This window comes from Globicephala melas, chromosome 15 (genome assembly GCF_963455315.2).
Source record: "Globicephala melas chromosome 15, mGloMel1.2, whole genome shotgun sequence".
NCBI classification, from domain to species: domain Eukaryota; kingdom Metazoa; phylum Chordata; class Mammalia; order Artiodactyla; family Delphinidae; genus Globicephala; species Globicephala melas.
This window is the reverse complement of record NC_083328.1, coordinates 85,537,075-85,661,700: the sequence shown is the minus strand read 5'-3', so window position 1 is coordinate 85,661,700 and position 124,626 is coordinate 85,537,075. Positions and strand designations below refer to the sequence as shown.

Genomic DNA, 124,626 nt, shown 5'->3' with positions numbered 1-124,626 from the left:
GCTGAACTGTACGCTTTAAATGGCGGAATTTCAAGTTACACCCCAGTAAAGCAGCTAAGAAGAAAAGAAACAGGCAACCTACAATGCCTGCGAGTGTGGGCTCCAAGAGCTTCCATTGCCCCTGGCCTGAGCGCTGCAGAGGGGCTCCTGCGCACCGGGGCAGGGGCGTCCGGGCCCATCCTCCCCGACCCGGGCCTCTAGAGTGGTCGGCAAGTGGGTTAACCCTGGCCGGGGAGGGGCGGGGCCTGGGCCTGGGCGGAGTCTGGTCCGAGGGTGGGGTCAAGCGGGGCGCCGGCCTGGGGGCAGTCCCGTGACGAGCTCAAAGCAGCACCCAATCGAGGCCGCCTGCTCCGCCCCGCCCCATCCCCGGCCACCTCGGGCTTCTCCCCGGCCCCTCCCCACCGGGTCAAGTCCACCGCGGTGACCGGGGAGGGTACCTAGGCGAGGAACGGTCTTCGACTCCCGCTGAGTGTAGACTCTCCGTCAGGCTTCCGGGTCCCCTTCCGGCTCTGCGGCCTGCCAGCTGTGTGCTGAACCTCTCCAGGCCGCAGTGCCTTCCTCCGTGCAATGGGAGCGACGACGGCGCCTTCCCCGGGGGTGCTGATGGGGGCTGGTTTCTGCTTGGGGACCCGGGCACACGCTCGGGCTTCTTAGCAAACATTTGGAGCCACTCTGGCCAGCCTCACCCCCTGGGACAGCCCGGGGACTCAGAGCCTGAGTCTTCCCATCCGTGAAGGGCGATGCTGGCGATGCCGGTCCCCACAAAGTGGGGAAACGTGGCCCATAGAGGATTCCACAATGGCCCAGGGCCACCAGCCGTCCTGGGAGCCACGATGTGGCTGGACGTTGTGATTCCAGCTGGGCCTGTGCTCCTCTCCTCTCTCTGACGCACAGGTGGGGCTCCCCTCAGGGGGTTGCTGCGAGGTGGGAATGAAGCAGGGCCCAAAGCCACTTAACACGGGCTCTGTCACACAGGAAGTGCTAACAGACAGTGGCCCTCACCATTTATCTCCCTACTGTTCCGGGACCCGTCGTGGTCCCTGCGCCTCCACCAGGTTCGCCCTCTGCTCATCCCCTACCCCATCCCTGCCTTCTTCAATCTGGAGAGCCTCCTCCCCCAGGAACCGCCCCCCCCCCCCGACTGCCTTGGCTGGTTTGTGCCCCTCTCCTGCAGTCTCTTCGGCCCTGCCTGGAGTCAGCTGTGCCTGATTATTTTCCCCACTGCACTGGAGGTTCTGGGGGCCGGGCTGTGTCTTGGTCCTCTGTGGTGGCCACTGCACCTGAACCGTGTTTGGCCAGCTGCTGTGGTCCACAGACACCTGGTTCCCTTTGTTCTAGGCAGATCCTGGAATGCGTCCCTGGCAATCAGACTCGATGCAGAGAGACAGGTTGGACAATTTGGGCAAAAGGAAACCATCTTCTCCACATCTTTCTTACTCGAAGCCTCCCAGTTACTGCCTGTTTGTCTGCTCCACCAACTCTATCTGTGGGTTCCGTGCCCGCCTCCGTGCCCAGCGTCAGGATGGAGCTGAATGCCGTGCTCAGCTGCCAGGACTCTGCCTAATCCCAGTGATTTGGCTTATTTCCCCGTGTCGCACAGATGTGAGCACAGTTGGAGCTAGGCTTAGGCAGGATTAAGGGATCGGGAGCACTGTGCCTGCGCCTTCAGCCTCTGGGTTTTGGTGAATCAAGCATCGGGCTTCAGAGCGACTGACTGCACTGGTGATCCAGCGTGGGTGACGGGGCCACCTGGGAGTTACTTAGGATGAGCAGCCTCAAAATAAGACGTGGAAAAAAGTTTTAAAAAGTGAAATGCAGCTGGATAGAGAGATGTGTGTGGGCCCGGTGCGTTTCCTTCTGGGATGATCATGAGAGTCTGGGCTGAAGGAAGCCCCTTAGCCCACGAATGGAAAGCTGCTGGGGAGAAATTCCTCTGTTATGGGCAGTTTCTTCCCACCTGGTTACGAAGGCAAGGGGTGGGTGTTGTCTAGGGCTGAAACATGGCTGGGAAAGAGGCGGTCACTCAGGTGTCATTAGCAGTTGATTGTTGAGTGCCTCCTGCATGCTTGGTACGGGGCTGTGGGTAGGGACTGGGCATGGTGACTGCTCTGCTGGGAGCCCACACTCTGGGGATCACACTGAAGAAGACATAAGATCTTATGTGAAGGAGTGGAAAAGAAGGGAGCTTCCCTGGGGATGAGGACAGCCCCAGGTGGCAGGACTTCAGAGAGAGGCCACAGGTGCAACCAGGAACCTGACTCTGAGCCCCACACTCTTGATCTCAGTGCACAGGGGTCCCTGGATCCTGGCATGGCTCAGACACCACCCCTGGACACACTCTGGGTGCTCAGAGCCCTGGACACACACTGCAGGGGCCAGCTAAGACCAAGGGCTTCCCCTGGACGTTCTGGGCAACTAGACCTCCAGGGCCCTGGGAGGGGTGGGGGATGGGTAGCTCCTCCCCCAGTAAAGAAGACATTGGATCAAACTACCAATGTTATTTTTCACAGAACTAGAACAAATAATTTTAAAATTTGTATGGAAACACAAAGACCCTGAATAGCCAAAAACAGCCTTGAGAAAGCAGAACAGATCTGGAGGAACCACGCTCCCTGACTTCAGACTATACTATGAAACTACAGTCATCAAAACAGTATGGCACTGGCACAAAACCAGACACATGGGTCAGTGTGGACAGAAAGCCCAGAAATAAACCCACACACTTGTGGTCAATTATCTACAACAAAGGAGGCAAGAATATACAATGGAGAAAAGACAGTCTCTTCAATAAGTGGTGCTGGGAAAATGGACAGCCACATGTAAAAGAATGCATTTATAAAATTTTCTCACACCATATACAAAAACATAAACTCAAAATGGATTAAAGACCTAAATGTAAGACCAGAAACCATAGAACTCCTAGAGGAAAACATAGGCAGAACACTTTTTTACATAAATCATAGGGATATTTTTTTAATCTGTCTCCTAGAGGAAAGGAAATAAAGGCAAAAATAAATAAATGGGACTTATTAAACTTAAAAGTTTTGCATAGCAAAGGAACCCATCGACAAAACAAAAAGACAATCTACTGAATGGGAGAAAATATTTGCAAATGATATGACTGATAGGAGTTAATATCCAACATATATGAACAGCTCATACAACTCAACATCAAAAAAACAAACAACCAGATTAAAAAATGGGCAGAAGAACTGAATAGACATTTTTCCAAAGAGAAAAATGCAGATGGCCAACAGGCACATGAAAAGATGCTCAACATTGCTAATCGTCTGGGAAATGCAAATCAAAACCACAATGAGATATCACTTCACACCTGTCAAAATGGTTACTATCAAAAAAGAACACAAATAACAAATGTTGTCGAGGATGTGGAGAAAAAGGAACCTTCGTACTCTGTAGGTGGGGATGTAAATTGGTCTAGCTGTTGTGGACAACAGTATGGAGGTTTCTCAAAAAACTGAAAATAGGGCTTCCCTGGTGGCGCAGTGGTTGGGAGTCCGCCTGCCGATGCAGGGGACACGGGTTCGTGCCCCGGTCAGGGAAGATCCCACATGCCGCGGAGCAGCTAGGCCTGTGAGCCATGGCCGCTGAGCCTGCGCGTCCAGAGCCTGTGCTCCGCAACAGGAGAGTCCACAACAGTGAGAGGCCCGCGTACCGCAAAAAACAAACAAAAAAAACAACTGAAAATAGAACTACCATATGACCCAGGGATCCCACTCCTGGGTATATATCTGAAAAACAGAAACAAAAACACTAATTCAAAAAGGTACGTGCACCCCAGTGTTCATAGCAGCATTATTTACAATTGCCAAGATATGGAAGCAACCTGTGTCCATCAACAGATGAATGCATAAAGAAGATGTGGTACACACACACACACACGCACTACACACACACACACACGCACTACACACACACACACACACACACACACACACACTGGAATACTACTCAGCTACAAAAAAGAATGAAATTTTGCTATTTGCAGCAACGTGGATGGACCTGGAGGGTATTCTGCTAAGTGAAATGAGTCAGACAGAGAAAGACAAATACTGTATGTTATCACTTATATGTGGAATCTAAAAAATTAAACAAACTAGTGAATATAACAAAAAAGAAGCAGACTCACAGATATAGAGAACAAACTGGTGGTTACCAGTGGGGAGGGGGCAGGGGGGAGGGGCAAGATATGGACGGGGAATTAGGAGGTACGAACTATTAGATATAAAATAAACTACAAGGATATGTTGCACAACACGGGGAATATAGCCAATATTTTATAAAAACTATAAATGGAGTATAAACTTTAAAAATTGTAAATCACTATATTGTACACCTATAACATGTAATATTGTACATCAACTATACTTCAATAAAAAAAATAAATAAGTTAAAGAAAATGATGTTGATTTCCCCTCTCCATCCGACCGCGTATTCCACCTGCACAGAGCAAGTAGGGTCACGTGACAAGCGTCATGCCAAAGTCCCTGTGCCCGTGTGTGTGAGGGGCTGTGTGGCTTCACTGCCCTTCCCGTGTAAGATAAAGGAGGGTGGGTGGGCACACCCTGGGGGCTACACACGGGCTGAGGGAGGGAGCGCTGGGAGAGGCTGGTGGCGAGAGGGGAAGTCGACACGAGGTGCGTGGGGGAGGTGTGTGTGAGTGTGTGCGTATGTGTGGTAAGGAGGAAGCCTAAAGGCACTAAGTGCTGGGAGAGAAATACCAATAGAAGCCACAGATAACGTACGCAGAACAAAGAGTGCTTCGTATTAAAAACAAACTTTGAAAATAAATCAGCCTACCATTTATCTACCTTTCCATCTATCTATTTGTCTATCCATCTATCGTTTATCTATCCATCTATCATCTATCTTTTCTACCTTTCCATCTATCTACCTGTCTATCCATCTATCTATCTACCTTTCCATCTATTTACCTGTGTATCCATCTATCTGCCATCTATCTATCTATCCATCTATTTTCTATCTATCTATGTATCTATCTATCATCTATCCATCTATCTATCTATCCATCTGTTTTCTATCTATCATCTATCTCTCTACCTATCTATCTATCTCTCTACCTATCTCTGTATCTATCATGGGAGGTAAGAGACAAATAATAGCGGCTCCTGGAGGGTGGAGGTGCTGAGCAGATGGGGCAGGGGGACGGAGAGACCCTTTCCCGTGTGTCCTTGTGTACACGGGGCTTTTTGAACCACATGAAGTGAGCTGCCCATTCAAAAAATTAAATGAAAAAAATCTAACCTGCGACATACTATTTGCAATCATCAACAAATGATAAATTTAATTACTTTTTATGAGGTATGATTGACGTAAAACATTCTATTAGGTTTCAGGTGTACAGCATAATGATTTGATATTTGTATGCACTGTGAAATTGTCTACTTATTGAGAAAAGATGGCATATTCCTTGTCCGGAAAAGAAGAGGGCTGTGAAGAACCAGCGGGCGGGCGCCAGGCTGAGGGGACCCGAGGAGAGCAGAACCCCAGGGCTCCACACTGAGATGCAGGCTGTGCAGGAACCTGGGCTCTGCACTGAGCTCAGGTCGTGAATTAACCACTCACCACCCACAGCCCAGCCTGCGCATGTGCCACGACACTTGTATGTAAGCAACCTCACCACGGTCCCACAGTCAAGGACAGGGCCAGGAGCTGACCTCCAGAAGCCACCCAGCCGTGCCCCCCTCCCTCCCAGCCCACCAGGCCTGCTCTGCTCTGGTCCCCATGTGCTCTTACCTGGGCTCCCTCTTGCAAGCCACCCTCCAGCCCCCTGGGGCCACAGATACCTCCCCTACCTTTGCCTGTCTCTCTCCTGCCCAGACTTCAGCTCTCAGGTCCAAGGTCGCCGCCCCAGGGGCCTCTCCCGACTCCCAGACAAGAGGGGCTCCTCTGTTTCGGTCTGGTGCCCATGCGGAGACCTGGGAGGGTACGCTAATGGGGGTGGAAGAACTGGGCGCTGGCCGGGGGTCCTGCTCGCCCACGGCCGTCCTCGAGCCTCGTCCCAACCTCTGGACCGGGAAGACAGCTTTGTCACCTCGGTGCCCGGGGCTGAGGGGCCTGGAAGGTGAGGAACCAGCCTCAGCTTGCAGCCCCACATCACACCTCTAGGGGGAGTTTCCCACCCACCGTTTGGACCCAAACCAGGGCTCCTGTCTCAGAAACCTGCAGGCAGGAGCCTAGTGAAGGCATTTCCTGTTCCCTGGGACCAGGCCCACCCCAAGGGTGCCAGTTAGGGTGTTTTTTTAAAAAATTTAATTAATTAATTAATTAATTTGGTTGCGTTGGGTCTTCGTTGCTGCGCGCGGGCTTTTCTCTGGTTGCGGCGAGCGGGGGCTACTCTTCGTTGCGGTGCGCGGGCTTCTCATTGCGGTGGCTTCTCTTGTTGCGGGGCACGGGCTCTAGGCACACAGGCCTCAGCAGTTGTGGTGCACGGGCTTCAGTAGTTGTGGCTCGCGGGCTCTAGAGTGCAGGCTCAGTAGTTGTGGCGCACGGACTTAGTTGCTCCGTGGCATGTGGGATCTTCCCGGACCAGGGCTCGAACCCGTGTCCCCTGCATTGGCAGGAGGATTCTTAACCACTGTGCCACCAGGGAAGCCCGTTAGTGTGTTTTGAAAAAGAAGTCCAATTCTTCAGGCCGGGCACTTGAGGAATCTCCAGGGCCATTTGTCCCACCCGCTGGGGGAGGTTCTGTGCTCAGCCCGGCCCTCGTACTGTTACCATCCCCACCACGTCACCCATGGGGCCCAGGGGAGGTGGGGGGCCCCGGGGGGAAGGCTCAGCTGCTGGTCACTCCTGACTGGTGGGGTGCTCAGCTTCCTTTTGGGGTTGCCAGATTTAACATGTAAAAATAGAGGGTGCTCAGTTAAATTTGAATTTCAGTTAAACAAAGAATAATTTGCAGTAAGAGTATGCCCCAAATGCCACATAGGATAGACTTATATCCAAAATTATCCACCGTTTATTTAAAGATCAAAGTTAACTGGGTGCCCTGTATGTTACCTGTGACTCCTCACGGCTTTTGACTGAATTACCTTCCGGTCAGCAGCTTGGTTTGTCTTGAAACGTGAGGGCCGCCAGGTCCACGGTGTTCCGTCCGGCTCCCACTGAAGCGAGCTGCAGAGAGAGGGACAGGGCGGCCCTGTCACCGCGGGGGCTCGTTAGGATGTGTAGAGGAGCTGAGGGGTGCAGGCTCTGATGGCTGCGGGCACTGGTGCTACAGGTGCAGAGGGCCCCCGGGAGGGGTGCACCGCCTCCTGCCTTGACGGAGGGATTCTCGGTGCGTTTGTGCGATGGAAAGCCGCGTGGAATCCTGCCGGGTGTGCACCTCAAGTCCCTGGGTCTGGGGAAGGAGGGGGGCGGGTTCCGATAGACCCGGGCTGCTCGGTCGGCCTCTTGCCAGCGGCCTCGGCATCACCTGGGACTGGTCAGCAGTGCAGCGTCTCCCCACACATGCGCACGTGCACGCAGCTCCCTCCAGGGGCCTCGGGGGGACCGAGGTGAGGGATGCCGCCTGACCACCTCCCACGCTCCCCTCCAGTGGCCTCGAAGGCGGTGGGGGCCGGGCTGAGCTGCTTTTTATCGTCTTTTTATTTTCCAGTCTCTTGGGGGAGGTGACCTCTCGTTTCCTGCCTGTCCTGGGAAGTGTGGCCGTCCAAGCCCTGGGTCACAGCCCTTTGTCATCAGAGCGAGGCCCTGCTGGAAGGTCTTTGTTCAGCTGTGGGAGCCGGTGGCCTCACCTGTGACAGCAGGGACTGAGCCGATGGGAAATGAGAGGAGGGTCTCCCGGGCAGTGGCCATCATGATCTCCTTTGTGGTGGGGAAACTGAGGCAGGCTGGGTAAGTGGTCCCCTATACAAGGTGGGGGGCCAGGCTGAGTGCTCTGCTCGTGTGCCCCGGAGCACCAGGCCCCACCCTCTCACCTCCCCTGAGGGTGGGGTGCCACAGGACAGCACTCATTTTTCCCTTCCCTCCCCGCCTCCTCCTGTGGCCCCAGAGAGCCTGGGCACCCCTTTGCAGTGGGGCCCTTCCGGGGGAGGGGACCACCTCTGAGGGCTGTGGAGGTGGTTCGAGGTGTGGGGAAGGGGCCCTGCCGCACACAGGAGGGAAGGCAGCTCTGGGTTGTGACGGTGCACAATGGGCCTTGTTCTCAGCTTCTCCGTGTGGTGTGGCCTCACCCCGGGGCGGGGCGGGGGGCAAGGAGCAGACCCTTGATCTCCAGAGGCTGGCCTCTTACCGATGTCAGCTCTGAAGACCCCTGTCCCCAAGGGGACTCAGCCAACTCCTGCTTCCCCCAAGCCCCGCTCTGCTTTTCTTAATGAGGCTTTTATGCAGTCAGCTGATGGCGAGTCATGCATCATGTTCCACTGTTACTCTCATCTCCTTGGCTCTCCTGGAGCCCTGGGACAATTAGGACTTCAGAGACACCGCAGGACGACGATGTGACAGTTGTGAGATGTGTGGAGCCTGTGCCTGGGTGACCAATCATCTCAGCTCTCAAGGCAGTTTCAGCGGGACGAGCCAGGCAGAATGTGTTTACAAAGATGGACTCTTTCCCCATTAATTCAGCTGCCAAAGGCCAGCTCTGCTTTCTTGAGCAGAAGGAAGAAAAGGAAATGATTCTTTGGGTCAACGTGGAGAATGGCTAACACTGTCTTTGTAAAAGGAGCGATTCTTTTCACAGGCGAGAGAAATCATCCTGAATTAAAATCCCTTCCGCCTCGCACTGTCTGAAGTCGGGGTCCACAGCATCTGGGCCTCGGCGTGGTTTCTGTCCACTCTGAGGAGGGAAGGCGTGGGCTTTGAGGGTCGTCAGTATGGGCCTCAGGTGGGTACAAACTGCAGCCCAGATATGGATACAACGCAGGGGGACAAAGAAGTGACAACTGGGCTCACAGTTGCCCAGCAGGACTGAAGCAAAAGGGCCCCTCCTCATGTTGTCTCAGGACCTGGGGGCAAGGAGAAAAGCCAGGAGCTTAGAGAGAAACAGGCATGATCCCTAGAGACTCAGAGCCAGAGTGACGACAGCCGCCTCGGACCAGCAAGTTTCACGAGGAGAGTGATGCTGGGCCAGGGCCGGGCCAGCCTGTGCCTTCTTCAAGCATGAGGACAAGGTGCTGCCAGGCTCGGGGCCTCCCTGGCACGACAGCATTGGGAAGGAGGTGGGTTCACAGGACAGACGTGACCCCCGAAGGGAGTGTGGGCGCAGGTGCTGGGGGGATGCAGCGGCACAGTTTCATTCCCTTCCCTTGGCCCAGCACAGCCCTGGGCTCCTGGAAAACAACGTCTCTATCATCATAACACTTAAGTGCTGTTAATGAGCGTTACCTGGCTAGAAGCACTGTCAACCAGAGAGGAAGTCTTGACCGTGTCGTGGAGCGGAAGGTGAAAGTCTCCGATCAGACGTGTGAAGGGACATAGTGACCAGCGGGGAAGGAGAGCTCACACCACCAGGCTGGGGCGGGTGGAGCAGATGGCTAAGAAACAGGTTTCACCGTGTTCTTGAAAGTTACAAAGGCGTCCTCTCCAAGACAGAGAGCAACCCTCTAACCTAGGGAAACTGGGGGGTGGGAGGGGAGTCAGCAGGGAGCATAAATGCCCCAAGTCTACCATCTTTCAGAGCAAGTGTATGTTGAAAAATCAAGAAATAAAGATGCCGGCAGATTTAAGGTTCTCGTGCTCACCCCGTGTCTTATAGCTCGGGCTCCTATAACAGAGACTGCACGCTTGTGGGGCTTATCCACAACAGACGTTTATTTCTCTCGGCCTTGGAGGCTGGAGGTCTGAGATCAGGGAGCCGGCACCGTCGGGTCCTGGTGAGGCCTCTTCCCAGCTATAGACGAAGGTCTTCTCCCTGTGTCCTCACGAGGCGAGGGAGCTCTCTGGGGTCCCATTTACAAGGGCACTAATCCCATTGTGGGGGCTACACCCTCATGACCTCATCACCCACCTCCTAAGGCATCGCTTTGGGAATTAGGGTTTCAACACTAGAATTTGGGGGGACACTAACGCTCAGACCACAGGACACTGGAAGAACTAGGAGGAAACCCTGGAATAGATGCCTCTGGGGCATGGGGTGTGTGGTGACAGGAGGGACCTGAGAAGGGCCTGGCTCACCAGCATCCCAGGCTGTGGTGAGCATGCTCAGAATGGAGCCTGACACACAGCCAGGTGCCACTGGGAGAGGCTGTCACCTTCTGACCCTCCGCTCTGTACCCTCTGTGCCATCCAAACTGTCTCGCACCAACTCTCTTTTTACGTCTATTAAAAAAAATAAAATCCACCAAGGCAATGATCTCAGATGGTCCAGAAGAGGATCCATAGAGAGACAGGGGTTGAAAAGCAAACTCGGGCAGATGCAGCGACCTGGTGCACCTGGAGGTGGGGGAGGGGTGGGCCAAGATGCTCTTGTATGAGTCATACAACTTGAGCTTGAAATTATTTCAAGTTAAAAAATTTAAAAATATATAGAGATGGAGAGGAAAAAAGATACGTGAAGGAGACCTACCGCAACAGTGAGTTTTGTTTTGAAAACTAGCATTGTATAATTTCATACGTGATCAATTCCCAAATCCTGGCCTTTCTAGGTATTCCAGAGCAAGGCTTTCTGATTAAAATAATTCCCCAAACCTGCTTTGTAAAATGAAATCATTTCCATTTCATGTTAAGTCCACAGATGGAGGTGGTCAGCGCGAGGTGGTGGTGGGGAAGGCAGAGGGGAAATGAAAAGGGCTTTCAGGGCTGACCCCTCCAAAGGATCTCATGGGGTCACCAGGGGTCTCCCGTGAGCATTGGGGTATCTCTGACAAGACCACTTGGACCAGTTATAGCCCCAAAGATGGGGTGGGGGGCCTGCTGGGGTAGGGGTCACTCCGGAATCCTGGGAACTCATGTAGAGGCAGGTCCTGGTTTCAGCATTGCTCGGAGGAAACGCAGTCCTGAAGACCCTCCCGCCCCTTGGTTTTACACAGGAGGGGAAGGACCCCCGAGACTTGGCCTGGGGGCAGCTGAGGACTCCCATGGCTCCTGGCAGCACCAGAACCCACCGTGTGATGCTGGGCCCCTGTCCCCCCTGAGGAGCCATCACGGGCCTGGCCGTGAGTGTGGTCTGTCCTGGGACAGAGTGTCTGGCAGGAGCTGTCCTGAAACAGTCACACATCACCTGGCTCACTGGGGGTCCTGGCCGTGACTCTCTTGCCCAGGATGGGCTTGTGCATCCGAGGAGTCCAATGCAGGATGGCCCCGGCGGGCAGGTTTTGACCTAAGTCCGCGAAGACGGCAGTCGTGGCTCTGAAAATGCTCAGCATGAGAACTCACGCCCGGCCTCGGCTGGAGGGCCTTCCTTCCTTCCTGAGTGTTCTCCCTCATTTCTGTGTTGGGGGGTCTGGAGTGGCGAGCAGCAGAAGGGACCGTGGCTGGCTTGCAGAGCTGACAGGGAATGGGGGGGCTGGGGCAGGTGGGGTCCCCTGCTCTCCAGCTCTGTTCCTCCCGTCCAGGCCCACGTGCTGGGAAGGGGTGTGTTGCACTGATTGTCACCAGCTGGATGGGCCTCGGGGTGGAAAGCCAGCCCTCGAGGAAGCCCGAAGGGCTGCTAGGAAGGGACATGGCTGCTGGACCCCACGGCACCCTGTGAGACTGTCTCCCGGCTGCCTTCACGCTGGCTCGTGGGGCCGGGGAAGTGGGATGGCTCGGGGGAGCCCAGGGTGGGACCCCAGGATGGGACCCGACCAGCCCTCCTATGCAGCCCCCATCTGAGAGCACCCCCGCCTGGGCTCCAGCTCTGTCCCTGGGTCCCGGGCCCCTTGCCTGGTCGCATCGAGGACGCCCACGTGGGGCCTGGGCCATGTGCTCCTCCTTGGTTAATCTCTGAGCTCCGCGTGAGGCTGGGGCAGGGCGGCCGCTCATGCGGACCTGGGTTAAGTCAGAACAGATGCGGTGTTGGCCCTTCCTGGGACTGAGGCGAGTGGTGGGCTCAGAGCCCAGTGCCTCTTGGCATTGGTCTGTCCAAGCTGGGCCGTGCCACCTGTTACGGGCCCTTCCCATCGTCCACCTGAGGCTCAGGGTCTGAGGGTTGGGCAGCAGTCAAGGCCAGGCGCTGTGCTGGGTGTTCAAGGAGGACCACCTGGTCACCCACTTCCCTGCGGGGGCTGCCTCTGGAGAGGACCGGAGGGGCGGTGGGGGAGGTATGGGATGGTGATGTTTCTTGGCATCAGCTTTGCACCTCTTTTCGTGCTGCACGGTGTGTATATATCATCTATTTGAAAAATTGTATCTATATGTATGAAAAAGGTATATTTTAAAAAGCAAACAATGGGGCTTCCTGGTGGTGCAGTGGTTAAGAATCCGCCTGCCAATGCAGGGGACACGGGTTTGAACCCTGGTGTGGGAAGATCTCACATGCCGCGGAGCAACTAAGCCCACATGCCACAACTACTGAAGCCCACGCACCTAGAGCCCGTGCTCCACAACAAGAGAAGCCACCGCAATGAGAAGCCCGCGCACCGCAATGAAGAGTAGTCCCCGCTCGCCGCAACTAGAGAAAGCCTGCGAGCAGCAACGAAGACCCAACACAGCCAAAAATAAATAAATAAAATAGACACAACATTAAAGAAATAAAAAATGTTTTAAAAAATAAAAATAAAATAAAAAAAAATGAAAAGACGAGATGTAGAATCAGGTCTCGGCCAGGGCTCACCCTGAGGCTTGCACATTGGGGAGTTACTTTGGGCTCCCCGGCAGGTGATTAGTGGAAAGTCAGTCAAAGTCACCGACAGGCAGTTGCCTTTACAGAACCCCGAGCTCAGCCTGGTGTTTTCGGGGCCCAGCAGCAAGGCTGTCCTTGACTTACGTGTGGGGCTGGCTTTCTGGACGGATGGGAAAGCGGTCACATACCCGCTCAGCCGGCTGGTACCTCCCTCTGTGTGGGAGGCGGCAGGCAGGGCATCTGGGCAGCCGAGATGAGTGCCTCCTGTGTGGGTGGGAGCCGGGTAGGTTTGCCTTTTCTTTTCAGGAGCGCCAGCAGCTCTGGTCATCTGCTGAGAGATGTGATCACACCTCTTCTAGAGCCAAGAAGACACACCTGTTGACCACACGTGCTCTAGGCGAACACATTCACCCTCCTGGTCACGGATGCCACCTCGCCATGTAAGAATCTGCCTCTCTGGCTTCTTGGGGCCCCAAGGGCTGAGGCCAGGGCTGCTCTGGCTGGGGTTGGGGTGGAGGAAAGGGGATCAGGACCCCAGGGTGGAAGGTGGGCCTTAAAATTCCTTCCCTACTCATCCCCACTGAGGCTGGATTCCCACACCAGCAGTGGGCAGGGGCTGGGGGACAAGCTGCTCAGGGACACAGACCTTTCCCCGAGCCCTTCTCCCATCAGTAAACTAGGGACAATGCAGGGGCATCTTCTGGCGCTGCTGGGAAGCTCGAAAGGGGCCAGTCCATCCCCGGCCGGACCCCATAACTTCTGGGTAAATGCAGCTTCCCAGGCTCCCTACTGGAGCCCCAGTGCAGGGGGGCCAAGAACCAGACAGCCTGGTGTTGGGGGGGGTGCTGCACTGAGAGGGGCCTGAACTGAGGCCAAGGAGGCCTCCCACCCTGAACCCCCGACGAGCTGCTCCCTCCCGGCTGGTGCATACAGTAGGTGCTCATTAAATGTGTCGAGTGACGGAAACAGGTGCAGACTGGTGGGCTGGGCTGTGGGGACCCGTGGGAACCCCAGGGGACCGTCGTCCGATGTGAGGGGACCGCGTGGGCAGCTCCAGGCCCCTTCAGCCTTGGGGTCACCTCAGGTAGGGGTCCGCGCCATCAGACAGGAGGCGGGGCTCTGCCTCCTGAGGTCCTTCTGGAAGCGTCCCTTTCTAATGCAGACGAATGATGAGGGAGGAGCCTGACAGCCGGGAGAAGGAACTGAGTGATAAAGGGTAATCTGGGCCCAAGAGAAGTGACCAATGTGGACTGACAGCCTGCAGTGCTGGCTGCCCTGCTGGCCTGGCTCTCTGTGGACACCAGGGTCCCATCGCTGGGCTGGGCCAACTCCTGGAATGTCTGTAATGCCGCCCCCACCCGCGTGTCCTCAAGGAGCTCAGAATAAAGCCAGCCCTGCCGTCCAGCCCTGCCCACCTGTCCCCCTTCTACCCTTGGCTCTCCTGCTCTGGCCACACAGGTGTCACCCTCCCAGCCCCCGAGGGAGCGTGCCCCTCCCAGCCACTCTCTCTGTCTGCTCCCTGAGAGCCCACTCCACGATTCTCACCTCCTTGTCTGTTTTCCTCATTCTCATCTGTGCCCCCCCTGCCCTGCTGCAGCACCACTGGGTCCCCAAACAGCCCGGGCCTGGCACTCAGGAGGGGCTCAGGTACATCTGTCCACGGGAATCTCCAGCCACTCGGCGGGCTCCGGGGGAGTGTAGCCAGGGCTGCCCCCCTTGCTGCTTCCTCCAGGCAGCCTCGCTGGATTAGAGCTACCATGGGCCTGGGGGGCGGGGCTGCCCCAAGTACCTGGGGGGGGGAGGGCTGGGGGGGCGGGGATGCCCCAGTACCTGGGGGGGGAGGGCAATTTGATGGCTTCTCGGGCACCCCCTCCCTGCTCCTGCTGAGGCAGCAAGGGTGGCGCAGGTGGTTTTGAAATGAGGTTTTCACGTCTCCCTCAGGCTCCTCAGATAACCCTGGGTGGCAGAGGTTGTAATCTGTGTGCTCATCAGTTGTCCAGGAACAGCGCATTTGGAGGAATAGGGGACGGTGAAGTGATCCCTGGTGTGGGGCAGGTGGACTGATGAGGGCGGAGCAGCTGCCCAGGGGCTGTGGACCTGCGGCCAGAGGCAGGGTGGGGAGAGGGGGTCCCGGTGGAGGGAGGGCCAGGCCGGAGCTGGGAGACCTGAGTGTCCTCTGCCTTGCTGCGGACCCCAGGTGACGTTGGCAGAGACCCACTCTGAGCCTCAGTTTCCTCATCAGTTAAAGGAACCACCCTGCTCCCTGTGGAACAGACACAGAAACCAAGGCATGGAGGGGCCCGGCAACTCCTGCCAGGTCACACAGCCCGAGAGAGGGCAGCCTGTGTTTCGTGTCCCTTCCCTGCCGTTCCCCCCTTCCTGTCTCCCTTTTCTGTCCCTGCCCTCATTGCTGTCCCCTCAGCCTCCCCTGGGCTGCATCCAGTGACAGCCCGATAAGGAACGGGGGGAGGGGTATAAAGGGCTCCCCATCCCAACCCCCCAGGACACCCTTGAAGGGCCATCCCCATCTCTGGGCTCCCATGGGGTCAACTGAGGCCTGCTGGGACATGGCATGTCCTCTGCTTGGACACTTGGGGACCTCTCACCTGCACAGGAAAATTTGCTTTTGGAAACATCTGAATGTCAGAAATTTATTTTAACTTTGTGTCTAAAACATGGCTTTTTGGGCGCACACAAAGGAAGGGGGGAGGGCTGTGTGCACTGACATGGCTGCAGCCGCACGTGTGTGTGCACGTGCATGTGTGTATGTATGTGCGTGCATGTGTGTATGCATGTGCATGTATGTGTGCACGTGCACGCATGTATGTGTATGCATGTGTGCGTGTGCACGTGTATGTGCGTATATGTGTGCGTGTGCGTATGTGTGCGCATGTGCGTATATATGTGTGCGCGTGTGTGTGTGTGCACGTGGCAGCGTGCGCTCCATTCAAGGACTGGCACTTTTGTCGGCAGCAGCTGGCAGTGCCCACAGCCCCGGGTGTTGTGCTCGCCCGTCTGCCAGCCTGATTACCTCCAGGTGGCGCTAAGCAGAGACTTCACTCGGTACTTTGTCCTTTCACGTTACTTCAGTTTTTCATGAGAGAATGAACTGCTTTTATCATAAAAGATAAAGGTTTTGCATCTTGAAAGTTAATGTGTGCACAGCAAGCTAGACAGGCGGGGGCTCCGGGTGGGGGGACTGGGTCCAGCCCAGCCCACCTCTCGGGCCTCACTCCCGCTCCATCCGGGTCCAATTCTCTCCCTGGAGGCTGAGCTCACATTCCTTGAGGAGTGAAGAGGTGGGTGGGTAGACATGTAGGCGAGCCGGAAGTTCTGCAGCTGTGGCCGCACCGGAGCCCCGTGCAGGTGCTGGGAGCTGGCTGGACGCGCGCGCCCACTTCCTCCCGGGCGTCCCTGGCTGTGGCAGGCGACTCCCTCGAAGTTTCCTTATAGCTTCACTGGGGTCCCCGGGGGTTCCGAGAGCAGGAGGAGGGGAGGTGGGATTGGGGGCCCAGATGGTCAGGAGGGCAGCGGCCAGGCAGTAGCCACCCCCACCACCAAGTTGGACCGCAGGCTGAGAACTGGTACCCTCAGAGCCGAGGAATGAGGCCTGGGGGCGGGAGGCAGCCCACGGCAGAAGTGCAGACTGGGCATGTGTGCGAGCACGTGTGTGCATGGTGCGGGTGCACGTGGGGGGGACCCTCCCGGTTGGAGGGGCAGCCGCTCGTGGCCCCTCGTCCTGCCTCTCCTCCTTCCCCAGCTGGCTCTGAGCCTTCCCCTTGTCCCATTCTCTCCTTCATCACTTCAGCCTGGGTGGGGTTTCTGTGGTGTTCTGATAAAAATTGGAATTCAAATCCTAATTGTGGGAAGCAGTGGGGGGCAAGTGGGAGGCAGGAGGGGGTGGGGGGGAGGGTGGGGGGGAGGAGTTGGATGGGGGGCAGCTATCCCGTTCTCAGGCCCCTGCAGCCAGCCACTGGCTGGTTTTTTTCTTTCTTCAAATGTATTTTAAAATGTATGGAATTCTCTCCCAAGCCCTCCTCCTGTTGCCTAGCGACAGCGACGGGGCCAGAGGTGTCTTCCTATAGGAGAGTGGATTCCTCCCTTGTCCCTGCGCTGGAACTCAGCAAACCCGCAGGAGGTGGGCAGGGGCTCGTCCAGAGCTCTGGCCCCAGGGGACAGTGGCATTGAGGTGCAGCTAGGGTGTGGGACAGCCTGCCATTGTCCCCAAGTGTCTCTCTCCGTGACTGGCCTGAACTTCACTGTTGGAGTTTCATTCCTTTGGCTATTCTTGTAAAATGTCATTGCCCCTACTGGAGCTTTTGCCAGTGAATCCCTTACCCTCAGAGTCGGTGGGAGTTCTGAGACTTCCCTGCTGATAAGGCGGGTGGGTCAAAAGCACAGAGGCCTTGAGCAGCCCTGTGCCAATTGGAATGGGGTGGCTTTGAGGCAGCCAGGCCTCGAGGGGCACCTGGCAGGTAAATGAATGAATGAAGGGGAGCGTGGGGAAGACCGCCGAGGAGACTCAAGCGGGAGGACAGAGTGCCTGCAATCTGGAAAGATGCTTTCCTTCTCGTCCCCCAGGCTGGGGGCCTCCGGGGATCCTGCTGCGGTGAGATAAAGGCAGAGCAGGGGAAGCGGAAAGGGGAGGTGGGGGCCCCCTCGCTGCAGAAGGTCCCGCTGCTGCCGGGAGGCTCCAGACAGGGCGGCTGTGTCTGAAGACAGGCTGAGTGCCCCTCCCTGGCCTGGCTCCCCACCTGCCGGCCCCCAGGGAGGAGCTGGTTTTTCCCTCGGTTCCCTGAGCTGGTCGGAAGGGCCGTGGAGACCAGGGGCAAACAGTCACAGGACCCCATACCGCACTTCGTTGGGCCTCACCTGTGCCCAGGCCACAGAACAGGACCCTGAGGGACAGGGTGTCACCACACAGCCACTGTGGACCCAGGTCTCCCGACTCCGGGCTCTCAGAGACCAAGCGCATGTGTTTTCAGTAAAAGGGCCCAGTCGGGGGCCATCTGCCGTGTCAGTGACCCTCTCACGAATGAGCGAGCGAGCCAGCAGCTGCAGGCGGGCCCGCCGGCCCTTCCGCGTGGGAGTGCGTCACGGGTCCACAGCCTCCTTTATTCCCTTATTGAGGGAGTCGGAGGATGTACCTGTCACTGCAGGACATGTGGGGTGGTGGGGGTCCGCGCACACCACAGGGTTTCACCATCACTGTGCCCAGCCACGCGGGCACTTGGCTCTGAGAGCAGACACACGCGGCACACAGAGCTAGCCTCTGGGGCTCCACGGTGACGGGCCGGGAGCTGGGGCGGTCAGGAGGGGTGTCTGGCAGGGCATGGACATGGGGCCCCACCAACGTGGAGTGGGCAGACAGTAAAGTGGACTCGGGCTCAGCGGCAGACCCTGCCCATCTGCCCGCAGCAGGGTCTGGGCAGTGGGCATCTCATCCCACGTCCACTCTGCCCCCACCTCAGGGGACCGTCCCTTCTGTCCGCTCCAGGGCCATCACATCCAGCCCTGGCCGAGAGGGTGGGATGACCACGCCCACTTCTCAGATGGGGAACCCGGGGCTCGGGGGAATCATGGTGTGTCTGGGGCCCAGGGAGGGTCTGAGGACCTGTCACAAAGAGTCCAGGTCCTCCTTCTGAAGCCGACACCGGAGCCCAGACTCAGTCTTTGCTGAACTCTGATGCCCACTCGCTGAGCAGGGCTGGGGGCTGCACTGACCTCGGGCCCATCTGCTGGACTCCCGTGTCCCCTGCACCGGTGGCCACTGGGTCACAGGAGGGCTGCCTGGCCTGGGGACTAGCTGTGGGCCTGCCCCCAGGCCTGTTCTTGGTGAACAGCTTGGGGGAGGATTTTGTGGGGCTCAAGTGTATAATACCCCGATTCATAGCAGATCCCAGGTCTGAAGGGGCCGTGGATACTGCAGTATCTGACCGTCGTTTCTGAGCGTGGGGAGACCGAGTCCCGGCTAACTCCAGACCAGGAGCAGGTCACCTGATCCTGAGTCGGTGCCGCCCAGGCAGGCGGTCTGCCTGTCTGTCTGTTTGTCTGACTGTCTCCCTTCTGGGCAGATGTGCTTCCAGGCCCAGGGAGGACCTGCTTTAAGAGGCCTGCGCTTCGCTTCTGGGCCCCTGGCCACTCGTGGTCCCGGCTGGTCCAGGGCAGCTCCCCTGGGACCCGCCTTCCCCTGGCTCAGGGCACCTTCCTGGGGCCGGGCCATCCTGTCTGGAGACCAGATCCCAGAGTCCAAGGAGGCGCCTGCCTTTCTGGGCGCCCGAGCTGGGGCCAGGCCTGCCTGCTGGCCGTGACAAACGAGTCTGGGCCTCCGCCTGGCTGCCAGCCAGTGGGCCGCCTGTACCCAGGGCCCCTCCTCCATACCTGTGGCCCGGACCTCAGCGCTGGCCTCTTTCGGAGAGCTGGCCGGCTCCCCTCTGCCTTGCGGCGTCCACCCTGAAGCAGCTGGGAGCTGGGCCGCAGGAGCTGGACAGCGGGAGGGAGAGCGTGTGAGGACGTGCCTGTCCTGGGACCCACTGACCTGGCCTTGTGTCCACAGAGCCAGGATGGAGAACTGCGAGGCTAGCTGCCCTGTGGTGTCCCTGCAGAGCTTTGCCACCTTGGCCTGGGGAGGACAGGCGGTGGGGGGCTGCCAGGGCTGGGCGATGCCAGGCTGATCCCTTCATGGACCTCTTGTGACATCAAAGCTTCCTGGGATTCGCCCTTGGAAAGGCGGTGGGTCGGATGCCTGCTGCACAAGGGGCTGACCCGGTCCTGAGCTGCCCGGAGGCCCTCTTGGCGGTGCCGGGACAGAGGTGGTCCTGCCAACTGGGCTCCTCCCAGCGCCAGCTCTCGGGGTCACCACCCTCCGGCCCCAACCTACCCCTTCATGTCTCTCTCCCTCAACATCCATTAGTCTGAGAACAAAAAGACCGCCTTTCACCCAACGCTAATTTCTCCTCATTAAAGGCTGTTTTGGATCTGGGAGAGGATCTGTCTCTCTTTCTGGCTTTGAAAGAGAAGGGGCGCGGGGGAGGGTGAGAGAGGAGAAGCCAAAAGGAAGTGAAGCCTCTGGGTGTGGGTGCTGGGTCCTGGGCCTCGGATGCCACGGAGCGGGCCCAGGGCCGACCCCCGTCCAGCTCGCAGGCGCTGCGCGGACAGGCGTGGAGGCCGAGTGGCAGCCCCTCTGTGACCCCTCCCGGCCCCCCGCCCGGCCCCGCCCGGGCCTAGTACAGCGTCTCCCGGGTGACATTGCTGGAGAAGGTGTGGCTTCCGGACACGCTGCTGGCCTTCCTCGAGAAGGCCATCCTCCTCCTTCTGTGCCCCCACAGGGGACACAGGCAGGCCAGCGTGGACAGGAAGATCTGGCGGAAGTTGGCGGAGACGAGGTTGTACAGCACGGGGTTGATGGTGGAGCTGACGTAGAAGAGGGCATTGGTCAGCATGTAGAAGTAGTGGTAGAAGTCATACAGGAACCTGGGGTGGGAGAGGACGCTCAGGCTGGCGGGCCAGACACAGCCCGCACGGGGCAGCCCGTGGCTGACGCGGGGGCCTGGGACAGTCATTGCAGACTACTTGGACATCTTTTGAAGTGGGGATATTTCACAATAAATTCCAGGGCTCTGGTTTCTCTTGAGAGGTTGGAAGTTCTGAGCACACTCCCGCCTGGCACCGGTCAGCTGAACTGCCGAGCTGAGCTGCAGCCGCCCACCCGAGGCCAGCTGTGCAGTCCCCCTTGGCCGCAGTCTCCACCTCTCCCTGCAGCCCAGCTGGCCTGCCCTTTCTTGTGCAGAATCCCAGCCCCTGCTCAGGGCTGCAGGACGTGGCCAGGGCCTGGCCTCAACGGAACAGCCAGGCCAGGAACCCCCTCTGCACCTCCCAGACAGCTGTGCACCTCATCTCGACTTGCTTGCCTCTGTGCACAGGGATCTCACCCCCTCATCTGGCAGCTCACTTCACTACCAGGCGGCCCTGAGTTTCAGAACCCCTTTACTTTGGGCTGTGTTCCATGCCCTGTACCTTCTCTTCATCCTTTCTAGATTTTCCCTCCCTAGTGGCTCCCCGACACTTGGAAGAGCCCACAACCCTGGGACCTGGCAGCCCCGCTACGCAGAGGAGCTCACGCAGCGAGGCTGAGGCTACCGTTGCGGGGAGGCCAGCTGGCGAGGCCGGCGTCCATACGTCGCAGTGCGGGTGTGATGCTCTCGGAGTCCCAGGGGTCCTCCTGGCAACTCCTCCAGGCTGGGGGTGGTCTGGGGGCCCCGACAGTCGCCATCACTCCTCCCACAGCCAGCAGCGCCAGACCTTCCTGTCGCTCTCCAGACGCCCCCAAACCTGTCTTGTACTGACTGTTTTAGGACTTGCTTTCCTTTTACGAAGCAGCTTCCAGGGTGTCTGTCCCTCTACGGACTCTGCCTTCCCTGCCCTATCACAGCCGCACCTGAGGGCCTGTCGGGGGACGCTGACCCGCCCACCCTGAGCTGCCCCTCTCAGCGCCCCCAACCCCTACACTCAACTGTTTTGGGAAGCATGCCCCCAGCCCAAGCCTCACCCCTTCGGCCCCAGCCTCCCATACTCACGGGGTCCACTGCTCGTCCGAAATGTAGCAGAACATGAGGCGTCGCACATGGTAGGGCAGCCAGCAGACCACGAAGGCGATGACCACGGCACCTGAGACGTGGAGGGACGTGGGCCTCAGGGAGGTGGAGGGAGAGGTCCCGTGTTTGTGGACTGAAACAGCTAATAGTGTTAAGATGACAGTGCTGCCCAAAGTGACCTAGAGATTCAGTGGAATTTCTATGGAAATCCTGATGACATTTTTTGCAGAAATAGAAGAATTCATTGGGAATCTCAAGGGATGCTGGACAGACAAGACAATCTCGAGAAAGAAGAACAAAGCTGGAGGACTCACCCTTCCTGACTTCAAAACCTACCACAAAGCTACAGTCATCCAAACAGAGTGGTAATGGCATGAGGACAGACGTATAGACCCATGGACTAGAACAGAGGACCCAGAAATAAGCCCTCCCATATATAGTCAAATGACTTTCTACAGGGCGCCAAGATCAAAGGGAAAAGGGCTGTTTTTTCAACAAATGTTCTGGGAAAACTGGATCCCCACATGCAAAAGAATGAAGCTGTCCCCTTACCTCACACCATCTGAAAAAATTAACTCAAAATGGATCAAAGATCTAAACATAAAAGCTAAGGTATAAAATTCTTTGAAGAAAATATAGGACAAAAATTTCACAACATTGAATTTGAAAAGACAACAAGGGAAAAAATAAATAATTTGGACTATATAAAAATAAATAACTGTGTATTAAAGGTCACAATTGACAGAGTGAAAAGGTAACCTACAGAACGGAAGAAAATATTTGCATCACATATCTGATAAGGGATTAATATCCTGGGCATATAGAAAACTCAACAACAAAAATCAAACAACCCAATACAAAAGCAGGCAGAGGACCTGAATAGACATTTCTCCAAAGAAGAGATACCAATGGCCGATAAGCACATGAAAAGATGCTTAACATCACTGATCACTGGGGGAATGCAAATCAAAACTACAATAGGATACCACCTCGTACCCAATAGGACAGCTCCTATAAAAGAAAAACACAGGAAAGAGGAATTGGGGGGAGGATAGGGAGAAACTGGAACATGTGTGCCCTGTCGGTGGGGATGTACAATGGTACAGCCACTTTAGAAAGCAGTTTGGCTGTTTAAAAATATGTTTTAATTCAATAAATTAAAATTCTACTCCTGGGTTTATGCCCCCAAAGAACTGGAAGCAGGAGTTCAAACAGATACCAGTAGCTCATAGCAGCACTACTATTCAGAGTAGCTGAAATCAATGCATGACGGATAAACCAAATGCGGTCCATCCGTACAACAGAATATTATTCAGCCCTAAAAAGGAAGGACATTCTGACACAGGCTACAACATAGATGAACCTTGAAGACATTACACCATGTGAATAAACCAGTCACAAAAAACCCAAATACTGTGTGATTCCACCTAAAGGAGGTCCCTGGAGGAGTCAAATTCACAGAGACAGAAAGTAGAAGGTGGTTGTCAGGGGCTGGGGGAGGGGGTGGGGACTTGGTGTTTAATGGGAAGAGTTTCGGTCTTACAAGGTGGGAGGGTTGGTGGTGAGAGCCGCACAGCAACATGGGCATCTACACTGCTGCTCAGCTGTGCACTTAGAAACGGTCAAGATGGTAAATTTTATGCCCTGTATATTTCACCACAATGCAAAAGAAAGCACCCAACCACTCGGGCAAACTTCGGGCCAAGTGTGCTGTCCCGGGCCAGAGAGAAGGGTGTTCCCCGAGAGGTGCGTCGTCTTCTTGGGGACGTGGGGGGATCTGTGGGAGGTCCTGGGTTTGGGATCCCCGCTCCAGGGCTGCTGCCCTCTGGGGGGCTTGCGGAGACCCTGGGCCGGGGAGGTCCCAACGGAGGCACTGCCTTCTGGCAGCAGGGGTTGGTGGCACTGGGCTGCTCCAGAAAGCCCGCCCGCACACAGCAGAAGCAAACGCTGCCGCCCTGGTCACCTGACCCGCGGCTGTGGGCGCTGAGCCGGCCCGGGGGCGAAGCACTCCCGAGTCACTCTCCCGTCGATCACGTGCTGTGGACGGATGCAGACGTCATGCTGTTTTGGAAATACTGGAGCAATAAATGATCCAAGTGAATTTTACCTGTCTCTTTTGACTGTTTAAAAAGGTGGTTACCGGACCATTGAACATCCCACGTGGGGCCTGCATCACGTTCCTTTTGGACAGAGCTGCGGGGACCTTTTCCTTCCAAGACCTGCAAAGGTGAGGGGCGGGCAGCCCGGGGCAGGGGGGAGATGGGGCGTGGATCCTGGGGTGGTGGGAAGCACAGGGTAGGCACTCTGGGGGACCGGGGTGGCTGGGGCTGCCTCAGGAGAGCAGGGAGGGGCAGGTTGTTTTGAGGACCCCTCCTCATGAGGCACCTGCAGGCCCAGGCCAGGCCCGGGGACACACCGAGGGAGGATGGACCCTCACGTCCACCCCACACGATCCTTCAGGCCTTCAGGATTCCCTACGAGAATCTGTGCAGAGGGACTGCACCTCCGGCCTCTCCAGCTGGCACCCGACTGCCCGGCACGCATGGGGACCCCAACCCTGCGGCCCTGGCTTTGTGAGCAAACTGTCCGACTCAGCCGGTGCCAGGAGGCTTGCTGAATCGGTGGATGTATGGATGGATGAGTGAGGGAGTCAAGAGAAGCCCCGACCCCAGGGGGAGCCGGCACTCTGAGCCTCGGCCCGGACGCGCTCCGTTCCCAGGGTCTCTAAACCTTCTGTTTGTGGTACCCAGCTCGCTGCTTTGCTGGCCCCTGGTGGCCGCCCGCCGCCCGCCCCTCGTAGGGCCCAGCGGTTACGTACGTAAGACCCGGACGCCGTGGCGCAGGGCCTGGACCCGGCCGGGCTCGATGGACATGCTGAACGAGCTATGCTGGTCTCCGACTGTGCGCACCTGGCCCTGCTCGGCCGCCTGGCGGACCATCACGGTCAGCTTGTTGGCAATGATGGTGTTCAGGACGGAGATGGCCACCATGGGGAACACGAAAGACATGAAGGTGTTGATCTGCGAGAGGTGGAGAGGGGCAGCCTGTGAGGCTGGGGCAGGGGACGCGCCCTGGCACCCACCCCGCCCACCGGCCCAGGTGTAGGGGTTGGAGCGTGGGCGGCGCTCGGTCTGTCCGTTCCCAGACTGACTCTCCGCCTGCTCCCACAGCCCTGGCTTCCTGGGGGAGGTTTGCAGACTCTCTGTCAGCTTGGGGAGCCCTCAGCCTGTACACAGTGTGGAGTAAAACCCTGGGGCACCCCGGCTGCGGTGAGGGGCCGGGGCTCTGCGTTCCCGGGTCTGGACAAGGAAGCGGTCCCTCCTGACTTCTCTCCAGGATGGCTCACCCAGCGTCCCTCGTCCTGCACACGTACAGCTCACGTTAGGACACGAAGGGAAGACCCGCCCCCCACCCCACTTCCTCTCAGCCCGTTGAAAAGCGCTTCTCGTTGGCAACTCTACCTTCCACGTTTCTCTGCCTCTGGGGAAACTGAGTCTCCGGGTGCCGAGGGGCTTTGCCAAAGTCACCAGCTCAGAGCGGCTGGACCTGGACTTGAGCTGGAGCCCAGCTCCTCAGTGACACCAGGCTGAGACCCGCCTTCACGGGCACCTGCTCAGCCCGAGCAGCTGTGGCCTCCCTGAGCTGCCACTGGCGTTGCTGACAGGGACGCAAACCCGCCAGTGCACGTGTGTGGCCCTGAGCAGCGATGGGGAACGGGCCTCCCACCGAGCTGGTCCTGAATCCGCATCACCTCCCAGGGCCCCGGAGTAACAGCCTCTGGCGTAAAGCCGCGTTTGCCGCTGGCCTTTGCGCACGCTGGTCCGCACGCCACGCTCCGACGCCCGAGCTTCTAAGTGTGGGCTCGCGAGCCCTTGTGAGGGGGCGGTGCCTCTTCGCCATGCCCCCTACCCAACCGCCGCCGCCCTTAACGCTCACGTGAAGTTCAGAGTCACAGAGCAAACGGCTGCACCTGGAGAGACACCTGCACTGGCCCCACTGGGTTCCGGGGTCTGCACGGGGTGCCGGGCTCCAGGCTGCCCCCTCCACCTCCTAACTCGGGTTTGCGCACAGCCCTGAGAGCAGAGCCGAGGGTCCCGCGTGGAGGTCTCCTCGATGGTAGACAAGGACTGTCTCAGCAGGGTAAGGACCGTCCAGCTCTGCCCTCCTAATGCGGCAGCGGCCAGCAGGAGGCCAAGAGGCGCTGGAGGCTCTAGAACGCCGATGGTTCGCCTCCTGGGCCTCCTGGATGTCAGACCTCTGTCCCGAGCAGGGCAGCCCACACGGCCCTCTCTTTGGGGCATTGGCCGACGCCTCCGCAAGTCCTGCCCGCCCCACGGTGCTCCGGGTCCCGCTTGGGAGGACTGTAGGCATCCAGGAGATGGTGGCTGAGGCCACCTCTGGCTCCTTTTGAAAAAGACTCCCCTAAACTAGAGGACAAACACGTCAGACACAGGCCGCGTGGGCCCTCGGCAGGCGTCCTTTCCACACTTGCCAGCCCTTGCGCCCGTCACTCGTCACCCGCTGGGCGCTTGGGAGTGGCCTCCCCCGGGCACCCTTCGCTCCTGCGTCCACTGAGCTCAAGTGGCGTCTGGAGGTCCTCCCGCAGGACGATGATGGGCTGGTGCGGCCGAGGGGCAGCTCTGGGCCGGGGGCTGGGCTGGGGTGCAGGGGGATGCCGGGCCTGGGCCCAGGAGACAAACCAATTCCCGTGAGTCACCACAGCCGGGCATAATTTAAACAAAACAAATGTATTCAACACAGATTTTAAATGTCAAAACATTTGAAATACCATACTTCGATGAGCACAGACAGCAAAACAGCCACCTCTGGGGGCCGCGAGCGGTGGACCAGGGCCCAGGCCCCCAGCGGATCCCCCAGTTGGGAGAAGTCCAGGCCCTGATCCTGAGGTTCTGGAGTGGGGAGAGGGGCCCTGGCACTGCAGGCGCCCCCCAACAGAGGTCTGGGGACGAGGCTCGGGCCGGCGTGGGCTTCCGGAGGGGCGTGTCTTCTCTCGGCCTCCCCCGCCCCTCCAGCCTGGAGACTGAGACTGAACCTGGATTGTGGGGTACCAGGGCAAGGCCTGGCTCTCGGGGTCGCCTTCTCTTGCCGAGGCCCACAGCACGGATGGGAGCTCAGCCTGTACCCCTTTCCTGCACTCCACCCCAACTTCTGGGAACAGGGGAGCAGCCCACTCCCGGCAACAAGCAAAGAGAAGGGAGTCTGCTAAGCCCTGTGCAAGATGTCCAGGAACCACTGCAAGTGTAGCCACAGGAAGGACAGAGGGGAAGGAGGGGCAACTGGGGCCCTTCCAGACAGAGACATGCGGACGTGGAGGGATGCGCCTCGTCTATGCATTTGTCCCAATAAAATGTGAGAGCACCTGGGGATAGACAGCCTGCCTCTCAAATTCAAATGGAAAAAAAGATAATCTAAGAGTAGGCAGGAAAGTTCTGGAAAGGAAGGTGACAGGTCAGTAGGGGACAGGAGGCCTCACCCACTATGGGAGGGCACTAAAAAGAGATTGTAGGAGAAGAGTTTGGCGCGAATAAATCAGGGGAGCAGGAGAGAGGCCAGGAGCAGTTCCGATGAGGCCAACGTGGCCTGTGGCAAAGGCAGCGCCGGAACCAGTGGGAGGAGGTGGCTGACGGGCTGCAGAGCTGGGGGCTGGATGCTCAGGGCCTGCTGCTTCCACTGTCCCTTCCCAGGACCTCCGTCCGCTTCCCTGGAAACATCCACCCCGCTCCATTCCTGGCCAGTGGGCACATTCCAAGAGGCCCGGCTGAGCCCTCATTGGACACACACAGGCCGCACGTTCACCTCTCCACCAATCACGTTTGTCCTATGAGAACCAGCCCCAGGCCTGCTGTTCAGAAGAGAGAGCCCACCTTTGTGGAGGGCCTGCTGAGCAGGAAACTGCTTTTGTGCCCATTGGTTCTGTTCTCCCACCTTGTGTGGGGGACCTGCCTAAGAACGGGCCCTCACAGGTGAAAGGAGAGCATTTGTAATTTTGTGAGGGACAGAGAGTGAAATGGTTAAGCAGCAAAAAGAAAGTGGAACAGGACCCAGGTCTGTCTGGGAGGAAGGGCTGCCCCCGACCTGCCTGCAAACAGGTGCGGGGCACCAATGGAATGTGCATAGCCTGGCCCGCAGTCACGGGGTCCTCGTGCCTCTGCCTCCTCCTTCGAGGCTGTCGTCCCGTCCACCCTTCCTCTGAGGGGCAACAGCTCGTCTCGTACCGGCCTGTTTCTGATCCCACTGTGTTTAGGTAAAGAGACAGCCCCTGGACTCCGGGGCTTCATGGCTCAACGCCAGCCTGCGGTGAGTGGGAAGGTGCGAAATACCGCTCAGGGGCTTCCCTGGTGGCGCAGTGGTTAATAATCCGCCTGCCAATTCAGAGGACACAGGTTCGAGCCCTGGTCCGGGAAGATCCCACATGCCGCGGAGCAGCTAAGCCCATGTGCCACAAGTATTGAGCCTGCGCTCTAGAGCCCACGAGCCACAACTACTGAGCCCACGTGCCACAACTACTGAAGCCCATGAGCCACAACTACTGAAGCCCACGTGCCACAACTACTGAAGCCCGCGTGCCTAGAGCCCGTGCTCCGCAACCAGAGAAGCCACCGCACTGAGAAGCCCGCGCACCACAACAAAGAGTAGACCCCCCACTCGCCACAACTAGAGAAAAGCCTGCGTGCAGCAACTAAGACCCACCACAGCCAAAAAAAAATATATCTCTCAGGGTGTTTGCAAAACTCAGCAGCTTGTACAACGGCTTCTGAGGGGAGAGGCAGAGAGGAGGGGCTTCCTGTCAAACCCTCCAATGTAGATGGCCTCGCTGGCCTGGCAGGGGCCACCCCCAGCAGATGACCAGTCCAGCCAGGCCCAGGCTTCAGGGACCGCCTCCTCCTAACCTCCTCACCCAGCAAATGCTGAAAGTCCCCTCCCTCTCGGCCACCACCAAGGGCAGGACAATGATGCAAGTCACTCCAGAGTCCCTGTTTGTCACTGTCACTCAGCACAGCCCTGCTCGAAAAGCAAAAACCCAGAACAAGTTCAATGCCCACCCACTCGGGCTGGTTGATAAGTTATGACGCGTCCACACCACGGGGTGCTGTAGACACTGAGAATGACCGACGGGGGGGCCAAGGTCATGGTTTAGTGAGAAGAGCAAACACAGAGCAGCTGGTGCCTCCGTAAAGTAAGGAGCCGCCTCGACGCCCAGGATTGCTCCCTGGAGAGAAGCCTAACAGAGGCTGACCCAGGCCGACTCAGGGAAGGGCAGGGAGCTGGGGGGCTCTGGGCACGCCCTCTTGACCTCAAAGCACCTGAGTGGAATGAATGTCTGTCCTGTGACAGGTGCCCGGGCCCCTGCTCCCACAGTGACACGAGAACAACACACCCCACCTTGCCGCCCTGGGATGGGGTGTTGGAGGTGGAGGGCACCAGGTCTCAGGGCATCCACCCTTGCTTCACAGGCGGGACACCAGGGCTGGGAGGGCAGACACTGTCCTTCAAGGTGACACAGCCCAGAATCTCCCAGGCTGACATTGTCCGAGTAACTCTGCCCTCCAACATCCCTCATCTCATGAGCACCCAGACCCTCCGGACGCTGCTGGGATCCCACCCAGGAGGGCACACGCGGTCCACGGCAGACAAGCGTCTGGGAAAGAAGACAGACGAGCGTCGAGGGCCCGCTGCTCTGTGGGTCAGAGCCCTGACCGCAGGCCTGAGTGTCTGAGGAGAAGCCCAGCGTGTGCCTTTAGGGGAGGGACCCCGAGCCTCCCCAAGAGCTGCCTGCATTGCTGAGGCCCCAAGTGAGTCATCTTAGGGCCTGAAAGGCCACCTCGGGTGGGGGAGGGGCTCCACGGACTGCGTGCAGCTCCGGCTTAGCTAGGCCACTCGGGCCACTAGTCCCGGCCCCTCACAGTGCGGTCCCACCCGCCGTTAGGTGGCTGCAGTGCCAGATTTTGGCTCAGTATAAAGGACTTCCGCTTTCTGGTTGATACACACTCTTTAGCTAACACTTTTTTTTTTTTTAAACAAATTTATTTTTGGCTGCATTGGGTCTTTGTTGCTGTGCGTGGGCTTTCTCTAGTTGTGGTGCGCAGGCTTCTCATTGCAGTGGCTTCTCTTGTTGTGGAGCACGGGCTCTAGGTGCGTGGGCTTCAGTAGTTGTGGCACTTGGGCTTAGTTGTGGCATGTGGGCTCAGTAGTTGTGGCTCACGGGCTCCAGAGCGCAGGCTCAGTAGTTGTGGCGCATGGGCTTAGCTGCTCCGCGGCATGTGGGATCTTCCCGGTCCAGGGCTTGAACCCATGTCCCCTGCATTGGCAGGCGGACTCAACCACTGCGCCACCAGGGAAGCCCCCCTTTAGCTAACTCTTAACAGAGTGCTTTCCATGAGCCAGACCCATGTTCAGTGACTTGCATGTGTCACCCTGTGGAATAGGCACATAGAAGCTGTTGGTGCTCTCACTTTATAGAAGAAAAAGCCCAGACACAGTCTGACCCACAGCCCAGTGCTCGCTTCCGTGTCCTGGGGCCTGTGACACGCAGAGAGCAGAGAGCAGACGAACGGAGAACCCCCTGGTCGTGGGAAAGTGTCGGGGGACCTCACTTCGGTGGATGCATGCCCCACCCCCAGCTTCCCAAGGAGGACACTTTGGGTAACTGCAAAAATTTGACAACAACTTCTAGTCCAAAGGCCACAACTCCATGGTGATCTCTCAGGACTGAACATCTGTCCATTACTCTCTCCTTTCTTTCTTTTTTTTTTTGTGGTATCCGGGCCTCTCACTGTTGTGGCCTCTCCCGTTGCAGAGCACAGGTTCCGGACGCGCAGGCTCAGCGGCCATGGCTCACGGGCCCAGCCGCTCTGCGGCATGTGGGATCTTCCCAGACCAGGGCACAAACCCGTGTCCCCTGCATCAGCAGGCGGAGTCCCAACCACTGCGCCACCAGGGAAGCCCTCTCCTTTCTTTGATCTCCCTTCCGCTCCACGCTGCTCCCCGTGCTCCTCTTCAGGTTTGGAGTTTCTGGGAGACGACTGACCAGAGTCACCAGCGACTTAGAGTGGAGACAATGCTCGTGCCCCAGGGAGACTTAGGGTTCAGGACCATGGACAGAGCCCATCGCTGCGGAGGGGCTGCCCCGGTGGAGAGGCGTGCCGGGCTGGGAGCAGCTGTGGTTGGCAAGACTGGGTGGGGAAGGACTGGGGAGTGGGACCCCCGAGCCAGCTGGGGGCAGCGATCATCAGGAACACTCCACCCTGTCCCCAGACCCCTCCTGTCCACTGATGAAGGGCAGGTGAGCAGCCTGTGACCTCTGCAAGAGGCCCCCACCGAGTCCCCGCTGCCCGCGCAGCCAGCAGCCCTGCACGTGGGAGTCTTTGCCCTCCTGGAGTGCCGCAGCCACAGAGGACCCCCCCCCCCCGCCCTGCAGCCACATCCTGCCTGGTCCCGGCTGTGCTGCAGCGCTGGCACCAGCCGGGCTGCCAGGAGACCCTCAATCGGATTAGGGAAATGGCCCTCCCACTGCGTCTGTCCCTCCACCTGTACCAGGGTCGCCGTCCTCGAGGAGAGACAGGATGGGACCCTGCCCTCAGCAGCACACAGGGCAGGTGCTGGGGGCCTGGCCTTGGCTGTGAGTTGGTGGGGGGTCGTTAATCACCCTGGGTGTGGAAGCCGGGGTGGTGAGTCGCGTTCCGGTCGTGCCATCCCATCTCAAAACTGCATCGAGACCATCTGTAGACTGAAGTCCTGTTTGCCGTGTTTTCAGATACCTGTTGGCTAAAAAGCCCATGAGAACCTTCAAATCAGTGGGACATCTGCTAATTAGCAACCGACGGGGCTGTAAAAATACTTGACAAGGACAGGCGCAGGGCAGGGGGTGCAAGTCTGACCCCGGGCCCGGCCCCCGCCTCTGTGTCTCACGGAATGTGGTCAGGGAGGCACCTTAGCGGTCACCTGTCACCTACCGTGAAACCACAGCCCCCCGCAGGTGCAGCCCAGCTCTCACCCCCACCGGCACCTCACACCACGACGATGACCATGTACTCGCTCGTGACAAATTCTGTCTTGCAGGGTGGCTCCCGGTCCAAACGTGAGCCCCCAGGGTCGGTTGCCAAGCCTTCTGTGTGTGCCTTTCTGCCGTGTAGGGCCACCTTGATTCAGGAGTAAAAGCGGGGCCGGTTCCGCACAGAGTGTTCTGCGTGCACCCTTGAAGGAAGTCAAGCATCGAAGAACGTTCTCCGCTCCACGCCAGGAAGACCTGGGGCCCTGGTCTTAATCAAGAGCCCCTGGGGGCTGGCGGACGTTGGGAGTGGATTTCCGGGGAACCGTGCGAATCCCCCAGCTGTGCCTGGGAGTGGGTCCTGCAGGACCAGGTCCAAGCTGGTGTCACGTGCATTTCAGAAAGCGCTTAGGAAGGAGTGGAACTCCAGGCCCGGGGCCTGTCCTCCACCTCTAGGGGAGGGCGGGGAAGCGGCCCTACTGCGCGTTCGCTGGCCCTTGAATCTCCAATTCTGTGATTCAGCTGTGGGACTGAATCTCCAATCCCACGATTTTCAGTGTTTTCTTGCCATGTGATTGTGTGGGCAGCTCAGCAAATACCCTGTTCCTTCCCGATTTTGAAGTACCGTCCACTGGCAGAGTGCTAACTGCGTTCCCCGTGGACATCTGGCCCTGTACCCAGTGTCTCAGCTCCTTTCAATAGAATTAGCGCTCCGTCCCTGCTTGCGGGGAATCTGATTACGGTAGACCTGGAGCCGAGCGGCCGGTGTGAGGGAGGGGGGCTGGGAGCGGCCACCCACGTCCCCCCAGGCCCCACTGGACCAGCGTTTGGATCTAGTTTTTCTCTCAAGCTGACCAGCCCCTGGGCGTGTAGGGGACCTTGTGCTCTGGGCGTAGCCCCGGGAAGTGACACTTTTGCTCCTTCAGCCAGGCCTCCTGGGGCTTCCACCCCAAATGGCTGTGATTAGGAGTGGGGCGCCTTAGAAATGATGGTGGGGTCCTGCGCCCCACCCCCACTTGGTCCCCACCAGCGCCGGCGGGCCCGGCTGTGCTCTTCTCCAGGACAAAAGTCAATCAGTAAAGGAAGAGGAACGCCAGTGGGTGCTGGCCAGCTGCCCAGCGCCACTCCAAAGCTCCTTCTCCCGACGACCATATCTGTTAAAGGCCGTTCTTCTTCCGTCCCCGAGAGACCACAGGCCTCCACGAGGCTGCGTGACCACATGGTGTTCCACTACGCTGTCCTCCTGCATGGCTGCACAGGGCCCCTCTGCAACAGTGAACAGCCCTGGCCTTTGCACCGTGTGAACGGCCTGGGGCACACGAGACTCACTGCTCTCCACACGCGTGTGAGAGGTGGGCCTGTGGGGTGACTTCTGTTTCTAGAACTGGAGTGAAGAGCAGAGCAGCCCAGGCTGGGGTCTTGCCGTGCCCCCTGGGCACGTCCCCTTCTCACACTGGGACTGTGTCCTGCCTGTGAAGGTGGGGGTGGCTGGTCCAGCTTGAAGGCCAGGAGACTGAGGACAGCCCAGGCTGGCCCCAGCCCAGTTCCTGCCCTGCCCGCACCCCTGCAGAAGGACTCCTGCCTGACGCAGGCCCTGGGTGCCTGGAGCACTGTTGACGTCTGAGCTCGAGGGCTGGGGGGGAGGGGCGGAGGGGGCGCTGATTGGCACCCAGGGAAGCCTCCCTCTCTTGAGAGCCAGGCCAGTGGCTTGCAGGGACGCCAAGAGGCCTTCCTGATGCTCCACTCAAGGCTCATCAGCCCTTCTTTTCCTCGGATGCAATTTCAGGAAACGAGGCTGTGCTGCTCAGGCCTCCTGTGAGTCAGGCAATTACCTGGAGACAGGCCCAGGGCAGCTGGCTTCCTCCAGCCCAGGAGCCGCGGACCTGAACAGGGACAGGCTCTGCGTCTCTTCTGGAATGTTCCAGCACCCTCCCTTCTGTTTACCCGCAGCATCCCCACCCCTCCCCTCCCCACCGCAGGCCCACCAGCCTGTGCTTCACGCTCCGTCCTCCATCCTCTGAGTGCACCGTGCGCCCAAGCCCACCTTGTCTAAACGTCACAAGCACTTATTGAGCACCTGCTGTATGCGAGGCACCCTGCACACAGACTGAGGTGAGCGTGGAGGACAGGTGGACAGATGTGGCATGGAGCCTGGGGGGAGAAGGGCCATTTTCTGGAGGAGGGACCTCCATGCGGAGACCTGAGGGATGAGGGGCACCCATGGGCCTGAGAAGGAGGGGAGCACATGAGATCTCGGGAGCCCGGGGGCCGGGCGGCGTCAGATCCCAGACAGTGGGCCATTTCCTCCTGGTCATGGAAGAGGGGGAGGGGTGAAGGGGGGGTGGGTGAAGGGGGCAGGGGTGAAGCAGGGGACTGCGGGCGCAGCTGCGTTTGCATTTCGGGAGAGTTCTGCGGGCAGGGTGGGTAGGGCCTGGGGACAGAGGGCCCAGGGAGGGGCCCAGGCCCCGGAGGGAGGTGATGCGTCTGTGTTAGGGCGGTGCCTGTGGGGATGGACACATGGAAGTTTGGGAGGCACTGGGGGGCTGAGGCAGGCCCCGGGGTGGGTGGCCATGGGGGCAGCGAGGGTGATGCTGAGAGGAGGTCCCCCTACACCCTCAGCCTCTCAGGGCCCCTGGAGCCGTGCGCTTGGCGGTGCAGGAGGCTCCAGGGCAGAGCACGTCTCCTTCTGAGCAGGTGTCTTTGCTGCTGCTGACCTCCCAGGTCAGAGGTTCCTTCTTACATTTTTCCTCCAACAATTTGAGTCTCTTTCCCATGGAAGTGCCCTGAGCAGAGATGCTTTCCCGAGTCTTCCACCAAGTCCATCTTCCGGGAGGCGCCCTGAGCTGCTGGGGCCCCTCCTCCCCCAGAATGACTCACTGAGTTCGTGAACTGGGGTTCTTCCCCCTAGGTAGAATCGCAGGGTAAACTGCAGCGTGCGGGCATCTTGGAGCCCCACTCCCAGCCCAGCCTGGGTACCTGCGACCTGCAGACACGGGGGGAGACGTGGGGGAGGGGCAGGAGCTCGGGGTATCGTTTTGCCCTTGAGGTGGGTGCACGAGCCCCCACAGGCCCGGGTCCCCCGTCCTCTGCTCCTGGCGTTGCCGGCCCATGCCTCCCGCCATCGACCTGGGCGCTAACTGCAGCCTCTGGAACTGTTCCAGGTGCACTTATTGGGGCTCGTTCAGGGCAACCTTGTGCCCCTCCCCCCTTCAATTAACACCGGCCCTTCACCGGCCAGGGAGGCCACTCGAGGCACTCCCGGGCCTTGGCCTCCCTCCCTGTATGGGCCTGGTCCCTGTACTGGGCTGGGCCCGGGCTGAGCTGGTAGGCAATCCCGCCACTTGAGGGCACTGATGCGGTCGGTTGCGTAAGGGTCAGCGCTGTGAGGTCTCTGCCTCTTCTGGTCAGTCTGTCGTCGTCCCCATGGACTAACCACAAATTCTCACCAACGCAGAGCTACAGGGCAAAACCCAAGCGACGCCGGGCCTGAGCAGTCCTATGATTGGAGACACAACTTCAAGGTCACCCCTTGGGCGGGGAGACAGCCGGTCACTGTGGCTGCTTTCCCCTGAGGCCCAGGCACGGCTCTAGCCCCGTATGTCCAGGTGTCTCTGGACTGGCCGCCACAGGCCCCCACACCACCAAGTGGCGTGCTTGCCCAGGGGCAGTACTGTGCCTGCCCGCAGCCTCACAATCACCAGGACCCCCCAGGGGCCGTGCGGTGGCACCTAGACTCCCCTAGTCATCCCAGATGGTGAGGCAGCTCCTCGCAAGCTCTCCTGGACCAGACTGCGCCATGAACTTGCCACCCTGTGGCCCGTGGCAGATGGCCCTTAGGACGGCCGAGAGTGGCTCCCACCTTGGACGCCCACCTCTTGCAATGTGACTTGGCCACTCCTCACATAGAGACGTAGGGTCTGTGGCCCACCCCTCGACTGGGCTGGCTCTGACCAGCGAAATGCAGCGGCCGTGTTGGCCTGTGCCTTCCCAGGCAGGCCTCACACTCTCTTGTTGGCTCTCTCAGAATGTGGCGGCCACCATGTGAAGAAACCCTGATTTGCCTCTCACCCTGGGACAGAGCCCAGGTGAGAGCCAGCACCAGCCTCCAGACAGATGAGCGAGGCTGTCTCAGACCCATCCAGGCCCCGTGCAGCCACAAGATGACCGAAGCCACATGAGTGGCCCCAGCTGAGACCGGCTGAGCCAGCTCAACTTGCCATCCAACGGATCACAAGCAAATAAATAGCTAGTGTTTTAAGCCAATAGGTTTGGGGCTCTTTTGTTACGCAGCAGAGGTTAGCTGAGACACTGCCTTACAAAGTGCTGTGTTTTTAATTTATCTGCCCCACCACTGCATTTTCTCCTTGGAGGGAAACCTTGCTTAAATAAAATAACATCGCCCCCAGCCCCTGCCCCAAGCACTGACAACAAGTCGTGTGAAGGCAGGGGGATGCGGTGGGAGCAGTGGGCAGGGTCATTTGTGTGGCTGACTGGGCTGTCTGACCCCAGAATTTGGGTACTTTTTTTTCTTATCTCTTTATAGACTCTGGTTCTAGGGACAGGTTGCCAGCAGACAGCTGGCCAGGTGGGGACTGGTTTTATAAAGCTTACTGGGCACCACCTGTGATGTCCCACCCCTCTCGCCACACTGCAGAGTAGGGTAAGAAGCATGGTGGGGGTGGGGGCAGTGTCTTTTACTTTTATTTCCCATGAAGAGAGGCTCATCAGAGAATCTGACCTGTGGGTCTGACTTCTTGAAAACCCAGCAGCGTGTAATTAAAGCTTGAAAGGGAAGAGCCGGCTGCTGAATCAAACTCAAGTGAGTGTGAAATCAAACATGAGAGGGCCCTGGGCAGCTGAGCCCAGCTTGAGACGAGGGACCGGCATCCTTTAAGGGGTCTGTGCTTTGACGGTGTCTGAGTGGTCTTCCCTCAAGCCCCCAAACCTTGGTCCCACTTACTGTGCATGTGTGTTTGTGTCTATGCGTGCACGTGTGTGTGAGCTGCGTGTGTGCACACTTGTCTCCTGTGTCTGGCCCTGTCTTGCTCTTGGTGTAACCGAGCAGGGCCTCCGGGTCCTTCCAGGGACAGACTCCTCCCCCGCGTCCTCTGCTGTAGTTCCTCTCTGAAGTTCTCAGATAGCAGTACCTGAGGCGAGCTTCCTGAGCTGCTTCACAGATGCTAAAACCCCCGCCAAACGGAAGAGGTTAAGTACTTGATGACCATGACCATGTAGCCCCCAGGCCCCCTGGAGTCTGAGCATTGATAATGTGAGCCCACCCTGTTACCTCGCTGTCAGCCAATCAGAGAATTAATTGTGCACGAGCTGATCACACACCTTGCGACTCCCCCCACTGCCCCCCGCCACCCAACTGGGCCTTTAAAATGCTCCCCTGGGGCTTCCCTGGTGGCGCAGTGGTTGGGACTCCACCTGCCGATGCGGGGGACGTGGGTTCGTGCCCCAGTCCGGGAAGATCCCACATGCCGCGGAGCGGCTGGGCCCGTGAGCCATGGCCGCTGAGCCTGGGTGTCCGGAGACTGTGCTCCGCGGCGGAAGGGGCCACGGCAGTGGGAGGCCCACGTACCGCAAAACAAAAAAAGTGCTCCCCTGAAACCCATCGGGGAGTTTGGGCTTCTTCAGCGCTAGCTGCCCGGGACTCCATGTTTGGGGCCCACAATAAACGCTGCATCGTCCTTCACAACCAACTGTCAGCAGGTTGGCTTTACTGTGCGTGGGCGCGTGGCCCTGAGTATGGTTGGGTGACACTGGCTCACGCAGAGCCCGGGTGGTCGCTTCAGCGAGGGAAACGCCTCATGACAGCTCGAGGCCTCGGCTCCCTCCACGTCGCCACTGAGAAGGCCATCAGGTTCTATGCTGTCCAGCTGCTGCACCCCTGATTCCGAGCAGACCCTGCGGCCCCCAGTCCATGCCACTACCAAGGGGACGTGTTTCTGAACAAACTTCCCCTCGGCCAACACCCAGGCTTACTATAACCACGGCGCACTGGTTTCTGTTGAGGGATGAAAATTAGCAGATTTAGACGATAATTACCTGGCTCTGAAAATTAGCCTCTAACGAAAAGGGTGCTTGAACCCAGAATCCAAATTTGACGTTCAGACTACGTGCCTTTGAAGAACGCTCTCAGCCAGAAATAGGGGTCGGCCAGAGCCCCGGCTCTCGGCCACTGCTTTGCCATTCGCCACCCGCCCCCCGAGTGGGGTCTGCAGGCCCAGCCTCACAGCCTCACAGCCTATGTCCCTGGTGCCCCCTCACCTGTGCATTTATTTTGTGTGTTACGTTTCTCACCCTCGCTCCCACCTCACATTACACAGAGGGGGCGACACCGCTGTGGACAGAAAGTGTGTCCTACAAAATTCACCTGTCGAATCCTACCCCCTCAGGTGATGTGTTAGGAGGTGGGGCCTCCCGGAGGTGATGAGGTTGTGAGGGTGGAGCCCCGGAATGGGGTCAGAGGCCCAGGGAGGCCCCTGCTCACCCCCCAACGTGAGGAGAGGGAGAGGACACAGTCAGTACCAGCGCCTGGATCCTGGTTGTCCAGCCCCAGGGCTGTGAGAAACACACGTGTTGTTAGAAGCCCCCAGCCTGGTCTGTCGGAGCAGCCTGAGTGGATGGAGATGGCTCCCCGGGTTACCTGCGCCCAGGGAGCGATGGGAGGGTGGCACCTGGGGCGTGGCCACCAACCTGTCCTTAGCCGCGTGGAGGAGGCTGGGGGCCGCCCATCCCGTAGGGGTTGCTCCCTGCAGAAAGCATCTTGTCAGGGGCCACCTGCTCTGCGTCCTCTCCCACCCATGCGAGGAACTCAGTCTCCCTCCTAACGCTGTGTTTGTCCCAAAGGCACATCGGTTCATTTGTTAGACTGGGCGTGTGTCAAGACACTGACGTTAGGTTTTTGATGCAGAAGTGCGATCCAGCTGAACCCGGCGCCTGTGCGCGGAGCAGACAGCCTTTCAGCCTCTCCTGTGGCCCCACCTCCCACCTGCAATTACGGCAATTTGCATGACTGTGAGTGGGGCTGGCCTGGGCCCAGGGCTGTTCAGAGCGCCAGGCTGTCCTCACGCCCCCAGCAGGCCAGGTGAGCAGTGGCAGAGCCGGGGACGGTGGAGAGGCCGAGGGAGAGCGGTTCCCCTGGGAACTTGTGATGATGCGTGTGTGTCTCTTAGTTGCTGCCACCCCGCCCCGTGGCTGCCTGGGGACAGAGCCTGGTGCCCTCCAGTCACCCACGCACTGACTGTGTGAACGAACAAATGAACGACCGCCCGCCCAGGCTGCCCTAACACAGTACCCTCAACTGAGCAGCTCATAAACGGCAGAATCTATTTCTCACAGCTCTGGAGGCTGGAGGGCTGAGACCAGGTGCCGGAGTGGACGGTCTCAGGTGAGGCTGCCTTCCGTGTCCTCATGTAGCAGAAAGAGGGCGAGGGGCTCTCTGGCCTCTTCTTATAAGGGCGCTAATTCATCATGGGGGCTGCACCCTCATGACCTCATCACCCCACAAGTGCCCCATCCCTTAATACCATGACTTTGGGGGTAGTGTTTCAAAACATGAATTTGCGGGGACACAAACATTCAGTCCAGAACAGCTGGCAAAGGAAGGGATGAGCTGTCTCCACATGGGGGGGCCCCTAACCTGGGGGAGGCTCTGGCAAACGGCCCCAAGCACACACGGGAGCTTTGTGTGCACGGACAGGCAGCTTCCTTTCCCGGGAGGCAGTGTCTGCGGCTGTACAGCCCGATAGAACAGTGCGGTTTGTGCCAGCCGTCAATGATTTACAGTTTTCTAGGGGCTACATTAAAAAAAGTAGAAACGGGTGAAAATAATTTCATTAATAGATTTTATTTAACTCAATACATTCAAAATATTATTTCAACGTGCAATCAGTATAAAAAGCGTTAGTGAGAGCCTATAAATTTTCCTTCATCCAAGCTCTCTGGAATCACGGTGTGTATTTTACACCGAAAGCTCCCCGGGATTCAGACTGGACGCCGCACCGCACACAGGGCAGCTTGGAGTTCTCATGAGAAGCCACGCAGAACCGTTTCCAGGTGGCATCCACCCCACAGCCCATGGCGCCTGCACTCCCCTGGTCCCATCTCTGGTCAGTGGGGGAGACAGAGGTGCAGCCTCCGGACCCCCGGTCATCCCCAAAACAGGATGCGTCAGCGTCTGCACAAGGTCAAGGATGAGTCATTCATTCACAAGGAGCCGTGAGCAAAGTTGCGCTAAAGAGTGAAGCCTCCCTATAGGGACAGTGGGCAAGCAGCCCCCCTGGAAGACACTACAGGAGCAGCACGGACCCCAGCGCAGCCTGCGTGTGGGGCCATAGCTTCCAGAACCAATAATGGCCTTCTCTGTACCCCACGAAGGATCCAGATGTACCCAGATTGCCCAGTGGGCAGGGGCCACAGGGCGCGCTCCCGGGAAGGCATCCTCTTCTTTTGTCCTGTCACCCACCAAACCTCAGAAATGAACCAGAGTTTTGTCAAGGAACTAAGCCCTGAGGACAGGACGCTGGGAGGGGCGGCGAGTCCCAGGATAAGAGGCAGAGCAAGCGGCTTCCCCACCTGAGTGTCAGTCTCCTCATCTATAAACGGGGACAGTCGGGAGAGCCCCGAGCCCCAAGGGTGGCCACGGGGATCAGAGTTGGCTCTCAAACCATCATTAGTGATGCCGGGAGCAACCACGTCAGGGCTGTCACAGGGCTTGAGGGGGACCAAACATTAATCACACCTTCGTCATGGACCCCTCACGTGAGGTCTGCTCACCCAGCTCAGAACCTTCCTTATCACCTGAGACCCAAGTCAACAGCGGCCACCAGAGGGTGGGGGCCCCTCCCTCTCAAAGACCGGACCACTGCGCCGTGCCGTCCGCGAGCTGACCCAGCGCATCACTGGGTAAGAGGCCCCAAGCCACTCAATTGCAGCCACGATTTCTAGACCTTCTCCCAGTCCGGAACATTGGAATGGACACAGACTGACTCCACATGGAGCCCTGAGTATCCCTGACCGAGGGACACCACCGTCCCTGCGACAGTGCTCACAGCCCGCAGAGAGGAGTGTGGGCGAGCATGTCAGCCCGCAGCTCACGCTGGAACCCATCGCTTCTTTCTCTCCTTATTCTCGCTAATGTTTATGCCCTGGAGCTGAGACTTGGAAGTCTGGTCGCACAAAGGTGTCTCCAGGCGGCCTTGCGAGGATGCAGACAGAGACGTGGATGCAGACACAGAGGCTGCTTCCCTGTTATGACTGGTAATCAAGATTCATTTTCTCTGACAGCTCTTATCCCGAAAAGACAACCACACGCTGTTGATGACATGTAAATTACTTGGGATTTGCAAGTCAATTGCTTTCATGAATATTCATGGATGCGTGATACCCATGCGTGTGGCTCTCAGGACACAGACTGCCTGGGATCCCAGGCGTGCGTCTCGCAGGGACGTGAAAAGGCTGCCAGAGGCCCCTTTCACCCAGATGTCAGCAGGGTCCGCAGGCCGTGGCTGCCCCACGGTGATCCCCACCCGCAGGAGGAGAGATGCTCACTGGGGAACGGGGAGGAGTAGGGCTGCTCTCGCCCTGTTGATCGACCTACTTCTCCTAAACCAAAGGTGGCCACGTGGGGCTCTGGTCTAGACCCAGGGCTCCCTGACCTTGGCCGGGTGGTGGGAGTGGGACGAAGCTGCAGGCCCCCCGGGACACGCACACACCTGGCTCCCCGTCCATCACCCGACACGGGGCGGGGAGCTCCGGGGTTCTGTTCCCCGTGGCCACGGGCACCCAAGGAAAGCTGCAGCAGCCAGTCTGTGAGCTGGACAGTTGGAGGGAGCCTGGGGTCCACCCCCGGGGGAGATGCCTGGCCTTCTGTGGCAGCTGCATGGCCCGGCCGGCCCGCGGCTGACCCACCTGGTGATGGGCCCTGTGCCCCCTCCTGCTTGTGGGGTAAAAACACGCATGTGCGCCCAGTGGGTCAAAGGCCCAGGAACTCAGACGTCAAAGATATTCCTCTTGAACCAAAGCAAAGTGGGTTTGGGTTGGGCCCAAGGCAGACTTCCTGTTTAAACTAACTGCTAAAGCCAGTCGTTGAAGGAAGTTTGGAAATGTCCTGCGTGAGGAGCAGAGGGCCAGTGGCCTTTACTTCCAAATCCTGACACAGGGGCTCCCCACCAGGTGCGGCTCTCAGTGACCTACAGATGAAAGCTCACTGCGTCCTCACCGCAGTCCAGATGGGGAAACTGAAACAAAGGGAGGTTCCCGTCACCCCGAGAGCAAGTGCAGGTGGAGACGTGCATCTAGGCCACCTGCCTGGCTTCCGCTTGCCGCTAGCACCAAAAAAATGAAACACATTAGGTATACATCTAACAAAGTATGTACAGGGTGTATGGATGGAAAATCACAGAACTCTAGTGAAAACCTCGAAGAATATCTAAATCAACGGAGAGAGAGTCCATGTCCATGGATAGGAAGACTCAATACTGTTAGGATTTCAATTGTCTTCAACTTCATCTATAGATTCAACCCAACCCCAGTCAAAATCTCAACAAGTTATTTTGTGGACATTGATGAATTCATTCTGAACTTCACAAAAGACCCAGGACAGCTAACACAACACTGAAGGAGAAAAGCAAAGTCGGAGGACTGACTACCCAGCTTCAGGACTTACTATGACGTCATCAATTCAGCACGGCACTGGGGAAAAAGCAGACAAAGAGATCAGCGGAACAGAACAGAGAGCCCAGAACTACATCCTCACAAATATAGTCAACTGACTTTCACAAAGGAGCAAATCAATTCAATGGAGAAAGGACAGTCTTTTCAACAAATGGTCCTGGAACAACTGGACAACCATATGTTAAAAAATGGGCCTTAAACCTTAAAAATTAACTCAGAATGGATCATAGACCTAAATGTGAAATGTAAAACAATAAAATTTCTAGATAGTAACACAGGAGAAAAATCTAGGTGAGCTTGAGTTTGGCAACGTGTTTTTGGATGTAAGAACAAAGGCGTGATCCATGAAAGAAAAAAACTAAGTTGTATTTATTACAATGAAAACTTCTGCTCTGCAAAGACACCGTTAAGAGAATATGACAAGCTACAGATTGGGAGGAAATATTTTCAAAACACGTATCTGATAAAGATACGTGGAGCAACTAAGCCCGTGTGCTGCAACTACTGAAGCCCACGCGCCTAGAGCCCGTGCTCTGCAACAAGAGAAGCCCCCGCAATGAGAAGCCCGCGCACCGCAATGAAGAGTGGCCCCTGCTCGCCGCCACGAAAGAAAGCCTGCGCGCAGCAACGAAGACCCAACGCAGCCAAAAATAAAAAAATATTTATTTTTTTTTAAAAAAATATAAAAATAAATAAATAAATAATTTAAAATACATAAATAAAATGGGCACAAAATTAGAGGATTAAGCACTTAGCAAGGGGCCACCAGCTGCGTCTGTGAACAGGTGACCCTGCCTTAGCGCATGTCCCCCCGCGCTTTGTCCCTCTGATGACCCTCCGTCTGTGACGTCCCCCTGGCTGAGGGGCTCCTTCCCTGACTCCAGGCCCTAGCCCGGAGGCAGATGGTGCAAGACCAGATGTGTCTGGGCCGGTGGCTCCAGGGGCCCCTGAGGGGGACCAGCGGCCTCTGACAGAGCTGTGGGAGAGGTCAGCCCCTCCTGCCCTTGTAGGTGGCGGCCCCCAAGTCCTCCAGCTGGATGCCAGGGAGCAAGGGGGCCCTGCTGTTCTGTCCCCCATGCCCTGAGCCTCACCGTCACCAGCTGCATCCTGCCTGCCGCTGCCCCCACTGACTGACCCCCTGTGCCCGCCTGGAGCCTGCCTGGGCCAGCCAAGCTTAGGACCCGGACCTCCTGGAAAGATACCCACTGTTGGGGGAGCAGAGGCCCCTGAGTCCCTGGGAGGAGGGCAGCACTCTGATGGAGTCACAGCACCCGGTAGAGGCCACTGGGGGTGGGGAGCAGTGGGGTCCGGGCAGGCGGTGCCCTCCCACCTGGGTGCAGCGTCGCCGGGAGCCCTTGTCTGCAGCCCAAGGGCGGGGCCTGATGTTGGGCCAGTCCAAGGGGTTTCCGCATTCGCCACCCAAGCCTCAAGCCCGTCCGGGACAGTGTTCATCCACCAGCTAGACCTAAACCCTAACCTTCCTGGCCACGCCTCTGCCCTGCTCAACAAGCTCTCAGGTGGGCACCAGGGGCCACTTCCCTCCGGCACTTGGGGGAGGCCCAGTCCTCGTTTGCCTGCTCCCGACTCCTGGCTTTAGCACGGAAGTCCCACAGCCCAGGAAGCCCTCAGTCCCGAGCACACGGGGACTGGTCACCCTTCTCAGGGCCACAGGGGCTAAGCTCCTGCGGCCGCCCTTCCCCCATGCACGGCCAAACTGGGCTGAACCTGGTCCCACAGAGGGGTCATGGGCTGTCCCTGCGTGGAGTCAGCTGCCCTCACCCCCGGCCGCAGCGGGCGTGACGCCCCGGGTGAGCCCTCGGGCTCTGGCACGCTTCCCTGTCGTTCAGAAGACCTCTCCTCCCCCACAAACTCCCCCGCCGTCGGTCCCGCTGCCTTGCACCAGGGGCCGGAGGCCCAGGCGGGGTGGGCTCTGTCTCCACCCTACGGACAAGGAAACCGAGGTGTGAGAGTTCAACCGCCTAGCTGAGGCCCAGGGCTGACATCTGAGGCCTCGCGGGTGCTCGCCGGGGCCCGAGGGCTGAGGCTCCTGGAATTTTCACGGCAGCCCGGGACGCAGGTGCCATGCTTGTCCTTGCATCCGTGGGACCAGGGCATGGAGGGCTGGATGCTCGAGGTCCGCGGATGGGCAAGCTGGGGTGCCTGGTCCTCTGGGGCCAACGTGCCTGCGTGGTACCCCCGAGGACATCACCACAGCTGCCCCCACCCCCGACTCACTGCTATAGGCACTCCTGCCCCACCCGCGCCGAAGCATGGCCGCCCGTCTCCTGACTCATCACCCTGAACTCCACCCTGGCCGCTGGCATGTGTCACAGACCCGCTGAACTCTGCTGCTCGTGGCTGTGCCTGGGCGGGGACCTTGGACAGAGGTGCAAGCCCCGGGTGGACAGCACGTGTCCTCCGCTGGGCCGGGGCGGTCTTCCGGTGTCCCGCAGGTCCCCTGCGCTGTGACAGGCTGCAGGTGCTGGCCCTGCTACAGGCCTGTGTGACCTGAGTCACTCCTGGCCCAGACATGCCCGATGTGAGGGTGACAGCCCAGCCCCACCTCCGGGCAGGACAACCTCTGGGCAGCTCCCGTTCCGGGGCGCCAGTGGGAGGAGCTGAGGCTGGACTTCTCCAGAGCCCCTCACCTGCCACCCCTGCTGCCCCAGACAGCTGCTCTCCCCACCCTCCCCGGGCCCTCCCGGGGGCTGCAGGCAGAGCAGAGAAGCTGACCTGGGCGAATCCATGGGCTGCAGGCTGGGAAAGGCGGCCGAGTGTGCGTCTAGGCACCGACAACTCTCAGCATCGATTACCTGCCAGCCAGGAGCCCCCAGGCACGGATGGACGAGGGCCAGACAGTAGGACAGTATCTCTCTGACCGTTGTCGGGAGGGGCGGGGTCAGCAGGTGCCTCGGGGGCCCCTCTCCAACTGGCACCGCAGGTTCCCTCAGGATAAAATCCACCCAAGACCCTTCTCTGCTGAGAGGCGTCTCCATCCTGAGCCCAGGGCCCTGCTGAGAGGGGCTGTGGTGCAGCTGCCAGCGCCCGGCCGAGCACCTGCTGGCCCGTCCAGGTGGGCCTGGTGGACGCCCCTCTATTTTGAACGAGGAGCAGGTGTTTGTCCCCAGAGAGACTGCCTTGCAATCTGCTCGGCAGAGAAGCCCAGCCTCCCAGTCAGCCTGCCCGCCCTTCACGGATGTTCCTTTTTTGTTTTCTCTTTTTGAGCAAGACGTGCACACAGAAATAAACTTCCACTGTGCACACACTACCTTCTCCAGAGCCCTGGTCCAGCCAGAGGGAAACGGGCCCAGGGACCGGTCGGCAATTAAAACCACAAACGCCTTCAATTCACTGAAATAGAAACAGCTTTGCAGAGGGGATGTTGAGAAACGAGCCCTCTGCAGTTCTTAGAACCAAACATAAAAACTCGCAGGAGCAAAGCTTCGGTCAAATGGAAGCTTTGCTCGCTCTTGCGTTGAGCTGTCCGTCTGCCCCCTCCCACCCGCCCCCCCGAAACCTGGCAGCTTGCCGACCAAGTCAGATGCCGGGGAGTCAGAGCTGCCTCGCTTGCTCTGCCCACGTTCCTCAAGGAGGAAGTGGAGCCCAAGGATGGCTACGGGAGTTGTGGGGTGGAGGGATGGAGGGCTTCCTGGAGGGGGCAACCAGGGGCCCAGCTGAGCAGGTGGGGGGAGGTGAGAACATCAGTGCCAAGAAGCCCAAGCCTCCGTCCTGCCGGCCAAAGCTCAGATGCTCAGGGAACCTGGGGACAGCAAACCACCCCCTTCCCCAGACTTGAAAGCCCCTCGGCCCCTCCTCCAGGAAGCCCTCCTTGCTTTAGGAAGCCTGACACTGCTCGCAGATCAATCTCACTCTTCCTTGTCCTCACAGGGAGCCCTAGGAGGGGTGCAAAGAGCCGACTGGCCCTGTTTTGGCCAGGCCGTGGGCTTTGGGCACTCCTGCGGTCGTGCCGGGCCTGGCACTGTCTGCTGTGACAAGGGGTGAGCAGCGCCAGGAGCTGGCAGCTGGGCTGGCCCTACATCGGTCACAGCACTGGGGGGCCCAGGGCACAGAATACAGATGCTCTGTCCCCTGGTCTGCTTTGCCAGCCCTCGCCCAGGAACCAGACTGGCCAGTCTGAGACAACATCTCCCCTCAGACTCCCGGACAGGACGGGCGGCACTGAGAAGAAACTCGGGGCAGCTTCTTGGGCAGCCCCGCCCCCGCCCTGGGCAGTGCCTCAGGTCCTTGCTGGCCCCAGGAAGCTCCTGCAGACCGAAGTCCGCCCTGGATGTTCGCCTGGGTTCCCGGGGTCCAGGGGCCATCTGCCGCAAAAGCTTTCGGCTAGAGATTACGACTGGCTCAGGGTCCATCTCTTCCGGCTGGAGGTGCTTCCTCCAGCCACCCTGGACACACATCCTTGTGGAAATCCACGCCCAGCTGTCCCGTCTGTGCTGCCTACTGTAGTCGCTTTGTCGCCAGCCAGGGGCTCAGAGCCACTGCCCAGCGGCCATCCGCAGGGACGCCCAGAGCCACTTGTGCTGAATGCCAGCAGCCTTGTGGAGCGCAGCAGTCGGCTCCACACCTGCCTGGTTGATGGGCCCTGTCACAGGGAAGGAAGCCACGGTCCGAGGTGGTGACGGCTTTGCTTATTTTCAGGGGCAGAGGCTCACGCCTTGCTGCGCTCCAGCACTCGGACCCACCTGTTCACGGTAAACTCCGGGCGGGACCTCCCTGTGATCCCCACTCCCTCCCAGCCCTTGCTGCTCCCTGATACATGGAGATTCAGGGGCTGTGCCCACGGGCTCAGGAGCCGTGCTGGGAGGGCAGACGGCAGAGGCAGCTGCAGAGAGAGGAGCCCGCGGTGACAAGTCTGTGGGGCCATGTGGGCACAGAGGCCCCGTGTCTGACCCTGGGCCGAGGGGGCTGCACGAGCTCCCGTTGGGGGCTCGATGTGACCTGACCTGGCTTCACGAGATAACGCTTCCCGATGCACTGGATGGTGTCTCCGGCAACTCCAGGAGCGCTGTAGCCTTTGGGAGCAGTGAACACAGGTGACACCAAAACCCTCTCCGTCCTACCAGGCACTCCCAACAAGTACCAGCGCCCGAACCTCCAGCCCCGTTAGTAGAGCCGTTTCCCGACTGGACTTAGAGGGTCGGATGCACACACAGCATCTGGTTTCCAAAGCAACCCCGGAGGTGACGGTGTGACACCCAACATTGGCAGAGATACACGACGGTCACGAGCATCGTTCAGCATCTGTCACCTCCTTTGGTAGCAAGGGACAAGCAGACATCCCAGCTTGGACTGTGGGCGCCCCCATTATTTGTGGAGATGGAACTACCTGACCCCCAAGTCTGTAAACTGACGAAGCCCCTGACATTTGTGAAGTGTTTCTGTGTTCCAGGGGCCACATTGCATGGGAGAGTGAGAGTCTCCCGGGACCCGCATGCGGGTGGCCAGGGATGCCGGCTCCGTCTCCCGGGGGGTGGGGGGCACAGAGTGCAGAGAAAGGGGTCATAAGGGGCCTGTGCAGCCCCAGCCCCTCTGGGGGGTCCTTCATCAAGAGCCCTCCCTCCTGGGCTCCACGCTCTGACAGCAGTCGTTTCTCCAGGGCAGGAGAAACAAAAGCAAATTTAATTTATTGGCAATAGAAGTGGGAGTTCCCAGGCAGCTGTGGCCCGAGCTGTCGGCTCCTGGAGACCAGAGCCTCCCTGGAGATCCGTTTCCGTCTGAGTTCTGGCACGTGGGTACTTGGGTTCGACTGTAGTTCCTGCACCGTGACCCCAGCTCACAGTTTCTGGGAGGGTGGGGGGAAGTCGACCCAGGGGTGTCCCATCTCTTTTGCGACTTAGTTAAAAAGGTCAGGGAAGGAGTCCGTTAAAACTCAGCGGGAGGCCGCCCAGAAAGGGCTGGAATTAGCTCTAAATGCTGAACTGCCAACCAGGTGCTGCCGGCGGCCCCAGACCACAGGCCACTGTCTGGCAGCTCCCTTCAATCCCTGTCAGGGGCAGGACAGGGAGGGGAGCTTTTGCTCTTTTGAGAACCACCGGGTCCCCAGGGGATGGAGCAGGGATTTGGGGGCTTGAGGCAGAGCCACCAGGAGCCCCCCTGTGCCCAGGCCAGGGAGCCCAGTGGGTTGGGAGGGTGCCCACGCGCTGGGCTGGGGGGCGCCGGGGAACTGCCCGCAGCCTGGCCTCACTGCCCCCGCCCCCTTTTCGGCTCACCCTTGGGCCAGCGCAGCCTCCTGACGGGGTCCCAGTGTCCATGCCTGCACCCAGGCTGCCCCAAACAGCAGAGCCATCTCACCTGCTGGGGCCCAGGTGGAAGCCCAGGCCTGTTCGGCACACACGTCCCCTCGGCCTTCACATGGCCACTCGGAGATGCCTTTGCAGACCCTGACCCAGGCTCAGGGACCCCACAGGGTTGCTAAAGGTTTCAAGCTCGGAGCAGAAAAGATGGACCCTGGAGCCCCAGACCTCACCACACCCTTCCTGCCGTGGCTGGTTCTCCCCATTTGATCCGCTCAGCTGTCAGAGGCACCTGTCCCACCACAGCAGGCTCGCGTGTGCTCATCAAGTCCACCGGAGCTCAAGTTTGGCTCATCACGGTGTCGGACAGGACCTGGCAGGGAGCAGCCAGCACTCCAGTAGGCAACGTGAAGAGCTTGAGCCAAGGGGTACCTGACAGGGTGTGAACAGGTGGGACTCCTGACAAGGTGTGAACAGGTGGGACTCCTGACAAGGTGTGAACAGGTGGGACTCCTGACAAGGTGTGAACAGGTGGGTCTGCCTGACAAGGTGTGAACAGGTGGGTCTGCCTGACAAGGTGTGAACAGGTGGGACTCCTGACAAGGTTGGGCAGGTAGGGCAACTGGCCAGGCCTAGTGCAGGATCCTGAGGCTCCCCAAGGGAAGCCCTTTCCACCCCAGGCCCGAGGGCCAGTGACGGAACCCACGGCCGTGGTGGGAGACGGCGCCCACTGCACAGCAGGGAGGAGATGGGGCAACACAGCCCGCGAGCTCACCTGCCGTCTCCCTCTACTCCTCCTGCACCTCCCACGGGCCTCACCTGGCTGGACTGCTGGGCTCTGCGTGTCCAGGCCCTGGCGGGACAGAGAAGGTGGAGGGATCTGGGAGAGGGGACAGGAGGACGCTGCTGGCATGCTGCCTGAGGCACCTCTTCATCTGGGTGCTAAGATGGGTCCATAGTCCCAGCCTCACAGGGTCACCACGGGGGTCAAATGAGAATATGTATGAAAGGCAGTTCTCGGCCTGCCTGGCCTGTGCCCCTCCTCCTCCCCCAGACCCCAGCCCTACCAGGGCTGTGTCCGCGTAGGGAGGCCAGAGGGCATCTCCTCTGCTGAAGACACCCAAGGCCCCGTCTTGGCTGTCCTGGGACTGTCCAGGGCTCTCTCAACGGCGGCCTGTGAGGTCTGTGTTCAGCCCTCTCCTGCTCCTGCATTTACCAAGGGGCCCCGTGCTGGCCGGGGGCTGAGATGATGCGGGCAGGCAGCCCACAGGGGCCAGCCCTCTGTCCGCAAGAGCTGTCCTGTCCCGCGTTCTGCCTTTGCCCTTGGAGTGTGGTCTAGTGGAGCTACTGGTGGCCCCCAAAACATACGTCCAGTCCTAACCCCCAGAACCAGTGAACGTGACCTTGTTTGGAAAAAGTGTCTCTGTGGATGCAATTAAAGATCTCAAGATGAGGTCATCCTGGAGTGGGGGGGCCCTAAATCCAAGGACAAGTGTCCTTTGGAAGAGCCAGAGAGGAGAGACACAGACACAGGGGAGAAGCCACGTGAAGACTGAGGCAGAGACGGGGGGGGGGGGGGGGACGCGGCCGCAAGCCCAGGGCCGCCTGGGCCTCCAGAAGCTGGAAGAGGCAGGAAGGACCCTCCCCTGGGCCCCCGGAGGGCGCCTGGCCCTGCCCACGCCCTGATTTTGGAATCTGGCCTCCAGATCTGTGCGGGAATAGATTTCTATTGTTCCGAGAGGCCTGGTCTGTTGCTGGTCTTTGCTGCTGTGGCCCCAGGACAGTCAGCCCCCGAGACCAAGGAGTTTCCCACGGTCTCCGTGACGGACAGAAGCACAAAAGGTGTTTGGGGTTAGAGCTTTTTCAAAACATGAAGACCCGCCCCTGGTGGTTTTGACTGGAACCTTTCTGAGCGTCTTCTAGCTGCTCTCCAGATCCGACACTAAAGGAGGTATTTTTAATACATGAGACGGCATCTCTTAAAACAAGCTGTCAGGAAAATGAATTGCAGGAAGTTTAACTGGTGTTCACCCTGTCTTAGTGCCTTGCAATTATCCACCTCGAGAGTCTGCAGGCGTGTTTGACAGGGTGGGGCCTCAGAGGCGCCTTGCTGTTCTAGGAAAGCCCCCCTTGGCTGGGATTCGCTGTCTGTTCGCCGCCAGCTCGCCGTGGCCGGCTGCTGTTTTTTCCCATCTTCTGGGCCTCTGAGCGCACAAAGAGCCCACTGTCCTCAGGGCCCCCATGAGATCGGCGCCCCCCAAGCCCCGGGCCTGCGTGCGGCCACTGCCCTCACATGTCCCCTCCTCCTCAAACCCCGTGCAGCCCCCGGCAGAGCAGATGTCCCCGGCTGGGGCTCAGGTCCACCTCAGCAGAATGAGCCTTGGCACTGGGCAGAATCTGGTGCCCAGGCGTCGTGCCAGCCTGTGGGGACAGAGGGGCCTTCGGGCCGGCCGCTCTCCCTCCTGCCTCCTGCAAAAGCCACGTGGGCATCGCCGCAGGCATCGGCACAGGACCCGCCACGACTCAGCTGCCTGACCCCTTGCTCGTGGGGCTCTCCGTCCTGCCTCCTGCCCTGGACGCTGGTGCCTGTGCTCCTGACCGGCTGCCCCCGGGAGACGGGCAGACCAGTGGGAGGCCACCGGAGGGTGCTTTGCCACAGCGTGGCCCTGCCTCCCCAGGCCCATCCCTGGGGTGGGGAGAACAAAGGGGTGATGTCACGGGGCTCCCCACACTGAGGACAGTCCAGAGTGGGGTCTCCAGACTACGGGTCCAACAGGGTCCCTGGGATGGAGAGATCCGTGCCCCCACCCGGTGCACCCTCTTCTGAAGGGTCCCCAGGAGGGGCTGGCAGCAATGGGAGCGGCCGGTGAGCCCAGATCAGGGGCGCCCGGGAGACAGGCCAGCACAGATGTAACTGCTTCTCCCCCATGCCCCCTGCACAGTCCTGACCATGCACGTCCCGTCGGGCGCAGAGCCCAAAAGGGACCGGTTCACAAATGTAGAGCCCAAAAGGGACCGGTTCACAAATGTAGAGCCCAAAAGGGACCGGTTCACAAATGTAGAGCCCAAAAGGGACCGGTTCACAGATGTAGAGCCCAAAAGGGACCGGTTCACAGATGAGCGAGTCTTTGGTTTTGGCTCCGGACCAGCATGTCCTGGATGGCTCTACAGACGGGGCTCCGAAGTGACACGACCCAGATGTACTTTCACTCCCTCCTGACCCTCGGGACCTGGAGGTTTGGGGTCCTGCCAAACAACTGGGAAGTTATGCTCTGGACCACAGTGTCCCACGGCCTGCTGTGAGCAGTCACTACTTAATAGCTCCTCAACAGGGACGGTTCCCAAACAGCCCCAGGATTCTCTGAACTTCAGGAGGTTGGAAGTGGTGTGTTTTTTTAAACAGAGGAATCCTTTTTGGATTACTCACTGAAGAATGCTCTTAACCTTTAAATATGTCCAGAGAGAGTTACTGAAATTTACAATAAATCCACCTTTCAACAGACAAAGAGCTAAAAATGTTTAAGTCCAAATAATGTTGCACTTTCTCCACAAGCCTCAGTACAAGATTCACTCAGATGCAGTGGCTGTCTTCAACGTTATGTTTCCAGGATAACTGTGTTTCTTTTCATGTATTCTTTCGCAACATTATTTTAATAATCCCTTTGAACCAGGTCTTTTATCATAAGCTGCCTCAGATATTTTTGAAAGCAGGCAGTGTTTAAAATCCACAGATGACTTCCACGTGGGGTGCTGCACAAGCTCTCCTGTCATAACCTGTACAGTTGTACGCAATTTATCAGGCGATTGTTTTCAGACACAGGGCAAGCCACAGTGCACGACTGTGGCCCCTGAGAGCAGGGAAATCACAAGGTGGACCCCACTGTCACCCAGTTCTCTTCCTGGGGACACTTTTCTGGTTGTGGCTTTAGGAGCTGGGGTCTGGGCAGAGCATGGCTACTCCAGCTGAGGAGGTGGAAACCGGAGCTTGGGGCTGCAGGAGGGGCTTCAATCTGCTGAAGAGGGGGACATGCATGCCCGCGGTAGGGTCCTCGGAAGCCTGTGGGGGGCCTTCCTATGGGTCTGGGCTGGCTGGCGTGTGTGCACAGACTGAAACCTTGAAGGGCTTATGGGAGGGCGGCTGGCATTCTGGCAGAGCTGGAGGGGAGAGGAGTGCCCTCCCTAACACACCGAGTATCCTGCTGAGATGCCAGCAAGTCCACACCTTAGTAGTAAGGACCACGCCCTGGAGGAAGGCCAAGTCTAGACCCACCCTAACTAAGCCTAAAAGCAAAGGACAATATCGCCAGTGGAGACTGAGCCCAGACTTGAATCCTCCCAGGACAGGAGGGCTGGGCTTTCCACAGAGCTGCACTAGTGAGGCGTAAGCCCAGCCTCCACGAGTTCACGATAATCAGTCTGCAGCTGAACGGCACTAAAACAAGAGCCAACACTCTTCAAGGAAAGAAAGTAAAATCCAGAGTCTTCAACGTGTCATCTACAACGTCCAGCGTAAGCAAAAAATTACTAGGTATGCAAAGAAATCAGACAACGTGACCCACTAATAAGAAAAAAGGAGGTCCATGAAAACAGACCTCCGGGTGAACAGTGAGCGTGAGAAGTGTCAGGTGTGAAGGGGTACGATATGAACGCTCACCAAACTTTGATAACGTAAGGGTGCGTGTTGATAGCCCGAGAGCAGCCATTACAAGAACAGATTCAGAGAGGTAGACCTCGAAAAGTCAGTAGAGGGCTTCCCTGGTGGCGCAGTGGTCGGGAGTCCGCCTGCTGATGCAGGGGACGCGGGTTCGTGCCCCGGTTCGGGAGGATCCTACATGTCGCGAAGCGGCTGGGCCCGTGAACCATGGCCGCTGAGCCTGCGCGTCCGGAGCTCGTGCTCTGCAACAGGAGAGGCCACAACAGTGAGAGGCCCGCGTACCGCAAAAAGAAAAGTCAGTAGAGGACCTAAACCGGATACTCTGGCTTCCCAGCCTGAGGACTAAGAAAGTGGAGCATGTGGGGAGGAAATCTCAGCAGGTGAGAGCTGGAAAAGGGTCTGTGCATTAACTGACACCAATCGTGGGGTTACCATCGACCCGCACACGCACGGACACACCCAAAGAACCAGAGCAGAGCTTCCGAAACCTGAACTGTGGTATAAACCACCTCCAAGATCTAAGAGTACACCCCGAATGGTGCACATAGGGGGAAGAGCAGAAGAGCACAGTCAAGAACCTGAAAACAGAACTGACATTGGAATCACCACCAACAGAGAGTGAGACAGAACTTCAGTTCTAACTGGGCTGATGGCTAAAAGAAAAGAATCAACGAAAAACGTCAACCTTCTGCAGAGGATTTTGACATAACCCCAAATACCACAACGGTATTGAAGATGTTTGGGAAGTGATCCAAAATCACTTGACATTGAAAGAACCGGAGAAATATGGTTAACTCTCAAGGAAAAGACAATTCATACACGCCACCCTCGAGAAGACTCAGATGATGGGATCACCAAAGACTTGACAGAAGCTATCGCAATCATGCTCCCTGAGGTAAAGGCAACCCTCCTGAAATGACTGAAAAGATAAAAGTTCTTAAAAGAGAAAAAGAAGCCATGTTAAAAGGACCGATGGAAACTTTAGAACTAAATAATACAACATTATCAACCACATTGACCCTTACGGAATAATACACCCGACAACAGCAGAATACATGTTCTGCGCGTGTGCCTGTATCACCCGCCAACACAGACCATTATCTGGGACCAGAGTACACACATTAACACCGTTAAAGAACTGATATCGTGCAAGTATGTTCTCTGAACATATGGAATTAAATGAGAAATCAATAACAACATGTTAGCTGGAAAACCCCCAAACATTTGCAAGTTAAACAACACACTTCTAAAAAGGAAGCTCTTTCTAAAGAGAAAGAAGAAAATATTTTGAGCTGAATTAGAATACAGCATTTCAAGCGTTTTGAGATGCTACTAGAGCAGTAGTTAGGAGAAAGCTTTTAGCATCACATGTTTATATTATAAAAGAATTGAAAGAAATCCCAGGTCTTGAATTAATTGTCTAAGCTTCCACCTTAAGAAATCTAGGAAGATAAGAACAAATTAAACCCAAAGCAAGCAGAGAAATGAAATGCAGACAGGAGCAGAAAGACAATTAAAAAAACCAATGCAATCAATAGTTGTTCTTTACAAAGAACAATAATATGGATAAACTCCCAGCCATACTCTGACCAAGGACAAAAGAGAGAAGACACAGGTCACCAACACTAGGAATGAAAAAGGAGATATCATCACAGACCCCACAGACATCATAAGGATGATAAGTGAATACTACAAACAACCCTATGCCAACTTAGTTAAAATGGACCAATTCCTTGAAAGATACAAGTTGCCAAAACTTACTCAGGAATAAATACATAACCTGAATATCCCTATTAAAGGAACTGAATTAGAAACGTTCCCATAAAACCTCAGGCCCAGATGGTTTCACTGGAGTAGCCTACCAAACCTTTAAGGAAGAAATAATACCAATTCCACTCACTCTCTTTCAGAAAACAGAAGAGGTGTCAATACTTTCCAACTCATTTCATGAGGCCAGAATTATCTTGATACCAAAACCAGATAAAGACATTACAAGAAAAGAAAATTATAGACCAATATCTCTCATGAACATAGACCCAAAATTCTCAATAAAATATTAGCAAGTCAAATCCTGCAACATATAAAAAGGATAATACACGACCAAGTAGAGTTTGTCCTAGGACTGTGAGACTGGTTCAACATTAAATTAATCAATGTTTTCCACCGAAATGACGTACCTAGTATACTCAAATTCACCGAGACGGAAAGGAAAGTGGTAGTTTCCAGGGGCTGGAGGATGGGTGGATGGGGAGCAGTTGTTTAAAAGTTTCTGTTTGGGAAGATGAAGAAAATTCTGGAGATGGATAACGGTGATGATTGCACAACAGTGTGAATGAACTTAATGTCACTGAACTGTGCGTCTGAAAATGGTAAAATGGTAAATTTTATGTTATGTATATTTTACCACAATAAAAAATTAATATCATTCACCATATTAGCTGACTAATGAAGAAAAGCCATACGATCATACCAACAGATGCAGAAAAAGCATTGGACAAAATTCAGCGTCCATTCATGATAAAAACTCTTAGCAAACAAGGCATAGAACGGAACTTTCTTCACCTGATAAAAAACATCTACTAAGGGCTTCCCTGGTGGCGCAGTGGTTGACAGTCCGCCTGCTGATGCAGGGGACGCGGGTTCGTGCCCCGGTCCGGGAAGATCCCACATGCCGCAGAGCGGCTGGGCCCGTGAGCCATGGCCGCTGGGCCTGCGCGTCCGGAGCCTGTGCTCCACAACGGGAGAGGCCGCAACAGTGAGAGGCCCGCGTACCGCAAAATAAAACACAAAAAAACAAACAAACAAACAAACAAAAACATCTACTAAAAACTTAAACTAAAACCCTCATACTTAATTGTAAACACTGAAGACTTTCTCTCTAAGCTCAGTAACAAGGCGAGGAAGTCCTTTCTTCCACCCCTATTAAATATCATACTAGAAGTTGTAGCTAGGCCAGTAAGGCAAGAAAAGGAAATTAAAGAATTGGAAGGGATGAAATCACACTTTCTCTATTCACAGACAACATCACTGTCTACATAGAAAATCCCAGGGAACCTACAAACGAATTTCTAGAATTAATAAGTTATTATTAATTATTAATTATTATTATTATTATCACGGTTACAAGATACAACGTCAGTAACTAAAAATCAATCACATTTATATATACCGGCCATGAAATTGGAAATAGAAAAAAATTTTAAGTACATATATAATAATTCCCCAAACATGAATATTTAGATATAAATGTAACAAACTATGTGTAGGATCTCTGTGCTGAAAACTACTACTGTTGAAAAAATCAAAGAAGACCTAAATAAATGGAGAGAGGTAGTGTGATCACGCGTTGGAAGAGGCTCAATGTTAGGATGCCACGTCTCCCCACATGACCTGTAGATTAACACAATCCCAATCAAAATCCCTGCAGGCTTCTCTGTAGATACTGAAAATCTGATTCTAAAATTTATGTAGAGAGCCAAGGAACAAGAGTAGCCAAAACAATTTTGGAAAAGAGCAAAGTTGGAGGACTCGTGCCACCTGAAAGACTTCCTATAAAGCTACAGTGGTCAAGACTGTGGGGCTGGGGACAGTACAGACACATAGATTAAAGGAACAGATGACAGTCTGGATAGAACCCCACACAGGAGGTCAGGTGATTTTTTAATTAAGGTGCAAAAAAACTCCAAAGGAGAAAAGATCATCTTTTCACAAGCGGTATTGGTCATGGACATGTGTGTGCAAATAAGGTACCTACATCTCACACCCTACAGAAAAATTAACTCAGATTGGATCATAAACTTAAGTATAAAACATAGAACTATAAAGATTCCAGAAGAGAAGAGAGAAAAAGACTTAGTGACCTTGGATTAGGTACAATAGCAAAAGCACGATCCATTAAATGTTTTGGGAAGTTGGGTTTTGCCAACATTCTTACTTTTTGCGCTGTGACATGCAACGTTAGCAAATACAAAGATGAGCCACAGAAGGGGAGAAAATATTTGCAAATCACACATCTGGCAAAGGACTTAGATGCAGAATATACTTTAAAAACTCTCAAAAGTCAACAATAAGAAAACAACCCGATTTTAAAAATAGGCAAACTACGGGAACAGACACTTTGCCAAAGAAGATACACAGATTCCAAGGAAGCACCTGAAAAGATGCTTAACGTCATGAGTCATTAAGGAAACGCAAATTAAAACCTCAACAAGATACCACCACACTTCTACTGGAATGGATAAATGAAAACAAAACAACCAAACCAGACACTGACGATGCCAGGTGCTGGCCGGGATGCAGAGAACTGTCTTTCCACGTTGCTGGGGGACATTCGAAATGGCAAATCCACTTTTGGAAGGTCTGGCAAATTCCTATAAAGTTAGATACACTGTTTGTATGAGGCAGAAATCTGCCTCCTAAGTGTTAACTCGAGAGAAATGAAAGCATGTGTTCACACACTGTCCTGTACGTGAATATGTGCAGCGGCTTCACTCGTAACTGCTCAACACTGGAAACGACCCAAACGCCTTTCGACCAGCGAATGGGTGAACAAACGGTGGAACATCTGTACGATGGAATCGTACTCCACGCTATTGACACAGGTGACAACATGGATGAATCTTAGGGCATTACGTAATCAGAGGAAGCCAGGCTCAGAGGTTCCACGTACCTGGCGCCGGAGTCAGGCCCAAGGCCGTCGGAGGGGTGGGGCGGGGTGGGTGAGGGGATGGGGGTGTGCAGAGACTCCACGGGCGACAGGACCGGGCTCTATCTTTGGTGGTGGTGGTTACAGGGCTCTATGTATTTGTCAAAACGCATAGATGTAAACAAAAGGAAAATGATTGTTCCTGGATGTAAACTTAAACCTAAGAAAACAGAAAAGCCTGGATCTGGTATCTTATCATTTTTCCACCTTCCCCGTAACCAGCCGGCTCTCAGTGATCACGCACTCAGAACGCCGCAGCAGCTTCCTAACCGTCCTCCCTGACCCCCGCTGAGTTCTCAACAAGGCAGACAGAATGGTCCCCTGAAATGTATGTCACATGGCTCCTTGCTCAGAGTCTCCCGTGGGGCCCATTCTTCCCGGATAAGGGACACTGCGTGCCCTACGTGATCACCTGTCACGTCTGGTCCTGCCCTGGGCTCGCCTGCTTGGCCACGTCGCCGCGGCAGGTGCCGGCGGCCACAGTCCTGTACCTGTTGCTCCCTCTCCTGGAACCTTCCTCCCCAGATGCTGTCACACCTGCCCTTACCTGCCGCTGTGAGGCCTCTCCTGTTCACCTTTTCTCTGCTGCCCTCCTTACTATCTACCATTTGTACGTTGTACTTATTTATTTTGCTAATTGTCTGTCTTCTCCGCCGGGATGTGTACTTCACGGGGCGGAAACCTTTGCCAGTTTTGTTCCCTGCGGGACCCGTGGGGCCTCACACACGATGCTCATTGAGTGGGGGTGGAAGGGGGTGAGGGAGGCGGCTGTCACCACAAGTGACAGAAGGGGATTCTTCATGCACACGGTGCTGCAGAGACCTGGGTCAGGCCCTCGGGCAGCGAACGCTTCTCAGAGGAGCTGGACGGATGCTGAGGGCGGCCCCTGAGCCTACAGGCATGGGAACAATGCCAGACCCAGGGGTTTCCTGTAGGACCTGACGCGTGCATGCAGACCCCCAGAGCGGGACTGAGCGTGGACCACAGGATCAGCTCCCAGCTCCGGCACGCAGAGCTTTCTAGGGAGGAGACGGGCTCTCGTTACCCTAAAACGGCGAATCAGAGGGCCCGTCTCTCCTGATGCCGCGTTTTGTTGTGTGTGGGCCCCTGAGCCCTTCCTCGGCTCCTGGACCAGCCGGCAGGTGAGGAAGCTGAGGCACAGACGGTCACATCGCTCGCCCAGGCCCTGCAGCTGCCCGCGGAGAAGCTGGGGTCTGACCTCGGGTCCTGGGCTGCCACAGGCGAGAAGCCCCAAAGGGCCCCTTTCCGGGCTCCTGGGTGCACTGGCCTGGCCACCCTCCCCCTCCCGCACCAGCCCCGGGGCATGAAGCTGCCCCCACAGGCGCACGTGTGTGAAGTCCCCAAAGGGGGCAGGGATCACAGCAGGTGGGTGGCTCCACCTGGGCGCCTTGCGGGAGCAGCAGCCCGGGGCCGGTGCTGGGCCTGACTGGGATGCCCCCCACCCCGGGCCTCAGTTTCCCCTTCCTCTCGGGGCCGGGCTTTCACCAGGGACGGCAGGGGCCAGGTCTGATGCCAGGGCGTTGCCAGGTCGGAGCGGGGGTCTTGGGGACCAGGCAGCCACCACAGCTGGGTACCACCGCTCCCCCCACCCCCAGGTGCCGAGCACCTGCCCGGTTCCTGGCGGTGATGCAGCGGGCGCAGGGCAAGCGGCTGCCTGGGGCCTTCCAGCTCCCCAGGAATGTTCCTAGGACCCTTGGGTTCTTTCCTGCCCAAAGGCACCCCACCCCCGAGGGAGGACCCGGCACCCAAACAGCCTTCACAGGACGAGGCCTTGGACCCTGAGCTTTCATCTCTGACTGACTCATGGAGACACGGTGTACGTTCACCGAAATCACTCCTTTATCTAAGTTCCATGAGTTTTGATACATGCGCCCGCAGCACGGGCAAGACGCAGGACGTTCACCACCCACTGCCGACACACCCCCCCGCCTGTGCCCAGGTCACGTGATCAGAGTCGCACAGTCGGGGGCCTGTTGAGGCTGGCTTCCGTCCCCCGGCACAGGGCATGCACTCCTGACCACTGCATCTTAGAGACCAAAGAAAGGGTTGAAATCCCGTCCGAGGAAGGCCTGGTGCAGCCACACCCTAGACGGACAGTCAGGGCGGGAGGGGCGGGGCAGCTGGGGTCCAGTGGGGACACAGTCTTCCTGGGGAACAATGGGAGAGCTCTGGAGATGGGTGGTAAAGCTTTATGTTATGTATCTTTCACTCTAACAGAAAAAAAGAACAAAAGGCTTGTGATTCCTCTCCCCTCGAAACAGACGCTCGATAACCAGACGGGAAGTTTGCTGCTCCTCTGCTGGAGGGAACGGAGGCCTCCAGCACCACCTGGCCCGGCCTCACTGTCCTGCTGCTGCCCGTGGGAGAGCACCCTGTGCCGGCACCAAAGCTCATGGCCAGAGCCCCGGTCCTCCTGCAGCTGAGACTCCAGACGCGGGGGACGGGCTGCCGGCCCTAAGCTTGAGGGCGTCCCCTGGGGCGGCCGCTCACGGGGGTCCCTGCCCTCCTCACTGCCGCGGAGCCTCAGGACAGACCCTGTCCTCGTGCAGAAGCGCAGCAGGAGTTTGCCAGATCGAGGAGTCCCGTCGCACGTCAGTACAACACACGCGCGAACCGTGGACCTCATCCAGCCACTGTCTCAGCAACAGCCTTTCTGGACCAGGGTCTGATGGGAAACCAGGCCTTGTGCTCAGGGGCTGTGTCTTTAATCCCCTTTAATACAGAACAGCCCCTCGGCCGGTCTTGGACTTTCACGATCTGGGCACCTTGTGAGCACAGGGCAGCTGCCTTTAGAACATCCCTCAATTTCGGGGACAGAGGGATACGTGGAGGGTCCGCTTTCTGGGCAGGGGTGCCGTGTCCTCAGTACAGCAGGAGGCCCACGATGGCCCCAGTCCTGGGGGCGCTCACTCTGGCGTCTGCCCGCTTCCCCAATATAACGTTCCTCTCGGGGGCCTGTGACTCGCCAAACTTCAGCCATGAGTAGCAGCGTCACTGAGGCCGAGTCGGCTGCAGGGGAAGCAGCGGTGGCTCCACGAATGGGGCGCCAACAGGTGGATGGATGGGGGAGGAGGGCGCCGGGCGCAGCTGGTGGCACAGGACAGAAACAGAGAAAATGATCGATGCCCTGATTTTACTGGAACCAATTTTCTTCCACTTTGTGGAGACGGGTCTCGGCTGCCTCTGCCTCCGCGGAATCACGTCAGACTTTAATGGCCTTGGCGCTCAGGACACCGCCGGGTCCACGTGCCCACAGACACGAGCCCCCCCGGCATGAGCCCCGCCCAGGGCCAGCCCCCCTCCTGCAGCCGGGCCTGAGCCCACGAGGAGCACTGCTGCCGGCGGCACTGAACGCGGAGGCAGGTGATGAGGCCGCGCTCCCGGGGTGGCCCCCCCCGCGCAGCTGCTGCCGGGGCCACGGGGCCTGGAAGACGGCGGCCACGAAGTGGCGACCGAGAGCTCAGCCGCGCCGACGCGTCTGCCTTAGGGCGGCCTTGCTGGGTGGGGGTGCAGATGCCCTGTGGTCACTAATTCACCCTTCCCGGGCGCGGCCACATGCAAAGGGGCTGCTGTGACCTGGGAGCCTCCTAGAGGTCCTCTGTTGGCCCGCCCTGGCAGAGCACTGAGCTCCCGGGAGGGGGACACCTACCCCCCGGCTGAGCCTCAGGAGGACTGGGTTTACGCACGCTGCCCCAAGGACACTTGCCGGTGACTGCACGAGGCCACCGCTGGGCACTCATCACCGCTGGGCACTAACCACCATGGGGCTCTAACCATCGCTGGGCACTCATCACCGCTGGGCACTCACCACCGCTGGGCACTAACCACCACTGGGCACTCATCACCGCTGGGCACTCATCACCGCTGGGCACTAACCACCGCTGAGCACTCACCACTACGGGGCTCTAAGCTCCACTGGGCACTCATCACCGCTGGGCACTAACCACCGCTGGGCTCTAAGCTCCACTGGGCAGCATTAAGCATAAATCCTGGACCAGGGCGCTGGGCGCTCTGCCTGCAGGTGCCCATCAGCATCGAGGGCTGGAGGTGACCCTATTCCTGGGGCGTCTCTGGCTGTGGCCCAAGGTCTGGACTCTGAACTCACGTGCCCATGCACTGCAGGTGTGGCCCCCCAGATCCTGCCCCGCCCAGAGGCACAGATGACTCTGTACTCTGGAGGGAAAGGATCCCCTTCTAGTAACTGAGCTCTGGAGACAGCCAGTGACGGGGACAGGAGGGCGCGAGCGACCACAGTCAGGCACACGCTCAGCCCCCAGGCCTCTGCCACTAAGGCCTCCTCGGGTCGCTGCCCTCCCGGCCAGCTGCCCGGTCAGTGCCCAGTACACTCTCACAGGATGGATGGACACGGGCCCCGCCGGACCCGCAGCTGCGACACAGAGCCTGTGATGGCAGGACCTCATCACGCTGAGGTCAGAGCACGAGGCCAGGCCTGAAACGCAGTGGACCAGACACGACCAGGGTCAGCCCACCTTTGTGGGGACCACTGCCTGCCCTGGGAGATGCCTGAGTGAGCAGGGACAGCGCTGCCCAACAGGGAGACCCCACAGTCCCTGGCACGTGCTGTCTTCCACTCCAGAAGTCGGCCCTGGGCCCAGCAGTCTGTTTAGGAGGATTGAATCCAGTTCCCTCTGGGGTCCAGGGAGGGGCCGGACCGTCCTCGGGCAACGTGGCAGGCCCTGAGGCCTCCTCCTCCCAGACTCCCCCATTGACCTGAGGCCCAGGGTCTGGGGCCTTCGCTGGCCTGCAAGGCCCTGTCCTCACCGTAAGCTCCTCTTGCCCCCTGTCCACCCCCAGCCCCCGGCTACACGCCCAGAAAATGCCCAGCTGTGGCCAGCAATGACAATTCCAAGCGGCTCAGAAATCTAATCACTGAACCACCTCGTTTCTAAACAGGACTTCTGTTTGCAAGTGTCCAGGACGGAATCTCACAGGTGTGGAGGGCTGACGGGCCTTGTGGGATACAGTTGGGCTGGGAGGGGCCCCTGTTTTGGAAAGTAGGGTCATTTGATTGGCCAACATCGCCACACGTCCAAACGTGGTCCATGAGAGGCAGACGCACGGAGGCAGGCACCCAGCCCCTCTTTGGACAGATGTCACGGTTTAAAAACTGTGGACGTTGGCCCAGATCTGCCAGGTGGCCCAGAAGCCTGTGTGGGGAACGTAAAATCCCTCGGGGAAACCTCTCCTGGGATGGCGGATGGCGGTGCAGAAGAGACGCAGCGGGGAGCAACGCCAGGGCTGAGCTCCCCCGTGAGGAACGTCCTTTCAGGCACAGGAAGCAGCCCGCATGCAGGAGCCCAGGGAGCCTCGCGGGAGCCGTCAGCATCAGAGGGAAGGGCACCTTCCACAACCGGCCCGTCAGTCTCTCCCAAGCACATGGCCAAGGCCTTTAAAAAAAAATGGAAACTCTGATCTCTGAGGGCGCTAGGAAGCCAGCAAGTATTGAGTAAACTCTCGGCAGTGCTACAGCTGCGGGCACAAGAGCGGTCCTTCCGCAGCGCGTGCTCAACAGACACCTGTCTAGTGGACGCATGAGCAGGACACGCCCCGGCCCACATCAGCATCACAGCCTCTGACCAAAAGGATTCCTGGGAGTGGCCCTTTGGGAGGCGAGGCCATGTCACTGAGGTGTCTGGTTCCATGACCAAGAGAGAGTGAGGATGCTTTAGGGGGAGGCCGTGCTCCCTCTGCTGTTGTTGTTTTTTCTGGATGATCCGAATGCCGGCTGCTCCTGGCTGAGCCACAGGGGCCAGAGCGGGCAGGGGTCTGAGGGGAGCATCCCCTTGGAGGGCAGTGGGCACTGCTGACCCCGAGCTGCTGACCTGAGCCGGACACGTCCAACCTTCATAGGCAGGTGTCATGGCTGCTGTCCCCCAACCCCCCAACCCTGGGCACAGCCCATCCAGACCTCAGAGGAAGCCGGGAGGTCATTCCCACTGTTCACTGCATCCGCCCTGCTTGCCACTGTTTCTGGCACAGGAGAGGCATCAGTAGAGAGGCGGCCGCCTCTGACTCATCTCCCCGCCACACGTGGCTGCCGGGGCCACTCCATGCAGGGACACCCGGAGCCACACGTTTTCAGCACAGGCGACGGGGGATCTGAAGCTTAATTCTGCCCACCGGGTCCATCTTGGTGGTGGCTTGTGGAGGGTCAGCCGCAGCCCAGGGATGGACATGCAGACGGCATCTCTTGCCTCCCAGCACGCCAGCTCTCCTACCCTGGCACACCCGTCGTACTCAGAGGCAACAACATCAATTCTGCTGGGAAGCTGCGGATGGCTCAGGCATGAAACAACAGCCAGCTGGGACAGCCCAGAGCGCCCACCCCACCCCCACTCAGCCCAGCTCCTCCTTTTCCATCCCACCCTGAGATGGAGGACGCCCCCCCACCCGCCTTCATGGCTACCCACATTCTCAGGCCACGATGCCGTTGAAAGCGGTGTCTCTGCCAGGACCTGCTCCCATGGACGCCCTCCTCCTTCCATTTCGGGGCCCTGCCTGGAATGTCCCTGCCTGAGAAGCCTCTCCCAGGGTCGGAATACCCCTTCCTGGCCAGGCCGCCTCGTCCAAGCCAATTCCCCGGGGAGGGCTGCCCCCTGGGTTCCCGCGCACTTCGCCCAGACCCTCAGAGGACCACGGGTCACCCGGCTCCAGTGTTATCCACCTTACATGGGCCCCCCGCCTGCCACCACGCCTAGTACCTTAGGATTTTCCAATAGAAACAGCGTCGACACCACCACCAGCAGCAAGAGTGCTTCCGAGAGCTTCTACACGCCAGGAGCCAAACAAGCACTTCCCACACCTTCTCCCTTGAATTTCCACCTTCAGAGGTGGGGGGGCTGTGATTGCCCCATTTCACAGATGGGAAAACTGAGGCTAAATTAAGGAACTGGCCCAAGACAGCATCAGGCCAGGAGGCACAGGGGGAGCAGTGCTGGCGGGGGCGGTTCTGCTACAGAGGAGACGGACCACAGGGCCTTTTGAGAAGCTGATGGAAGGGACTCTCTCCCGAAAGAGGCCGGCACCAGCACACACAAGGTTACCCTACATCTAGGGGAACATGGAGACAGCTGAGGCCCATCCACGGACGCCCCTCCCCTGGAGAGGTCACTGATCTAGGGCTCCAGCCCCCTTTGATGGAAGGAGGGGATGAGATAAGGGGGGCTGAGACCTGGCAGCCCTGGAGCGAAAGGGGGGAAGAAGTGGGGGTCAGGCCGCTCTCAAGCCCCACCCCTCCTGCCGCACCCCCCACCCCTCCCCAGCTTCCCAGGAGTAAACTTCCTTTGGGACACTTCTCCAACTTCCTGTACCCAGAGGGTACACAGACCAGAAAGTACTGTTGGGGTGAGGGAAAGAGACGCGCTGAGGCTTCCCTGAGGGTGTGCCTCGGACCCTTGCCCCCAGGGGAGACCCTGGCCTGGTGCCCCCCGACTCCTGCTCCCCTGAAGAGGCCGCTCACCTGGATGACGACCTTGACCTTGGCGGTGCCCACGATGGGCGTGCACACCAGGCCACCGGGGTGCTGGCCGTCGGCGCTGCGGTTCTGCTGGCCCATGGTGAAGAGCATGGGCACGGCCAGCAGGCCGGAGGCCAGCCAGATAGCACTGATGAACTTCTTGGTGCGGCTGCGGGACATGAGGGTCTTGGCCTTGAAGGGGTGGCAGATGGCCAGGTAGCGTTCCACACTCAGGCTGGCCACGTTGAGGGCTGTGGCATAGGTGCAGGCGTCGCGCAGGTAGTAGTAGGCGCGGCACACGGCATCGCCGAAGGCCCAGGGGTGGTGCACCCAGATGAAGTTGTACAGCTCCACGGGCATGGCCAGCAGGAGGATGAGCAGGTCAGACAGCGCCAGGCTGCCCAGGTGGTAGTGCACCGTGCTCTGCAGGTTCTGCAGGGACTTCTTGCGCGCCAGCGTGAACGCCGTCACAGAGTTGCCCACCGTGCCCACCACAAAGAGCGCCAGGTACACGATGGTCACCAGCACCTTGGAGTAAATGTCCGTGTTCACGTCCAGGTCGCTGCTGGGCGCCGCTGGGACGGGCTCTGACAGGTTGCCGGAGCTGTTGCCGAAGCCCGGGGCCAGGAGCACCGCCTCCAGCCCCGATGGCGGTAGCAAGAAGGGGTCGCCAGCCTGGGAGACCCGTGGGCCGGGCGCCGAGCTGTTGAGGTGCATGTCCCGCGCGCCGGGCGGGGTGGGCGCGTCTCAGGCAGGGACAGAGCAGAGGGAGCCCGAGGGGTGGGCGTGAAAGGCAGAGGGGGCGCCCCGTCCAGCCGGGAAGCGCCGCCCCCTGGTCCGTGCCAGCCTAGAGCGCTCGGGGCTTGCACTCACCGGGGTCTGCGCGCTTTCCCGGCTTCCTCCGAATACCAGACCCCACGGTTCCTCGGGCCCCGGGGCGGCAGCGCCGGCTTCAGCTGAGAGCGCCTGGCTGGCTGGGGCTCGGGCTGCGCGGGGCGAGCCTGTGGTGCCGAGCGGAGCGCACGCCTGGCTGTCCGGAGCGCTCTCTCCTCGCTCGCGCTCTCCGCGCACCCCGCTCCGCGTACCTCCAGCCGCGCCAGCACCCTCCCGGGCTCCGCGCCTCCCCTGAGCCGGCGGCGACTGGCGCGCCCAACCGTGGGGGGCGCTGGAGGGGAGAGGAGGCGGCTCTAGCCACTGTCTCCGCCCCGCAAGGGGGCAGGGCTGGCTGGTTGCCCCCGCGCCCTCGCAGGGCCCATCCGGGCTGGGGGGAGCGCCCCAGGGACCTGGGATTCCCGCGGGGTGCGCAGGGAGTGTCGGCTCTTTCCAGGCACCCTCCTCAGGCAGCTCGGCCTCCGGGCCCAGGTCTTCCCAGCTTCTTATGCCCCGCCTCCCCAAGGGAACTGCCCCCGGGTCGCCTGCAGCTCGCTAGGTGGGGGAGAGGAGGTGAGGGGGTGGGGGTTCCAAGGAGGAGGCTTCCTGCTGGGATGGCTGGGCCGCCGCTCCTTCCTGGGGTGTCCAGGGGGCGCCAGAAGCTGGGTGCCCAGGGGAGCTCTGGCACAGTTAAGTGGCGGGTGGGGGGGAGCTGAATGGGGGAGCAGAAAGCAGAGAACAAAGCAGCACTGGTCCCCCGAGCGGGCTGGGCTCCTGCGCCTGGCACCCTGTGGGTGGCCTTGTGCCACTGTGGGTGCAGGGGGTACGGTCCAGGACTGTCATCACCACCTAGACGTGGTCATCAGATGTCACGCTCAGGGCCCAGCCGTGGACCTGGCTGGCTGCACCTGGTGGGCTGGGGATCAGAAACTGCAGTGGGTGGAGGGGAGGGAGGTGCTGAGGAAAGGGGGCGAGGCCAGGGAGCCCTGCCCAGACCCCAGGCATGGCCAAGGGAGAAGTTCAGGTTCAGTACTTACTTTTCTGTTCCCAACTGGCTCTGGGCTTGCCTGCTCCTCTGAGCCCTGATGTTCTCACCACGGAGTCTTAGCGCATAAAATACGTGCTTAAAAATGTAGCCTTCACAGGAAACACAAACGTCCCTTTGCTGGAGGCCAGCACAGTGAGCTCTGAGGCGACAGAAGTGGTTTCAACCTGCTTCTCAATATTTGGGCAAGTGTTTTAGCTTCTCTGTGCCTCGATTTAGTCGTCTGTGAAATGGGCACACAGGTGAATGGATGATCCTGGGGGCCCAGCTGTTCTGGATGCCGTCAGCCCTGCAAACAGCCCTGCTCAGTGGACACCTGTGGAGTGAACGCTCTTGTGCGGATCGTGTGGGGACTTCGGAGGGTGAGAGCGACGTGCCCAGGGCAACAAAAGCTGCTTTCAATCCACCAAATTAGCCCAGGTTTGCTCTCTGGAAGCCAGGCCACCAGTTCAGCGAGCAGGTCCTGGGATTGGGAGCTGAGTGTCCTTGTCACAGGAGTGATGTGTCAGACTGTGTCGGGCCCATGGAGGCTCATCCCTGCACCCAGGGGAACGCCAGGGTCTCACCACGGACGGTGCCATCCGCTGCCTCTCTCGGGAGCCGCCAAGCGGAAGGCAGCAGCCCGTGGCCGCTGGGACCTGTCCTTTGCCAGGCAGTAGCTGTCGCCGCTCAGGACGCCCGCAATGGAAGCGTGCTCTGGCTGGGCTGCTGAAGCTCGTGTTTGGTTTTTGCACCCCTGACCTTTCCGCTAAGCTGACTTCTTTTCAAAGCTTTCTTTTCCAGCCAGCCTAGGAGCTTAAAACGTCATAAAAGGCAACGTAGCACAAATATTATGACAAGGCCTTTGCTCGAAACCACACAGGAAATGTCACCTGGAAGGCTTTGCTGTACCGTGTGGGCGGCAGGCCCTTGTCTGGGGTCCCCGGCCACTCTGAACCCTTCTCCTGTGAACCGGGGAGCCCGGACGGCCCGGCAGCCGGAACCTTCGACTCCAAGCTGTTTTCCCTTTCTCCTGCGATTTCCCCAGGCACGAGAGCTTCTTGAACTGCTGAGACCCCTTAGAGAAATCTTCGGTGGGGTGCTCGGGGAGGGCGGGGCCAGTCCGCTGTGTCCTTCAGTGACCGGATCTCACCCTTGACCCCCTGAGCCCTGCACGGGAGAACCTGGGGCCCTGCTGCCCTGCCCCTGCCACTCCAAGCGCTGCGTGCCGGCAAGGGCTAAGATCCGTAAATGAGGGGTCTGTGTTTCTTGGAGAAGTAGGCATGTCACCTGAGGGGGCAGCAGGCACCTGAGTGGCTCTGGATTCCTGGGTTCCCAGCATGCTGCAGGCAGGGTGGGGTCCTGGCTGCCCTGGGCCCAGCAGTCTGTTTAGGAAGACCCCCCCCCCGCCATGGCGGGGGTCCCGGCTTGTTTGGTTTGCTAACTTCTCCCAGGCCCCTGTGAGGCTGCTGTGTACAGTGGGTGCTCAATGGACTTCTGCTGAACTAGCGTAAAGGGGAAGACAATGGACAGCGAGATGAGGGCTTTGCTTCCCCGGCTACAAGAACCTAGTCCTTGGAGTCCCAGTGTCAAGGGGCCCCTCCCCCTCAGAAGTGTGTCCTTAAGGCAATGTCCTTCTCTTTCCTCTGGTCCCCACTCCACCGCTGGGCGACTCTTGTTAACAAGAAGGCTTCTTCCTAAATTAAAAAGAAACAAGTTCGCAGCAATACCTGTATCCGTTATCTGTTTACCTCCTGCTGCATCACAGAGGACCGCAAGCTCAGTGACTTAGTGGCGAGCACACGTTTTATTGTCATGAATATTATTGCTAGATTTCCCATGAGGCCACAGGTGGGTGGGGAGTAGTGTGCGTTTATTCAGAGACACTAAGGATTTGTAATATGTGTAATTTGTAGAGTTTAGCTGTTGATTTCCCACCCACGGCATGGGATTGCACATGTCAGAATGCACAGCTTTCCAAGGAGCGTTTTAAAAATAGAGCAACACGTGTGTAAGTGTTAGCGGGCGGTGGGGGGCGGGGCGTGGACATCCTTCCAGCCTCGGTTCTCACGTCCTCGTCCCTCTGGCTCCCTGCTCGCGCCTTGGCCCTTGGCCAGCTTTCTGGAAAAGCGAGCTGCGCTAGCAAGGAAGAGCAAGAAGAGGGGGAGGGTGTGGCTGCGGGGAGCGCGTCCTGCTGCCTGGGTGTTCGGCTGCCTAGGAGGTGGCTGGGAGTCCTGGGTCCACCTGCCCTGACCTTGGTAAATAAACTGACCAAGCCTCAGTGGACCTCAAGTCACTAGGTTGCTACGAGCACCATGTGATGGGTGCACAGCTCCACACCACGTGGAGGTCACTGCTCTATAAACTCTGGCTTTATCGCCGGTGGGCTCACCCTGTCCGGAGCTGGAGAGGCTGGACGGGGAAGAGGAGGGGCTCAGCTCCTGGGACCCCCCCCAGCGAGTGTGGGCGTGGGGGTTCATTCCCGTGAGTGGCAGTGAGACCCTGTACCTCAGACTGGGACTTGAACCCCCATGTGGGGACTCGAACCCGGCCAAAACCCACGGTCTTTTTTTTTTTTTTACATCTTTATTGGAGTATAATTACTTTACAATGGTGTGTTAGTTTCTGCTTTATAACAAAGTGAATCAGTTATGCATACACATATGTCCCCATATCTCTTCCCTCTTGCGTCTCCCTCCCTCCCACCCTCCCTATCCCCCATGGTCTTTTTTTTTTTTTTTTTTTTTTTTTTGTGGTACGCGGGCCTCTCACTGCTGTGGCCTCTCCCGTTGCGGAGCGCAGGCTCCGGACGCGCAGGCTCAGCGGCCATGGCTCACGGGCCCAGCCGCTCCGCGGCATGTGGGATCCTCCCGGACCGGGGCACGAACCCGCGTCCCCTGCATCGGCAGGCGGACTCTCAACCACTGCGCCACCAGGGAAGCCCCTCCCTGGTCTTCCAACTGAGATCACACACCTGGTTTCAAGACTTAGTGAAGCTCAGGTTCTTGATGTCTCATTGCAGAAAGAATTCAGTGAGAGACACAGGGATAGGTAAGAAGCAGATTTATTTAGAGAGAAACACACTCCACAGAGAGAGTGTGGGCCATCTCAGAAGGGGAGAAAATCACCAGGGTCTGGGGCTGTCAGTTTTTATAGGGCTGGGTAATTTCATAGGCTAATGAGTGGGAAGAATATTCCAGCTAATTGGGGAAGGGGCGGGGATTTCCGGGAATGGGGCCGCCACCTACTTCTTGACCCTTACGGTCAGCCTCGGAACTGTCGAGATGCCTGCAGGTGTGTCATTTAGCTGACTTGTTACAAAGAACGCCTGCTGAGGCTTGAGGTCTAGTGGAGGTGGACTCCTCCGTCATCTTGGACCTATTTGGTTCCAATTAGCTTACGTCGTGTCCTCGGGCTATGCCATTCTTTTAAAGGTTGTGCCCTGCCCCCTTCCCTCTTTTTCCGCAGGGTGGAGGATGCATGAGGAAGGCTGTGTTCCAGGCTGCAGGTCAGGGCTGGTCCCTCTGGGGCGCCACCCTCTGGAGCAGGCAGGGAGATGGCCCGGGGGGGGGGCGGGGCAGAAGTCAGGCCATGGGGACCTCACTGTCCCAATTGTCGTCTCACCCTCCCGCCAAAGCACGGCCCCTTCTCCTAAGTAATCAAAAGCATCTCGCGGTGCACTTTTCCGGGTTTATGGAGCAGAAGCGCTTGTAAGAGCGCCGGCCACTGGTACTCCGGCAGAGAAGGGCTTGGTGGGGCCTGGCAACCGTGGACTCCGCCTGGGGCATGGAAGGCTTCAGCAGAGAGACGTGTCGGGAAAGATGACGTTTTGGAGGAAACAGGGTATGTTAGATCATCTTCTAAGGAAAAAGAGAAAATCCGATCTCCAAAACATGGTTTGATGCAGCCCAGTTTCCTAAAGATTGCTGTCGGGAAGGCTTTGCCGCGGCATTCATTTCAGGCTGATCAACACAAAAGATGCTTTTGAGAATTTTCTTTGAAGTTGAATTTTCTTTGAAGTCCCCTGACCTCCGGGGACCAGGTTTGAAACTGATGGACTAATCCCGCCCACGTGAGGCCACCACCTTCCCCCCTCATTCCCCTCCCCCTCCACACCTAGGTCAGGCTGCAAGGAGGGTCCCTAATTACTGGCCCAGGAAAGGCATCTTCTTTTAGAGATTTGCTCTTGGGCAAAAGACGACAGCACATCCGATGCAGAAGGACCAACAATTCCATCTGTTCAATTTGCAAAGAAAAGCAGTATTTTGTCAGCTCTCACCAGGGGAAGCTGAGAGTTTATGCCTCTTATAAATTTACCAATTTCTGGTTAAATTTCCCAGAGGTGCTCGTGAACACACTTGAGACTCGAGCTGAAAGAGTCACATTCAGCTAATGCGAGTCTCCTGGCAGCTGCTGGGACCCCGCCGCACGCCCCGGCGCCCCTGGCTTTCCTCCGGGGGCTTTGCCAGGCGGTGTCTCTGGTTGAGGCGGGAGGGGCAGCTGTGTGCCAGCATCCCTCTCCTCTGCCTTTGACGTTCTCTTCTCCTGGAGGGGGGATGGCATTTGCATAAACACGACTCTGGTGCTTCCAGCTCATCCTCCAGAGATCCGAAGCCTGTGCCCTTTGTCTGCAATCAGGAGTTCTAGTTGCCTAGAAATATTTAAATGGAAAAACGTTTCCCATTTCCTAATGACTTCATGTAAGTTCCGAGATAAAACCTGAGCCTAATAAATAAATAAATAATAATAATAAATAATAAATAAATAATAAAATATTTATAATAATAAAATAATAAATAATAATAAATTTATAATAATAAATGTTTATAAATAAATAAAATAATAAATAAATAAATAAAAATAAATAATTCCGAAATAAAACCTGAGCCATGCACCCTTAGTCATTCCTGCCGTGGAGCTTCGATGGCCCATTCAAGGGCCGCCCTTGGAAACGAGTATGTGCTAGAAGGGCTGAGACCGGGTGACCCGCTGGCCGGGGGCGGCCCCTGCTCCACGACGGGAGCCCTGGAGGGAGGAGGGGATCCCGCAGAGGTGCCTGTAGCAGGCCGCCACTCCGGGGTGCAGTCCCCATGGCAAGTTTGGGACTCTCGTGAGGGATGACGAGGCGGGGCGGGGCCAAGCATCCCGTCTCCCCTTCACCCTGCAGGCGGGTGTGTCATGGGAATAAGTTCTGGCCAGCAGGTGTGCGGAGACGGGGCGCCCCTCCTGTCAGGCCTGGGTCCTCCTCTGGCTTCCACTGCCTGGCCCAGTGCTCACGGTGGCGGGACCGCAAGACAGAAGCTACAGGAGAGATGCCAGCACCACTGACTGGTGCTGGACCCCCGCCTCCCTGGGAACCCAGCCTCCGTCACACCATTTCTGGAGTGAAGTGGAGCCTGCAGCCCCCGAGGACGTGGCTTGAGGCCCTGGAGCGGCGCCGGCTGTTCCTGCAGGCATTTTGGAACAATGAACCCTTTGTGCCCTCCAGCTGGTTAGACTTGGCCACTTGCCCCCAAAGTGACCTGAGAGGGTCATCTGTGAACTCACCAGATGCCTCCATCATTTCTTCACCTAGGGGACGAGGAGGCCTGGAGGGCCGGGTCTCCTCTCAGGGGCATCTGACCCAGCAGCAGAGGCTGGACAGGGGCAGCTGTGGTGAGGGCTCCCTGAAGGGACCGCACCCCGTGGCCCCCGGCGGCCGCTGTCCTGTCTCGGCTCTCGGGTCAGGAGTGCAGTGGGCTGGCCCAGGCGTCACCTGCTGGGCCCCTGACGGGGGCTCTGGAGAGAATCGCTTTGGCTCACCCCGGTCCTTGGGGCTATCAGATGGCGGTCCCGTCCTGCTGGCTCTCAGCGGGGCTCCCTGCCCCTGAGGCCTCCACGCTGAGCCAGCGCAGTACTTCGCAAACCTCTCGTGCTTCAATCCCTCGGCGTCCGGACAAGTTCTCAGCTCTCAGGGACCCAGGACGGGACAGGCCCACCCGTAATCCACGATGAGCTCTCCACCATAACCACGTGTGCAGAGGCCCCTTTGCCAGGTCTCATTACAAACTCGCAGTTTGGGGACCAGGCCCAGAACTTTAGAATCTCGGCTGAGACCTTCAAAGTTCTGCCCCTGGAGGTGCCCCAAGCCCAGAGCACCAGCCGGAAGCGTCTCGGGTTTTCACTCCCCGGGGCAGATTTCATCCCATGACCCACTGGTGCCGTGGCCCTTGAGACAGGATACACTCTGAGCTGTAAAGACTCTCCAGGCTCCCTGTGGGATCGGGGGGCCCCGCTTGCACGGGGTCTGCTTCTGGGCCTGGAGCTTAGACAGCAGCCCTTAAGAGATTGCCAGGCTACCTTGCCCAGGGCACGCGAGGGGCACCCTGGACATCGGGGTGACAATAGGACGCTGAGGGTGATGCTGTTCTGTTGAAATGAATCAAAACCTCTGAAGAGCTGGAAGACTTGAAGGGCCCCTTGGCTGCGATAGACCGAAGTGCAGACACTCCCCAGATATACCCACCAGCGGAGGGGTGTGGTGGGCAGAGCTGGCCAGCACCCGGCCCAGGGGGCTCAGAGGGGCTTCCTCTGGACCTGCGGATCGTGGGTGGCTGAGGAGTCCCTCTTTGGGCCCCGTCAGGGTCCAGGGCTGCTGTAACCGAGAACCACCGGCTGGGGGACTGCAACCTCTCGGTGGGTGAACGCAGGGTGTGCGTGAACCCCCCTTCTCCAGGGGCAGGAGAGATACACCGTCACTCTGCCCGTGGGCATCCCTGCGGGCACTCGGAGCACGACCCAGCCAGCGAGGGCAAGGGCGGACCTTCTCTGGGGCCCAGTCCTGGGAGAGCCCTTTCCTGGGGCAGAGCTGAAGGCTCTGCAGACACACAGTCTGTCCCCCGTGTGTGTAATTCTGGGGGAGCGCGATGCCCGCGCACGAAGGGCTGCCTGTTCTCCCCTCGGAAATCTCTTTCAGCGGGGCAGTACCGCTCTGCAAGCTGGTTTTTAAAAATATCATGGGGGGAGAAAAGAGCATTAACATGTTGGAGGGAAATGTGTTCTAGTGTAAATGAGCAATTAAAATATAATCAGATTATGCATGCAGAACCACGCAACCTGCTGAAATCACTCCCTCTGTCGGGTCCCTAAATACACGCGTGCTCGCCTGTGCACATACACTGCCTCGTGGCCGTCATCGGAGCTGGGATCTGCTGCCGGCATTGTTCTTGACATGCACCGTCTCCTTGAATCTGCTCCCTCCCTCCCCTCCCCCTCCACACACACACACACAGAGCCGTAGATCGCATATTAAACACACACCCATATATCATGGTTTTGATGGCTAAGAGAGATGACATGTCATTCTATTTTCTTTTAAAAAGGGCCGAGGCTGCTGGAAGCCGCCAAGTGAATAATCTCGCAGTCGACAACCATCACAGCCCTTGAATCTCAGAGTCTGGTTTCTATAATCTTTTCTTCAAATGCCGTTTTGGTTGAACAGGCTCGTCCTCTGGACGGGAAACCTGTTGCCCCTTTGTTAGTCTCCTCAACAGGCCAAACGGCGCTGCTTTGCTGGTGACAGCTGGCACTGGCTCAGGAGGGGACATCTGTTGGTTTTGCTTGTCCAGACCCACAGCGCCCCTGCCCCAGGCCGGCCCCCCTGCTGGGTCCCAGGGGTCTCTGTTCCTGAGAGTCCACCCTGCATGGCCTTATGTGAGGGCCGGTCCTCTCCTCCCCACACCTGGTAATCAGAGTCCCCATTGCCACTGCCCCAGGGACACTAGGTGGATGCCCAGAGTCCTTCCTGCCTGTTGGGAAGGGGAGGCCCCTGTCACTGGTTGCTAGGCTGCTTCCAGCAGAGCTGGGGACGGAAAGAGGCCCAGAGCCCTGATGACGTTGCTCTAACCCTTGATCCTGCCATACCTGAAGCTCGCCCTGCCCACCCCGCTTTTTCTCAAGCTGGTTTGACTTGCGTTTCCATCTCCTGAACTCAAGCATCATGACTGTGGGTGCTTGAGCAGAAATGGACGCGCCGAGCCCTCCACGGGCCCTTCAGACATCGCTGGTGTTCCAGGTCCTCGTGACTGCCGAATCGTTCAGGTGTGAGGATGGAGAAATGGCAGCAAGGCGTGGAGAGAAAGCCCAAGCCCTCGTGTTTCCGTAATCAGTTGGAGAATGATGACGGTGCCACGCATGAATAGATTCCCGTCCTCTCTGGAAATTTCAAGGCTGGGTAATGAAGACGTTAGTTCCTGGGATGCTTCGGTCTGATGGGAGCGGAGTGAAGATGATTTGCTCCTTCCCGTGACAGCTAATGAGTAGCTTTGTGACAGCATGTCGCTGTCTCAGGCTGATTTGCCTACACAGCCAGCTACTTAAGAAAAACAAGGTTTTGAGAAAACATAGTTCTAGGGCCCTCGGATACTTCTTTCAAAATACTTCAGAAGCTCCACCTGGCACCTTCCTAGTCTGAACCTTCCCGAGCAGCTGGAGGCCGCGTCCTTCCCGCCTTGTCAGCCGTGGGCTCCCGGCTTTGTCATCCAGGTTTAGGGGGACCGGGAGGGGGCCGTCGGCTTCTCTGCAGATCTCCTTTGCCTTTTTAAAAACAATTTATTTTATTTATTTATTTATATTTGGCTGCGTTGGGTCTTCGTTGCTGCACACGGGCTTTCTCTAGTTGCAGCAGGCGGAGGCTACTCTTGCCCAGTGACCATGGCTCACGGGCCCAGCCGCTCTGCAGCACGTGGGATTCTCCCGGACCGGGGCACAAACCCGCGCCCCCTGCATCGGCAGGTGGACTCCCAACCACTGCGCCACCAGGGAAGCCCAGAGGCTATTCTTCATTGCGGTGGCTTCTCTCATTGTGGAGCACGGGCTCTAGGAGCGCGGGCTTCAGTAGTTGTGGTGTGTAGGCTCAGTAGTTGTGGTGCACGGGCTTAGTTGCTCTGCGGCATGTGGGATCTTCCCGGACCAGGGCTTTAACCCGTGTCCCCTGCATTGCCAGGAGGATTCTCAACCACTGCGCCATCAGGGAAGTCCCTCCTTTGCCTTTAAAATAAGAGCCGTGGGAGGGCTTCCCTGGTGGCGCAGTGGTTGAGAGTCCACCTGCCGATGCAGGGGACATGGTTGCATGCCCCGGTCCGGGAAGATCCCACATGCCGCGGAGCGGCTGGGCCCGTGAGCCATGGCCGCTGGGCCTGCGCGTCCGACGGAAAAAAAAAAAAAAAAAAAAGGTGGCCGGAAAGAGAAGGCCCAGCTGCTGCATTGACTGGTCCCACCACTGCAGCTTGGAGGAGGGAGGGGGAAGAGGGGGAAGGGCACGGGGGGCGGGGCTTTCCCGAGGAAGAAGCCTGGAGCAGCCCTCCTTGCAAGGAGTCCTCCTCCCCCTGCTAAGCTGCCAGGACTGCTCAGGAAGCTTGAGCTCTGTTACTTCCGTAGAACACAGCAGCTTATCCACAAGTTCGTTGTAAAGCCTTCAGTTTAAGCCATCGCACCTGGGGTTTCCCGGGACGAGAACCCCAGCTTCCTCCACGGTCATTGTCTGCATCTTGCGCCTCTGTCTCTGGGCATATTGGAAACCAGTGCATTTCCTTCCCAAGGAGAAGGCAAGCAGGCAGTTCACCCTCCAGAGAAAAGCCGGGCGTCGGCGTGTGGATGGGACTTTCCCGGTGGCCTTGGTGAAGCTCCAGCTGGAGGCGAGCGATGTGTAAGGCCCATGAGGGGTCTGGCAGCTTCCCAAGTTCACTCCTCCTTAAGACAAAGCGAGACTTCCTGCCCTGCCACGCAGACAGAGAGTAGAAAGGGCCGAGTGCAAAGTGGCCCCCGTGGACCATCCCTGGGGAGCCAGGCCAGGGAGGCCCCCACCCCATCCCCCCACCCCCCACCCACCTGCACGGCACCCCCGTTCCCACCTCTCCCCCAGCCCCCATGCCCCCTTCCCCTCCCTCCTCCCTTTCCTCCTCACCCCTCAGCAGCTCATCCCTCCTCCAGCCATCCCATCCTTGCTAAGACAGGAGGGTGGTCACCCGAAGCCTGACCTCGTGTTCCGTGCTCTGACCACCTGCTAGCCCTGTCCTGGCCGGTGATGCAGGGCTGCAGGCGGCTTACGCATGCTGCCCTCAGAGCTTTCCTGGTGAAGGTGGGAGATAAAGACTCGAGGAAATTGCCGTTCTTGTGGTGCTTGTCGTGAAGACACGGTCATTAGGTGCAAACCAGACCCGTGAAGGGGCCTTTGGGGTGAGAAACGGAGGCCGTGGGACGAATTAGGCTCCTAATCAGGGGCTCCAGGCGTGGTGATGGCCTGGGTAGCCGTGATTAATCGTGGAGGGCTCGGCACTGCTCTCGGGCAAGTGAGTGACTCCCGGGGGTGCTGACAGTACGGCCCCCGGGATTGCCTGCGTGCTCGGGGACTGTGTGGGTGGGGCCGGGGGGTGGCCTGAACTTGACGATGAGCCCCCGCTGCCTGCGGTGCTCCTTAAACACTGGGGGCAAAGACCCTCCCCACCGATTCTAAACCAGCGCGTGTGCGGGCAGTGGGTTCTGCCTTTAAAAGCAGGTTCCCACAAGGTTCTGGTGGAGGTGGTGGGGCCCCGAAGCCCGAGAAAGGCCAGCACAGTGGACGGATGTCCTGGGGATACCTGAGTTCTCAGGACAGGCAGCGAGTCCTGGCGCATGTGTGTGTGACGATTTATGTTCTGTGTCAACCCGACGGGCCACGGGGCACCCACGTGGTGTGACTGGGACTCACAGCATCAGCTCCCCTGGTCCTCAGGCCTTCGGACTCAGACTGAACTTGCCCACCGGCTCTGGGCCTCCAGCCTGCAGACGACAGACGCGGGACTTCTCGGCCGCTGTGGCTGGGAGCCAGCTCCTCGGAATGCCTTCGTATCTGTGTGTTTATACGCACCTCCGGGCTCTGTTTCTCGGGAGAACGCGGGCGGATCGCTCTCCCTGCCTCAGTGTCCCTGCCTGAGCAGCAAGGGTGATGATGATTGTAATTATTTTAAAAACACTTTTACTGCATTTACCATAATCTGGGAACTCGAGTCCTCGTGGGCCCCAGTGAAATTGATACCGTGGTCTCATCCCCGTTTCGGAAGTGGGGAAACCGAGGCACAGAAAGGTCAAGTCAAACTCCCAGGACCAACAGAACTGAACCCACAGATCCGCCCAGGCCTGTTAAATTCATGCTGCACTGCCAGCCCCGCCTCACAGGCGTGGAGGTGGGGTGAGGTGTGGACGCGTCACGTGCAGCTACTCAGTTAAGTAGGAAATTGTTGAGTTCATCGTCACCACTCTCTGCCGGCCCCGTCGTGACCCAGAGTCAAGCCTCCCCCGGGAGCCTCCACGAGAGCCAGGGGGACATTGGAGGCCTCGCCTCTTCCCTGCAGGGCCAGGGTGGAGGCCGGGCTCCTCCCGCGGCACCTTCCTCGAGCCTGTGGCCCAACCCAACATGACTTGGAATAAATGATCACGTTCTGAATTAAACACCACAGAATGTAATTACCGTGGCAGCCAGCTGAGAATAAAATGGATTATACATATAACAGTCATCAAACAGCTATTGCATGTGTCTGACTAACGTGCTGACGATTAAATAAATCTAAGTGCAAACTGTCATTCAGAGCAGTTGCTCTCCAGCTCGTCTCGGTGCCCCCGGGAGCTGGCATGGGGAGGAAGGGCCTCAAAGTGCCCCCAGCACCACTGGTCCTTCAGGGACCACCGACCCCCGGCCTCAGTCCACAAGGGACACAGAGGGTCCTGCACCGACTGGGATGACGGCAGTCGAGCGCGCTGTGTCCAGGAGCGTCCTCGGGGCTCTGCACAGGATTGAGCCATCCTCACCTCGCCTTATGAAGGGGGTCCCCGTACGGGTCCCACCTGCAGCTGAGAACACTGAGGCGGGGTTCGCCATAACTCTCCCAAGGTCAATCCACTTGTACGTGCCAGAGGCCGGGTTCAAACCCAACTCCAGGGCCAGGTTTGGAACGCACTTCATGGGACAGCACTTTAGAAGTGAGCGAGTGTCTGTGTGTACGTGGTCACGCTTGCACACGCCCGCATGTGTGCCCACACACTGTCATTCGACGGGGTGAGGCCCTAGATTTCAGCAGATGCCCCAGAGTCCTGCAAACTCATGTGGCATCCCACCAGCCCCCTGAGGGGGGTCCTCCCCAAATTGGAGGTGGGGAACTGTGGGAAGGATGGGCTGGGACCTGGATCTCAGAAGACCCCACTGTACCCCCAGGGGACGTGTCCTGTGAAAGGTCCCCTTGCCTGAGGGCTCCGGCAACATGGCCACAACCTGTGAGGACGTGGCCCCCCAGGTGCCCCCAGGCCTAACCCGGCTGCTCAGGTGGAGGAATCTCTGGGGGAGGGGGAGGGGGAGGGGGAGGGGAGGGTCCTGCTCCAGCCACTGGATCCGGGTATTTCTGGTTCCCCTGGGGCTCCACCCCAGGACGAAGCCACATCCCAACCTGCAGTTTGCTCACTTGTATCTGGGCTAATTTCTGGGTCAATTCACACCTGTGCCTTGTAGGTTCAATTGTTGTAGCGATGACTCCCCCACGGCTCCCTGGGGAAGGGCGTTGGGTAACCTCTGCCTTTTCAATGGGTCTTGCTCCGTCCTCTGGTGGCATTTCAGGAACTGCCATCTGATGTTTGTACCATATCCCTCCTGGGGAGCCGCCACATCTACCTCCTGCATGGGCGGGACTCAGGCCAGCTGGCCGGCCGGTGGGGGTGTGCGGTGCCGCCGCCCCATTGGGAGAGCCACCGATGCCGGCCCGTTCCCCTGCAGCTGCTTCTCCAGAGTCCTGGCCATCGGGCAGCGATAGCCACCGCCTCCTGGGCCCCACTCATTGTCCCACAAACACTACTGAGCACCGGCTGTGCACAGGCACTGCTGCAGGGGAGCAAACGAGATCCCCGCCTTCAGGGCACTCGCATCCCGGCAACAGACGGCACAGCTACTGATGACACCATGGTGGGAAGGTGTCGGGCACCTTGGAAACAGTTATGGTCGGGGAGCAGGGGTGCCAGAGTGGGGTGTGGGCTGCCATTTCCCCGAGGCCATCAGGTTGGGCCTCATGGCGAAGGAGACGTTTGATCCAAGACTGAGGGGGAGCCGTGGGGATGTCTGGGAAGGTGGAGCTGCCTGTGCAAAGGTACTGGGGCAGCAATGGGCCTGGTGCGTGTGTGGAGCTGCAAGGAGCCTGTCGGACAAGGACGAGGAGTCGGGTGTGGCCGGAGGGCGGGGCCTGGACCTCTGGAGGGAGCGTGTGACCTGTCTTTGTCGTAAAAGCATCCTCTGGGTACTGGTTTTCGCTGCAGATGGAGGCGCTGGAGATGTGGATCCTCCTTCCACCCTGAAAATCCGCCGGTGCCTCCTGCCGGCCCCGGCTCGCAGGAGGAGGTGGGCCTGGAAAGCCTCCCAGCTGGGCTTCTGCCTCGGGCAGTGTCTCCCCTTCAGAGGGGTCTCCGCGGAGCCTCTGCCGCTCCGAGGGCCTGGCTTCCGGTCTGCCTGTGCCCCTCCCCCCAACCCCCAGGCTGCATCTCCCCCCCCCGCCCATCCCCCAGGCTGCATCTCCCCCTTCATCTCTGCTCCCCAGCCCACCAGCCTGACACGTGAAGCTTAATTACCACGGGGACTCGAGTGACAGCCCAGAGCTCCCTGGGAGCGTTTGATGCTCTGATGCTGTAATATCTGATTCCGATTCTTGGGGGTTTCCCTGCCTTTCATTTCAAATTCTGCTTGTTTGTGTCACTGAAACATTGATGCGCGCTGTCAGCAAGGAGGGGCTGTTTTGTATATGCTCTTTGAAACATCCCAACCTGCCCACTATGCCGTTCACCTCAAATGGGTGAATTACACGCATGTCATTTATATTTCACTAAAGCTGTTTTTTCTTAAATGTCATTTTTAATAAGTTCCCACCCAGCTCAGCAGATGCACACACCACAGACACACCCCTTCCAGGGCAAAGACAGGAGTAAAGGACGCAGGAGCATGGGCTCTGCCAGGGGCCCGGGGTCCCGCCCCCGAGGGGGTGCACTCCAGGCCCGGCTGGCGGGGCTCTCGCGGGCCTGGGGCGGGGCAGGTACGTGGGGCAGATGCTCAGTTAATGGTCGGGTGTCGTCTGTAAGGCCGCGAGCCTGTTTGTTCCTTGCTTAAACCCAGGTCCTGCCCAGTTCCCAGCAAATAGAGGGCCAGGATTTGAGGAAGGATTGGTGTCCAGCTCACATCTCAGAAATGTCTCCCAGGGGAGTGGAAGGGAGAGACCCCCATTTTGTTTTGTCCTGCATCTGCGGGGCAGGGGACGCTGGCTGGGGAAGGGACTGGGGTCCGTGTGGGCAGGTGGGCCCGTGGGCCTGGATTCCTGTGCCTAGGATGCGTCCGTGCCGCCCCCGGTGCCTGCGGCCACAACTGCGGATCCTCTGGGCTCCCTGTGAGGTGCGGGGCTGGGGGCCGGCTCGGAGCTCACAGCCAGAGCTGGTGCTGGGGGACTCCCACCCAGATCCAATTAAGCAGCCCATTCCGTCCACACCCCTGGACTCCGGGGACTTCACAGACCCTCCCAGAGTGGGAGGCAGAGGTGCCTGACGCGCCCTGTGCGATGAGGCCCCAGACGGAGGAGCCACCTTCTGATAGCAGCCACGAGCCAGATCCCTTCTCTTGTGCTTCTTCCAAGAAGCGTCGCTGAGAACCGCCATCGCTATCCTCTGGCCCTCAGGAGAGGAAGCAGACAGGGTCGCGGCCCAGCCTGGTCATGGCTCTGCCTCATTTGGACATTTAGGGAAAGAGTAACCCAGTGCCGTCTCTCACCTGCGTGCGTACACGTGTTCACGCACATGTGTGCTGACCGCAGCGCTGGCCACCCTGACCGAATCCCAGCACGCCATGACAGTGGCGGGAAGTGGGACACTGGCTGAGGACCCAGCCCCCCCCACGAACCTGGGTGCTGGGCCCTGAAGGGAGGAGACTCTTGGGTCACAGCTGCGGAGGGGTCATTTCGAGGGGTGCGGGGACACCCACCGGGGGAACCCAGCCAAGCGAGTGCTCACCCCGGGCAGCCCACGGCGAAACAAACTCACGAAAGCCCACTTGGAGGATTTGCAAAACTGCCGAACTTTGCAGATTTATAGAAATAAAACACACGGGGCAGGAATATATGCTTTAAATATTAAAATATATTTACACACCCACAGTTTTAACTGAGATCACCCACAATAGACATTCCACGCAAGTCCCGACGCCCTCCGGGTAGAATTCACAAGTGCTTAGCACACCGTCAGGTAAAAAACAAATTCTATAAATAGGTGTTTATGCAAAATACGCATCCATAAACACATCCTTATGCAAGTCGCTCCCGTCCTGCTGCAGCGCTGTGGCCCCAAGGACAGGAGGTGACGGCAGGTTCAGAACACACGCAGGAGAGGGGTCCACGTGGATGCGCCCCGGGGATGGCAGCCCGCCGGCCTCCTCTGCATCAGGAGAAACACAGGAAGTCAGGGCCAGGCCGCGCACAGGATGGTGTGGACCCGCGCAGAAGCACCGCCAGCTCCGGCTCACCCACGGGGGTGGGTGCTTTGTCCCTTCCACGGAGCAGCTCCAACAGCGCCAGCATCACCGGCCTTAACGTCTCCAGAGAGAAGAGAGCTTGTAAACCGCCGGGCAGCCACCAGCTCCACATCCGTCATTCAAAGGAGAGATCAAGGGATGCCAGAAGTGTCTCCCCGAAGTCCACAGGTGGTTTCGCACTTTTCGTAACTACTGACGGAGTTACGTAGGTATCGCACACGTTGCTCTGGAAGCACAGCTGTCCGTGTTTCCGAGGGACCCTGAGGCCCCAGGGGATGCTATTTGGCTAAGTCCGTGGGAGAGGGCCAGAGTGTGAGCGGACCAGAGGGAGGCAGCCCCGCATCCGGCCGGGAAGTGGGCCGCTCCGTCCGAGCCAAGAGCCGGTCACCCCACTCTCTCTGGCGAGGTCTGGGGGGCTGGGGCAGGGGCGTCCGTTCGGACGTCTTGCGTTCGTTCTCCTCGGTGCCTTTGAGGCTCAGTCCCCCCAGACCCAGTGGCAGAGTTTTGCAGGGTCCTCAGTGCCGGGGATCAATCAGGGAGGGGTCACCCCTTCCGGGGAGAAACTAGATAGTGTTCCTAGGAAGTGTCGCGGCAGGCCCGTGCCCCCGGGCAGGCGGGTGGGCTGTCAGATGTCGCTCTGGATCTGGAGGGCTGAGGGGGCTTCCTGAAGGTCCGTGGGGTTGTCGGAGGCTGAGGACTGGCTGGGCAGAGAAGCCTCCAGGCCGTCCGAAGATCCCGACAGGGGCTTGTACAGGAAGCAGGCAGTGGTGAAGAAGACGAAGCCCAGGACCTGGGGAGAAGGGAGCCGCTGGGCTTCTCCTGGGCCACCCGCCCAGCCCCGGCTTTCTCACGAGGTCCCGGGGAACCAACCCTACTCTGGCCAGAGGGTCCACCCGTTCTGCATAGCCAGTCCCTAGCCTGGACCCCAATATTGTTAGGGGGGAACGAAAAGTATGATTTGACTTAATACAGAAGCACTGGATGAAGTGGAGGTGCTTGTCGTGGGCTGAACAGGGTCCCCGCAAAAGATGTGTCCAAGTCCCGACCCCCGGAACCTGTGAATGGGACCTTGATTTGGAAATAGGGTCTTTGTAGATGTAATTAAGTTAGGGATCTTGAGATCACTCTGGGTTAGGGTGGACTCCAGATCCAGTGACGGGTGTCCAAACAGAGAAAGGGGAGGAAGGTTTAACACAGTGACACACCGGGAGCAGCCCCGTGATGACAGAGGCAGAGACAGGGTGAGGAGTGTACAAGCCCAGGAGCCCCAAGGATGGAGGAGCCGCCAGGAGCCGGGAGGGGCACGGGACAGAGTCCCCTCAGAGCCCCCGGGGGGACAGGCACTGCAGACACCTTGATTTTGGACGTCTGGCTTCAAGAACGAGAAAAAAGGAATTTGTTTGAGCCACCCGGTGTGGGGTCTTTCGTCATGGCCACCCCAGAACCTAAGTCAGAGGCAGCCAGCTTCGGCGGTCACTCCACCACAGCCACCACCTTGAGCTCCCTGGGAATCACGCGCAGCCTGGAAGATGACAGTGTGGGCGCGCGTGCTAGCTTCTGTACACGGGTGTGTGCGTTCAGCGTGTGAACCCTGGGTTTCCTGGAGCACCGCCCAGGCAGATGGGCCTGAAGCCACAGGAACGAGAGGCTGCTTCCACTCTGTGGCCCCGTGAGCGAGCGGGATAGCACTTCGGGGGTGCACCCGGCTGCCCCCACCCCCGCTAAAATTAGCACTGACTCTGGGAGCCAATCCTACCCCTGTGCCGAGGCCGCGGGGGGACTATCTGGGCAGACAGCCGTCCCGGGGTCCAGCCTGCTGCTCTGGCCGAGGGACCCTACAACACAGGGAAAAAGAAGAGCAAGGGCCGGCTCCCTGCGCGGGGCGCATCTATTTGAACTGACCCGTTTGTCCAGAGCCGCGCAAATCCCTTCTCACACTTGGCTATTTTTAAGCTAATCTTCGGGGAGATAAACCCAAGGGTGGCTGAGAATCCTCTGTCTCTGAGGCCCCTCCCGAAAAGGCTCTGCCAGTGGGACGTTCCCGAGTCCACCCTCCACCCAAAGAAATCCAAGACATTCTTATATACCAGCCCTAGGATTTCATTTTCTTTGGGAGGTTGTGTGCCTTTTCCTCCAACGGGGGAAACTCAAAATATAAATACTGTGCTTCACCCCATGTAGCACACGCCAAGAGACACAGCAGGAAGTTTCCATTAACAGCTTGACAGCAGAGGGTCAGGCTAAGAAGCAGGACATAACTCAAGACCCACTGAGGATGGAGAAGGAGAAGCGCTGCTTGTGGACCCAGCCAGGCGACCCGGCCCAGAGCAAGCAGGCCTGCCCGGGCTCTTGCAGGGGGAGCAGTTTTGATTTCTCCAAAGCCTTAGCTGACCAGAGCCCAGGGGCAAACCACCAAGCCGGGATGGTGAGGGCCCTGGAGGGCAGGGGGTCTGGAGAGTGAGCCCCTGTGACCTGGGCCTGCTGTCCCACTTTTCCCGCCACTGGCATCACGGCATCACGATCCCCAACAACAACAGCTCAAAAGGGGGAAGGATCCCACTTCTGGAAGCCAGGCTGCAGGAGGATGCCCGGGGCTCCAGTGGGAAGACCCCAGTGGCATGCCCAGGTGCCCAAGCTAGTTGGAAAAGGCTCTCGGCCCTTTGGAGCAGACTCTGGGACTCTCTCCCGCCGCCAGCGCACCGGGGGGCGAGGCCAGCCCACTCACCTTGTACGCCAGCCCTGCGATAAGCAGGTACTGGCTCATGGCCGAGTTCTGGTACACGAAGCAGGAGCCCTGCTGGCCGCACTGCGTCTGCCAGAGCAGGCATGCCTTGTCGATCACCCAGCCGAAGGCGATGGGGCCCGGGATGCCCCCTGCGGAGAGAGGCACATTCAGTACCCGGACAGCCCGCGGGGGCGTCCAGAGACCCAGACCAGGCGGGCTCTAAGGAACATGGCTTCGGCCACTGGTGTTCACAGCGGGTGCAAAGGGGGCTTAATGGTCCTTTCTCTGGGGGCTTGCCTCCATGCCGGGAGAGTCCCCACGGTCTTCGACTCTGGTGGAGCCCGTGTGTTAATGAGGAAATGGGTCCCTCTGGGCAAAAACATGGCCACGGGTCCCTCTAGCGGACGGTCAGGGAATGGAGCCCTTCCCCTGGGCGGGCACAGCCTCGTGCGGGGACGCACCCCAGCCCGGCGCGTGCCCTTGTGCGGTGAATGCACACCACAGCTACGCCCGGCTCCCTCCCACAGCACAATACCTAGAGTTCTAACCACGATCCACTGGATTCCTAGCGCAAAGGATCGCTGCTGGTCACAGACACACCTGCAACGGAAAACCGGCGCGTCAACGCCCGGGAGGCGTGGCCAAGTCACACCCCACGCCAGTGGCCGCGTCCTGGCCGAGCCCCGGGCCGCATCCCCAGGTGGCAAGCACCTCACAGAGGCAGTTAGCGCTCTCCTGCCACAGCTTTCCGGGGGGCCCGGCACGTACCCCGCAGGGGTCTGCAGAGCTCCGCCTTAGCTGCAAAGGGAAGGCTCTGGGCCAGAGGGAACCCAGGCCCGGGCTTACCGTAACGTTGCCGTTAGTGCAGGGATGCTGCTGAGGAAGGTAAAGATAATTACAACGAATATGAAAAGCAGAAGGAGGGGTTTTCTTTGACAAGTTGAAGTGCATTTCCCTGCGGTAGCATGGCCAAAACCAGAGGAAAAATTCTGAGGGACACAGCTACAGTCTCGGTACACCTGGGGAGCGCAACGACAGCGCTGATTACAGGAGGAAGGGGCGGAGGCCGCCCCGCCCCGCGTCCGGGCGCCACCGACCGCCTGGGCAGCAGCCACGCACACTCACCTTCTGGCCACCGGGGCCAGGCGAGGCCGCCTCCGGGCACCCCGCGTGGCAGGGCGAGTAGTACATGAGGCCGTCGGGGCCACACACGGGGCTGTAGTGCTCTGGCTGGCAGCCGCAGGCGGCGTTGCAGGCATCTGTCAGCCCCAGGTGGCCTTCGGGCAGGAGGCTGCGGGTGGGAGAGAGCGACAGTGGGGCGCAGGCCAGCGTGGGGTCTGGTGCCTGAGGGCCCATGTCTGCAGGTTTCCAAACTCGCTGGGTTTGTTCCACCCGAGGACCGGGGCTTCCTGCATCGCCTTGGCTCCTAGAATCGCTGGATGTGCTCAGAGCGGAGCAAACCAGCCCTGCGCGGCGCACTCCCTACCTGGCTTGGTTCTGGGTAGGCAGTGCGTTCACAGGGCTCGAAGTGCAAAAACTGCTTGAGTGCCAGGTGCAAAGCGTCCCCGTGGCCCCGGTCCCTGCTCTACAGCGCAGGCGTGGACGTTCCACAGATCGCTCACCTGCGCCCTCACAGACACGCACGCTCCCTCTGCGCTCAGATGGAGCACACTGTACGCATCGTTTCGTCCTGCTCCTTCCTTCCCGCTCAGCACTATCTGGGAGGCGCCCAAGGGCTAGACTCCTCCCTCTGCCGTGGTCCCAAGCCCTCCACCCTGCACCAACTCTTGCCTAGTTTGGCTGTAACGGTACGATGGCATCCTTGCCCTCGGCACTCACACTGCCGTCTCTACGGGGAATTCCCGGCCAGCAATCGCTCACCTGCGTCTACGTCAGGTATTCCCAAATCACCCCCCAGCGGGCTGTTCCCCTCACGTTCCCAACGCAGCGACGCACGGGAGCCCCACTTTCCAAGACAACTCGTAGAGAGGAGGTGGGGCTGGGACTGTCCCGTTTTACAGACAGAGGACTGGGGCTCAGGTGCCGCGTGTGAGTGACTGGCCATCGGTCCCCGCTGAGGACACCATCCTTACCCTTACGACCATCTCCGATGACCTCACCTCAAGTGCCCGACACGCCCCGTCCTCCCCAGGGACCACCGGTGCCCCCAACAGGTGTGCAGAGGTCTCCCCTCGCCCAGGGGCCACCTGGCCCTTACCTCCCGTTGTAGCTGGCGGTCACGCCCGCCATGGGCACGTTGGGGCAGTGCATGAAGAAGACGAGGAAGGCCAGCATGCTGGTCAGGCTGCAGAGCAGGCAGAACCGGATGATGCCCGAGCCTCGGAGCTTGCACCTGCTCACAAAGAAGCCGCCCAGGAACGTGCCTCCGCCGCCCGCCGGCACCACCAGGTACCCTGTGGGGGGGGAGGGGCTCGGTGAGTCCCGGAGCCACGGGGGTGGGGCCAGCAACCCCCTGGGCCTGGTCTCCGCTTTAGCGATGGGAGACAGAGGCCCACAGCCATGGCCCCAATCTGCGTGGCGGCACCGGGCTCTGCTCTCGATGTGAGGACCCGGACCGGTGCTCACAGGGGGCCTCGGAGCCTGGGGAGGCCACCCGGCCAGCTGCTCAGAGGCCCAGGGGTGCAGGGGCAGAGCAGGAGAGGGAGGAGGAGAGGTCCCTGGGCCCTGCCCCTCCCACTGGCGAGACCCAAGGACAATCGCGCTCCCCTGGCCCACACGGCCTCTGCGGAGTCTGACCACAAGGGGGTGTTTGGAGAAGCTGGTGGCCGCCCTTTGGTAGCAAGTTGGGCTTCATCGGCATGTGGCTTCCAGGCCTGCCCTGGGATGGGGTGCAGATGGGAGGGGGGGCTCTCCAAGGGCGGAGGAGATCTCAAAGACCCTGGGTGCGGTGAGCCCGTCTCCCCAGATGGAGACCGGCTCTGGGGGCAGAGGGGGGGACCCAGAGGACACAGCTGTCCCAGGAGGGCTGTCGGCCGCTGTGGGGCAGGGAAGCAGCTGGCGGGGGTGGGGCTCTTGCAGGTGGGGTCACAGCCAAGAGGCCAGCAAGGAGGGGAGTCTGGGGCACTAGTCACCGGGGAGCCCCAGTCTGACACCGTCCTCCCTGGGGGGAGGCGCTCGGCCAGCATCGACCCACATACACCTCCTGCCTGGCAGGTTCTCGATGAGGCTGTGGCTGCACCCAAACCCTCTCCGCCACAAGCCAGGATGACGCATAAGGCCCAGGCTCTGGGTGGCAAGGGGGGCGGCAGAGAGAACGGGTCAGCAGGCCGTGTTTAGCACTTCCCAAACTGTCCTGCCCATTGCGGCGGCAGCCTTTGTAAGTGTGATTAGAGCTGTTGTGTAAGAGCCCAGACACCTGCTCCGGGGCCCCTGCCTGGGGGGACCACACGCCCAGGATGTGCGCCCCGTCTTTCTAGAAGAGACCTTCAAAGGCCCCTCAGTCTCTAAGAACCAGTGAAAAAACGGAGGACCCCCACCACCACAAGATTCAGGGAGCATTCTCACCAAACAAGGTGGCAGCTTCCGAGGCACTGAGGCTGAACTGGGACTCGAGGAACTTGGGGCCAAACGTGGACATGCCAGCGATGAGCGTGGCCTCTGTGGCCCCGGCCAGGCAGAGCAGGATGAACGTGGGGTTCTTCAGGAGGAGCCAGATGGAGCTGGATGTGGGCGGGGAATGGAGACCAGAGAGAAGAGACAGAGGGTCAGAGTGGGCCAGAGCCCTGGCCCTTCCCAACTGAGCACAAAGAGCCTGGTTCTGAGAGGGGAGTGGAGTGGGGTGTGGGAGAGCCAGGGGGCACCCCACATTTACTCCAGAGAAACCGAGAGTGGGTGTGGGGCTGGGCTGGGGCAGGGGGAGAGCTGGCACCAGGATCCAGAGCCTGTGGCTTGTTGTGAAAGCCGCTGTCACAGAGGTCGGCTGCAGTGGGGAAAGAGACCCTGAGTGACTGTGACACTGTTGAATCTGCCCCAGGGGCAGCCGGGAGAACCAGCAGAGGGGCCTGAGCCAGGAGCCGGAGGCTGCGGGGGAGGCGGCTGTCACCAAGTCCAGGACTGGGTGCCCCCCAGGAGAGGGGAACGGGGCCTGAGGGGTGGGACCACTTCTCAGTCGCCAGCTGGTGAAAAGGAGGGACAGAAATCCCTGAGGGCTTGGGCCGAGAGGCCCCTCCAGGGAGACCCTGTGTGGGCTTGGCTGTCTCTCCGACTTCTCTTGGTGTGCACCTGGGGGGCAGTGGCCGGTGTAGTGATGCCAGGGGCCTGAGAACTGGGCCTTGGGCCTGGCCTGAGAGTTCCCCCTTGAACCCAGTGCACACGGCTCTGCACCCCGCCTGCCTTTCCCGGGCCCGGCCCCTCTCAGCCACCGGATGGCAGGTCCAGGACTCATGAGTGATGTGGGCTGGGGACAATTTCCCCTGGAGCCCTGGGTCCATCTCGGCGGCTCCGACAAGGCTGCCTTCGCTCACATTCTCCGCGTCTGCAGCTACGGCCTCCACCCAGAGAACCAGCCCCCACCGACCCTACGGGTCATCTTCCACCGGGAGGGAGACCCCCACCTGGCCAGCCGTCAATGCCGACACCTCCCTGTGCGCGTCAGAGCAGCACAGACACCCTGACACTCCGGTGGTCTTCGTTTTGAGGACACAGGCCAGCAGTAAACCGGATCCTGCCACGGAGCATGCAGGGTGGCCAGTTAGCCTTCGTGCCCTGGGAGGGAACTGACGCTAAGGAAGTCGCCCCCCACCCCCGGCCCCTGCGGCTTCTCAGGGTAACTGCAGAGTGGCCTCCTTCCCCGTCCTGCTTCAAACAGGGACCCAATTCCTTCAAAACTGACTTTCAAACTCAAGGACTTGAAAAGGTTTCTTTCTGGTCAACAGCCCAAGTCCCACATCCGTGAAGGAAACAAGATGCGGAGGAAACGCCATCCTGGTGGGGCTCTCTGGGAGCAGAGTGCGTGCGTGTGTGCACGTGTGTGCGCGTGCGTGTGTGCACGTGCGTGTGTGTGTGTGTGTGTTGAGGGGAAGCCCAAGTGCAGCCAGTCCCTTCCCGGTCCTGCCCAGACTTGCCCAGGCTTCGGGGAGGCTCGCCTGGGCTCAGGGGCAGGTGACTCTCCCCAGAAGTATGTGAACTTCCTTATTTCTTAATCTCAGCCTGCAGATTGCTTGGCTGCAACTCCCATGTTGAATTTGCTCAGAGAACTAGTCATGACCTTGACAGAGGGCCCATGTTCCGGTAGTTATTTCACTATCAGCAACCGGTTTGGGGAACCAAGCCTGGGCATAAACCTCCTTATCTCGGGCTTCCCCCCGGGTCCACTGGGGACCAAGCTGTTGACGCCGTCGGTGCCAGTGCTCCCAGGTGGCCCTGCCCCCGCTGCACGGGGCGAGCCTGCCTTGCCTGGGCGACCCCGCCGCCCCGGCCACCGTGGCCCTGGGCCAGCTCTGCCGGCCTTGGTGACAGCCTCCTGAGTGGGCGGCTCTCCTGGGGGGTCTAACCAGGCAACGGGTAGCCAGGGGGGTTCCCTGACCCCACGTCACCCCCCCGTGTTGAAGACAGACGGCGGGGGCTCATTCCCGCCACTAACAGCCTCCACCTGCCACGTAGACACTCACGGGCTCAGGAAGTTGCGGGGCAGGTGGGCGCTCAGTGAGGCCGAGGACTCGGGCAGGGGACCCTCTGAGGGCCGCCTCCCCCTGGCCAGGAGAGCCCCCCATGGAATGCCCTGATGAGGGGCACCGGCCGGCCAGGAGGCCCCAGCCACACGCTGTCCCTCTGAGGCCCCAGCAGCCCAGGCTCTGTTTGTTCCAACGGTGTGTGAAGACAGCACAGTAAGACCAGGTCACGTACTAGATAAACGAGAGGTCACTGCCCGAGAGGAGGGGCGGCCGCAGGGCGGCAAGGACGGGCAGCCGGACGGTCCCCTCCTTGGAGCCCGGTGGGCACGTGCAGGTGACTCCCAGTGAAACGGTCAGAGAACGGGGTGCAGGGGTGACTCCTGGGGAATGATCTTGGGGGGGGTGGTCAGTTGCTTTCCTGGGGACTGTGGACAAGCTGGCTGTGGGCAACTTGCTGAGCGTCAGGGATTCACTCCGTGACCGTGAGGCATCAGGAAGAGCCCCCAGAGCCTGCCGTGCGGCAGCGCAGATGGGTCCCTGCGTGCGTGTCCCTGGGTCCCCCACAGGCCCGGGAAGTGAGGGGTGGGCACCATGAGGCTGAGGCCCCGGGCCTTCCGTCGCACCAGGCCCTCGGTTCCCCCAAGCCAGGAGGCTCTGTCCGCTCCCCCTTAATCCCTTAGCCCAAGTGTTGGGGCCAAGCCCTGAAGACGGTTGGGTCAGAAGGAGGTTTAGGGGCTGTGGGCTCCCCATGTGGCCCTGGAGGGGTCACAGGACTCTCCTAGCTTAGGGTCAAGACCTAGCATGTGTAGGACCCTAAAGGGTCTTCAGGACACACAGACACAGACAAGAGGCCCCCCAGGTCCTTACAGAGGCAGGTCTCTAATGGTCTTCCCGAAGTCGGGGTTGCTGGTCACCCTGTGGCTGCTGTCCTTTAACTGGTGTGTGTCAGATGCTCTCATGACCATGTAGCGCTGGGAGCCTGGAAGGATGTGAACATCTGTGAGGGGCAGAGACCAAAGGCCCCGATGCCCCTCCTCCTGGGTGTGGGACCAGCCAGTGGACGAGGGCGCCCAGACAGACGGCCCGTACAGATGCACCACGGTGACGGGTGGCAGGGATGGCGAGGTGGGAGAGAGCCAACGGGCCCAACCTGGGACCAGAGGGAGACGGGAGGTATTGAAAGGGGCGCCCATCGCCCGGTGAAACAAGCCTCTTCCGTGGTCCCCGAGCGGGCAGAGGCCGCAGGGCTGGAGGGAGCACACCGGCCGGGCCGCCCTGCCGGATGGCAGCCCCCCCCCAGAGGACGACGATCCCGGCCCCACCGCTCCTGGCAGGCAGCAGGAGCAGGGCACGGGGTGTCCTTCTGCGGGACGCACCTACCTGGCAGCTGCCGCGGGTAGCCAAGGATGGGCACAGCGATGAGGAAGGCGGCCACTCCAGTGCCCAGGAAGCCCACCCACCAGGCGCCGACCCACAGCGGGCTCTCGGTGGTCAGCTCCGTCCTGCGGGAAGAGGCACGTGGGGACAGCGTTGTGCTCACAGCATCTAGGGCACGCACACCGGGCATCCTGCTTGCCGGTCGGTGAGAGGCGGAGACCAAAGGCTCTGCGTGAGGCCCCCGCCCTGATGCCCCACCACCCCCAGTCTGGGACCAGCAGTGGACGGAGGGCATTGGGACGGACACGGGGTGGACATGCACCAGGGGACCCTGCCCAGGCCCACTCCTTCCTCTGGGACCTGCGAGGCTGCCTCCCGACGAGGCCATAGGGGCTGGGGGCCCAGGAGGGGCAGGGCAGAGGGTGGGTGGCTGGTGCCCTGGCCTCGTGAAGCTCAGGGGGCTTGCCTGCGACCCCCGCCTGCACACAAGTGCACCTTTAAATTCAAAGGTACGTGGGAAAGAACCCTGGGCTGGACAGCCAGGTGGACAGGAGACAAGGGGCTGGCAGAGGCCAGCCGGCTGCCCCTGAGTTGTGTTCTGGGGAAGAAACTGGCGACTGAGCCAGTGCTGTGCTTTCCTGAGTTCTGTGAGCCATTCTAGCAAATTCCTAGAAGGCGGGGTCCTAGAACCCTCCGCTTTGCAGCCAGGTTGGACGGAAGCGTGGGTAACTGGGAGCCACCACTGCAGTTGGCGTCTGAAGTGTGGGTGCTCTCGCTTACCTGTGGGGTCTGAGCTGACTCCAGAAGTCAGTGTCAGATTGAGGTGAACTGGGGACACCCAGCTGGTGTCCAGAGAATTGTTTGGTGTAGACCCCCCCCCCCAAAAAAAAGAACCTCCCGGTGGCAGCAGGAAATCCCCTCTTGGTTCTGCAAAGGGCATTGGAGCAATGGTGGCCTGGTCCCTTCCAGCTTCGGGAGGCCATCCATCCATGCAGTCCCCTCCCTCAGGCCATGCTCTCCAAGCTGCCCAGACTCCCAGGTCCACCAGAGCAAGGTCGGCCTGGACCTACCCCACCCGGGCCGCGTCCTCCTGCCCCAAGAGTGGGCGTCTTCTCTGTGGGCCCAGGTCACTCACCGCTGGCCTATTTCAGTGTAAATATTCAGCAGGGCACCTCCGACCAGGTAGCCGGCTGCGGGGCCGAGGATGGCCGCGGTGTAGAAGATGGCTGGAAGGGAAGCAGAGCTGTCGGGGACCTGCTGCGCCCTCTGCGCCACCCCTCCGGCCCCGCTTGCATTTCTGCACCTCCACCCCATCCCCAGGCATGAACTCCTTGAAACTGGGGTTTTCGTTGCACAGTCTCCACTGTGTCTGATATCGTCTGGCATCAGTCTTTCAAGGTGTTTTCAAATTATTTCCCTCAAAGCCCCTATAGACACCATTTGGACTCTTTCCCCCTCAGAAGAGCAAAAATCCTAAGACTCATTTTGCAGGATGAGGGCGGCACCCATGCAGCGCTGCAGGCTCACCCGGGTCCCAAATGCCCCCGGAACGGCAGCCGCTACGTCACACGGATGAGCAGAGTCCAAGGTGGACGTAACGGAGCAGAACAGCGGGCAAATCTGGCCGGGCCGGGGCGTCGGCCGCGGGCTCTCCACTGACCCCGACCCCTTCCCTGGGAGAGCTGACCTCGCAGGAGGGATTTGGAGAAGCGGCTGGCCTGAGGCTGAGAACGCAGAAATCTCACCCCAGATAAACGAGAGGGTCTCGGGGGCAGCTCGGGGCTCGAGCCCAACCCCCGAGGGCGGCGTGGCAGCACCCAGCTCTGCAGCCCAGCCACCAGCCGAGCCCGGCTCGCGGGATCTTAGTTCCCTGACCAGGGATCGAACCTGGGCCCCCTGCAGTGGCAGCGCAGAGCCCTAACCACCGGACCACGAGTGTCCGCGCTCCAGACCCTGTGGGATGTGCCAGGGGTCGGGCTGAGGCTGGCGAGCACCACCTCCATCACCTGAGGTGTCACCTCGCCTAGGAGCACCTGGGGCCATTTGGGGCCGCGTGTGGCCAACAGGGACACGCATGTAGGGGGCTTGGACGGGGCAGGGCTCTGAGTAGATGGCCGGCTGGCGTCACCACCATCACACCCGTCCCACTCACCGATGTAGACAGGCGAGTAGCTGGACTTGACATTCTCGTCCAGGTAGGTGACGCCCAGCGTGTAGAGCGGGGTGGCGCCCACGCCGTGTAGGAACTGGCCCAGCATGAAGACCAGCTGGTAGCTGGACAGGCCAGAGGCGTGGCCCCCGCAGGTTGCGCTGCGGTTGGCCCGGCACGTTCCGACGGCCTCGTCCACCTGCACCTCGTAGGGGCCGGTGGTGAAGTGGGGCAGCGAGAAGACCAGCGAGCCAGCCCCCATGACCAGCACGCCCCAGCCCAGCCAGCGGGGCTTGTGGCCGCGGCCCCCGAAGTAGCCCACGAAGGTGAGGCAGAGGCAGGCGGCCACGTCGTAGGCGCTGGCGATGAGGCCGCTGTGGTAGCTGTGCAGGTCGTAGCGCCGCTCGATGGAGGTGATGACGGTGTTGATGAAGCCGTTCACGGTCATGCCCTGCAGGAAGGAGGCCGCGCACAGGAATAGCAGGAAACCCCGGGGTGTGTTGAAGGCCTGCAGGCACGTGGGCGCGAAGGCCCGCCAGCCGCAGGCCTCGTCCGGCCGCCCCGTCGCCACGTAGCGCACCTCCCGGGCCGCCTGGGGCCCGTGCTTCTCGGGCTGCGGCTGGCACAGCGGCTGGCTCAGGGGTGAGCCGAGGGACGCCCGCCTGCTGGGGGGCGTGCAGTCACACTCGCTGTTGGTGGCCAACGGGGGGCCGGGGAAGACCAGCTGCGGCATCTCCGAGGGCGTGACAGCGACGGCAGCGGGAGTGGATGCGGAATTCCAGCGGCGGTCCGATCTGCGGGAAGAATCCATCTCCAGAAGAACCCTCCCCCGGCCTGTCCCCGGGGGCACCGACGGCTCGGCCTGTCCGCTACCCAGCCTAGTGAGGGCAGCCCCCGGCCTGAATGAGGCCACAGAGCTGAGAGTGGAGCTGAGACACAGAAGGACTGAATCAGACGCCACGTGAGCCCCTGGTCCACCCCGACCCGCACCTTCCCCACGGCCTTGGCTCGCCGGCCTGAGCTGTGCGCTCCGCCAGGGGCAGCTGACCGCGCCCGCCCTCAACTCCACGCCCGGCCTCCGTTCTTCCCTGAACTCACACCCGGCCGGCCTGTGCTCTTTAGCATGAAAGGGAAATCCAACTTAGTCCAGCGTGTGGAGAGTGTGGGAAGTGAGGAAGGCGGTACAGGCAGGCCCACCCGGGCCGCCGGCACGGCACCTGGCGGGAGGGTGGGCTGGCGCTGGGCCTCGCCCGTGGCTGGTCTCTCGAGAGGCTGAAACCGCTGCAGGTCGCAGCCCCGCAGACAGGTTCAAGGGACACTGCCAGCACTCATCTTTCTGCAAACTCCCAGCCCGGCCCGTTCCCGTTGCCCCATCTGGGCCCTCACTTTGACTCCCAGCCCACGGACCAAAAGGAGCTCAGTCGGGCCTGAGAAATGGCTGCATCTCGAGGCTCCCGGGGCTCCCAAACACCCCCAACACCCCCAAGCTTTGAGAAAAGGCGGGACCTATTGCCAGGTAAACAGATCTTTCTGGACCCCCCAGGTGGCAACAACCACTCTGCATCTTAAGAGGAAAAGCGCTGACTTTCCCGACAGAAGTAAGCCGGTCGGCACAGGTACAGTCGCTGTGACAGGAAACACCTGACCCTGGTTGTACCCACAGCCCCGGGGGCCCCGTGCGAGGGTCTTCTGCCGAACTCAACACACTTCCATCGGGTTACCTCTCGCTCTGGGCTGAACCGTGTCCCCTGGAATGGGAGTGATTTGGAGGGGGCGCCTCTAAGGAGGTGACAGGTAAAATGAGGTCACGGGGGCGGGCCTGGTCCACTGCGGCTACTGTCCTTTAAAGGAAGGACTCTGGACCCAGACAGGCACACAGGGAGAACCCGCTGTCGGCCACTCAGGGCCCGAGGCGGCCCCAGACCCCCCACCGTGCACGGGTGTCAGTGATGTCGGGAGAGGCCGCTGCCCAGAGGGCTGCCGCTGCCCCCAGACTTGTCTCAGATTAGGCTTGGTGGACCGAGTCCTTCAGGCAGCTAGTCACAGAGCACCACTCTGCTGGGCCCCGAGCCGGGGACGTGGAGGGGCAGAACGGTGGTCCCCACCCCCGGCCCGAAAAGATACATCCTCCCGACCTTGAGCATGACCTTATTTGGAAAAAGTGTCTTTGCACATGTGATCGGTGACTTGAGATGAGGTCCTCCTGGCTTGGGGAGGGCCCCAAATCCAGCGACAGTGTCCTTATTAGAGAAGCCACGTGACGGCGGAAGCAGAAACTACAGTGATGAGGCCACAAGCCAAGGACGCCTGGGGGAAGCTGGAAGAGGTGGGAAGGACCCTCCCCCGGAGCCTCCAGAGGGAGGGCAGCCCTGCCCCCACTCTGACTTCTGACTCTTGGCCTCCAGAACTGGGTGGGGAAGAGAGTTCTGTTCTTTTAAGCCCCCAGTTTTTGGTCCTTCGTTGCAGGACGCTCACGCAGCCCCCAGGAGGCCCGGCTTCCAGGAGACCACAGGCCTGGAGGGAGGTGGAGTCTAACAGACACTCAGAACAGGACGTGAGCCCAGTGGTGAGTGCAGAGGGCGGTACCACTGAGAGTCCTGGGCGGCGGGGCGGGAGGGGACATGGGGTGCCTCTGGGGGAGGTGCACCTGGCAGGGGCCCAGCTGGCAGAGGGCAGAGAGGACTTTTCCGCCATGCTGGCCACGGGCAGGTCCTTCAGCCCTTGCGACGACAGGCTTTCGGCTGCTGTGGGCTGTCTCGTTTGTTCGCTTGCTTTGTTTTGTTTTGTTTTTTGTTGTTTGGCCAAGCCACGTGGCATGAGGGATCTTAGTTCCCGACCAAGGATCGAACCTGTGCCCCCTGCAAGGGAAGCTCAGAGTCCTAACCACTGGGCCTCCAGGTTAGGACTGTTTTTAAACAAAAGATTGGCTTTACCTTGTGTCAACCTTGCCAACTGGGAAGCGGTCCAGGGTGAGGGGAGTGGGCCGTGGTGGGACCACACCCGGGTCTGGGAGGCAGTTTTGCGTGTGGGGGGGTCTGGGAGCTCCGCCTCCCCTGATCCCCTCGCACCCTGTGCGTTGAGGCTGGGACGCCAGGTCTTTCTGCCAGACCTCTGCCTCTCCTCCGCTGCGCCGCCTTAGCTAATTTTAGCCTCACCCCGGCCTCCTCTCCTGCCTTCCCTGGGGCCAGGCCGTGGGCACAAATGCCATAAGACAACGCAGCATCCCACTTCCTGGCGGAGTCTGAGCTCCACGCACAGCCCATCGTACAGGAAAGGGAAGTGGGCCCAGAGGAGTCAGGAGTTTCCCCAAGGCCACACAGCCATCCAGGGCCAGTTAGGACGAGACCACGTGGTCCGGCTTCAGAGCCCACGAGCATGTTGGCTGTCCTCGCCAACGTTTCACTCAAAGAACCACGACCAACTGTGTGGCATTGACACACGGGGCCAAGTCTTTGCTCTGGAAACTGGCACTGCCAGGCGATCGGCAGCCAGATGTCGAGGCCTCCCGCCTGAGTCATTCCCCAGGGCCCGCGACCACGCCCAGGGCTGTATGTATAGAGCCACCACCTCCTCCGTGCACCCTGGTGCGCCAGGCTCGGTCACGCGGACGAGGAGGGTGCCCACGGAAGGAGCAAAGTTCACGCCGCGTGAAGGACCGTCAAGTCTCCAGGAGGGACAGAAAGCCACGCACCTGCTCCCAAAGCAGGCACTGTAGGCACCTGGGCCGCCGTGGAACAGAGCAGACGGTGACAGGCGTGAGCCCCGAGACAGCACAGTGCTGCTTCCCACCAGCCCCGCGGCTCAGACGGGCTCCCGAAACAGAAACGCGGAAAAAGCTCGACCTCGCCCAGAGGCGGCCGCGTGTTCGTGCTGTGGGGATGCATTCCTCCGCCATGTGCACGCACACACACCCATCTGTGCACACACCTTCCACATGGAAACACGTGAACGCATGCACATAACCAGCAGGGCCCTGGACCCCTTCCCAGCTGGGGTGGCCCCAAAGGGAAGGCATCCAAGCGGGCCGAGGGGCAGCGGCTGCTCTGAGAGGTCGCTCCAGCGGCCTGTGGGGATGGATGGTCAGTGCTGGGCCGGGGAATTGTTATTGGTGGGTGGGCCTTCCTAGGAGGGATCTGCAGAAGCGCCTCCCCCCAGCTCTGGGCTTGTTTAACCATCCCGCCCATCCCCCGCAAGGAGAAATGCAGGGGCCGGGACGGGAAGGATCGGACCCCAGCAGGGCTAAGGGGGCGGCCAGATGGCTGAGCTAGCGCAACTAGGGATGGTCATGAAGAAATAGAGTCCTTCCTATTTGAAAATAAAACCCTCAACAAGACTCCAGTCCCACTGGTGTGTGGCCCAAACAGCTCCACGTCAGCGTAAAGTTTACCTGAGCTAAGAGCTCTGATCTCTGACGTAAACACATAAAGTCAACCTGCAGTCCTGCACATCACCTGCTTGTTGATTCAGACTGAAAATCCCATCTTAGACACCAGCCAGGCGACCGGCGTGGCCACCACCCACACGGGATGAGAAGCAGATGACGCCGCTCGGGTGGGCAGCCCCGGGCTCCCCCCCCGGGTCCATCAAGAGCGCTGCGATGGCCAGGACACAGCAGCCTGAGTGCAGACCGCACGCCCCGCCCACCTTCGAGGCAGCGCGAGGACAGCGTCGACCCAATCTCTCACTAAGCCCAGATTCTGCTCCCCCTGCTGTGTTCCAGCCGGAAGGCGTTCACCCTTACAGCAGCGTCTTGATCAGAAAGGAGGCTGGGCCCTCCCATGACGCAGGCGCTGAGGTGTGAGGTGTGGTGGGGGTGGGGGGGAAGGCGGACAGAAACACCTGCGACGTGGGGCCAGTGTGTCTGGAATGTCCCCTCCGTCGGCAGGCAGCGCCGGATCCTGGGTCCGGGCTGTGTGACACCTGGAATCTCACAGCCACGAGGACGGTCACACGTTCTCGGGTCTTCAGGGGGAGATTCCCGAGTTTGTACCCAGATCTCATGCGGCTGTGCCCGGGCGACACTTGCTGGGCGTGTACGGTGTCAGGAGACAGCTCCAGAAATGGACACGGACAGTCATGTTGACGCCTGCCCCGGACTTAAAGGACACTTTGCTGTGTGTGCAGCTCGAGGACTGAATCTCACGGCAAAGGTCTGCTGCATAAACGGGCCTGCAGGAGCTGCCAGCTCCGGCACGAGGGCATCTCAGCCGCTGCGGCCGAGTCCAGGACGCAGACTCAGACGTGGAGTGGGTGGGCACGGCCAGCTGCTCTGTCTTGGTCTCCCGGTCATCAGCACCCTCACGACAACGCTGCTGAGGCCTGGGGGTGCAACCCAGGCCACTCGAGGTGATTTCTTTCCTGGACATGCTTCTGAGAGGGCCAGAGTTGACTCCCCGCAGGGCTCAGCCAGGAGAAGGTGACTTCATGGCTGGTGACTCCCTGCAGGTGGCCAACCCCCATTAAGGCCAGGCTGGTGGCCCCGAGGCCATTGCCTTTTGTTCCTCTGTCTCAGGTCCCTGTGGTCAAGCTGGTGGGAGGGTGACAGGGGCTGCAGAGTCCAGTGGCAGCACCACTTAGATGCCAGCTGGCTCCCCCAAGGAGTGGACACCACAGCTGGGCTTGGGGTGGAAGTCAGGCCTCCCCACCAACTCCCCCTCTGGGCACTGAGAGTGCGCACGTGGCCTACGGTTTCTCTCCGCTTGGAAATCGTTTTAGCAAAAAAGCGTATCTGCTTCCCACCTGCTGCTGAGGCCTGATGCAAGTCGTGGTGCCTCTTCCGGGACCTGAATTCTCGGCCTGGCTGGTGGCTGAGCGGGGCCCTGGTGGCTGCAGCCAAGCTGGGTGGGGACTGCACCCCAGGAAGGACGGGCCAGCTCCCGCCAGCACCCCAGGCCCAGCGCACAGGTCTCCTCACCTGAGAGACCCCAATGCCATCTAAATCCCAGCCTCTCCTCCCTCCCCTCTGCAGAGCCCATGCCTCAGAGTCTGGTGCCCGGTCCATGATCTCAGAGCCAAGAGCAGAATGATTATAGCTTCTACCTGTCGGTCTGGTGGGTCCCAGGGCGCCCAGACCTTGCGCAAACATTCCAGGTGCGGCTGTGAGGGCGGTTCTGGAAGGTTCTGGAATCAATTAGCATTTGAATCGGTATATTTAGAGCCCGTGGGCCTCATCCAATCAGCTGAAGGGCTGAATAGAACGGAAAGGCTGAGCCCTGAGCTGCCCTGCAGGGCTGCCTTTGAACTGGGACCGGCTTTGTCCTGCCTTCACTCACATGGAAACATCATTGCTCTCTCTGGGTCTTGAGGCTGCCGGCTTTCAGACGGCAGCCACGACGTCACCTCTGCCGGGCCTGCAGCCTGCCGACCACGTATCTTACAAAGTCACGTGGGCTGAGCTCCTAGAATTAGTCTCTTTCTATAGCGACCTATCTGCTACTGGCTGGGCTTCTCCGGAGGCCCCTGACTCATGCAGCAGGTAGTCCTGTGCCAACACCTGCTTGTGCGAGGCCTGTGCCGGGCGGCGGGTTTGGGGACCGCGGGACACCGTCCTGCCAACAGGAGCTCACAGCTGCCACACCCAAGGCTGTCCCGAGCCAGCGGCAAACTGTCCCGGCTGCAAATCCAAACAGCACGGGCTGCGGAGAGCCGGTGGCAGCGAGACACACACAGCCTGGAGCTGACAAAGGCCGGGAGCCGGGCTGCAGGGCGGGGAGCCTGACAGCACGCCGCCACCATCACATCGACGCCCGTCCCACGGCCCAGCTCAGCCGAGCCCCCTCCTGTGCACGGCACACCCGTGAAATCCCCCACCACGGGCGCACCCACGCTAGGGATGTGACTTCCACCCCCCGAGCCGGGCACCCTCCCCCGGGCCCCGTGCTGGACCGCCGCCCTAGGACAAAGTCTCCGGGGTGCTCCAGCCATGTGACCCCCAAACTGGGGCAGCAGGGCGCTGGCGGCCCTGGAGCACCCGCTCAGCCCTCAGGCAGGCCTCCCTGCTGTTCTGCTGCCAGCATTCTCATGGAAAGACGTCTGAGGCCGGGAGCAGCTCTGATGAAGTCTTTGACAGCTCTCCTGGCCTTGGAGAGCCCCTCCTTGTACAGAGAAGGGACTGTCCTCCTCGCAGGAGGCACGCAGCTCTCCCCAGGGAGCCCCCTCTCAAGGGGGAATCTTGTCCCACCCTCCCGGGCTGTCCCCAGCCAGGCGGCAGCAGGTCGGCAGCAGGTGGAGGGACCGTGGGAGTATGCCCCACTGCCGGAGGCCTCCCTCCCCTGCCCCAGGGGAGAGTCAGAGCCTGCGGGATTAGGCAGGCTGATTGGCAGGGGGGTAACGTGTACCCTGGGGCCTCAGGCCAGCAGCTCTGCACCCGGGGCTTCAGCTGGGTGAGTGAGGGTGTGTACGCGTGTGCACACGTGTGAGCGTACTTTTGTGTGTGTGCACGGCTATCTTAGAAGGAAACCACAGGCTTCTTCGGACTCCCAAGCTGGCCTGGCCCATCAGCTGAGCCCAGAGGCGTCTGTGCCGAGGAACTCCCGGCCCCTCCCCCACGTTGCCTCCCCCCACCCCCCCCCCCCCCCCCCCCGCTCCGCACAGCCTCACAAGCGCCCCCCCCCGACAGCTGTATGGTAGCAGGTCAGGGGCCCCCACTTGGATGGCTCGCCGTAGCTCCACCTGTGAGAGCTGAGATGCTGGCGTCAGTCACTACCTGCTGGCTCTCCAAGTCGAGTTGCTCGGAATTGGGCACTCAGACGGGACCGGATGCCAGCCCAAGACCTCGTTCACACGGCCCTCATCCTGACCTCCAGGCTCCCAGCCACCTCACCACAGCGGCGGGGAAGGGCGTGGCTGGGATCTGCCCAGCACCTGCTGCAGGGACTACACCCGAGGAACCATGGATTAGGTCATAGCCACCCGGGACGGAAGCAGCCCCGTGAAGAATTTCCAGACGATATCTGCCAGCCCTGCCCGGCAGGACGGGTCCTGCTGATTCAGGGCAGTCAGGGGTGCGTGGGTCCGACCAAGAGGGCTCTCCCTTCCCTCCCTCCAGCAGCACGTGGGAAAGCTGGGCTGTGGAGGCCCAGAGGCATCCCGCCTGCATCCCACAGGCCTGGACTGTCCTGGCCAAATGCTCTTGTCCCCTTAGGTGCCGCCCATCTTTTGGTGGCAGCAAAAGACACCCTGCTCTGTGTCAGGCCTGGCCCTCCTGGGCCTCCTTCTCCCCCAGGAACAGAGCTGTAAAACGTCTGGAATCACACAAATGTGGTTCAAACCTCTCCACCACGTTCTGCCTGTGTGACTTTGGACAAGTGCCTCGGTTTACTCATCTGTGGAATGGGAGCGATAGTAGCTCCCTCGTGGGTGGTGGTAAGGATCCGATGAGACGACGCTCAAAGCACGCAACACAGGGCCTGAGCATCCTAAGTGACCAACAAAGACGCCTGTGGTCATTATGATTGCTGCTGGTGTTAGAGTCACCCTCCAACCCGGCTAAAACCAAGTGCTTTCTCTCCTCTGACGTCCATCTGCCCCAGGCTGCACAGAGGAAACCTCACGGCACCGCCATGCTCACGGCTCACCGCCCCACCAGCCCCCGGGAGCCAGTTTCTGATTAGACAGAGGAAACCCAAGTTCCCCAAAGCGCCGCGAAAAGCGGCCACTAGGAAGCTGGTTCCTTCACTGTGGAAAACTACTGCAGCTCCTGGTGGCTCCAGACAGAAACAGGCCCATCACCAAGTCTGACCTTGGCAGCAGGAGCCTCCAGGCACTCACATGGGGGATGGGGCCCGGACCCCACTGCCTGATGGGCTCCTCCCCACCGGCTTCCACACCGCCCAGGCTGGAAATCTCAGCATCTGCCTAGGTTTTCCCGTCCAGAGCCAAGCGTGCCCACTGGGTGCAGAGGGTGGGCCCCTCGTTTCCATCCTCCCTCAGCCTCCGCCTGCGCCCAGGGGCGCCCGGTCTTCCAGTGCCGGCTCTCTACCGGACGCGGGGACCTCGCGTAGTGGGGCGGGGACAGGGGTGTGGCCCGTATCGCCCAGGCTGGGACCAGTCCCTCGCGCCCACCCAGTAGCTCGGCCCGCGGGGCCGGCTCCGCCCGCGCTCCCCTCCCCGAGGTGCCTGGAGCGCGGCTGGCGCGAACAAAGCCCTGCCGCCCGCGAGAAACTTCAGTTCGAGACGATTTCCTCCTTGACTCAGCGGCAGCGGCATCCGCCGCAGGTGTGGGCCCCGCCGCAAGCCTGCAGCTCCGGGAGGCTCATCTGTCCCTGGTGCGACTCTCGTGGCCTGCGCCCGCGTGCGCGCCCGGCCACCTGCCCCGGCCGCTAGCCCTGGCCGCTCCCCCCATCCCCGCCTGACCCCAACCACCATCCATTCCCTCCCCCTCGGCCTGCCTCCTCGGAAGCTCCCCGCCTGGGGAGCGGGCAGCTAGAAGGGGCGCATTGTGCAGCCGATTCCCTGGAGGCAGGCGGGATGTGGGGTGCTGGTCCGCGCTCGGTCCCGCCTTCCCGGCCGCGGAGGGGCTTGGGGCGCACTGCCGGCGCCCCGAGTCCCGCCCCGCGCGGCCTCCCCGATCCCCTGGTCCCCGCCCAACGTCTGAGGGCACCTGCCGCGCTCCTGACATCAGCAGGTCTGGGCCCGGCGCACCTGGGCGGCGCGCCCACGAAGGTGGCCTGACCCTCCGCGGCCCACGCTGCCCCGAGCACTCACCGTCCAGAGGACCCAGCCGCCGCGCTGCGAACCAAGCTCTGGCTGCCGCTCAGCGCCCACTCCAGCTTCATTCATCCTCTCCCGGGCCCGCCCCGCCGCGGGGAGGAGGCTGCCCGGCCTCACCTACTGCGGCCAATGGCTGTGCCGAGCGGTCTGGGGCCGCGCCCCCCCCGGGCCCGCCCACTGAGAGGTGACAGAGGCCTGAGTGCGCGGCTGGGGAGGGAGCTGGCGAGGGGCGGGGCCCGGGACTGGAGCAGGGAGGAGGGGGCGCGAGACCCGACGGGGCGAATGGAGGAGGGGCGAGGGCTGGGACGCCCCTCCATCCCCCAGGTCGCCGCCGCACGGGCGCCGGCGCGCGCGTTCGCTGACTAATCCCTCCCAACCCCAAGAGACCCCGATCTCCGAGGTACAGGCTGGGAAACCGAGAGCCGAGTGGTGAAGTGTGTTCCCCAGGCCGCGCGACTACTCAGTTTCGAACTGACTCGGAATTGAAGCAGGGCGTGTAGGGCCGAGACCTTTGGGAGAGGACGTGGGAGGGAGGCAGTTTCCCGCACTACCCCTTCGGCAAGGCCACCTGTGGCCAGGTGGGGGCCGGGGCAGAGGCGCAGGAGTGGTCTAGACCCAGGTCCGGGCTGGGACGCCCACCTGGGAGCAGCCCCTGTGGTGGGCCCCCGGCGCCCGTGGGAGTTGGGAATGCGGCTTTGGGGACGTGCCCTGGGCGCATGGCGAGGCCAGCACCTTCCCCTGGGGAATCAATCCACTGTTTTCCGTCTGTTGCCTTTTCAGTAAAACGATCCTCTTTTGACGTCAGCGCTGATGTCAGGAGAAGGGGAGGCACCAGACACACTGCCCTCAACAGGGGGGCCTGTTTGAATCCTCCCAATATTCCTGCTGTGTGACCTTGAACACAGTGCTTAATTCCTCTGAGCCTCAGTTTCCTCATCGGTGAAAGAGGAGTGACGATGGGGCTTCCTTAAAGGGCTGTGGAAAACACTGAGTGAAATAAAACAGGGCCAGAGGTTGGCCCATGTAAGGGCTCCTAAGAGTTGCCAGGAAGTGACATATTAATAGCCGATCACAGTCACACTCCACAATGTTTCCTTTAAATCAATTTATTTTAAAAAGAAGCCTACAAAGGTCAACCGTGTGTGTGTGTGTGTGTGTGTGTGTGTGTGTGTGTGTGTGTGTGTGTATTTGAATCCTGAGATAAGTTGGGTAAGGGAGCAATGACCAGTGTGACCTTAGCCTGGTAAAGCCCGTGGAACCGCAAAGGAGATGCAAGAGGCTGGCCTCTTCCTGTGCGGGGGTGGGGAGTCAGAACTAGAGAAGGAGGCGCTGGGGCTTATGGGAGACTGTCCCGCTCACAGTTAATTGTGAGATGCTCTTCCTCAGTGCTGGGCTTTTGCCACTCACATCTGGTGCTGGGAGTCCCTCGTGATGTCTGCAGGGCTCCCGGCCGCCTCCACGCCTCCACTCCTGGAAGCTGGGGCGATGTCCAGTTACTCCTAGAAGACTGGTCTCCGCTCCTGGCACTGCCCTTTAAGAGTAAAAAACCAGCAACTGTTGTTCCTGGATGGAGAAGTTCCCTCCAAGAGGATGAGGGACTGCGGGGGAGTCGGCCGTTCTGCCTGGCAGAGGAGGCTGCTGGGAGTGGACGGGTGCCCGCTCCATGAAGATTTCCCCATGAGGACAGGGAACTGAGCTGCCCTGCAGACCTGGGCTCAGTGTGGAAACTGCTGGGAGCAGCGTTTCCCAGGAGAGCCGAATGGAGATGCTTTTTGTAGGTAGTGAGCTCCCCGTCACGGGAGGTGTGTGAGCAGAACTAGCCCACCTTCTGACGGTGATGCCGTGAAAGCATTTCCAATGGCAGAAGCAGGATCAGACTTGGGGTTTCCAAACTTCATTTTGGATTTTATTCCTTGAGACCATTATTTACACTTTTTCTTCCTCTGAACAATTTATGTATTTTATTAAAAGAGTGAGTTTAGTTTTAAAAAGGTAAATCTGTGTCATTACCATAGAGAGGTTACCATAAAAAATGGGTACAAGAGAAAGTGGTATTTGACGCTGGCCAAGTACTGCTGCCTGAGAAGGGCCCCTGAGCCTTAGACCTGCGTGTTCCTTGCTTGTAAAGGGACACTTGCGAGTGTCAGACAGGTGCTGGAAATGGACTGTCACTAACAAGACGTTTTCTTGGATGTGACCGGCACAGAGGAACGAGAGGGTGGAAGGAGCCAGCTCCCTCGGGCCATTGCGTCCATTACCCGCAGGCCACACAGGCCCTCACCCGCCCTGGGGGGAAACACTGGCCCCGAGGCCCCCGAGGAGCCCTGTCTTGCTGGACCGTGTCTGCACCAGGGATCCTCCCACAGGACTCGGCTACGGGCACAATTTGAAAGGTAAATCGGGGACACACCTTTCAGGTGTGTTAATGCAAAACGCAGATCTCTGGTGCTCAAGGCGAACCCTGAGCTCAGGCACCTTGAGGGGCCCCGGGAACACCTGTGCGCCCTGGGACCACGTGCTGTGCCGCCCCGGATGTGAAGGGGTCCAAGATCTAGCTCAGACCCCCCCGGCCACCAGCACTGTGGGCTCAGGAGACTCTATCCTCGCCTTGCAGGAGCTAGGAGGCGTGGGAGGAGGCCCTAGAGGTCACCCTCAGAGCACAGCAGCCTTTGAGAACAAGGGTAGCCTGATAAAGTGTCCTGGAACATTCTGAACTCGCTGAGTTCTATCCCGGTGGGGCTTTGTCTGCAGAGGAAGTCATTAAAAGGGAAAGAAAGCACGAACCCAGGTCCCTCTGGCTCCCCTCTGCTGCCTGTCCCGGCAGCTCTAGGGGCTCAGAATAGGCGCTTCACACTTTTATGGTCAATCACGGTCCTCCGGCACAGTGTTTGGAGCCCCTCCGCCCAAGAACTGAAATGGAGGAGCTGGGGCGGACACACCCCCTCTCTCCATGGACTTCAGCTGGCTCTATGGACATCTCACTTTGGGGAAAGTGTGTCTCCTCCTGAGATCAGAAGAGAAGTGAAGAGAGAGAGAGACAGAAACTTTCTCCATGTCGTTGGAGACAGGAAGCTCCCCCGCTGCCACACGAGACTTGACACCCCAGTCTGGCGGTCTGGCCCGGAAAAGGGACCATCAGACATGGTATCTGAAAACAACATAGCTTAGCGAGCGTGCTGTATTTGAAGAACACTTAAAATCCTATGTTCACTGCTATTTTGGTGAATTTTGCATATGTATCAGTTGAATCATTTGAAACTGCCAATGTTCTTCCTTTTTGACTTCCCAAGATGTCCATTTCCACCTAATGACAACTGACACCACACCTCAGAAATGATGCAAACATGTCGCAACAAAGTAGGCTGATTTCACTGCTTCGCATGAGAAAGGATTTTGCTGAAGGTTAAGGAGGTCAGGCTTGGTTACAGACAGTGGCTGTGTGAGCTGTTGTGATCTGTCAGACGCTGTGGCCAGGTGAGGATGAGTATTCAGTGCGGTCCAGGTGTGGGCTGACAGCTGGCTTACCGAAGAAGAGAATCATGAGGTCAGAGTGGTCCCAGGAAGAGACTCAGCCCAGAGACGTCCAAACTTCCTGGAAGGCAGAGCTTCATGGGGGATTAAGCTTGGCAGGTGAGAGGAGGGCATGGGCCGCTGGGAGGGTCTTTGGTAGCAAGAGTCTATGTATGGTCAAACCGTTTTCTGTCCTCAAAGTTGTAATTCCATCCTAGGCGGGGAGAGCCCCTTTGCAGCAGAGCAGACGGCTCTGGACTCTGCACGGCTGCCTGCTGACCTTTCCCTGGGTCGCTTTATCAGCTTCCCGCACCTCTCACAGCGCTCAGTGCCGTTTTGGGGGTGCGCAGGCCCTCCACTCAAGCTGCCACCGTCGTGGCAGGATCTCTGTGCTCCAACAGCACTGCTTTGCTAACCTCTGATGTGAACTGAGATGTCGGCCTCGGGGGCCGGGACACCGTCCAGCTCGGTGCAAGCCCCTGCTGGCTGGTCCAGGCAAATTGTGAAGGGCCGACTCGGGGCCACAAACCTCCCCCCTGCTCCTCACTCTTTGTGTCTCCCCGGCAAGGTGACTCGGAGTTTCAATTCCATCTTTGTCTTTTTTAGAGTATCTGCGGCCTTTGAAGGCAGCTGCTGGGGAATCGGATTCCCCTGCACAGGTCCCGGGCATTCTCCCAAAACACTGGTGGACGCGGGAGGCTCTCCCTGGGGTTACAGATTCACAGATAAGCCACACGGAGTAACACGCGTTTACCGTCCAAAGGCTGCCCTTCTGGCGGCGGTGATGGGAGCGTTGGGCCAGGAGAACAGAGACCCTCATTCACAAGCACTTACTTGGATAGGCTTATTCCGCTGGTGATAACTCAGGCGTCTGGACAGGCAGATGCCGGCGGTGTCAGGTTCTCTCTAGAAGCCACTGGAAATTGCTCAGAGAGTTTGGAGTTAGAGACTAGGTTTGGAGTAGAAAAAGATGGAGTCTGGACTTCCCCGCCCTCCCTTAGAGCCCTGAGCCCTAAGGACACCATCTGAGGACACCCCGGGGCACCCTAAGCTCCAGGAAAGGCAGACAGCAGAGTGAGGAGAAGCCCCCCTCCGTGCCGGGGGCTCCACAGCACAGACGTTGCCGAAACTGCGGGAAGGGACATGCCAGGCCCCCCGGCGCCCGCAGAGCCCAACACTGTCCAGACCCAGGGCCTCGGCTGCCCAGCATTTCCCTATAAAAATCATTTGAATTTCATTGTGGACTCACTTGTGCGGTCCTTCTGCATCCGCTTCCATAAAGAAGCAAGTGTCTTTGCCAGGTGGAGGGCATGGGAACTGCCCAGGCCTGCCCAGTGCCCGCCCTGCCAGTATGAGGGTGGAGGCGGGCTCAGAAGGTCCAGCCGGTGGAGACTTCACATTCCGGAAGGACCCCACTTCAGGGGAGTCGCTACAGTAGCTTCAAACACAGCTATGTATGCATCGCGGGGTCCATCATGGCAGAGGGACGCCCGCCAAGCCTCCCGCCTGTAATGCACAACGTTATTCGTCAATCCTGTAATTGCCACGTGACTAGGAAGATTGTATTGCATCGAGGGTGTTTTTGTGTTAAAGACAATAAACGCAGACCTTCAAATTATCAACAACTATTTGCCGCGCTGCTCGGGCCTTTCTTCGTGTTTTATTTGGGCGGGAATCTCAGCAAACCGTGCTACTGAGACCCTGCCCTTGGTCTCTTCACCCACAAGCTGCTACCTCCCCAGGAGCAAATGCCCTGCTACTCAGGACAACCAGCAGAAAAGAGCGTCAGACCGTGGAAGGGAGGGATAGACCCAGGCCACCGAGAGTCAGGGGCCTCTGCTTCTCCAGTGGAGCCGGGGTGGACCGTCCTGCTCTCAGCCTCTGGACTCCCCTGGGCCCCTCCTGCCCCGTCCTTCCCTCGTTCATGTCCCCCACTGGCCTGGTGCTGGAGCTCACACCCCGCTGCCTGGCTCCTGGTTCCCTGCCCGGCCTGCCCCACCGCCCCCCTAACCCTCACCCTAACCCTCAGCTTCCCAGTGATCTGCCTGCCATGTCCACTCCAGCCAGGACCTTCCTCTCGCCAAGGTACCCTGCAGGTCGTCCCCCACCCCCGTGCCTTGGCACTTACAGTGTTCTTGAAAGCTTCCTCCTTTGTTGACTATGCAAATCTCTACCCCACCTCCTCCAGAAAGTCCTCCAGAACCACTTGTCCTCTCTTCCCTCTTCTTCACCCCTGGAAGCCAATGTATTGCTGGGCTCTGTAGTTCTGTAAAGAGGGCCCCAGTGTCCCCTCTGCTCAAGATGGCTTTATCAGAGTCCCAGAACTGTGACCTGGGCTGGCTCCTTCCTGCCGACTACACTCATTGAGTCACCAGGACTGGCCGAGCCAGGGCGGAGTGGCCTGAGCCCTTGACCCACCTTCCTCCCCAACCCAGGACCTTTTTGACCTCCAGAGGTGCAGCCACGGCCAGATATCCTGGTCGGCCCTGCTCCAACCTGCTGACAGGTGCCCAGGCCTGAGAGCCCCTCCCCTGGAAAAAAAGAGACAAATTCCCATCTGAGAAGCCGAGCTCCAGGGGCTGCAACGACAAGGCTGCAGCTGCTGCTGCCCTGGGGCAGTTCCCAGGGTGGGGTGGGGGTCTGGGAGTTTGCTGGGAGGGAGATGCCACCTCTGGGGGCGCTGCCACCCAGGTCCTGACAAGTGCATGTGTTGTGGCCTTGATACTGGTGTTGACATGGCTCTGGGGCAGCTGGAAAGGAGGGCCAAGTGTGGCTCCAGGCCGGCGGGGGCGGCAAGGCTGCAGGTGGGGCCGGGAGAGCCAGGTGGGCGCTGTGGCCGCAGGCAGGGGAGCTGCCAGCCCCGGTCGGGCGTGGTCTGACTCCTGGAGGGCCCGGGGTTTGCGAGGAGACAGAGCCACTGCGTCTGGACGAGAGATGGGGCTGGTCAGGCCTGCGGCCGGGAGAAGCTCCTCGGGCCGGGCTGACCCTCCTGGGGACCAGCTGAGACTCTGGGGCTTTGCCTGAGGTGTGTGGGTCCCCGACTGGCCCTCTCCAAGCCCCCGGGGCCTGGCCAAGGCCACTGGAAGGGCTACAGGGGATGTCAGGAGAGAGCACCCAGGGGCATAAAAGAGGGGTGCCTCCTGGTCCCTGAGATTCCTTCCGGGGAGGTGTCTGCTGTCTTTGGGGCCCGGGAAGCCTGGCGGCCACCGGGACCCCATCCAGCTTGTACCAACTTGCTCTGACCTGAATAGGCCAGCCAGTGGGCGAGGCGGGCTCAAGCGAGTTCTCAGGGAGGGTGAACGACATCTAAACCCACTTAGTGGTGAGGAAATCTTTCCAAAACTCTCCATGATTGTGCGGCCCGTGGCCAGCGCCCTGCAGAGGAGCTGGGCCCTTTCCCACTTGGGAGAACTCTCACTGTCTCATTCCAGGGGAGAAACGCGATTTTCTGGCTCACTGAGAGGCCTGAATGTTCTATTAAACCCCAGGAACATGCAGACCCAGAGGGGATTTGAAGAGCCGGCTCAATTTCCGGGTCCCAGATGCCTTGATCACCACAGGAAGTGGGGTGGCTGGTGGCTCTGCGGGGCCCGAGGGTGCCCGTGTGTGCAGGCCCCGCGAGGCGCCTCTGGGGCTCTGCCCGGCCTGCACAGGCACCCCCGCGACCCGCCCGTCTTCCCGCCCCGTGGCTCCTCCCTCCCCCGGCCTGGGGCCAGGCCTGGGATGCCCTCTGCAGCCACACCTCTCATTTCTGTGGGAAATGCTTCCCACGGACCTTTCCAGACGCCCCTGGCTGGGCCAGCAGCCCCCCTGAGGTCACCTCTGAACCTGGGCACCTTGGTGACCGTGGCCGGGTCCCCACGTCCTCCTCCTGTGCAGACCCCACCCCCATGCTGCGCCTGCTGCCCTGGGCTCCATCCAGCCCCGAAGCCCCCGACAGGCCCCGCCCGTCATCTGCCACCCCCAAACCACTCCCGTGCTTTCCCCTGGAAGCCCCCCTCCAGCGGCACTGCCTGGGAACTCATCCCCCCGCCCTCCAAGGCCTCACCAGCCTGGCGTCCTTTGTCACTGCCTCTCTGTGCCCTCGGCCTCAGAGCGGGCGCTGCCGTGGCTCAGGCCAGCTTCTTTCCTCTGTCCATGTGCCCCAAACCCGTGTTCCCACCAGGCGTCCTCCCACTTCTCCCTGTGGAGGCCTGTGGTTCTGCGAGGTGTCCACATGGGTCTCTCCAGTGGTCCCCCAGATGCGGTCATGGCCCAGGACCCCCCCTCTGCCCACACCCAGGCTTCGTTCGCTCTTCCCGTTCCCCATTCTGCACCTGGCCCATCACCTCTGCTTGCCGCTGTCCGCATGGGTCCCGTGGCCAGACCTGTGTGCCTTTGTGCAGTGCTTGCATCCGGAATTCCAGCTCAGGGACTGTGCTGGCCACCAGTGCAGACAGGCCCCTGCACTTCACCAAGAATATCGACCAGCCTCTCTTCTGCCCACTGTCTGCACCCCACGCATTGTCCCAGCCCTGCCCTCCTCAGTGTCCAACTGCCAGGGCTCCCCAGAGACCCCAGAGCCCTGGGTCAGGACGTCCCACAGCCCTCATCAGGCCACTTCCATTTGCTCCCTCCCCGGCCCTGCTGATCCGCCCCCGCCAGGCTTTATTCTCCCCTTGGCTCTCTGCGTGTCTCTCTGTCTCTATCCCTCTGTTTGTCTCGTTCTCTGCCTCCTGTTTGTCCCAGGCATCTTATTTATTGCAAGATCGACATTATAACAACGTTAATGGATATTTTTAAAGGAGAACCGTTCGCTCGTGGTTCCACACGTGCACAGCGGCTGCGTTCCTGTGTCCACGTTCTCTCCAGTCCTGGCTGGTGACGGCCACTTTCGCATCACACAGCTTGAGAGATACCCTCTCCTAACACTGTGTCCACATTTACCCACTGCTCCATCCCTGTCACCAGTGTGGTCCCGTCCTCATGCTGATGGCCATGGCCTGGCGTGGACACGGGGCTGGGGCCCTTTTCCCTGCTTGGCCGCCGTGGGGGCCACTTGTGCTCTGTGTTTTTCTTTGTTCCTCGTCTCGGGAATGTCTCTGAGGTCCCTGAGGAGCTGGCACAGGTGACTCCAGAGAGGACTGGTGGCTGTGGTTACCTGCCTCCACTTTGGGGGGAATGACCTGGCAGAGCTGCTAAAACACAGACTGCACGTAACCCCACCAAGCTCGTGCAAACAGCCCAGTGCCCGTCGGCAGGGGAGCAGAGGATGCGTGATGGGAGAGCAAGGTCCTTGCTACTGGAGGACATCCGTGCTGCACTGATGCTTCAGAGCGAGGTACCCGGGAGCTGCACCCCTGCGGCCTGGCACCTGTCTTAGCAAAAGGTGGGGAGGGCACCCACTGTCCACCCTGGGGGGTGTGGGCGGGGGTGCTGACTTCCTAGACACCCCTAACCTGGTCCACTGGGGGTGCAGGGCTGGTTCCTCAGTGGGCTCCAGGCACCCCCAGCCCAGTGCACGGGAAGCAGCGAGGGAAGGGACCGTGGTGGAGAGCCGGGCCCAGGACAGCACATTCTCGAGGCCAGAGCTATTTCCCCACTGCAGCACCGGCTTCCTGGGCGGCCTCCTCACCCAGCAGTTACCACTCAGCACCTCCCACTCACGCCTGTCCCGAGCCGGTCTAGTGGTGGGCGGCTGGGCATCTCCCAGCATGGTCCCCAGTCCACACACCACCCACCGAGGGAGGGGGCTGGGCTCCCACCTTCGAGCCCTTGGTCCTCAAACCTGCAGCTCCTCTCCCCCTCCTCCCTCCTCCCTCCTCCCTCCCTTGCCCAGCGGTGTCACCGTCCAGCACATCACTAGGCTCTGCCCCAGGTGTGACCTTGCCCCTTTGCTTCCCCCTTTCCCACCCCTACCTTGTTCCTGTTCCGGCCTCTGCATCTCCTACAGCCAGTACGCGTTCTGCCGTCTCTCCGGCTGCGATCCAGGCTCCACTTGTGCCCCTTTAAATCCCCTTCCAGAATCCCAGGCCTGGAACCTGCAGAGAAGGTGCCCCCAGCCCACTCTGCCCCCTGTGGGGGACCCTTACTGCTTTTGGGTGGGTGGCGGTGCAACTCCCAGGAGAGGGGGCTGCCCTGGCAGCCTGGCAGCCCAGACCAAGTAACCCAGAGAATGGTTTTGGGGAGGAGATCAAGCTGATGGGCTGGGAGCTGCAGCTTTCAGGGTCAGAGACCAGAAAGGCTGGCTGCCTGCCCCCAGGTGTGCTGGGCCCGGGCTGGACACCCTCCTGGGCTCAGCCATTCATGGGGAAGGTCCCTTCTCCAGGCTGCTCCCCATGCACTGGGCTGGGGGTGCCTGGCCCCACTGAGGACCCAGCCCTGAGGAGGACCCACCCCTCCCTGGCCAAGCCATTCTCTTTCCCTGGAAGCCCCCTCTGCCACCCGCACCAGCCTTGCACCTCCTCAGAGTTGTAGCTGCTCTGATTCAGTCTTTGTTTCCTGCTCTCATCCTTTCCGTGTTTGCAAGTGACACAGGAGCCCGGCTCCTGCGTGGGCTGGGGCCACTGGGGGAGGCCAGGGGTAGCTAGGACCTCAATTTCCAGGGAATTTATGTCAGCATTTCTCAAGAGCACACCCACCCCATCCTCTACCTGCTGGGGGCTTTTCAAAAAGTCCGCCTGCATGCATTGCTGACGGGAATGTAAAATGCTGCAGCTGCTGTGGAAAACAGTCTGGCAATTCTGAAAAAAAAAACACCCTAAAAACGGAATTACGGTGTGATCCTGCAATTCTACCTCTGGGTATATTATCCCCGAGAGAACTGAAAGCAGGGACTTGAAAAGATGTTTGCACACCCATGTTCAAAGCAGCATTATTAACAACTGCCAAGAGCTGGAAGCGAACTAAGTGCCCGTCGATGGGTGAAGGATAAACAAAGCGTGCCTGTCCGCACAATGGAATAGAATTCAGGCTTCGGGAGCCCGTGGGGGGCAGTTGTGCTGGGTGGGGCTCCAGATGGCAGGCTCCACGCTTGGCTGAGCGAGGTGGGGGCTGCCCAGCCTGCTTAACTCAACCACGAGTGACAAGTGACTCATAGCCGGTTGGCTCAGGTCAGGGAAGTGGAAAAACCCTGAGTGTTTAATAAATATTTTCCTCATCACCTTCATTAATTATGTCTCTACATGGCCTGGGAGGTGTTAATTTCCTTCTTTCCAGGCCTCGCTCACAGTGACAGAAGCACTGTCTGGGGGTGTCCTTGCCTCCTGGGTTCCACTTGTAGGGAGATTCTCCCTTGCTTTGTAGGCAAACTATGGTGATGACAATGGTGGTGATGGTAATGATGATGGTGATGATGATGATGGTGGTGGTGGTGATGATGATGGTGATGATGGTGATGATGATGATGGTGGTGATGGTGATGATGATGGTGATGATGATGGTGATGGTGATGGTGATGATGATGGTGGTGATGATGGTGATGATGATGGTGATGATGGCGATGGTGATGATGGTGGTGGTGATGATGGTGATGATGATGGTGGTGATGATGGTGATGATGATGGTGATGATGGTGATGGTGATGATGGTGGTGGTGATGATGGTGATGGTGGTGATGGTGATGGTGGTGATGGTGATGGTGATGATGGTGATGGTGGTGATGGTGGTGGTGATGGTGGTGATGATGGTGATGGTGATGATGGTGATGGTGATGGTGGTGATGGTGGTGATGATGACGATGGTGATGATGACAGTGATGACAGTGGTGATGGTGATGATGGTGATGATGATGGTGATGATGGTGCTGGTGGTGATGGTGATGGTGATGGTGATGGTGATGGTGATGGTGATGATGGTGGTGATGGTGATGGTGGTGATGGTGGTGATGGTGGTGATGATGGTGCTGGTGGTGATGGTGATGATGATGGTGATGATGGTGATGGTGATGATGGTGATGGTGGTGATGGTGATGGTGATGATGGTGATGGTGATGATGGTGGTGGTGACGGTGGTGGTGATGATGGTGATGGTGGTGATGATGGTGATGGTGGTGGTGATGGTGATGACAGTGATGTATGGAGGTCCTCCTACGTCAGCGCTCCTCCTAGCACATGATAAAGAGCTTGGACTTTATCTGGAGAATGATGGTGAGCCATTGAGATGTTTTCACTGCTTTGGGACATGATTCTAAGTGTGTTCTTGGGGGATGTCACGGTATGGAGTCAGACTCCATAGTGGGTGCAGGGTACCAGAAGGAGCACAAGGAGTCAGGCAAGAGGTGAGGGGGACAGGAGGAGTGACGAGAAGGCAGCAGGTTCAAGAGATGTATTGGAGGTAGAGCCCAGGACTAGCTCTTAGAGCAGATGTGACGGGTAAGGGAGAGAATCACCCATGAGATATGGAGGTGGGGAGAGCAGATCTGGACCAAAGTTTCTGAATTCAGCTGCTCAGAGATGCCTGTTGGACACCCAGGATCAGCAGCTGGACACACTGTTCTGGGTTTCAGGGACAGTCAGGCCTGGATGCAAGAAATGGGACTTCATCTGCGGAAATTAGGCGGTACTTATGTGGGGCTTGGGGCCCCCGGGGTGGAGGTTGGCAGGGAGGAGCCTGGGAAGGAGGCGCCAACAGAGGAGAGGGGCGTGGAGAGGAGGAGGGGGCATCAGCTCCTCCCCCGTGACCCTGACAGCTGACAGCAGCACCCAAGAAGCCCATGTGAAGGCTGCTGACCTCTCCCCAGGTGTCCTTCTACCCGGAGGTCCCTGCTCCCTGGTCTGAGGTCTCGGTGGGCCCCGAGTTATCTGGAGCAAGGAGGGGAGAGCACACAGCAAAGGCCAGGCTGCAGGGAGGAGGGCAGCCTGTTGCTCACTGAGTCACCTGTCACCCCATCCTCCCCTGGGCTCCTTGCCCTGGGCCCCTTGCCCTGGACTCAGGTCTGAGCAGCCCCCCAACCCCGGCACATCCCAGACTGGGCTCAGCTGCTTCACTGTGCAAAGCCCTGGGGGCATGGGGCATGGGGACCAGGCCTGGGGCAGCAAGGGTCCTGCCCGCAAAGCTCCGCCCACCTCCTGCAGGTGAGGTCGCGCTGGGGCCTGTGGTCACTCCCATTTCACAGAGACCCACCTGTCTGCCTTCTGATTTCTGGGGTCTCCTTCCTGGATCGCCCAGGGCTGTGCCCTTCCTGCCCTCGGCACTGCTTTCCCGGGCTGACCACACCCTTGGCAGGATGGGCCCAACAAGGAAATCGATCCTGGCAGCTGTCGTCCTGGCGCCGCGGGGGCAGGAAGGCGGCCACAGGGAGGGCTTTTCCGTGAGCTGCTTTGTTCTGTCTTAGTCGGAGCAACATTAAGTTACAAACCAAAGGGTGGAAAATGGTGGGAATTTCACTGTGCTTGGCAGCGGAGCGGACTTCTCATGAGGGTGACGGTCAAGGAAAGTGCTCTCGGGGCCCAGTTGCTGCCGCAGACGAGGCTCTCAGTCGCCACCCTGGTGATGCCCCGCTCTGCCTGCTGCGTGGGGCTGCGGGTTCCAGCCCTTACAGCGCTTTCTCAGCTTCTGTTCTACTTCACAGGCGGTTGCCTGGAAATGGGGAGACGTTTTATAATGAAAACCAAACTCATAAAATGGGGATTTGCATTTAAGTTTTCTTTGCCCTCATTTCTGGGGAGGAAAGCAAAGGTGGGGTGTCTCCACACAGGTGATTCTGGAAGCACGTGCCAGGGCTCCAGTGACCTGCGTGGACTCCATGGGATTCTATTCAGACCAATCTGTAACTGTCAGTGGTCAACAGGGACTCGGGGACATGGGGACGTGGGGACACAGTCTGTGTCATCCCCACTTGTCCCTGGCAGGCACTCGAGGGTGGAGACAGCGTGGCCCCTCTGGGAGCAAGAGGATGTGATGCCCGCTTCCTCTATCTGGATGAAGGCCTCGCTCTGTCCCTTCATGCAATTTCCGGTTTTATCTGGTCTTTCTGGTGAAACTGGCAGAAGTGTGGTTTGGATGGGCATTTCCCTTTTTTTCCCCCCCCTTTTTTTTTTGATAGTGCCATATTTAGATAATAATAAAGAACTCCCCTTAAAGATATCCAAATAGAGAACTGCAGAAGTTGCTTAGTAGAGGGGGCTCTGTTAGCGGCACTTCTGGGGCTGAGCCTGGTTCAGAGGCGCAGCAGTCAGCAGACCCTGTTCTGCCGCCGTAACGAGCAGGCCCAAGGTCCAGGGGCTCCGTCCCAGGGGGCCCCAGAGGGGCCAGTGCAGGGGCCCAGGTTGTCAGGGGAGGAGGGGCAGGTGAGCCTCACACCTGCTGAGTCCTGAGGGCTCCCACCTGCTGAGTTCTGAGGGCTCCCACCTGAACCTCAGTTTCCACGGGGGCCTCCACCCCCAGTGCAGGGAGGTGACCTCCTGCCACGTGCCCTGAGGCCAGAGAAGGATTTCCGGACAGAGTCGCGGCCTGACACTCCTTTTCGTTTGGGTCTGATCCAAGGGTCATCTCGGGGGAGCTGGCAGAGCTCAGGCACCCGGCCTCGCCATCTGCACTGTGACGGGGAGGAACCTGAGTCTGCGGACCCTCCCTCCTCCCCCAGATGCTCCCACCAAACGGGAACAGGGGCCAGGTACTTCCGTGGCCTCTCTCCCACCTTCGGCCCCGTCCTGAGCCTCCGCCCCCGGACCGATCTATACCCGTCAAGGCTGCTCACGTGAGGCCAGAGACGCACGTGATTTGAAAAGTGGGGGGCGGCCAGACCATCCCACCCCGACCCGACATGGCGGTCCCCAGGCTGCCTCTGCCACCCACCCTGCCCCGCCCCTTGTCCTGCTGAGTCACGTTCCGTTCCCGCTCAGGGAGGCTGTGGCTTCTGGTGGGTCAGAAATGTTTCTGGTTGAGCTGTCAGTGGCTGAACGTCCTTCCTGCCCCTTGAGAGGAAAGTTTCGGCTCTGGAAAATTACCAGGCCAGGAAGCTAGGGAGGTTTCTGCCCTGGGGCAGTTTGAGAGAGAAATTTCCCGGCTGGTCTCAGACTGCGAGGACAGACACGGGCTCCTGGCAACCTTTATTAGAACCACTTTCCTGACCCTCTGGCAGCAGGAAAGCCGTGTCCCAGACTGTCCTTGTGGACACAAGCTAGTTTGTGTCAGAGAAGCGGCTCCGCTGTTTGGAACAGGTGCAAACCCTAAGTTGTGAGTTCAGACACATGGACTCCTTCTGGAAAGCATGGCAAACCCCAGAGACTGCCTGAAATGATTCCTATGTGCACAGGAGTCCGGGCCCTCCCCCACCCTCCCTGGGCAAACTCCTTTTCAAAGCACCTAGAAGTCAGGTAAATATGGAAAGTGGGTTAAGTACCAGCTAAATCATTAGAGCAGAAAACATAATTGCCAACCAGCCTACTTAAGGCTGGAAGTCCTGGGGTGGGGGGCAGGTCTAGAGCCCACTGAGCTCCCCAACCTGCACAGGGGATGCCGTTCAGGTCTGTAGATGCACTGATCTGAATATTCGTGTCACCCCTCTCCCTCCTCTCTGATCGAGGAGGGAACGTGACCCCCTCTGATCTCCCTCTGTCCCTGGTTGGGGCACCTGTCCCCCCTGTGTGGGTGTCACACCAGCACACACAGGTAAACCCCGTCAGTCCCAGGGAAGGTTCCTAAACGCTCCAGGGGAGAAGCCACTGGAAAGTTACACACAGCTCCGCTCGGGTCTGTCCGGGGCCACATAAAACTTGACGGATGGAAACAAGGGCAAACCGGAGCAGTCGACCCTAACCCTAGGCACATTAAATGTCCACATGATGACACCAACCCTTCCGGGTTCCTCCGTGATCCTGTGTCCAAGAGGCCGGCACACAGGCTGCATCGTGGGCCTCAGTCTGTCCGTCTGTGCAGTGGGGGAGCCAGCAGGGCTGTAGGAGCTCCGGAGACAAGGCCACAAGCTGCCCAGAGCGGTGTGAGCATCGCTCGGGCTGGCCCTGGGGTGGCCGTCCCATCACGAGCCCATATTTCAGAAGCACGGATTAGACTGTCCCTTTCCTGCCTAAAGCATCCACGGCTCCCGGCACCCAGCTCCTCCCCAGGAGGTGGTGAGTCTCGGCTGCTGTGACAGAACACCGAGCCAGACTGGGAGCAGCACGCAGACAGCACCTTGCAGCTCTGGGGCCAGAGTCTTTGGTCCCCCGGGTGCGGTGTCTGTGGGATGGAGCTCCTGGAGGCTTTCTCTTCCATTCCAGCCCTCAGAGGCGCCACGCCCCGTGGCTCATGGCCCTTTCCTCGCATCACCCCAACCTCTGCTTCTATCGCTGCGTCTCCTCTGGCTCTGACCCTCCGGCCTCCCTCCTCTTGGGACGCTGGAGACCAGTGGGCCACCCAGACCACCAGGCTCATCTTCCATCTCACGGTTCATACCCCTTTGCCAGGTAAGGTAACATATTCGCAGAGTCGGGGGTTAGGACGCGGTGCTGTTGGGCCTAAGAGGCACCCTCCCTCCACTGGTCACCTTGCTGTCCTTCCTCCCTCTTTGTGCCTGCTCCCAGGGGCTTTCAAGCCCTCAGCCTGGCCATCCTTCTCACTCTGGGGTCTCGGCTGGTGTCCCTTCTTTCTGCCAGGGTGGGGCTGGCCCCCCAGGGTCACCCTGCTAGTGGCTGGTCCCTGTGGTTTTTCTGCTGTCGGTGCTGTGCTGGCAGGGGACGCGTCTGCTACCGTCCCACCTTGTTTGTCCCTCAGAACACCGATAATGTCATCTCACAGCTGCTCAGCCAGGTGGGCTGCCTGAAGGTGGGGGCTGGAGACACTGTCTCTGAAACTCAGTCTCACACAGCAGCCATGGAGAATTTTATTCTGATTTTAAGTTAAATTTAAAAATTTAAACTGATACCCATGCAGTTTCTGAAAACTTTTATGTTTGAAACAACTTAAGTAAATGAGTGTCCTTTTCTGACCATAAATTTTATGAAATTTAAGCAACGATTTCTGATAAAGATTTAGGTTCTGAATTTAGATGTGCTGTAAACATAAAACATACATGGGGTTTTGAAGACTCACTAGAAAAAAGGGAAACTAAAATATCTCATAATAATTCCTTATGTTGATTATATGTTGAAGGGATAATTTGGGGGCTATTTAGGGTTAAATTAAAAGATATTAAAATTACTTTTACCTGTTTCATGGAAAATTACATATACGGCTCTATTATATTTTTATTGAACTGTGATGGTCTAGATGCACAAAAGTTTAAAAACCAAAACCTGAAAGTTTAATGCACCACCTAGTGGCAACTTTGAAAGGGCAGCTGGGGGCTGTGAGCATCTCTGCAGGGTGGTGGGAATGCGTGTGTGTGTGTGTGTGTGTGTGTCTATGTGTGTCTGTGTCTCTGTGTGTGTGTCTGTGCATGTGTGTGTCTGTTGGTCTGTGTGTGTCTCCGTGTGTGTTTCTGTATGTGTCAGTGTTTCTATATGTCTATGTCTGTGTCTCTGTGTGTCTGTGTCTGTGTCTATGTGTGTCGGTGTGTATGCGTGTGTGTCTGTGTTTCTGTGTCTGTGTCTCTGTGTGTCTCTGTGTCTGTGTGTGTGTGTGTGTGCGCGCGTGTGTGTCTGTGTCTCTGTGCTTCTGTGTCTGTGCTTCTGTGTCTGTGTGTCTGTGTCTCTGTGCTTCTGTGTCTCTGTGTGTCTGTGTCTCTGTGCGTCTGTGTCTGTGTCTATGTGTGTCGGTGTGTATGCGTGTGTGTCTGTGTTTCTGTGTCTGTGTCTCTGTGTGTCTCTGTGTCTGTGTATGTGTGTGAGTGCGCGTGTGTGTCTGTGTCTCTGTGCTTCTGTGTCTGTGTGTCTGTGTCTCTGTGTGTCTGTGTCTCTGTGTGTCTGTGTGGCGCAGGGCACAGTGCTGGCCACACAAGGATGTGAAGCCCGTGGTCTCTGCCTCCAGCGGGCCAGTCTGGGCCACAGTCCCCAGCACAGTGGGCAGAGTGGACGCCCCACTGACCCCTCCTTTGCTGGGGGTAGCCCAGCTCACTGGCTGGAGCCCAGGGGAGAGGTTGCTCTCCATCCAGAAACAGGACTCCTGGGAGGGTGGTCCAGGCTGGAAGCTTCCTCTTCTGAGAGCCGCACAGCTGGATCACATACAGGTTCCTGGGGCCTGAGGGGCGTCCCAGCCCCCAGCCCCTGCGTGTCGGGGAGGCAGGTCCCTGGGCAGAGGGTGGTTGTCAGGAAGGCAAACCTGGGTGACAGGTGGTTCCCCTGCAAGGTGGCAGGCCTCGCATGGGGTGTTTCCAGGGAGGGGCTGGGCTTCGCTGGTTGCTAGCTGCTCTCGAGCTGCGGTCTCGTCACCCTCCCATCAAGGCCACTTCCTGGGGCTCTGCGGTCCCAGAATTGCTCAGCTCCTGCTTCCCCGCCCCCACCCCCGTGCTCAGGAAGTGGAGGTCGCATGGCGGGCACTTGCCATGGCAGCCACGTGGAGGCGTTGACAAGTCGGAACTCTGTCTTTGGGAAACTCTCCCGTCTCCCGCAGGACCACGAGTTCCCCGGGCGGGCCTGGGGGAGGTGTTGGTGGGGAGCTGACCTGAGCCCGGACTGGGAAGGGGGCCACCAACCCCTCGGGCTCCCAGGTGGCTCCGGGCTGGACACCAGGCCGGGGGAGGGGTCTGGCAGCCCTGGCCGTGAGGGGGGTGAGGGTGGGATGGGGAGGGGGGCGCGGTGGCCTGACCCATCGGGCTCCAGCAGGGAGTCTGTGTAGCCCAGGCCCTGTTTTCTCAGTGTCCCCGCCAGGGCTGGTGGCAAAGCCAGCCTGAGGCAAGAAGCGGGGGAGCGTGGTGGCGAGTGGGCTGGGGGCTGGAACCCCCCTAGAGCCGCCATGGTGAGGGCTGGCCCACACCCACTGCGGGACGTCCATCCTCCTGGCCTGGGTCTGCCGGGGTGGCCGTGGCTCTTTCCCCGGGATGCTCAGCCCGCTGTCCTGTGTCCCCCTCGAGGTCACCTGCCTCGCAAAAGCCGGGAGGTGCCCGTCGGCCTTTCCCACGGCCACTGAGGGTGAGTGGCAGTGCCAGGAGGTGGATAAGAAGGAAGGCGGTCTGACACCCGCTTCTCCTGGTGCCTCCCTGGGGTGGCAGGTGCGATGAAAGTGCAGTGGGCCTGGACGGTAGCTGCTTACAAGGCCGCAGAGAGCTGGACGCCGCCCAGCTGGCCCCCAGCACCTGTGTTTCCTACCTGTGTCCTTCCTTTGTGTTTCCATCTTGCCCCTCAGGCAGCACCTCCCTGGGACGCGGGTCTGAGAAGGTCGATGATGCAGGAAGGTGATAAGTCAGCTGGCTGCCATCGGGGGACCCTGGAGCCACCGAGGACACAGGCAGGCCAGCCGGGCATGTCTTGTCACCACCCCCTCCTGCCCTTCTTCCTGGCCCTGAGAGGGGTACAGCCACGCAGGAAGTCTGCCCTTGGAGGAAGGGGCTCTGTGAGCAAGGATCAGGTGTACGTGAGGGATGGTAGCCGGCTTCTCCGCACTCACGGCTCAGAACACACCGGCCGCCCCGGGCCCCGGAGCCAGGTGAGAAAGCCCGCCCAGGCCCGGGTCCCGCCCTGGCCGCCCTGGCTGCGGCAGCCACAGGACAGGCGGTGTCTTTGCTGGTGTCTGTGGGCTGGAGGGGAGGGGCGGCTGCTGGTCCTGCTGAGGGAGAACCTGGGACTGCCTTCCCAGGAGGGGAGTGAAACGGCATCACCTAGGAAGGTGGCCTTGCTTGGTGACCTTGTGAGCACTGGCTTCTGAGCCGGATTCCCGCCCGAGGCTCTGTGTCCAGACAGGCATGGCTCTTCCATGCCCAACAGTCCCTGTCTTTGCTGCAGCAGGAGAGGAAGCTACAAAATCCCCCGGGAGGCTCCGTTCTCCGGTTCCCGTGTCTGCCCGGCACCCGCGGGGCCTCCGGCGTCCACTCGGATCCTCTCAGGAGGGGGCATCCTCGACCGAGTCCCTGTCTTGAATCATCAAGGCCACGGCTCCTCCAGGGCCGGCCTGGGCTCCACATTCCCCCAAACAGGAGAAAGAGGGTGACAGGAAGGTGGGTGTGGGAGACCTAGGGGCACCACCTCTTCCAGAGCCGTCACCTCGTGCTTACAGCTGGCTGCCATCGGACGCCACGGGCAGGGGGCTGTCTGGAGGCGGGGTCTGTGGAGGAAGCCCCTGTGCGTGGGTGAGGGGAGGGCGCACCGTGCACAGGTGCGGATCCACCTGCAGGAAGTGCTGTGTCAGGTCCTCAGCTGGGCAGCGGGGGGGAGGGTATCTGCCGGTCCTTTGGCCTCTGCCTCTTTGCTCTGTCTGCCCAGGTGATGAGAACCCAGCGGGCTCTGCTTGAATGGAGTCCACTTTCAACTGCTCTTTTGCGAGCAGCTTCTCCTTGGCATCTTCCCTGAGATTTGAATCCACAGAGAGTAAATTCAGGAAAACAAAACCTCCACACTTTTACCAGCTGGCCAGGAGGGAGGCCACCCCACTCAGAGTCCTGCCTGTCTAGGGGTTGGGCGGGACCATGGAAGATAACAGTAACAGCCATGCGTGGGAGCCACGGGCCAGGCACCGAGCATGGCCTTCCACAACAAGCCTATGGAGCACAGGCTGTCTTATGCCCACTTTATAGATGGGATAACTGAGTCTCCCAGGTAAGAAATTTGGTCCAGAGCCCACCACCAGCTAGTGGCAGAGAGAGCTGGCTTTGAACCAGGTCCTGTAGGCTCCAGGGCTCAGCTCCTGAGCCCCTTCCAGCCTGGGGAAAGCCATCCTCAGGATGCGCTCTGCCCTTGGGTCCACGACCAGGGGCTGGACCATCCTCACCTCCAACTCCGTCTGTCCTACAGGTCCCTCTAACTCTTGGGCCCAGCTCTGGGGTTCTGCTTCTCGTCCTTGACCTGCAGCTGTGGTGTCCTTCACATCCCCAGATTGGTCTCCCCTTTGTCTGTAACCCGTGAAATCCCATTTTCTGATTCT

General features: G+C 59.1%; 2 protein-coding genes across 4 annotated transcripts; both read right to left on the bottom strand.

The window, feature by feature from the left end:
- Positions 1-19,965: 19,965 nt before the first annotated feature.
- On the bottom strand, positions 19,966-65,853 carry NTSR1 (neurotensin receptor 1). The gene is made up of 4 exons (XM_030841653.1): positions 65,140-65,853; positions 24,155-24,356; positions 21,319-21,409; positions 19,966-20,215 (listed from the first exon to the last, which is right to left on the bottom strand). The coding sequence occupies exons 1-4, from the start codon at positions 65,851-65,853 to the stop codon at positions 19,966-19,968; spliced, it is 1,257 nt and encodes a 418-aa protein (XP_030697513.1).
- A 16,362-nt stretch (positions 65,854-82,215) lies between these two features.
- SLCO4A1 (solute carrier organic anion transporter family member 4A1) lies at positions 82,216-104,231 on the bottom strand. 3 transcript variants are annotated; one of them, XM_030841710.2, is made up of 13 exons: positions 104,179-104,231; positions 94,477-95,267; positions 93,460-93,550; positions 92,328-92,449; positions 91,815-91,926; positions 88,840-88,994; positions 87,533-87,728; positions 86,440-86,605; positions 86,161-86,333; positions 85,850-85,914; positions 85,315-85,463; positions 84,346-84,424; positions 82,216-83,379 (listed from the first exon to the last, which is right to left on the bottom strand). In XM_030841710.2, the coding sequence occupies exons 2-13, from the start codon at positions 95,204-95,206 to the stop codon at positions 83,153-83,155; spliced, it is 2,265 nt and encodes a 754-aa protein (XP_030697570.2). In that variant the 5' UTR covers positions 95,207-95,267; positions 104,179-104,231; the 3' UTR covers positions 82,216-83,152. The 3 variants fall into 3 exon arrangements, with proteins under 3 accessions (XP_030697570.2, XP_069899732.1, XP_060140766.1); XM_070043631.1 differs by lacking the exon at positions 104,179-104,231 and having other exon boundaries at positions 94,477-95,344; XM_060284783.1 differs by lacking the exons at positions 84,346-84,424; positions 104,179-104,231 and having other exon boundaries at positions 94,477-95,344.
- Between the last annotated feature and the right edge of the window lie 20,395 nt (positions 104,232-124,626).

Coding starts and splice junctions, on each gene's coding strand:
- NTSR1 (XM_030841653.1), bottom strand. CDS start 65,853: ATGCACCTCAACAGCTCGGCGCCCGGCCCACGGGTCTCCCAGGCTGGC. Junction 21,410..24,154: donor CCACGGCGTCCGGGTCTTAC/GTACGTAACCGC, acceptor TCCACGTCTCAG/GTGCCGTGGTCATCGCCTTC. Junction 20,216..21,318: donor TCGGACGAGCAGTGGACCCC/GTGAGTATGGGA, acceptor CTCCCACCCCAG/GTTCCTGTATGACTTCTACC.
- SLCO4A1 (XM_070043631.1), bottom strand. CDS start 95,284: ATGGATTCTTCCCGCAGATCGGACCGCCGCTGGAATTCCGCATCCACT. Junction 85,464..85,849: donor GATCGTGGTTAGAACTCTAG/GTATTGTGCTGT, acceptor CTCTCTCCGCAG/GGGGCATCCCGGGCCCCATC. Junction 83,380..84,345: donor CCCGCGGCCTCGGCACAGGG/GTAGGATTGGCT, acceptor CCTTCTCCCCAG/GTCCTGGGCTTCGTCTTCTT.